The 144179-nt window shown below is 31.2% G+C and overlaps 16 protein-coding genes, 1 long non-coding RNA gene and 1 pseudogene across 28 annotated transcripts; 8 read left to right on the forward strand and 10 right to left on the reverse strand.

Moving 5' to 3' along the window:
• Positions 1-396: 396 nt before the first annotated feature.
• Positions 397-1725, reverse strand: LOC115722108 (protein LIGHT-DEPENDENT SHORT HYPOCOTYLS 4). The gene has a single exon (XM_030651230.2). The coding sequence runs from the start codon at positions 1243-1245 to the stop codon at positions 457-459; it is 789 nt and encodes a 262-aa protein (XP_030507090.2). The 5' UTR covers positions 1246-1725; the 3' UTR covers positions 397-456.
• A 1861-nt stretch (positions 1726-3586) lies between these two features.
• LOC133030984 (uncharacterized) lies at positions 3587-15734 on the reverse strand. Its single transcript, XM_061104148.1, has 2 exons — positions 15672-15734; positions 3587-4087 (listed from the first exon to the last, which is right to left on the reverse strand). Exons 1-2 carry the CDS (start codon positions 15732-15734, stop codon positions 3587-3589), a joined length of 564 nt encoding a protein of 187 aa, XP_060960131.1.
• A 6128-nt stretch (positions 15735-21862) lies between these two features.
• On the reverse strand, positions 21863-26512 carry LOC115722107 (putative E3 ubiquitin-protein ligase XBAT34). Of its 3 annotated transcripts, XM_030651228.2 has the most exons (11): positions 26099-26507; positions 25892-26006; positions 25130-25210; positions 24953-25041; positions 24736-24827; positions 24514-24595; positions 23893-23995; positions 23715-23765; positions 23357-23442; positions 22370-23022; positions 21863-22103 (listed from the first exon to the last, which is right to left on the reverse strand). In XM_030651228.2, exons 1-10 carry the CDS (start codon positions 26198-26200, stop codon positions 22402-22404), a joined length of 1422 nt encoding a protein of 473 aa, XP_030507088.1. In that variant the 5' UTR covers positions 26201-26507; the 3' UTR covers positions 21863-22103; positions 22370-22401. The 3 variants fall into 3 exon arrangements, with proteins under 3 accessions (XP_030507088.1, XP_030507089.1, XP_060960529.1); XM_030651229.2 differs by lacking the exon at positions 23715-23765 and having other exon boundaries at positions 26099-26512; XM_061104546.1 differs by lacking the exon at positions 21863-22103 and having other exon boundaries at positions 22170-23022; positions 26099-26463.
• Positions 26513-27720: 1208 nt separating this feature from the next.
• On the reverse strand, positions 27721-33257 carry LOC115722105 (PH, RCC1 and FYVE domains-containing protein 1). Of its 3 annotated transcripts, none has more exons than XM_030651226.2 (9): positions 32736-33257; positions 32314-32400; positions 31949-32038; positions 31763-31849; positions 31326-31430; positions 29191-31242; positions 28964-29110; positions 28491-28876; positions 27721-28196 (listed from the first exon to the last, which is right to left on the reverse strand). In XM_030651226.2, exons 1-9 carry the CDS (start codon positions 32781-32783, stop codon positions 27971-27973), a joined length of 3228 nt encoding a protein of 1075 aa, XP_030507086.2. In that variant the 5' UTR covers positions 32784-33257; the 3' UTR covers positions 27721-27970. The 3 variants fall into 3 exon arrangements, with proteins under 3 accessions (XP_030507086.2, XP_060960531.1, XP_060960532.1); XM_061104548.1 differs by having other exon boundaries at positions 31949-32050; positions 32736-32779; XM_061104549.1 differs by having other exon boundaries at positions 31949-32056; positions 32736-32777.
• Positions 33258-33497: 240 nt separating this feature from the next.
• LOC115722792 (uncharacterized) lies at positions 33498-36376 on the reverse strand. The gene is made up of 8 exons (XM_030652119.2): positions 36100-36376; positions 35892-35987; positions 35716-35799; positions 35435-35595; positions 34770-34887; positions 34428-34563; positions 34175-34353; positions 33498-33943 (listed from the first exon to the last, which is right to left on the reverse strand). The coding sequence occupies exons 1-8, from the start codon at positions 36343-36345 to the stop codon at positions 33707-33709; spliced, it is 1257 nt and encodes a 418-aa protein (XP_030507979.2). The 5' UTR covers positions 36346-36376; the 3' UTR covers positions 33498-33706.
• A 2803-nt stretch (positions 36377-39179) lies between these two features.
• LOC115722793 (11S globulin subunit beta) lies at positions 39180-41073 on the forward strand. Its single transcript, XM_030652120.2, has 3 exons — positions 39180-39575; positions 39678-39943; positions 40039-41073. The coding sequence occupies exons 1-3, from the start codon at positions 39227-39229 to the stop codon at positions 40897-40899; spliced, it is 1476 nt and encodes a 491-aa protein (XP_030507980.1). The 5' UTR covers positions 39180-39226; the 3' UTR covers positions 40900-41073.
• Positions 41074-42556: 1483 nt separating this feature from the next.
• LOC115722574 (cytochrome P450 81D11-like) lies at positions 42557-44556 on the forward strand (annotated as a pseudogene).
• A 478-nt stretch (positions 44557-45034) lies between these two features.
• Positions 45035-47006, reverse strand: LOC115722794 (11S globulin subunit beta). The gene is made up of 3 exons (XM_030652121.2): positions 46616-47006; positions 46250-46515; positions 45035-46158 (listed from the first exon to the last, which is right to left on the reverse strand). Exons 1-3 carry the CDS (start codon positions 46962-46964, stop codon positions 45298-45300), a joined length of 1476 nt encoding a protein of 491 aa, XP_030507981.1. The 5' UTR covers positions 46965-47006; the 3' UTR covers positions 45035-45297.
• Positions 47007-50842: 3836 nt separating this feature from the next.
• On the forward strand, positions 50843-51894 carry LOC115722752 (uncharacterized). The gene has a single exon (XM_061103642.1). The coding sequence runs from the start codon at positions 50915-50917 to the stop codon at positions 51590-51592; it is 678 nt and encodes a 225-aa protein (XP_060959625.1). The 5' UTR covers positions 50843-50914; the 3' UTR covers positions 51593-51894.
• A 49-nt stretch (positions 51895-51943) lies between these two features.
• Positions 51944-56023, reverse strand: LOC115722750 (pre-mRNA-splicing factor SLU7). Of its 4 annotated transcripts, XM_030652048.2 has the most exons (10): positions 55774-56023; positions 54765-54928; positions 54542-54654; positions 53954-54364; positions 53731-53866; positions 53337-53636; positions 52634-52850; positions 52447-52550; positions 52254-52322; positions 51944-52154 (listed from the first exon to the last, which is right to left on the reverse strand). In XM_030652048.2, the coding sequence occupies exons 1-10, from the start codon at positions 55787-55789 to the stop codon at positions 52077-52079; spliced, it is 1608 nt and encodes a 535-aa protein (XP_030507908.2). In that variant the 5' UTR covers positions 55790-56023; the 3' UTR covers positions 51944-52076. The 4 variants fall into 4 exon arrangements, with proteins under 4 accessions (XP_030507908.2, XP_030507911.2, XP_030507910.2 ...); XM_030652051.2 differs by lacking the exon at positions 55774-56023 and having other exon boundaries at positions 54542-54687; positions 54787-54924; XM_030652050.2 differs by lacking the exon at positions 55774-56023 and having other exon boundaries at positions 54542-54687; positions 54765-54904.
• A 2505-nt stretch (positions 56024-58528) lies between these two features.
• Positions 58529-61200, forward strand: LOC115723449 (malate dehydrogenase). Its single transcript, XM_030652937.2, has 7 exons — positions 58529-58762; positions 59291-59449; positions 59544-59719; positions 59829-60106; positions 60192-60327; positions 60421-60532; positions 60810-61200. The coding sequence occupies exons 1-7, from the start codon at positions 58717-58719 to the stop codon at positions 60902-60904; spliced, it is 1002 nt and encodes a 333-aa protein (XP_030508797.1). The 5' UTR covers positions 58529-58716; the 3' UTR covers positions 60905-61200.
• Positions 61201-64009: 2809 nt separating this feature from the next.
• On the reverse strand, positions 64010-66076 carry LOC115723450 (transcription factor MYB14). Its single transcript, XM_030652938.2, has 3 exons — positions 65764-66076; positions 65338-65467; positions 64010-64822 (listed from the first exon to the last, which is right to left on the reverse strand). The coding sequence occupies exons 1-3, from the start codon at positions 65894-65896 to the stop codon at positions 64282-64284; spliced, it is 804 nt and encodes a 267-aa protein (XP_030508798.2). The 5' UTR covers positions 65897-66076; the 3' UTR covers positions 64010-64281.
• A 21915-nt stretch (positions 66077-87991) lies between these two features.
• Positions 87992-89354, reverse strand: LOC115723072 (rac-like GTP-binding protein ARAC1). The gene is made up of 7 exons (XM_030652481.2): positions 89256-89354; positions 88918-89005; positions 88723-88832; positions 88545-88608; positions 88322-88386; positions 88178-88243; positions 87992-88093 (listed from the first exon to the last, which is right to left on the reverse strand). The coding sequence occupies exons 1-7, from the start codon at positions 89352-89354 to the stop codon at positions 87992-87994; spliced, it is 594 nt and encodes a 197-aa protein (XP_030508341.2).
• A 1250-nt stretch (positions 89355-90604) lies between these two features.
• LOC115722261 (uncharacterized) lies at positions 90605-92499 on the forward strand. The gene is made up of 2 exons (XR_004012803.2): positions 90605-91016; positions 92179-92499. It is a non-coding gene; the product is annotated as an uncharacterized LOC115722261 (long non-coding RNA).
• A 1970-nt stretch (positions 92500-94469) lies between these two features.
• LOC115722260 (actin-depolymerizing factor) lies at positions 94470-96900 on the forward strand. Its single transcript, XM_030651422.2, has 3 exons — positions 94470-94681; positions 95596-95861; positions 96446-96900. Exons 1-3 carry the CDS (start codon positions 94667-94669, stop codon positions 96594-96596), a joined length of 432 nt encoding a protein of 143 aa, XP_030507282.1. The 5' UTR covers positions 94470-94666; the 3' UTR covers positions 96597-96900.
• Positions 96901-108611: 11711 nt separating this feature from the next.
• Positions 108612-113763, forward strand: LOC115722889 (cryptochrome-1). 5 transcript variants are annotated; one of them, XM_030652242.2, is made up of 6 exons: positions 108612-108896; positions 109178-109649; positions 109818-110039; positions 110157-110863; positions 111494-112163; positions 113368-113763. In XM_030652242.2, exons 2-6 carry the CDS (start codon positions 109334-109336, stop codon positions 113460-113462), a joined length of 2010 nt encoding a protein of 669 aa, XP_030508102.2. In that variant the 5' UTR covers positions 108612-108896; positions 109178-109333; the 3' UTR covers positions 113463-113763. The 5 variants fall into 5 exon arrangements, with proteins under 5 accessions (XP_030508102.2, XP_030508104.2, XP_030508105.2 ...); XM_030652244.2 differs by having other exon boundaries at positions 113407-113763; XM_030652245.2 differs by lacking the exon at positions 113368-113763 and adding an exon at positions 112317-112523.
• Positions 113764-125443: 11680 nt separating this feature from the next.
• Positions 125444-126765, forward strand: LOC115722890 (phosphoenolpyruvate carboxylase kinase 1). Its single transcript, XM_030652246.2, has 2 exons — positions 125444-126330; positions 126420-126765. The coding sequence occupies exons 1-2, from the start codon at positions 125544-125546 to the stop codon at positions 126464-126466; spliced, it is 834 nt and encodes a 277-aa protein (XP_030508106.1). The 5' UTR covers positions 125444-125543; the 3' UTR covers positions 126467-126765.
• A 14169-nt stretch (positions 126766-140934) lies between these two features.
• On the reverse strand, positions 140935-144135 carry LOC115721935 (low affinity inorganic phosphate transporter 1). Its single transcript, XM_030651041.2, has 2 exons — positions 143991-144135; positions 140935-142648 (listed from the first exon to the last, which is right to left on the reverse strand). The coding sequence occupies exon 2, from the start codon at positions 142630-142632 to the stop codon at positions 141064-141066; it is 1569 nt and encodes a 522-aa protein (XP_030506901.2). The 5' UTR covers positions 142633-142648; positions 143991-144135; the 3' UTR covers positions 140935-141063.
• Between the last annotated feature and the right edge of the window lie 44 nt (positions 144136-144179).

The raw sequence follows: 144179 nt of genomic DNA on the forward strand, positions 1-144179 counted from the left end.
CTCCCTAATCACTCACATCTGCACCATATCTCTATGGTGTTAAACAATGCTCTATATAATAATGTCTCTCATATATATTTGTTTAGCATCAGAGAATTGAGCTGAAAATAAAGTTTAAATAATCTATTAAACATGATACTTTTCAAATGTGTTAATTTTTTAAAATCTTACAAAATATCTTAAGACCGTCAAAAAATTGTAATAAAAATTTCTCCCACATACCAAAACGGATAAATAATATATAGTAAATCCAAGGTTGTATTGTAAAATATTTAAATTTTATATATTATACTTATTATATATATAAAACATAACATATATAATCAAAACTTAATGTTAAAACAAATATAAAATAAGAAAATGAGAGCTAGCTGATGATCATATATATATAGAGAGTTTATAATTAAATCCAAAATTACTACATGATAATGATAATAATATAATAATAATTATGTGTTACTCAATAATATTATGATCATCGGTAGAAACAGAATGAGCAGCACTAATATTATCATCATTATCATTAATATTATTATTATTATTATTATTATTATTATCATCAGTACCACCAAACGACATCGTTTCATTGGTTGAGATTATTAGCTGAGCAGTAGTAGTAGTGGCAGCATTTTGGTGAGGTGGCCTTTTCCGTTTCTTCTTCTTCTCATAACTAACTCCTCTTGCCTTAGATTGAGAATCCCTAACTTCACGCAAGTAAAGCCTAACTGCCCGAGCCCCGAAAGGGTTCGCCTCGGGTTTTCCCCCATGCTCCTCAAAAGCTGCCCTAAGACGCCCTATCAGGGCGTCTAGGCTGCCCCATGCCTGCCTTAGCGGGCAGGGGCATGGACCTGGGGGATTCGGGTGCCCGAAAAAGGGACAGAGATTAGTGTGGACTTTTGTCTTACCGAATTGATCCAAGTAACGGAGGAATTCGAGCACGTGAGCTCCGCTGCACCGGCTTAAAGATAGCGGCGGCCGGTGGTTCCTTAGGTACTGTCCGAAAGTGTTCCAATCCCTTCTTTTTTGGTTCTCGTACCTACTCGAACCTGACCCCGAACCCGAACCTGAACCCGAACCCGAACCTGAACCTGAAGTAGCTGGTGGTGGTAGTGGTGGTTGTTGTTGTGGGTTCATGAGGTGAAGATGTTGATCACCAATATTGGAGTTTTGATCATCATGTTCTGATGATTCCATGGTGTTGGAATTAGGGTTTTCCAATTCTTCATCAACTGAATTCATATCCATATCTCTCTTTCTCTCTCTCTCTCTCTATATATATATATACAATTTTCTTCTTCAAAATTCTAGTGAGGATTTTCCATATATATATATTAAAGTACTAATTTTGGCATGAAAAAAAAAACTCTGAAAAACTATCTATATATATAAAAAAATGATATATGAGTTAAGTGAAAAAATGATGGATGGTATATAACTTATATATATATAAGGATTTGTTATATGAAGAAGAAGAAGAGAGGAAAGCTTTTGGCTATGGATGATGGGAGAGAGAAGGAGGGTAGGTATATTATATAGTGATATATATATATATTAGAGAGAGAAGAGAGGAAAGAAGGGTTGGGATGATGTGTACATATAATGTAATTATATATAAATAGTTGTATGTACATATATAGGGTTTAGTACTATATACTCTAACTCTACTCTACTATGTATATATAGTCCTTTTATTACTAGTTAATTACTATACATTCAACTCTCTCTCTCTCTCTCTCTCTCTCTCTCTCTCTCTCTCTCTCTCTCTCTCTCTTTCTTTAATTTTTGATTAAACCTTAAAGAATGAAAAAGGAAAAGGTAACCAAATAGTAACCTTAATTATATACAATCATGAAAAACCATTTGATATTATATTTGGAGTGATAAGATAATGATGATGAGATCAAAATGGTAAATACAAATGTGAAAAAAATAGTAAGTATAAAGGAATTTTTTTGACAGTGGATAGAGACATATTAAAAGGGTTAAAAATGTTAAAAACAGAGAGAATAATACAATTAGTGCATGTTTGGCATCATAATTAAAAAACTGTTTTTTGTTTTTAAAAACAGAAAATTGTTTTTGAAAACAATTTGGCTTGTTTGGCATTTGTTTTTTGAAAACAGTTTTCAGAAAACAAAGTTACAAAAAACAAAAATTTTGAAAACAACAAAATGTTGTTTTCTGTTTTAAAAACCAATTCACTTTTGGTCAATATTGTTTTTAAAAAACACTAACCAAACATGACTTGTTTTTAAAAACTTCAAAAACTATTTTTTGTTCTCATTTTTAAAAACAAATTTTTGAAAACAAAAAACAGAAAACAATATCAAACATACTCTTAGCGATTTTGTTTTCTTTCTCCATTGATTGACAACTCTCCTACTATATACTAAAGCTAATTTACTACTTTGCCCCTCTTTTCTCTTTTTTATTGAATATTAGTGCTCTCTAACATATTTTATAGATGTTACTTTATGATTATTTTTAAGCATTAAGGGTGTCTAAAATATTTTATAGGTCAGTAAATAATATTTTTTTAAATTATATGAAAATTTAGTATTTAATTATATTAATAATAATGTAATAATGAACTAAACGTTTATATATTACAATCATATTTTACTTAGGACTCGAACCCAGGACCTTTAACACTCACACATCCACTTATAGCCACTTGAGCTAACCTCTAGTGATTAAAACTAACTTGGAACAGTTGCATTAATTAGTTTCATTGAATATTTTTACATATATATGGTTGGACCCCAAATACTCAATTCTTGTCTATTATTACACTATATATATAGGTCTGCTCAAACACTGTTTGTTGCAGGAATAATAATATTATTATGTGCAACAAAAAATAAATAAATAAGTAAGATATCTTCATCTTCATCAATCACTTTAGTTTTGTTATGATTGAATGGGGAAGAGTAATAAAGAGATACGTCTATAGCTATAACTAGCAATATTATATATTTATATATATATATATGTATATGAATTAATGGAGAGTAGAATTTCCCAATATATATTATTGTTTGGCAAAAAATAGCCTAGACATACATCATATATAATATATATTTTCAGAAAAGTTAATTACTAGGTATTATAAATCATTGCTTTATAATTTCAATGTGATTATACATACATTTTAAAAAGAAGTTTATTAAAAAATAGTCTCAACTATTACAATGTTCTTCAAAAAGGAAGGAGCATTCAGCTCATTAAACAAACAACCTAACAAAGAACAAGACTCCCGAGCAAGACAATGGACAGCCTTATTAGCAGATCGGTAAACAAAAAAAATTATAACATTCTTTAAAGTAGGTAAAATCAAACGACAATCCTCCACCAACAAACCAAAGTATGAAGTCATATGAACTGAGTTGTTGAGTGCTTACAAGACAATCAACAAATCTGTCTCGATGATCACTTCCTCCCACCCTTTCCTCTTAATCCAACTTAATGCTTCCTTCATACCAATAATTTCAGCAATTTCAGGCAACACCACACCAATTTTAGACTCCGAAATTGCTTCCAAGAGATGACCAGCATGATTACGCGCCACACAACCAAAACCAAACATTTATTGAGCTTTAAAGATAGCACCGTCAACATTTACCTTGATCTTTCCACCCATTAGTTTGCTCCAAATGTTGCTGTTAGAAAGTACACCAGTACCAAAAGAGGTTGTTGTGTTCTTGTTTGCAACTCGCCATTGATCAAGGACCTTCTTAGCTGACTGAACTACTCTCAACGCAGTGCTGGTTTTCTTTTGCCAGAAGACTTCGTTTCGTGTCTTCCAAATGCTCCATGAAATCATTGCGGCGTCGACAACCACCTCAGCTTGATTGCTGTCCAAAAGATTGAAAAACCAGCTGCTGAAATCATCCACAACAGCAGCAATTGCAGCAGTCGAGAGGTGCCAGCAGGCTTGGGCAAAACGACACCCAATAAGCACATGAAAAATCGTCTCATAATAGACATTGCATAAAGGACATATGAGATCGACATTCACATGTTTAGTGCTAAGTTGTACCTTCGTAGGAAGACAACCCGAACAAGCTCTCCACAAAAAGTGAAGAACCTTAGAAGGGACATCAAGTTTCCAAAGCTTTTTCCAGTAGCTTTCATCATCAAGATGGAGCCAATTTTCTATTATTATATATAACTTTTTTATTTAGAATATATGATATATATTGTAGTCAGTTAAAATATTTTTTAAGATTTATTAAAAAATATTAAATAATTTATAATATACATGGAAAAAATAAATTATCATTTCTGGTACGCTTATAAAATAGGTTATAGAACATTTTTCTTATTCTTTTTGTATTTTCAGCATATGAATAGGTGGTGCGGTGGAGAGAGTTGAGGGCCGACGAGTGGAAGGAGGTGGTGGTGTAGGTTTCTCGGTCGCTAATTAAGGTGGTGGCTCGATCAGAATCGCTAGATGCGAGTAAGCAAAAGGGATAATATGAGAATGAAAAAATGAGGTATGAATAAATTTGAGTTTTATATATGCAGGTGTCGTGGTAATTGTAACACGCATGTATACGTATCGTTTGAACAAGTATTACTCACAAAGAGTGAGGTCGATCCCACGAGAATTGTAGTTAAATACGTTAAAATTAAACTCTTACTTCTATTTGGCTAAATAAAATTTGAGATAAAATTAAACTAGAAAATAATAAGAATAATAAAACTAAGGAAACAAGTAAATTAATGGCAAATTAACAATGAATAAAAGTTAGGACTTTTGATTTCAATTGTATATATTAATTATGACTTAATATGATTATCTTCTTATTACCAATTTTTATGCAACAGCAGGTTTATTAAGGTAATTTATAGTATTCTCAGATATATAAATCTCAATTAGATGCAAAATTTTCACTCTCGTGATAAATTAAACATGTAACAGACATTAAACACAGAAACCCTATAAGCTATTTAAACCATAGGCACTCTCATCATATATCGAAATTCAGTTCTATTTCACCATAGCATAATCGACACACACTTCTCAGATCTACGTCATAATCATAGACATTTATTTGGTGATCAAGCAATTAAAGTAATTAAGTACGAATGAAATAAAATACATAGAAATTGAGGAAAAATTAAATCATATTAAAACTAAAAATCAATGTCAAAACAATATCCATCTAAACCCTAATAAACTGTTTAGCTACTCATGTTCATTGTAGCAAATTCACACATATTAATTATAGAAAAGAGAAGAAAATATAGAAGAAAAGAATGCTGAAAACCCCGTTGAAAAAGCCTCTGCATTGATTTTTATCTCTAATTTTCGTCCTCCTTGATTGCTTCTTGAAAACTATTGAAGTCCACTTCTTTTATAGCCAAAAAATGATTAAAAAAAAATGCAAAATGCTGAAGAAAAAAAAAACCTATTCTGCTTGGCATTAGAAAGGACGGGCCGCGGTATGCTCATCATGCACCGTGGCTGTGGCATGACCCCCTTTATTTGGACAGTGAGTTTTTTACTGCATCGACTGATAGTATTTTGACCATAACTCTCTCGATATTGTTCGAACTTAGACGATTCAAGATGTCCCGAAAAGATAAAAGAGAGATTTAGAACTTGTATGTTTTAACTTTTTCTAAAATCCGATCACGACATAGTCTAATTTAGGCTTGAAATGTCAACTTTATTTTCTAGCACAATTTTCTCTATTTTATGGATCATCTTTTTGTGAGATCTTTTTATATTTTTTCCATCTTATTCTTTTGATATTTTTAAATTTTCTTTTATTTTAAATCTGTAAAAATAAATGATAAAAAAATAAAATTACTCCAATATTTAATACTATTATTTAATAAAATAAATCAAAAAATCTAATATTTAAATAATATAGAGAAAAAGAAATAAAAAAAATTAACGTATGATTTAATAATATTAAATTATTTTATTATTTTCTTAAAAATTTTAAATAAAGTATTATTAATGAAAATTTATGTATATACTAGAAAGTATGTAATGGTGCAATGCTTAAATTTTACTATAAAAGATAATTACCACAAAAAAAGGTCATTATTGGTTTCTAGTAACTGTTTCATGTTTCCTTAAATAGTTTCTATCGGTCTTCTCTATTATTTAATTTCGATGAAGATCTTGTCTATTATTGTTAGTAGCTTAATTATTATTATAAATCGATAAGCTAGCTCTTATTATTATTTTACTTTTTTACATTTTAATCTGACTCCACACCCACCTTGTCAGTTTTATTTTATTTTTAATGAATTAATTCATCCTATTCATTAAATATATCCTGAGATAAAGTTGTTGATGTTCACTACTCAAGTCATAAAGGAATTCAAATAAATTTATAGTTATATATTTGTACAAGTATATAATTTCAGATATAGGGTAAGAAAATTTATCACAGCATCTACTATATGTACCTACGTAATATAAGTACTCTGGTCTTCTCCTTAATTTTACCAGCATTGTTATTGTTCAACATGTCAAAAATATCTATTTAGTTAGATTTGGTCGGAAAGATCCGATCTGATGAATCACTTCTCATCTGAAACATTTAGATATTTATTAGATCTCAAAGCAAATTCGTTCTGCTCCACCTAATTTTTTTTCAAATCGAATCTCATTCGATTCAATTTTAATATATTAAAAAAAACTTAATTCAAGACTCGGACTTGAATTCAGACCCGGATCTGGACCTAGACTCGGATCTGGATCCGAACCTGGACCAAACCCGAGATTCGAACTCAAGACTCGGACCTGGACTTGACCCGGGACCGAGACCTAGGTCTGGGACCCAGACCTAGGCTTGGACTGGACTCGTCCGGGACCCAAACCTGGACCTGAACCCGCCTGAGACCCAAATTCAGACTTGGACCGGAACCTAGGACACAGGACCGGACCGAGACCCGGACCCGAGATCAGACCCGAGACTGGACTAAGATCCAAACCCAAACCTGAGACTCAGACCTAGACCCGAGACACGGGCTTGGACCATAAATTCGGGACTTGGGCTCATATCTAGAACTCGGGACCTAGGTCCGGACCTCTAGCCTAGACCCGGGACTCGTGACCAGACCTAGACTCGAGACCTGACCCAAACCCGGGGCCCAAACCCGTACCCAAATTTGTACTTGGACCTAGACCTGGACCCGGACCCAGATCCAAACCCATGACCTAGACCCCAACACCCAGACCCGAACCTAAACTAGAACTCGTGACCCAGGCCCAGACCCTAGACTCAGGACGGGGCCCGAACATGACCCGTAGTTGTTGTTGGGATCGTGTGACAGTCAGTAGTCCCGTGATTCGTAAAGGGAAACACCGGGTAAGATGTGCAATCCCACACCGCCTAGGGAAGGTCAAGTGGGATGATTCTGAGACGTGTAGGTATGGGACTACACAGTTGAAGAGAGCTTAAATGGATTGATTGGTACTACCTATATCAACAAGGTGCATCTTGTTTTTCGGTAGCCCATCACGAAAGAACTCCACAGTTAAGCGTGCTTGAACCCAAACTGTTTCGGTAGAATCTTTTAGTCATTTTATTTTTCATAATTGTGTATGTTCTACTTAATTATGATCAGTACTTGCAAATTTTCATAAAACTTCAAATAGTATTACAATGTAAAAAATAAAATTCAAACATATCAACATGCAAGCTCGACTCTGGACATTAGGCTAAGTTCGTGCTTAGGTTCCAGTCAAATTCAGGGCCAATTTTTTTTTATACAATATACTTTTATATAGTGAAAAAAATGATATTTTTTGTAAAATTTTATAAAATTAATAAGCCCAACAATACTTAAACTTCAATTTAGATATGACACAAACATAAAAAAATTATTGGGCCCATTAATACTCATGGTCATTGACCCTGACAACATGTATGAGAAAAAATAGTTATAGGTGTAACAAAATATTTTAACATTATTTTTGGTATTATAAACTATGCAGAATTTTCTAAAACTTATCAAGTGGTCCTAAATAATTATAACGTACATGATCACGAAAAAAATTAGGATGAAAGTTCTCAGGAATGCAAAACAGATAGAAGATGTATCACGAGTACGTTACTCTGGTTGCTTCCTAAACTGACGTCTGGTCCTACAGACATCGCAAAAGTAGAAAAAATATTAGAGGAAGACATTTAAGGTGATGAAAAGGTACTTCTACCACATGAGAAAGGTTTTGTGTGAGCCAAACAGACTTCTGCCTCGACAATATCAAGCTCAGTATTGTCTTTGTCCAATCGAACCTTTGAGCCATAAAGAGGGTTTCAATCTCAACAATATTAGAGTAGGCATTAAGTCTGTATTTATATATGTCATAAATACATTGTATTCACTAGATAAACCATTGAAGTTTGCTTCAGTGTGATCTTGAGCTGACATTGAATGACCGATGAAAATAAGAAAATTGACAAGACTTTCGATCTTTAGAAATCACTTAAGAACCCTTCACTCGAGAGCTTTTGAGCTGAGTTTGGTATTTCTCAATGTTAGCTCAATATAAGGTAGTGTAGTATACTCACGAAAGAATAGACCAGATTTGAGCTACTGTATCAGATCCAACCATTAATTCGAGTGGAAATTTTCTTAGACATTGATGAAAGTAGCCAAGAGACCTGTTGATCCCAATCTTCACACTTGCAATTGAGACGATTTAGTAATCGATCTTCATTAGTGAGAAATTTTAAAGGTGTGAGAGTTGGATCGAGATGTCGCTAAAGTCGACAGTCTTTGATCGTAGCAAACAGATGATGACGCCATTAAAAGTAGTTGTGTTCATCTAATCTAACATACAAAAAATGAGAGAAGGTAAAATGAGAAGATTTTGGAAGAAAAATAGTGGTTGAATTGGGATTGGTTGAGTGAGAGGAATCTCTATGGCCAGCCATTAATTAGCAAAGTTTCTATAATTTCAAGAAAGAGAAAGTTCTGATACTACATGAAGTTTTAACACAAAATTAAAAGATTGCATTTTGTGTATCAATTCAACAAAGAGAATATAAAATTAGTTAAGATTAACTCACCAAGATCAACCCACACACTTAATTAACTAACCAACAAAGCTTAAAAGAAAGTTAGTTACATAAGAACTTACCAACCTACTCAATTCTAATACTAGCTTAAAGTTAGTTTAATTTCTCACTTAACCAAGTTGGAATCCTAAAAGCTTAAAAACTATATACATTATATATAAAGTATATATCTAGTGTGTAGGGTATATATGATGATGACTTCTCTTATATTCATATATAGTTATATATATACATATAAATAAATGATGAGTTTTGGAAAGAGACAGGTACAAACAATAATGGTGCACCCTATTACAGTATCAAAATATAAAGATGTAATAAATACACAAATAATTATATATTGTACTATACATGCTACTCTTCTTTTCATCATGCCACAATTCCTCATTTACTAATAATATATACGTACTACAATACAACTAATAATCAATCTTTTTTTTTTTCTTTTGGCTTTAGCTACCTAATTAATTGGAAGAAAAATCCATCTATATGTAACTTCATTAAATTTATTAAAGTCGTATTTATTAATGAGGCATACATTTACATGAAATTTTTAGATAATAGATCAAAAAATTTACAAAAGTAGGTTAGTATGATCGAAAAAAATTTATTTTTACGGTTTAAACTCTTTTATTGACAAAATACAGATTTTTATAAATTGTTCGATATTCTGTTTTAGTTATTTTATTTATTTATAATTAATTTATAGTTATTATGAGGTAATGTTTCTTGTTGTTTTATAGTTTATTTATAATTGATTTATAATTATTGAGAGATTGATTTTTTGTTATTTTTAATTATTTACTTTTTTGCTGAGATATTATTATTATTATTATTATTATCTTCAAAAAAAAATCTCTTTGGAGAATTTTAGATAGGATATACGCAATCTAACCTTAACATTTTATTGTCTAATTTTTTGAGAACATCTCTCCATAGTCTTTTGTAGAGAATAAAATTTTTTTTGTAATATTTTTCAATCTAATTAGTAATAAGTCTATTCTCAACAAATATATATATTTATATTTATACAATACATATATTTATAGAGTAATTTGCGGTAAAACCCCCCCAATTATCAATTTACTTGCAAAAAACCATCCAACCTCATATTTTGGTAGGAAAACCCTCCAAAGTACTATTCCGTTTACATTTTTAAGGTGTCGTCTGTCCAGCTCCTAATTTTGCCCACATGGCAATGACAAGTCACTAAAAAATTATCCAATGTGGCCATATTTTACAAAATAAAAATAAAACTTTAAGAGTAATTTGCGGCAAAACTCCCCCAACTATCAATTTACTTGCAAAAAACCATCTAAAAAACTTTAAGGTTGGATGGTTTTTTGCAAGTAAATTGGTAGTTGGGGGAGTTTTGCCGCAAATTACTCTTAAATTTTTTATTTTTATTTTAATTTTTATTTTGTAAAATATGGCCACGTAGGATAATTTTTTAGTGACGTGTCATTGCCACGTGGGCAAAATTAGGACTTAACACTGAATAGATGGCACCTTAAACATGTAAATGAAACAGTACTTTGGAGGGTTTTCCCACTAAAATATGAGGTTGGATGGTTTTTTGCAAGTAAATTGATAGTTGAGGGGGTTTTGCCGCAAATTACTCATATTTATATATCTATTCTATATAAAATGTGACTATATAATAAAATTCTTGTTATGAAAAATTATTGGGTGACTTTTTTTTAAAATAAAAAAAAAATAACAAATTACTAGATGTTGTCACATGAAGGGTCAACATCCATATGTAGTTAGTTAAAGCTAAATATAATTAATCCACCTAAAGTGTTGCAATTAATAATAAATTTATTAATATTATTTATTTTTTTATTAAAAATTATTTTCAAATTTTGATATTTAGAATTAGTTAAATTTTAAATATTATTTTAAATTAAATTTGAATGTTTTGATAGTTTAACCAGATGAGCATTTTCATTAATTCCGAAGATAAATTTAGGACGAATAATAATTTTTTTTAATTACTATTACAAAGTATAATAGTAATTTTTTTTTAAATCACTATTATGCTTTCAAATTTTAATGATTATCGCTACATTGAATATTATTAATTTTAAAATTATAATATTAAAAAAATTGAAAACTAAAATAAAATTAACATACGTGACAAGTCACGTAACATCTATCTAGTTTATATATATACGAGAATACATGTTTGTTATTAATTAAAACTAGAAATCAATTTTTTTATTTTTTATATTTATACATTATGAGACTATATTGCTAGAATATTTATGTTTAATTTATTATTATATGGTCAACTAATATAATAACTCATAATTTTACTGCAATCTCTATTTTGTATTATGATCATCACAACAGTTTAGAATCTGTTTCAACTAATTTATTGCCTTAATCTTACATAGTAGAAGAGATTAATTACAAAATTGTCATTTCCATTAAAAAATCATAATTTTGTAATTAAGTAATATATCCAATTAATTGTAGCTAATATTATTAATATAAAAAGTTGGGACAATAATTTGGTTTGTATGTTTTTTTTTTGAATTCACATTTATTTATTAAATAACAATTTAGACTATATATTTTGTAAAATAGATAAGAATAAAAATATTTAGTTTTGAGTTTAATTTTAGTCAAAAAAATATTTTTTCATTATTATAACAAAAATTATAATGACTATATTTTTTTAATTGATGAATTTCTAATATTGTAAGTAACTATAATTTATATAAAAGAATATTATAATGGTATGAAAGAATATTAGGAACAAAATATATTAGAAGTATTTTTGGGAAGGGTCATTATATATAGTGTCTGATATAAATATATATATATAGTAGAATCTCTATTTAAGAATACTCTATTCAAGAATAACTTCTAATTTGTTATAAAAAAATCTGTAACGTCCCCACTTCAAGCCTCCATTGGGCCCTTACACCCACAGAATAATGGCTCTTATATACGAGTACGTCACTCTGGCCGCTTCATGGACTGATGTCTGACCCTACAGACCAACAGGAGTGTTTCCAGCGTGCTTTGTCCTCACTCACACGCTTCCTGGGAAAACTTCCCAGGAGGTCACCCATCCTAAAATTGCTTCAGGTCAAGCACGCTTAACTGTGGAGTTCTTTCGTGATGGGCTACTGAAAAACAAGATGCACATTGTTGATATAGGTAGTACCAATCAATCCATTTAAGCTCTCTTCAACTGTGTAGTCCCATACCTACACAGCTTCAGAATCATCCCACTTGACTTTCCCCAGACGGTGTGGGATTGTACAGCTTAACCGGTGTTTCCCCTTACCGATCACGGGACTACTGACTGTCACAAAATCAAGTCCCAATTTGGGTCAATTATAAATAAGAATAACCTCTAAATTGTAATCAGTTATATATTTTTTAAGTCCCGTATTAACAAAGTATACCTCTATATAAGAATAATTACATTTTAATAAAATATATACATGTATTTTGTAAATTTATTTATGTATAATTAATAATTTTATTTTAAATTATAATATATGTATGAAATTATATTTACTCTAAAATATTTTTATTATGATATAGTATTAATGATTATTATTGTTATTATTATTGTTACATTGGTATTTTTTAGTTTTTTAATTTTTTTGTTTAGTGTAACTCTATTTAGTTATAACCTCCCAATTAAAATATAATTTACTTGGTTCCAATTGTATTCTTAAATAGAAGTTCTATATATGCTTGTATATATTAGGGGAAAATAAAAGACAACACAACTGTATCGATCATCACTTAGCTGTTCCCAACATATATATACATGTTTACATTAATTCATGATCGAATAAATCAAAGGCAATTAATTGCAAAACTCTACAAAATCATTCATTAATTTATTTTACTCAAAAAAAAAAAAAAAAAAAAAAAAACAAAACAAAACTTATTGGTTTTTAAGAAACCGATCAAACTTAAAATAACAAAATTAAGTAACTAATAAATAATTATGTAATTAGTAGAGAATTCTCTTCTATATTTATAAAAGTTTATTGTTTATGTTAAATTTTGTTAATTAAATATAAAACCCTAGTCCATTGATCGAATTTCTTCGATTACACGTTACTTAATTAGTACTAATTAATATATTCATATCTTCTCAAATATTCCAAATATATATGGTACAAAAAACACAATTATGCTTTTACTCCCTTAAGTAAAGGGTTTTGTTCTTTAAGCATATTATTTATAGGGTTAATAAGTAAGTTGCATTTTACAGCATGAAAACATCAAATAATTGAAGATCCCTACATATAGTGTTGATACAAAGAAATATAATTTAACTAATAATAATTGATATGACTGAGGAATTAATATATGAGAAAATAAATACTTTTTAATATAAATTTACAATATATATAGGGATATGATTTTATCCCGTGATATATTTTCACGGAATGTATACATTCCGTGGTACATTAGATGGGTCTCAGAGTACATTAAATGAGTGTCAGGGTACGTTTCTACTTTTTAACCTTAATTACCCCTAGATCAATCTCAGCCGTCAGATCAAATAACTCCCTCATCTGACGGCTGCCATACATCACGGATTACAATCCGTGAAAGTAGAATAACGGAACAAAATAATATCCCTATATATATATTAACTCTAGCTAGATGGCCGAGTTTGTTTTAATAATAATTTTTTTTGGTAATAAGAAAAATACTAGATATTGTTGCCTCTAAAATAAGATCATTTAACATCAAAGAATTAATTATGATTTTATGGCTTATAAATATAGGCACCTATAAATATTATATATATTTATATTAATTATTAATGGAAATTTCCCATATTATTAGCTAGCCACTTTTTCCTTTTGTCTATTTTGTAAAGAAAAAGCAAAATGTGTGTCATTAGTCATTACAAAGATATTATGTCTCAATGATCTTTAATTAATCATAATTAATAGAGAGAAAAATTCTTATATAAATAGAAACCTTAAACAATAATTTCAATATTTAAAAACATGAAGTTTGCTTTGTACATACGTTTGATGAAAATAGTGTCATTACAATTAAGCACTCCAAACAAATTTAACAAAAGGAAAATTATTAAAGTAAAGATCATGATGAAGACAATAAAAAAACACATAGATATGTTTATTTAATTTTAATTATCAATCTATAAAAAAAAATAATTAAAAAAATAAAATATAGAGACTACTAGTTTTGTAATTAAATACTTATGTAACATCTCACTTCAAGCTTACATTCCTACAGATTTATGATTCTTATACACGAGTACACTACTCTGATTGTTTTATGGACTGACGACTGACCCTACAGACCAATAAGGGTATTTTCAGCGTGCTTACTTTGTCCTTACTCGCACGCTTTTTGTACTTCTCAAGAGGTTACCCATTCGACCTGTGAAGTTCTTTCGGAATGATCTACTAAAAAATAAGATGCACATGTAGTACCAATTAATTTATTTAAACCATCTTCAATTGTGTAGTCCCATACACATATACACTCTCAGAATCATCACACTTGAACTTCCTCAAGCGGTGTGGGATTGCACAGAAATGTATTAGTCATAAAAATTACAATTTATTGTGACTAAATGTACTTTTAGTCACAAACCTAAATTAGTAACAACTTGTATCTAAATATACTATATTTTAATTACAAATAACTTTTTATTGTGATTAAAAATTATTTTTAGTCAAAAAAAATTAATTATATTTTAACTAAATATTACTTTTTATCGTGTTGATACACATGTAGTGCTTGGTTGTTGCTAAGTAAAGAGACTCGCCTCTCCTTTTTTCTCATAAAAAAATAAAATAAATAATAATAATATGAATATTTTGAAAGGGTGATTATTATATCACTTTTAATTAAGTATATGAAATTAATTATTTATATAAATAATTTTAGTATATATGTGATAATTAATCATTACTTTTATAAATGTATATATATGATGTACGATCAAGTGAAAAAAAGAAGAAGATATATTTAGTAGTAATAATGGAATCTTTTTTGTTGTATTTATATAGTAATTATTAACTGCCGAATCAGAATAAGGTTATTTTCTTATTATTATTTTAACCAACCCCCCTTTTATTACCATTTGATATATTGACTCTTTTATACCTACTTACGTACTATAAAAAATAATATTGGTCACAATTATTTAAACGAATATAAAAAATAATGTAATAATTATATTAACTTCTAAATTAATTTAACACTAATCTATGTAGTTTTCTTTGTTAACAATTATTACGGTGTAACACCAACAATAGATAAATTAAAACAATTTAACGAAGCTCTTATGTAATATATTCAATATCAAATTTTAGTTTTTTAATAATTTATATCAATTATACTTAATTTTATTCCTTTTCATGTTCTGCCCCTTTTAATTAAAAAGTCACAGCTCTTTATCTCCCGATCTCTTTGATCTCTGTTGCTCAACACCACTACCAGAAGCGCCCTAACCTAAGTGGCGACGAAATCCCGAAACTCCCATAAACCCAGATGAAACCCAAAGGCTCGGGACCTGGACCTCCACATCACTCAAGCGCTGACAAAACCTAGAGGCCCCGAACACTCGTTTTCGTCTGCGAGCATCGTCTATACCGAGAAGGCGACCTCATCTTTGAGTCCGACTAGAAGCCCACCAAATTCAGCCTTCGTCTTCATATCTTCGTGTTTTTTTTTTTTGAATTTGTGTTTGTTGAAACCTTAGATGGTGGTGGTTATAATGTTTTCTGGCCAAAATGTGAGGTGCAGTGCAGTTTTTGCGGTTTCTACAGTTTAGATTATCACCAAATAATTAAACTATCACAAATACAACAAAGCTTGAACAACATTTGTAAAAAATACCATAAGGCTTGAAAATAAATATGAAAAAAAAATTAAGTTTTAACAATACAATAATTAGTGGGCTTGGACCGGGCCTTGTGGCTTTGGGAAGCTATTTGCCAACCTTAGTCTGCCGGGGGTTGGGATTCAGAAATGTTTCAGCATGGAATAAAGCTGAAATGGGGAAGTACTTTTGGGCTATAGCCAATAAGGAGGATAGCTTATGGTTGAGATGGATAAATAGTGTATATTTACATAATGAAGATTGATGGGATCACATCCCACCAAGTTAATCGAGTTGGTACTGGATTAACTTGATGAGATCGACTTAAGGAGCAATTCAAGGCTGCTCTAAATGGTAACTTGGTGCTGCAAAAATACACTGTTGCCCATGGTTACAAACTGTTGAACCCAGATCAAGAGAATGTATTTTGGAATAAGCAAATATGGGGTAGACTAAACACAACAAAGCACAGTTTTGTTGGGTGGTTATAACTATCCAATACAGACTCAAAACAAGAGATAGACTATACAAGATGGGAATTTCTGTTGATCGTGGATGTTTGCTGTGTAAAGAACAGCCTGAAACATCAGTAAATCTATTTTTTGAGTGCTCTGTTTCCCAGGTGTGCCTGCAGCAAGTCAAGGTGTGGCTGCAATGGAAGCCACAATGAGTTAGCCTCTCGGGTCTGATTCGCTGGCTTGGTAGGTCGAAGATGAGCAGTTTCAGGAAGCCTGTAATAGCTGCTGCTGTTACAAGCTTAATTTATTACATATGGAAGATGCGAAATTTGTCATATTGGGATGATGAAACTCAAGATGACATGAGAATGTGCAAAGAGTTAAAGGCTGGTGTGATTCAAAGAGTGGAATTATTTTGGCCTAAAAAAGTTTCGAATGTAGACAAAGAATGGTTCAATTCATTGTTATAGAACTGATTGTTTTACTTTGTACAATTTGTATAAATACTTAATTTAGGCCTATTTTTTCAGGTGCTATTAGAATGTAAAAAAGTTTTGTGAGCTAATATAACTTTCCTGATTTATCAAAAAAAAAAAATTAGTTGGCTTTTTGGGCTCGACCTTCACATATTAGACCTGAATAAATATAAAAATTGGTATTTTTATAATGTGTGATGCGGTGTAGTTTGAACTGCATATTAACAATTTAAAACCGTAAATCGCACTGTACTGCGCGATTTAGGAAAAATTCAAACCGCAACCGCACCACAAAAAATTTCAAACCTCATTTTTTTACGGTGCGGGCAGTTTGAGCAATTTGATGAACAACCCTGCATATTATGGTACAAATTAGTTAGAGGTCTAAATTTAATAGTAGGTCAATTTTTAAACATGATTAGTAAAGTTTCCTTATATATCATATTTGCTAGGGCTGAACATCGGGCGGATTTATTGGGTTTCAGGTTCGCAGGTTTCAGGTTCGCGAGTTTCGGGTTCAGAAAAATAATACTGAACCCGGACCCGAATAGGGCACGGGTTGGCGGGTTGGCAGGTCACGGGTTGGCAGGTTTCGGTTGGCCGGGTTGACCTGGTCAACTCGGTCAACTCTTTAAAAAAATTAATTTTTTATTCAAATAATTATCTTTTTATTTTTTATTTATTAAATTAAACATATATAATATGTAAAACTTTTAGGGTTTTTTATTTTTTAATTAATATATATATAATGTAACGAAAAATAAAAAAAATATATATAATATATATTAAATAGCTGGTTGGCGGGCGAGTTTAGGTTCAACCCGAAACCAGGTAGTCCTAAAAACTCAACTCGCGAACCCACCCGAAGGGTACCGGGTTGAACCTGACCCGTCTTAACATTTTTTAGAAAAAAATTTGCGGGTTCACTGGATCGGGTTCAGGCAGGTTGCTCAGGTTCGGGTCGAACCCGCTCGAAATATTCAGTCCTAATATCTGCATCTATTACCATCTATAGGGTGGACATCTGATTCAAGCCAACATTTTTTCCTCATCCAATCCAATCCAATTAGACCTTAAAGTCCAATTCAATCTGACCCAATTACTAATTGAATTTGATCAGTTTTTTAATTGGATATCCAATTACACACTTAATTTTTAATATTAACTTAAAAAATATAAAGATAAAAACGTAAAATTTAAATATTACCATTTATTTTTAAGTTTATTAATACTCTACAAAAATATCATTGTTACAACGTTTGAAATAACTAAAACAACAATATTTGTTAAGTAATAAAATATAACAAAATATCATGAAAATAAATACATAGAATAACCAAGTGGTACAAATTTTACAAAAAAAAAGCAACTAAAAATATAATTAATATATTTTTATTAGTTTTTGTTATATAGATCAATATAAATAATTTTTTAATGTACATATAAATGTAATTGGATTGGATCAGTTTTTAATTGAATTTTGAGATTGACATCCAACAACTGATCTAATCCAATTAAAATCTAACTTTTAGCATCCAATCTAATCCAATTGTAATTAGATATTCAATTTCTTGTAATTGAATTGGATTGTATCAGTTTAATTCGATTCAATTAAATTGGATTGAATATTGCTCACCATTTGCCCGTATCTTATCATGTTTTTTTTTTAAAAAAAATAATTATTTATTGTTAACACATGGATAGTTATATTCTAAGATTTTTATATAGTTATGTACGTTAACGTTATAATGGTTTAAGATATTTATAAAATTTAGTTTTCAAAATATGATTTAAATTGTTGCTTGTATTTCTATGCTTCTCATGAAATGGAAGCTCTTGCTATGTTTCACTGCTTAAACTGGGCCATCCAACTTCATTTACCAGTCAGCCTTGTTGAAACGGATGCTCTAAAAGTTTCAACTGCTTTAACCAAATCTTCATCAGCTATTTCTTCTTTTCAAGATCTAATTGCTGATATCACTAGTCTTTTATCTTTTTTCCCTAATGTAAATGTTTCTCATGTCAAACGTTCTGCTAATATGGCTGCAGACGGTTTGGCTAAGTTTGCTTTAGGGGTAGATAAGGCTTGTTTTTGGTCGGATTGTATACCTCCGCCTATAAACTCTGTTATTGTAAATGACTATACTCTTTAATTTATGATAACAAGTTTATTTCCTCAAAAAAAAAAAAAAAATTGTTGCTTGTATTTTTTTTAAGTTACGTGAAATGTAAAATAATGTTTGAACTTTAATTTTAGAAGTTACAAATTAAAAATTTGTGTAATATATGTTATAAATAACTAAAATGTACACCATAAAAAGTTTAGTATATATATTTTATATATATATATAATAAATTTAATTATAACTAATTTAATTAAGGGGAATTACTCCTATATACTATTTTTTTAATTTTTTTTTTTTAAATTTATGGGTTGGGTTTCAAAAGTGGTTGCAATAGGGGTTTTTATACAATTTTTTATTGCAATTTAGGTTACAGCGCTAGTTGCAATAGGAGTTTCTAGGTAGAATTTCGTAAAAATGCAAAGAAAATTATTTTGAAGTGTAAAAATGAAAAAACTCATTTAATTAATTAAATACATATATAGAGATATTATTGTTTGAAACCCTACATTACATATCCAGCTTTATCTTTTTATCTGTACTATTTTTTTACAACATGATCTTTTTTCTGGTACATTTTTTATTTTAACTTTAATTTAAATATTTTTAGTATCAACTTTTTTTCTTTTGGTTTTAACAATCTCTTTCTGACGATATTGTTCCCATGCATATATAGATTATTATTTAATTTATTATTTGTGTACTCAATATTTTCTAAAACTTATAGAGTAATACTAATAATTTTGAATAATTATAACGAGTCATACAATTTAATAATAAATAGAAAATTTTGATAGTAAGTATTGGTGAAGAATATATATATACGTGCTTGCATGCTTTAATTAATAGACTACTCGATCGTCCATGCCCAAATAACCTATGGAATTCTCTCCATTCTCCATTTAGATATGCCTATTTGACTAAGTGTATGTTGAGCCTATTTGTTTGTTGGTCTTACGTACGTAGGACTGATGGTCCCATGTGTGGGAGTCTTTGTGCCTTACTATTTTCACTTATACTACATTATTCTTAACTATTATTTTCCTTTAAATCAAACTTACTTAATTAATTTTGGGGTCACCATAAATCTTATTTCCATACTATATATAACATCTTTTTGACTACACCATCATCTAAATATCATAATATTTATTGTGTAATTATTCACTCGTCTATCAATTACACTCACATTCATATATACGTAGTAATATTAAAAAGGCTAATAAAAATTTTTACCTATAAACTTTTACATGTACTAAATCATGTCATCTGAACTTTTCTGACCGTTTAATATTCTCCTTGAACTATTGAGATTATTGAATTTAAGGACTTTTGTCCAATTTCATTCAATTTTACTAATTTAGTCATGATTGTTTATGTACTAAATCATGCTTTTCAGACTTTAATATCTACCAAATCACGCCCCTCGTACTTTGACATGTGCCAAATCATGCCCCCTGAACTTTCAATAATGTTAGACTTTCTTTACTAAAATATGACAAAAGTCCTTAAATCCAACAATCTCAATAGTTTAGGAAAAATTTTAACTACCAGAGACGTGATTTGGTACATGTCAAAGTTCGGGAAGCAAAAATCTTAATTAGCCTATTAAAAATTATTTGATCGAAATTGAATCCAGAATATCAGCTAATTTGATTTTTGCTTTTGCAAACAAATTGTTATTTAGTAAAGCATAGAGATCACTCCTAAACAAAACACAGGAACCAAATTAATATTTTTGTCAATATACTATAATTTGTACCTTATAAGTAAACAGAATGACATAGCAATGTCTTTTCAATCTTTATTTATTCACTTTTATATTATGGGTGAAGGAAGCAGCTTTTAAAATATTGGGACAAACATAATTGTCTACATTTAAAGTGTTAGGACCTTAGCCACAGAATATGCAGTCTACTCCACTTTGTATTATTTACATATGAGAAAGTGAGTTAAGTTTCTTATAGTAGAACAAAGAAAGAAATCATCCTACCCTTGCAAAAACTAAGCTTTAATATCTTTTCTAAGCCACCTTAAAAATTTGCCAAACCAATCAAAACATATATAATATAAGCTCTCTCTGTCCAATGACCAGATTTCAAATGAAGATTGTTGTGTCTCATAAAGGAGACTAAATAATGCTATAAAAAGATAATTAAGTGTTTTTGTTTGAGTAAAAAAGAAGTGTCAAGTGTGTGTATGTGATTATCTACAGTAGTAATTGGGTCCCAATCATTCCCAAGACCCTTTAAAGGATCAATATTGATCATAATTATTGTCTATACAAGTATACACATGACAATACGTTATGTATATACAAGTGAACACAGTAATAATCCAATAATTTAACGGTGAAATTTAATTGGTATATAAAATAAAAATAAGAGAGTTAAGCGTATAAAATTAAAATAAAGAAGGATTTCGCCGCTCATTAGCCTAAGTTAAATTACAAAAGGAAAAAAAGGAAAAAAAAAAATTAAAAGCCAAAGACAAGGACAGCAATGCCTATGATAAGCTAGCATAGCACAAAGTATATATGTGGTTCATATCCAAACAATATGCACCTGCAAAGTCAAAAGCCATCCAACATCATAACCCTACAAGTTCCCTACACTTTCATCTCCAAATTTTGATTTATATATATATATATATATATATATATATAGATATATAATAGTTCAGCTAATAGCATCTTGTTCAAGTTGAATTCTTGGAAAACACCCCCTACAAGAAAGGGAAAAAGAGAACTAAAAGTGCCTTATATGATAGACCAAAATCACTATTCAAGAGAGTATTTAGGACTTTTTTAAGGATTTATTATCATTGTCATTTGTTGCTATGTGTCATCAACATCAAAACTTGCATTACAAACATTTAGTATTGTCTATTACTTGAATTTGATACATACAAAAAAACAGCATACACACATATTAAGGGTGTATACATAATATATATTATATTATTTATATATGTATAATACAAAGACTTTACACAAGAAAACAATTGCAAAAACAAATAAGTCTTGTTTGTTCTTAACACACCAGCTATGAATAAACAAAAGAAAAAACAACCTTACAAACATAGATTTTATGCTGCATGCTGGAGCCAAACTCCTTTATCCCACCATAGCCGGCCAAATCGATCTCCTGCATTATTGGTCAATGAGAATTCAATCATTTATCTGAATATCGGTATTTAGTTCAGTTATGATATAAGTAATAAGTAATAGTTTGAATTTTATTTTCGGTACTTTAAACAATCAAGAATTTCTTACAAAATTTACAAGTGGTGACGATCATAAAAGAAAATTGGACTGGAAAGTTCTCCTGAATTCTGAATTAGACAGGGGTCTACTGAAATACTCTCTTGTTGAAGCATATACAAAAAAGGAAAGGTTTGAAATCTCACTCACCATGTAGGGCTGCTCACATTTTGCTTTAATCATCACACAGCATAAAGCCTTACAACTTGGTCAATCTTTGCTCGACAGACTGGACATCCCCATTTCTTGGCTTTTATTTCATTCAAACAAGACATGCATCCAGCCATGTGACCACAAGGGATGCAAGCTCCTTCAACAGGAGAATCCAAACAAACAACACAGGATGACGATTCGCCATCTTCTTTACTATCACCGAGTTTAGCAGGTACATTATTCTCAACAACTGGGGAGGATATATCAATAGGACTTGAATCAATTGATGGATAGTGAATGGGACCATCTGGAATCGGTGGTGCTGATGCAATCGATTCTGGGGTTTGATTTGTTGGGACAACTGATTCATGGTGGATCTTGTCATCATGCTCGGTTGAGCATGAATGGCTACTTTCGGAAGTTCCTTGCTCTGGCCACTCAGGCGCTTTTGATGCACTCTGATTAGAACTGCTCGGGTTCTGAGTGCCAGATGAACTGGCTCCAGAGCTCAGATTGGCATTATAAGGGTTTTCCTCCGAAGCAGACTGAATAGAGGCACTCAATGCCATAGCTAATTCCAAATCCTCAGCTGGTGGTGAAGAGGCTTGTTGAACTGTGACTTGATCAGTATGCAAAAATGCAGGATGTGCCTGAAATAGTCAATAAATTTTTAATAAAAGAAATAGCACTCCAATATTGCATCGATAACTTTCAACTACGAGACAACGAACTAAAGTCATGGTAGGATTAAGCCACCCCATTCAGTCCATAGTATGGACCACAGAGATCTTCAAGTTTGAAATCTAAGGAAGTTAAGCAACTACTTTAGAATAAAAGTATTCACCAACAGATTCTAATAATGCGCTTCTGAGTCAATATAATCACACTTGGTTCGAGAAGTTTTTCACGTAATAATGTGTAGCATACATAGAGTAGAAAGAGAATCGACAAGAATATCATCCATATAGGAAGTTTGAAGAGTACCTGAGGAATTCCTTTGCAAGCATTGCAGAACTGTTGAAGCTGTTGCCAGTCACCTTCCTTTTCGGGGGCAAGTTTAATGCGAGTTTCTGGAAAGAAAGCAAACTTAAGTAAACTACACATAAGGACAAAACAAAAGAAGAAGAATCTGACTAATCCCAAGAGAAACTATGTCAGGTTGAAACACACACATATATAACATTTCTGTATCCCTTGATTGGAGGCTGGAGAATGATATGGGTAAATCTACTACCCTGCAATCCCTTGATTGCAATACCAACTTAATAGATCACTAGTTTCTTATGTTATTCTATCATGATATTCTACAGGAGAATTTCACAGTTATTGAATTTGTACTTACGACTAAGCATTCGAGGCCTACACCTTCTTCTCCGCCTCCTGCCTCTCGGTACTATAAATTGATACCAGACACCAGACATATTAAAGACACACCAAGAAATGAAATCCCACATAACTCCTAAAATTGTTATTAAACAAAAAAGAAATACAGAACAAATTTTATAGAATCAAGAAATTACTAGTGACATTCTCGAGAATTGACACGAACGAATCAGCCTGAAGTGACTTCGGTTCTTCCAAATTGGCTTTCCACAATGCAATTACAGCACGCGGTTTGGCATCCTGACATTAATCAAAAGATTAAACACATGTTACACGAGGAACCAAGGTCCAGAAATTCGCCAATGATGTCATGAATCTGACAATAACAGATTACCATGAAAAGGAAAAACACTTTATGTGGCCACTTCAATCAGAATTTAGAATACTTTTCCGAACAGTATCGCCCAATATCGATACCAAATAGCAAAGATGAAGACAACTATATTCAGCATTTAGTCACATCAATAGGCAAGGCAAGCATTAGGATAACAACTATCATAAAATATGGTCAGAGGCCATAAATGGTCCCAAAAGCATGCAAGCACACAGTAACCTAGTTGCTGAAAGTTATACTGAGTAACAGGAAAAAAGAATACAGTTAACTACAGAGCAGCACAATATGAATCTGTTCTGTTCAATGAAATTCAAATAAGATCATCAATCTCGACAGCTGACTCGAGCACAGCTTTCAAAATTACAAATATAATACATAGAATAATTGAGATAAAATAAAAAATGCAAATTATACTCTTCAATACCTGCACACTAGGATATAGGGCAAGCTCCAACTTATAAGGCTTGGTTGGATTTCGGGATCCAGACGGTAGAATAACAACCCAACTACAAAAACCAAATAGTAGACATTAATACACAGTAATATTCGATAATAAAATCACTGATGAAAGTTTAATATTCATTTGTACAGTTAACAGAAGTGAATAAAAGATATTTCAACTAAGATCATAGGTATGAATACTCACACTTTTCTTGAAAGCAATTGAGGAGCGAATACATCAAGAAATCCAGGCCCATAAAACTCTCGCATCCAACCCGAGAATAAGCGAATATGGTGCTACACACATTAAAATTATAATAAATATCCTTGCAATATAACATAATGGCATGAGTTAATATCAAAGCAAAGCGCCAAGACATATTTGTAGTAGAAGAGAATCGAAATATAAACTTCTAATATACCTCAATTGCGCGGACAACATTACCGTGCCCTTTCTCCCTAGCAACATCAAGAGGAGTTTGACAATCATCATTCATGACTAAAGCGTTGGCTGAAATATTAGAAGTGAATTACTAATTAGCACACTCAACAAAGTATATCTACAAGAAAACTCAACAAAAGAACAGAGCATACATTACCTCCATTAGTTAGAAGCAACTTAACAGTATTTTCAAGGCCCCTTTTAGCTGCATGGTGCAAAGGAGTCCCAGCATGACGACCTAAAAAAACAGAGGAGAAATTGAATTAAGCAAATTGGTGATACATATTCAATGGTGCATATGGGTCAAAATCCCAACACAATAGCATCATTAATCCATACTAGACACCCCTTCATTATCCATTCTGCATAAGAATTAGCTAGAGAATCTTTGAAACAAATTAAAATTCACCCTTATAGTCAGAGTTGTGAAACCAAGGTATAGGAAACTTGTCTAATTTAGTTCAATTTTATTACTGTGGAGAGTGTCTATATACTAAATTGTACTCCTAAACTTTGATAAAACCTCCTGAACTTTAACATGTACTAAATTGCGCTTCCGAAATTTTTATCCACGTCAGACTTTCTTTAATAAAATTGGACAAAAGTTCTTAAAAACAACAATTTCAATACTCTAAAGGGAAATTTTAACGACCTGAAAAGTTTTGGAGGCATGGTTTGGTTTATGTTAAAGTTCAAACAGGTAAAAATCCAAATTAGCCTATATAATACTATGTATTATAATAGGGTGTACTAAATCAACCCTCAATAAACAAGCCTGCCTGCCACAACTATCCATTCATTAATCTCATAAAACAATCTCTTTTCAATAACCATTAATTCATTATAACTGTTCCTTTTTCACAAATTCAAGAACACAGCATCAAACAAAAAAGGAGGGATTTTTAAGGGCTAATCATACCAGCACGATAAGCATTGACATTGGCCCCAAGTTCAATCAAAGTTTTTGCTACATTGAATAGCTCCGGATTCATTGAAGCAAGAATGAGAGGGGTTTTTCCATCTCTATCAACCCACTGAGCACACACCCAATCCAAAATTCAACGTTAATAAAAAAACAAGCTTTGATCTTTCTTCCTCAATATATGAATTGAATTTAGTGGTTTACCTCGAGGCGTGCACCTTCTCGGCAAAGGGATTTGATCCCTTCGGTATTTCCATAACTAACTTGCTGATACAGAAGCTCATCCTTGGATTGCTGTTGTCCCATTCTATATGAAATAAAAATCTAATCTTTCAACAAAAGAAAGGAAAAACAAAATCAAATTTTTTTCTACTAGTGTCGGAAGGAATCGAATTTAACACTATCTAACCCAGGGAAAATAAAAAAGAAAAAAAAAAAATCTATTTTCCCGGGAAAGTGTCACTAAGTTTCCGGGAAAAAAGTAAGGATTTTTAGTTTTAATTTGGGTGTTAAATGCGAAAAATAGATAATTTCTTAGTGGGGAAGAAATAGAAAGGGTCATATAATTTAAATCAAATGTCAAAGATAAAAACTTTGGTGAGAATTTATTAAATCATGTAATCAAATTTGCTAAGGAAACTTCCTATTAAATATATATTTTTGTTAATGAATATTTAATAAAAAAATATCAATTAATTAATTTAGGGAGATTACAGTTGATATTGATATGAATTCAGTTACTAAAGTTAGGTGATCCATCAATGGTCTTTGTCCCCATTATCCCACTCTATATGAAAACTCAACTAATTTTATAGAGTAGAACATTATTATTAGGTATCAATTTTGCAAATTGCTATTAGCCCTCACTTAAAATTACTTAGTGAGACTAAATTAAAATTTATGAATTTTACATTAATATGTCAAAAGTATAAAAATGTTATGGTAAGTCTAATTACACTAAAGAGTGTTTTGGCACAACGATTTATTTATTTTAATATCTATGAGAGTTTTTTAATTTAATTTTTATTAATAATTGTGTACGTTATAATTATTTAGAATTACATGTAAATTTTTTAAAAATATTGAATAATTTACAATATCAAAAATAAAATTTAAATATTTTATTGCATGCATGATTATTTTTTCTTATACTCTCAGTAAGTAATTGTTTAAATTTTATTTTTGACACTATAAATTATTTAAAATTTTTGAAAATTTACAGATAATTTTAAATAATTACAACGTACACGATTATTAAAAAAAATAAACTAAAAAAAATTCTATATGTGAAACAAAAAGGCATACCAAAACACCTTTTTACGAAAGTAATAAAAAAATCTCCAAAACTTTATTATATAATAGACGTGTAATATAATATCACACACTACTATATAATATTTTTGTTTATTTTACCATCATATTCAATATGATTAATATTAATAATGTAATTTAATGTCATACTAATATAATATATTTAATTGGTACGAAAATCTCTATTATATCATTTCTTACATTTGGTTATTATTATAGTCAAATATTTCAATTTAAAGGAAATGATAACAAATAACAAGGTATCTCCTTCATCATAAATTTCATTTTAGCTCTTTTCTTTTCCAAAAAAAAAAAAGCACTTTCATTTTTGCAATGCAAATTGAAATTATAATTTAAAATAATAAAGTGATACATTAGAGCTTCTTTTTTTCTTTATTTTGATTTGAAATGTATGTTAACTCATATAAGAATAGAGCTTCTATAAACACTTTTTTTTTTTTTTTGACGTTAGCTTCTATAAACACTTGATAAAATAATAATAATAATAATAATAATAATAATAATAAAAGCTATTAATATTGGACAGTATAAATATACTATACAACCAAAAATGAGTAACAGCAAAGAAGTATATAGCATCTCAAGAAAAAGATTACAAAGAATTATCTTCAACCTCATTTTATGTCCCTACATTTTGAACAAAATTCAAGTTAAATTTCTCATGTGATAGTAATAAGAGTTAAAGCTTGTTTTCTTTTGTTTTTGAACAAATTGAATGTCTACACCTAGTTGGTTCTGTCCACATTAGGAAGATGATGCAGCCTCGGAGCTTTCCTCAGACACAACAGTCACATCTGGTGCTGGTGCTGGTGCTGGTGCTGGTGCTAGTGCTGGTGTCGGTACTGGTGTATCGGAAGATGTTTCGGTTGAGGCATAGTTTGCCTTCTTAGCCTTGCTATAATGCTTAAATAGCCTTTCTCTGTTGTGATTCCACCATTCTTCTGCTTCTTGCTCGCTAAACTTTCGTTTACTACAAAAAAAGAACTCGGTGTTAGGAAAAAAAATTATTTTAAGGCCCTTATTTAGAAAAAATAAGTAATTTATATTTTTAAAACGGAAATTTTTTTTAGCTTAATCCTAAGCACAGGCTTAAACTATTTATGTCCAGAGTCAGGTCTGGTAAGATGTAAGGGGTTTTATCTCAAAACTAATTGACTATGAGTGGAGTAGTCCATACATTTTATATATAGTATTAAGTTTCAACACATTTATCAATGTAAGTCTCTCTAACAATATGATCAGATACTTGAGTATTGTAAAGTACCTGAATTTGACACGCTTAAACTCCCAATTACCATCTTTGTATTTAAGAATGACATACACACCAGGTTCAAATAACTCAACAACTTCTTTTCCTATCTCAGTGTTTGTGGATGAAGATTCATGAGAATTTGATGCATCTTCTGAGCTATGTGAAGTTGAAGCCCCATCATCTCTAGAAGAGGATGATGATGATGATGATGGTTTGTCAGTTTCTGGATGATCATGATGATGAGATTTCTCTGCAGCTCGTGCTGCGTTACGCAAAGTAGAAATTTCGGGTGTTGCATTTGTTGTGTCTAGAAATTCTTCAGCTTGAGTTTGCAATGATTGTAAAATTTCCATATTTGAATCATCTGGTGATAACTTCTCTGTTATTATTATCTTCATCTGCATCACAATAGTAATATTGTCTTGATCACACCATGATATGAGACTTGATCGCAACAATTATAATGCATATAATTATTTGCAAACCTGTTGTGTGAAGTTGTTGACAAGTTGTTTAGCTAGTTTGCACCTTGAATATTGTCCCTCAGCAAACAAAGCTACTTCTTTAGCATTTTTCCTTAGTTTGTGCATCTCAGCATCTTGAGTTTCACACTTCTGCTTTAAACTTTTCACCTGTTGAAGAAGAAGAGATAAAATATTACAACAAACATAACTAAGTAAGAGCAAGATTTGATAAGATTAGTAGTACTTACTTGGTTTTGAAACTTGGATAGTTGGTGAGTTAGATGTTCGTTTGATTTTTTCATACTCTCAATAACACCCCTGGAAAATACAGGAGCTGCTAATCTCGGGGGGCTTGTTCGCCTTATGTTGTAAGGCGAAGATGATCTGGTGTTGTTGTTGACACTATGATGAGGCGATGATGGTGTAGTAACGGGTCTCCAAGCATTTTGAAGGACATTCAATGAGCTGGGAAATGCAATATCTTTCAGTTGTTGAAGTGCTGGAACTTGTGAAGTCCTAACCATTGATGATGATGGATAGTCTGATGATGATTTCCCACCTGATCTATTGGGAGATATCAATAGCTTTGAACATCTTTCTCCTCTAGTAAAATGATCCCTCGAATCTATGGAGCGACGAGGAGTAGTAACTTTCCTACTAAAGTTAGAAGCATTACCAGCCTCAGCAGCTTTCAATTTTGCATAACAAGCATCACAAACGCGATGCGGTTTGCCAGGAGTGGGAGCTAATGCAGCTCTCAATGCTTTTTTCGAGCTACAAGCATGGCAATGCACTAACCCGCAGTTATAACAGTTATGCCTCTTTCGGGTGAAACCAAATGCTTGTCTACAACCTGAACAGACTGATTGATCAGCACCCGAAACCCACTTATGAATACAAATACTTGTTGTGAAATTTGAGCCACATGATATGTTCTTAACATGCCTATCTTTTAATGCTTCAACCAATGTTGGAGTTTTTCGATCTTCTGTATCGCCATGTCCTAATCTTCCATTAGCACCTCTTCCCCATGTGAATACTTCACTTCTTGATGTTAAAACAGCAACATGATTTGCCCCACAAGATATTTCTTCAACAAATTCGCCTACCAATTTGTCTTGTACCAAACAAGGTGTTTTTCCATCAGAAGCTGGGTTTCCTAGTTGCCCATACGCGGTACCGCCCATGGTGAAGACATGACCAGATGTAGTGAGAGCAATTGTCATGGTGTGTCCACACCCCAGCTGTTGGAAATTGTAATCAATAAGTGAAGAAACACAGTTTGGTAAAAGATAAGTTTCCTTGTTTCCATGTCCTAATCGATATTTGTCACCGTCGCCCCATGTGAATAGTTTTCTAGACGAAACACTAACAGCAGACTGGCCAACTTCTACTATAGCTGCAGTATGCCACACCCCACATGCAACCTTTATGGTTCTTAAGCCATTTAATAACTGTACCTCTCTTGGATACGAAATGCTTTGGCGATCCCCGTGCCCCAAAACACCGAACGTTCCATCCCCGAATGTAAATAGTTTTCCATTTGAAGTTGCTAAAGCCGAATGCCAAGTACCACAAGCAACTGATAAAACTTGAAGTCCTTCTAAAGGACCGTTAACCCTTTTCGGTATCCAGTGACTAATATCAGTACCATGTCCAAGAAGACCAGCATTGTGGGCACCATCACCCCAAGTGAACAAATCACCAGCTGCAGACACAGCACACGAGTGATATTCACCACAAGCAACAAATTCTATATTGTTAATTGCCAAAAACTCAACTAAACGAGGCCGACTGAAGTCTTTATCAATCCCATGTCCTAGTCTTCCCCCACATTCCTCACCCCATGTGAAAACCTCACCTTGTCTTGTAACAAGACCAACATGCCTAACTCCACAAGCAATCTGATGCACATCAAGAACAACATTTGATTCAAGGGATTTCGGGGTTAATACATCAGATTTTATAGGAACCGAGCTAACAACACCCCCTTCACTTAAACTTCCATCAACCCAAACCTCTCCCCACACATAAACATCTCCTAGTGATTCTATATCATCCGGTCCAGATCCCCCACTCGAACAGCTAGGAGTGCTTGAAACACTAATACGAAAACCATCTGCACCGCTTCCTCTTAGTTGCATACTTGCGCGTTCTGTTCCCACATCTGAACTTGCTAAACTAAATGAAGATTCGCGAGGATTGAAATCGATAGACACCCTACCATGGGCAATACTTGCAAAATCTAATGACACACTTAAGGGACTGCCATTCTGAATAAACTCATTCCCATCTTGTTGCTGAAAAAATAACAAACAGTTTCACATATCCAAACACAACTGTCAAAACTGAATGAACAAACGAATCTAACATAGGGACTTACTTCAGAAGTATCACTCTTAGAACGTCTAATGCGCTTTGGTCCTGTAGGAATTAGTTCCTTAAGCGCTGCAAACCATAATTCTGCTTCAGCTTTGTCCTTGCAGATCTTTAAAATGACAACAATACAAATTCAGATCAAACTTTCACAAAAGTAAACAAAACAGTATTTTGCTCCCTGAACTTTGTCACTAATAAGATCATGATGTTAAATATTCTCCCTCAACCTTCAACCTTGAACGTTAGTGAAATATGGAACTTTTACCACTGCCAAACCATGCTTCCTCTTATTTAACAAATGTCTCATATTTCAGTAACGATCATAGTTCAGGAAGAATATATTACATCGACAATAACTTAGGGGATATTATCTTTTCTGACCAAAGTTCAGAGAGCAAAATACTTATTTATTCAAGTTAACATAAAGTAATTCTTACTGACCAGATCAAGTGATCGTTCGCCGTTATTATATAAAAGAGAAAATGACAAGTAATCCTTTTCGGGGCGCAAATATCTTCTAAACACAGCCTGTTAACAGAAAAACCAACAACCCCATCAGCCAAGGGAAAGTTTTTATTTTTATCTAATAGTAATAGTAATTGTGTTTTTCTTTTGTTATTAACTCACAGTTCTTTGTCCAGGTATAATTCTTGTAACTGAAGATAATTTCAAAGTCCTTTCTTGTCCATGAGAAAACCAGATTAACGTTGTTTCATCCTGTTAGTGACACTAAAACTGAAATCATTCAAGCAATTCAGATATTTCCCTATTATACATAGAGAATTTTCAAACTAAAGCAATCACACACAAATATCTATATGAATTGAAGATCTTGAGTATATAGGAATAAGTAACTAGACAAAAACTATTTCGTTTTAGGATAGTTCATAAGGCGCTATTGTTTTTTCCCTTTTGCTACAAAAGTATTCACTTTTTCCAAAATACTTCAATTGGTACAAGCAAGAAAAAGGCTAATTCAGAAGCTTTCTTACCTTAGAAATTCTAAATGGGCAAAACTTTGGCTTTCCTTTTCTACTGTACTTGATTAATTGAGTGCCTTTCTTCAAAGCAACAAGTGCCTACGAAACACAACAGAAGATAATATTATATATAGCTATACATTATCAATGTATAAACATTTATTTCTATAATTCATTTTTATCATTAACATTTTCATGAAGACGTGTTATATAGGTACAAGACACCGAAATCCAATTCAATCAGGTTGTTGCACGCGTATCTGAAATTAGAAGATATCTTGAAACTTGTCTTCCATCAATACCAATTTCAAATCTCTCAAAGGGTCTTAAAATTTGCATATAAAGATTGGAAATTTGGCATCAAATCCCAATTTTATGAATGAAAAACATAGATGAATAGATTCATCATGAATGAGTAAAAAAAGTGTACTCACTTGTTCAATGTCACGCTCATGATTACCATAGGTGACAGGATCTGCCATTCCATCTGAAAATGTTGTAAAGAGCACAACTGATAATCACAAAAGCATAATAACAAGAAGAAGAAGAAGAAAGCTCAACCGGCAACGGCATCGGCGATGAGTCCCGTCTCCAAGTCTTCATAGATAATGATAATGATGATGATGATTGTGATGCCTATGCTTTCTTCTGCTATGCCCTCTCATCAAAATTCAATCAAATTGAAGAAATAATCTGAAAAACAATTGTCAATGAATGAAAATGTGGTCAATGAATTATTGAAAGAGAGAGAGAAAAGGGTTGGAAATGAGAGGGTAATATGGGTTTCAGGCAACTTTGAAGCTCTGAACAACCCCTTTTTTTTCTCTCTTCCTTCCACCTATATACAATAACTAATTTAACTACTTTTTAAAATTTATTATTTATTTTTTTATGTTAATTTTTGTTCAGTTTCGTAAATTATATATTATGACATTAATTACACCCCTTTTATTTATTTATTTATCTAATCCACCCAATTAAAGAAAAATGCCTGGCTGCTAATACTTTACTAAATAAAGAAAAATGCTTTAAGTATTATTATTCTTATTTTATATATTGATAGAAAGCATTGTATTTGTAATTTGGAAATGCTTAATAGTTTTTTATTAAGGACATAATAAATTTGATTATTTTCTTAATCTATGAAATAAATATTTTTAATTAAATTAAAGTAATTATATACCCTTGCTCCAATAAAAAAAAAATACACAATTGGTGGTTTGTTTGTTCAATGTATATATGAAAAAATTGGTGAACAGCTTTTGCATTATTACATTAATGTAATTAAAACTTAAATGAAACTTTTGTAAAACAAATAATTAAAAAAAAAACATAAATGAAACTGCATACAAGAATTGGGTTAGAAATACACTAACACAAACTTTAATGACTAATTAGAAATGTTTCAAAGAGGAGGATCTTTGTGCTTCTTGAAGATATCTTCAATCTCTGTCATCACTTCTGCAGGCAACGGCCGTTCCGTTGTCAAGAAAGCATCAATGTTTTCCTTTAGTTGTTCCACAGAGGTTGCACCGATGATGTTACTCGTCATGAACGGTCGGTCTCGTGCAAATCCAAGAGCAAGCTCAACTGGTGTTAAGCCGTTCTTCTTTGCTAACTCCATGTATTTTATTGTAACTTCCTGGATAAAGAAAGTCACACAAGGTTTTGTATTTCGCTCTATGGAAAAGTTATGGTACCATAAATAAAGGAAGAGCGAAATCAAGCAGACAATTTGCAGCTATTTCATGTCCATCCTATCCTACGAATTCTTAGAACGAGAGACGATGAATATCGAATAACAAACACTTTGCTTCCATGTTAGGGGACTATTCTGTTTTGTCAAATGAAAGAGCTTGAGTTAATTACATACCCTGGTAATAGATTTGTTATATCTTTCCATGTAGCCAGGAAAGAGGTTCAATCTTCCTTTCAGTGCAGCTTCAGAATTGGCATCTATGTACTTTCCAGATAGTGTGCCACCACCTAGTGGAGAATAAGCTAGCAAACCAATGTTGTGGTTTTTCGGGTGGCATACTTCAACGAGATCCACTGTCGAAACGTTTCAAATGGTGAATGAAGCTTCTTTATTTATTTATTAGCATAATATTAAATTGTTAACTTACTCTCAAAATGACATCTAACAAGCAGACTGTAATTGTTCTGGATGCTAACTATCTTTGGTAGCCCTTCGACCTTAGCCGCATGTACAAACTCCATCACACCGTAGGAAGTCTCATTAGAAACACCAATATAACGTACCTGTAAAGGTTCAAAACCATTAATAAATATTATACTTTGACATAACAGCTTTAAATGTCCTGTTATGAGCATCGCAAGAACGCCAACCAGTAAGCAATCCTTGGTGAATAGAGAATATAAATCAACCAAAATTTATCCAGTTGCTAACCATTTCATAGTAAGTTGATTATGAGTAGAGAAATAATGATAACAATAATTCAAGTTACCTTTCCTTCATCTATAAGTTCTTGGAAAGCCCTCAGTTGCTCCACAAAAGGCACACTCTCCCTCCATTTTGAAGGATCATAGAAAAATTCACCAAACAATGGCACATACCGGTCTGGCCTGGATGTAGAGCAGAACATCGAACATCAGAAAGCACAAGTTAAACAAGTTTAAATTCAGATCAATTTCTTAATGTAAGACTTCCATTTCTACTTTATATGATACATATTAGAATTCCAGGGATCTTTTTTTTTTAAAAAAAAAAAAAAAGCTACAAATTGTTGTTGTGAAATCTGCTGTAGCTTGCAATCTACACTTGTTTAAATAGGTCCTTGTTACTAGAGAGAGAGCAAACTGGTTTAACATTGATTTCGGGCTGAGAGTTTAAAGAGCTTAAAACACAGAGAAAAAATGACTTTCACTTGTAAGGGAGAATTTAGAACCATTATTCGGTTCTAACTTCTAAACAGTGTGTAACATAAGGCAACCAGTTCTGTGGATATAAAATCATTACATTCATCCAAACCATGTAAAAAGCTAAGTGTTGTTGTATTTCTCATCTAAGTTCTTGTGTGCATAATATTATGTTCGAGCAAGTTAAACTCAACAGCAATCAACACTATAATGAATGTTTATAGACAGACAAAACAACAAATTAGAAACTCACCAATGAATTTGCAGTAAATCAATGTAGTCTGTATTGAGACGTTTAAGACTTTTCTCTACACTTTCTTTAATATTAGCAGAATCAACCCGCAAAACCTTGGCATTCTCTCTTATATAAGCTGACCTCTCTGAATAGCCACATACTTTTGTTGCAACAACAACCTATGCATTCATTCATTCCAATCATTATCACATTCAAGTAGGAATTCTGTTACATAACAAATGAAATTGCTTTCACATCAAATTATATCTATTATGAACAAGTAAGTAATTGAATTGAACCTTATCACGGGGTTGAGACTTAAGCCAGCTACTAATAAAGACATCAGTTCTTCCTTGTGTCTCCTTCTTCATTGGAATTGGGTACTGTCCAAGTAATAAAGTAACATAAAGTTCAAACCTTTATCACTAATTTCATACACAAAATTCACCCAATTTCACAATTTATTCTAACTTACAGCTTCGGCAGTGTCCAGGGCATTGATCCCACGCTCAAATGCGTAACTTAGCATATCGTGAGCTTCTTTCTCTGTGTTCTGCTCTCCAAATGTCATCTGTACAACAAACAAGACGAAGAAGCAAACGACATCAAAATTGCCATACGACAACAAGACTTTGAGAAAGAGAGAGAGAGAGAGAGAGAGAGAGAGGTTGGTTTTGCTTAACTGTTCCGAGTGTGATTTCGCTGATTTCAAGATCTGAATCCCCAACTCTTCTGTACTCCAAACCTTTATTCTTCTCCCCGAGCTTGGCACTGATGGTGGTTTTCGATCGCCGTCGGAGGATTGGGGTGGCGGCATTGAAGGATAGTTGAGGTGGAAGAGGCGTGAAAAGGCGGCGGTAATGGCAGCGCGTGTTTCCGGTGAGGAAAGGAGAAGCAGGGATTGGTGTGAGAGTGGAAGATGTGGCCATTGCTAAACCTTTTGACTTTATCTCAAAAAGTGTGACTTAACTCTTATATACCTTTGCCTTTTTTTTTTAATTTTTTTTTTCCTTTTTTGGGTATAATTTCTACACATTTCTTTGAGTAAAATTTTAGTATTAGAATTAGAGTATTGTTATGGGCACACGGAGTCTAGTATAACTAGTTAGCCATTTTTAATAATTTTAATTAAAATAATATAAGTGGAAGTCAATAATACACCTCATAATAATATTAAGCACTATAACTACGACGTTTTAGCATTTCTCTTAGAATTAGCTAGACACTAGTGGTGTTCAATACTTTTGAACGGTTAAAGATAAACCTAATAATAGTAAAAATATCAAAATTTATTTTGTTAAATATTCTGCGAATAATATCACACATTATGTTACTTGTAACTCTTGTTTATATTCAAATTAGGGATGCTCATGCTAAACTTTTATTTATTGTTATAGTTTGAGCTATTTGATTAATAAAATTCCATTCTAATAAAAAAAAAATTAAAATTGTAATTTTTATTCAATTTTTTTCAGTACAGACTTCATTAGTGTCTTAAACTGTATACATATAAAACTTAGCATTTAAATCATTTGGTTTGGATAGAAACAAGTAATATTAATTATTACTTCTGTTAACGCGAATTTCCGTTAACTAAATTTAAGCCTCACAATATTGATTTTGCACAGAAAAAATAAAAACTATATCAAAATAAAGAATATGAGCACAAGGTTTTTTACGTGGTTTTGCAGTTAAAATTCTGCATATTCTACGAGTCAATCTTATTCAGATTTTTGAGTATTTTTTAGGACCCCTTTCATATGAGTTTTTCCGTCCCTTTTTTGCTCTTGTTTGTCACTATTTATAATTACATAGTGGACAATTAATTACAAAGTTGACCGAAATATATTTACAACAATTATCCCTAAAATCGTGGGATTTGATTACATATCACGTTGTGTAAATGCGGGTTATGATTTAAAAAATCGTATAGCTGTGATTTTTCCGCTTTTATTGGGTCAAAATAATCGTGTGTTAAATACATTTTTAACTGTTGTATCTGGAGATGTCTCGACAAAAACTTGGTTATAGTGATCCCAACAGCGAACTGGACCATTCTTCCTTCCGAGGTCAATAGTGTATGTCTTGTCTCGATCGCGATTATTTACAAAGAATTTTTCTGACTCGTCAGGGTTGTAAGCCTCGCTCCCGTTAGTTGGAGGAAGCTATAGGAAGTCTTCCCATAGCGAGATGGTCACCTCGCTTACTTGTTCTTGAGCCGATCCGACTTTTACACTTAGTTTTGCACGCTAAAGACTTTCAGGGTTGATATGTGTCGCTTTCTCCGGTGCCTCGCTATTCGGATTTAGCGATATATGGCTTCTCGCTAATATACTAAGCGCTAGTTTGTACATTGATTCCTCGCCTAAGACCTTACAGTCAGCGAGTTACAAATATGCTCTGACTCTTATGTAATTAATGAGTTACTCCATAAGAGCAATTGTATTGATTCACATTCCCTTCATCCTGACACGTGTCCTTCATTGAGGTAGTAGCCGAATTTTGGGTATAACAACTTCTAATAAATAACTCAAAATAGAGTCTGTACTGACAAAATTAAAAGAAAATTACAATTTTATTAATATTAAATACTTATACCTCTAAACAAAATTATTAAATTTATGTTTGTTACAAACTCAAAACTTTTCATGAAATTTGATACTAATGTACCAAGAGCTATATAATATTTTATAGTAGTGCTATGGTTCATGGATGAGTAAATATAAAATTCTATATAATATTTAGTATAATTATATAAAATTGTATATAATTTTAAAAAAAAAATTTAAAAAAAAAATGGGAGGGCCAAAGCTTCTCTTGGGTTGCACTTAGCTAATATAAAGAACTATGAAAAAAAAAAATAAAAAAATTCGGAAGTTGAAATACAAATAAGTTGCAGAGATAGAAAAAGTATTTATTGATGTTTGGTACTTCTCAATACAAATTTTTCAATTCTAAGTGTTTGAAGCTTCATGGAAGTAAATCCCTTGTGGAGGTGCAGGCTCTCTTAAGAATGTATGAATTGGTATCTTATTGGTGGTGTTTTCTTATTCGATCATTATATGACCCTTTGGGCGAGCTGTGGCACCACGGGCGAGGCTTAGCAAGCCAACACTCGGGGGTCAGCCCTAAGTTAATGCAGTGTAATTAAGATCTATTCATTTTATGGTCTAAATAAAAAATATATTTTAAAAAATATATATTCTTAATTATGTTTAAAAATACTATTTATTTTTATAATAAAAGTACTATTTTTATTTTCTTAAAGTTCATTTCAACTTAAGATTGCCCTAATGACACTAAGATCAGCCTCCCACGACGGCTAGCTGTGGCGAGTATAAAGCCTTAAAATAATGTATGTTAAAGAATAATGTCTAATTTATTATCAAATTCCACACATTACAAAATAACATGAAATATACCTCTACATCATTAATATTATACTCACCTTATAGTAAATTTGTCTTTGTCTATATATAAATGACTAGATGAGTCAGAGAGGAATCAAGTAAGGCAAACTTGACACATAAACAGACAACTTATGAATATGCATGCAACACTCCTCTCAGAACCTCAACGCCACACAAACCATTATGTGTTAAGCAATAAAGAGCTGTAAGGCCATGCATATACTACAAAAAAACCATGCACAAAACACAACAAAAAATGTAATCAATTTTCTCATCAACACATCGCCACGTCCAATATCCCAAATCCCATTTCCTATTCTATAAAACCCCACTCATCACAACCAGAGTGTCTCATCTCACCACAACAAGATCAATCAATTAAAAGGCATTAATAATAGCAATGGCAAGGTCTTCTACTTCGTTGCTATGTTTCACCCTCTTCTCCCTTCTTCTCTCCCACGCTTGCTTTGCTCAAATAGAGCAAATGCCGCAACGAAGCCAGCGAGGGGGGCAGCAGAGGCAGCAGCACAGGTGGCAATCTCAGTGCCAATTCCAACGCCTCAACGCCCGCCAACCCAACCGAAGAGTGGAATGCGAGGCCGGTGTGAGTGAGTATTGGGACATCCAAAACACAGAGGACGATGAGCTTCACTGCGCTGGTGTTGAGACTGCTCGCCACACCATTCAGCGCAGAGGCCTTTTGTTGCCTTCTTTCTTAAACGCACCCATGATGTTCTACGTCATTCAAGGCAACCCAATCATTTAAATTATCATATTCATATATATATATATATTATCATACATATTATAATTATATTACTAATGTCAATAAATATACATGATTATTCCAGGTAGAGGTATCCATGGAGCCGTGATCCCAGGTTGTCCAGAGACATTCGAGAGAGGAACTTCTTCACCATCATCCAGAGGATACAGATCCGAGGGCGCATCATCAGACGAACAACACCAGAAAGTTCGTGAAATCAAAGAAGGTGACATGGTTGCAATGCCTGCCGGAGTGGCTGATTGGGTTTACAACAACGGAGACTCTCCTCTTGTTTTGATTGCCTTCGTTGATGTTGGTAACCAAGCCAACCAACTCGACCAATTCTCCAGAGTAAATTCACTCTTCACTTTACTTATATTATATTATTAGTCCCACATCGATAATGTACACAAATTTTGAAGCATTTAATAAACACTGAATTGCAGAGATTCCACCTGGCTGGAAACCCACACAGAGAACAGAAAACACAGCAACAGGTTCGTGCCCGAAGCCAAAGCCGAAGCCAACTAAGAAGAGAATCAGGCGAACAAACTCCCAACGGAAACATCTTCAGCGGATTCGACACAAGAATCTTAGCGGAGTCATTCAACGTGGACACCGAGTTGGCTCACAAACTCCAAAACAGAGACGACATGAGAGAGAGAATCGTCCGAGTCAGAGGAGAAGACCTTCAGATCATAGCACCTTCTAGAATCCAAGAAGAGGAGAGACGCCATTACAGCCGCGACAACGGATTAGAAGAGACCTTCTGCACATTGAGGCTGAGACAGAACATCGACCGTCCATCACAGGCCGACATCTTCAACCCACGTGGCGGCAGATTAAACACTCTCAACAACTACAACCTCCCAATCCTACGGTTCCTCCAGCTCACAGCCGAGAGAGGAGTCCTCTACAAGAACGGCATGATGGCCCCACACTTCAACCTCGACAGCCACAGCGTCATCTACGTCACACGTGGCAGCGCCAGACTCCAAGTTGTCGACGATAACGGCCGTAACGTCTTTGACGGCGAGCTTAGGGAGGGACAGATCTTCGTGGTGCCACAAAACTTCGCCGTGGTTAAGAAAGCCAGCGCCCAAGGGTTCGAGTGGATCGCCGTTAAGACTAACGACAACGCCATGAGAAACCCTCTTGCTGGTAAGGTGTCGGCCATGAGGGCTATGCCTGACGATGTTTTGGCCAATGCTTTCCAAATTTCGAGGGAGCAAGCAAGGAGGTTGAAGTATGGTAGGGATGAGATCTCTGTCTTTAGCCCTTCTTCTCAACAGACCAGATATGAGTAAACTTAAGCTTTAATTAGCTTATGGAATGGAGTTTGTAACGTAGTTGTTTTTTGTTTTGGTTGAAGAAAAAAGAGTTTGTAAGAAATAATAAAAGGTAAGTCTCACGTGGTGAAGTTTATATCTCTAATAATAAATATATATTAGTGAGAATAATAATAACAATATGTTTTTTTTTGCCTTCTTAATTATCTTCTTGTTTTTTGATAAGAAAAAATTATCAACCTTTGTTTTTGCAAAGAATGATAATGAAAGCTATGGGCTTATAGCACTAGCTAGCTACAGCTCAAAACAGAGTTAGAATATCACTTGTTATAAATTGATGTATTGTTGGTTTTTTGAATGGAATCCGATTAACTTCATTGTTAAAAACAAACTCCACATTTAAGCAAATATCAGAGAAAGTCACAAAGTTTAAACCTCGTTTTTCAAGGTTGTCGTGCAAATAGTCACGTGTTCAGAAAAATCTGAGCCTAAATATAATATGAGCGATCTAAGTTTGTAAATATTTAATAATTTTAGTTTTTTTTTTCTTTTTTCGAAATGTAGTTTTTTTTTTATTAACACAAGAGAATCAAGTAGTGTAGATTTCTTCACCACTTCTTAGGATTACATATTAGCCATAGTAATTTTATACTTCAATCTGTGTTAATTGGGTCCTCAATAAATTACTTTAACAGTTTCCATCAAATAAGATGGCATCACCTACACTAAATTACCTTTTAGCATTCATATGGGTTCATAATCTCTTTTCAAGAGGAGCTATAGTGAGTTTCAAATCCTAGAGTAAAGACCTGTCCCTAATACTACACTACACAACAAAAGACTTTGTCAGTTTTATGTACCATACCATAGTAAGAAAAAACAAAAATGTTTTTAAAAAATATATTCATTAAAAAAAATAAAAAAAAAACGTCCAAATATATTTGAGATTATATCTTTGCATACACCTTATAAAGTAATAAGCTTCACCATATATATAACTGGAAATATATATATATATATATATATATATTTTTTTAACATTATCTTATCCATATTTAGTCTGTGTATTAGTACTATATAGAGATGTTAGCACTACTTTTTTTTTGGCAAGAAAAAAGTTCTATGTTAGTACTACTTGCCTTACACAATTATTTAAAGAAAACACTTAAAAAGAAGTAAATTATTATTAGTGTATTTTAATATCAAGTACTATATATTTTATTTAATAAATAATATTATTAATTGTGAACTAGTGCATTAATATGTATTGAGAGTGCCATAAATATTAATATAGAGTATTGATATTAGGTACTATTAGTGTTTTAATATTTTTTATAGGTAATGTTACATGATTAGTTAGAGATTTTTTTAAAAGTGTATTCTCTTAAATTATATAAAACCTGATACATAATTATATTAATAAAAATATAATACTAGGAAGAATAACACCAATAACATTTTTTTAGCATTTTTTAACGTATATGTTTTAGCATTTCAATATTCTTATTCAAATGAATACAAAGAGCATATATTTTGACTGTAGTACGTACTGTCTTTTATTAACTATATATGGAAAAAATCATTCACGTGGAAATAATGAGATAAGCTTTACAAGCACCTAATAAAGTAATAATTAAATTTTCTCCAAAGGTTATCTTTATCAATATTTAATTAGTACATATATAGGGTATATAAGGGAATTTATTTTATATAATATTTTTTAATTTTTTTTTTTAAAAAAATTATTATTTCAGTCCTTCAATGAATTTTAGTTGTGATTAAGTTATTTTATTAATGAGTATGTAGAATTGTGAATTGTTATGTTAATTTCCGTTTCAAAAGTAAAAAATAAAAATATTAAACCCTAGCCGCTACTATAGTCTATAGCTGGTCAAATGGATACTACTCATTTCTCATCTATCTTCATCTTAATCATTCCTTTTTTCTTATTCCAAACCAAAATGGGGGCAGCAAATGCAGCGGATTATTTGCCCCGGGAGTTGAGTTGGTTTGGAATGGGATACGAGAAGAAAGTGAAGGGTCTTGGTAGGAATATGGATGAGTTCTTACTGATCAGTGAGCATCGAAATAAGGGTACTACTTCTTCTTCTTCCACCATGATCGACCATTTACTTTCTTTGCAGGAATTAATCTCAACCTCAATATTATACTCATCAAATTATCAAAGGTTTTACACAGGTAATATTATACAGTCCTATATATAGTACTACAGCAAAATATTGTTTAATTAGTTACCAAGTAGCTAGGTACTTCTTTTTCTAACGTTCCTTAATTAATTAATTATTATTACCAAACATGTCATTTTATTAAATTAATATAAAAATAATTTTTTTAATAAAATAACATCAAACGTATTATTTTATACAATTATCCAAACTGTATCGTGAGATTAAGACTTAATTGCTAAAATATATAAATGCTGAAAAATATGTGCGTTTTGGACACTGTGTTTTAATTACAAAAGTTATTATTAATTGGATCATTTCTTTTGTAAAATAATAAATTAGATTGTGAATTTTTTAATAGTACAAAATATTATTGATTTAATTTTTTATTAAAATAAAACTTAATAATTACTCTATTTAAAAGTATTATGACAAGACTAGTTACATTTTTATATCGCATTAAAAGTTTTCTTCAAATTAATTATATATACTGAAAAAATTATAAAAAATTGAGTTCAAAGTAGTATTTTACACTATTTTGATCATTTTTACAAAACTCAATATCCAAATTAGGATTAACTCTTATACTCTTTTATAAATGAGGATATAAATTTTATTTTAATAACAATTTTTTTTTTTTCTGTATAGACTATATTTACAGCTGGTACAGACACATCATCAGTGATATTAGAATGGGCAATGTCAAATTTTCTTAACCATCCTGATGTCCTTAAAAAAGCTAGAGCCGAGTTTGATGATGAAATTGGACAAAAACGCTTAGTGGATGAAACCGATCTTCATAAATTACCTTATCTCCAAAGCATTATCTCTGAGACCTTATGATTTTACCCAGCAACTCCAATGATATTGCCTCATTTATCGTCCACTGATTGTACCATAGGAGGATACGACATAGCATGTGGTATAATTTTATTGGTCAATGTATGGGTTATACATAGAGATCCTATGTTGTGGGATGAAGCCGAGAGTTTCAAACCAGAGAGATTCATGAATAAAAGTAACAATAGTGAAGGTGATGACGGTGGTGGTGGGGATGTGTTCAACAAACATATGCCATTCGGGTTAGGAAGAAGAGCTTGTCCTGGAATTGACCTGGCTCAACGTGTCGTGGGTGTCACTTTAGGGTGTTTAATTCAATGTTTTGATTGGGAAAGAGTCACGGAAGATGAAGACATTGACATGAGTGAAGGTAAAGGTGTCACTATGCCCAAATTAGTTCTATTGAAAGCTATGTTCAAAGCTCGCCCTATTATGAACACAGTCCTCTCTAAATTTGCAAATGCTACTTTATATTAGGTATAGTATTAGCGGGTCTAATTCTAGTTATGGGATGCTATTAATGTTGGTCATTATTACATATACTAAATAAAATGTTGTATTCCTTTATTTAATTATAATGTATATAGTAATTTTATAAGCAAATTATTCTCCATATAGGAATCCTTTTAATATTTATTTTAATACCAAAGTCAAAAATGGAGAATTATCTTATATTCTCCTTAATTAGCAAATATAGGAAAATATATCAAATTGTGAAAAAAGAAAAAAAAAAGATCTCCTAAAAATGGAGTACCCCAAATTTTTAATTAGTATTGTCTTGGGTGCAATATTATTATAGGAACTCACTAAATAGATTAATTAAATAATACAAATAAGACTTAAACTATTTTTTTGTATTCAAAATTGTATTGAGAATCTTATATTTAACATTTTAAAAAATACAAAATTTATTATTTTGTCATTAAAAAAAAAATCCAATCAAATAAATACATGATCCAAAATATGTCACCATATAAGTGCATATGTGTGATATTGTACCAAAAGTATTGCCTACTAACTTTAAAGTACTAAATTACAATATTATATATCTATAAAGTCTCGAATAATTATAAAACGAGAATAGCACTTAATTTGCTCGAGTGGTATTTGTATTTATATTATATAAGTGCAATTTTTAATTATACCTCTCATATGATATTAGCAAGAAATGCTCTTCTAAATTGTACAAATACAACTTCTACATTTCTCTCTCGCATACCTACAAACCCAAACCAGGGTATACGTACCACTACTATAGTAGTTACAAACCACCACTTTATTCTTCCTTACCAAAAAAAAAAAAAACTAAAAATTAAAAGAAAACACTAAAAAGTTTACATTACATACTTAATTAAGGATACATTACTTCATTAAACCTTAATTAATTAGTTTACTCGTATCTGGTCTGTTGGGAAGAAGGGCTAAAGACAGAGATCTCATCCCTACCATACTTCAACCTCCTTGCTTGCTCCCTCGAAATTTGGAAAGCATTGGCCAAAACATCGTCAGGCATAGCCCTCATGGCCGACACCTTACCAGCAAGAGGGTTTCTCATGGCGTTGTCGTTAGTCTTAACGGCGATCCACTCGAACCCTTGGGCGCTGGCTTTCTTAACCACGGCGAAGTTTTGTGGCACCACGAAGATCTGTCCCTCCCTAAGCTCGCCGTCAAAGACGTTACGGCCGTTATCGTCGACAACTTGGAGTCTGGCGCTGCCACGTGTGACGTAGATGACGCTGTGGCTGTCGAGGTTGAAGTGTGGGGCCATCATGCCGTTCTTGTAGAGGACTCCTCTCTCGGCTGTGAGTTGGAGGAACCGTAGGATTGGGAGGTTGTAGTTGTTGAGAGTGTTTAATCTGCCGCCACGTGGGTTGAAGATGTCGGCCTGTGATGGACGGTCGATGTTCTGTCTCAGCCTGAGTGTGCAGAAGGTCTCTTCTAATCCGTTGTCGCGGCTGTAATGGCGTCTCTCCTCTTCTTGGATTCTAGAAGGTGCTATGATCTGAAGGTCTTCTCCTCTGACTCGGACGATTCTCTCTCTCATGTCGTCTCTGTTTTGGAGTTTGTGAGCCAACTCGGTGTCCACGTTGAATGACTCGGCTAAGATTCTTGTGTCGAATCCGCTGAAGATGTTTCCGTTGGGAGTTTGTTCGCCTGATTCTCTTCTTAGTTGGCTTCGGCTTTGGCTTCGGGCACGAACCTGTTGCTGTGTTTTCTGTTCTCGGTGTGGGTTTCCAGCCAGGTGGAATCTCTGCAATTCAGTGTTTATTAAATGCTTCAAAATTTGTTTGCGTTATCGATGTGGGACTTTATAATACAATTAAAGTGAAAAGTGAATTTACTCTTGAGAATTGGTCGAGTTGGTTGGCTTGGTTACCAACATCAACGAAGGCAATCAAAACAAGAGGAGAGTCTCCGTTGTTGTAAACCCAATCAGCCACTCCGGCAGGCATTGCAACCATGTCACCTTCTTTGATTTCACGAACTTTCTGGTGTTGTTCGTCTGATGATGCTCCCTCGGATCTGTATCCTCTGGATGATGGTGATGAAGTTCCTCTCTCGAATGTCTCTGGACAACCTGGGATCACAGCTCCATGGATACCTCTACCTGGAATAATCATGTATATATTTATTGATATTAGTAATATAATTATAATATGTATGAAAATATATATATATGAATATAATAATTTGAATGATTGGGTTGCCTTGAATGACGTAGAACATCATGGGTGCGTTTAAGAAAGAAGGCAACAAAAGGCCTCTGCGCTGAATGGTGTGGCGAGCAGTCTCAACACCAGCGCAGTGAAGCTCATCGTCCTCTGTGTTTTGGATGTCCCAATACTCACTCACACCGGCCTCGCATTCCACTCTTCGGTTGGGTTGGCGGGCGTTGAGGCGTTGGAATTGGCACTGAGATTGCCACCTGTGCTGCTGCCTCTGCTGCCCCCCTCGCTGGCTTCGTTGCGGCATTTGCTCTATTTGAGCAAAGCAAGCGTGGGAGAGAAGAAGGGAGAAGAGGGTGAAACATAGCAACGAAGTAGAAGACCTTGCCATTGCTATTATTAATGCCTTTTAATTGATTGATCTTGTTGTGGTGAGATGAGAGACTGTGGTAGTGATGAGTGGGGTTTTATAGAATAGGAAATGGGATTTGGGATATTGGACGTGGCGATGCGTTGATGAGAAGATTGATGACATTTTTGTTGTGTTTTGTGCCTGGTTCTTTTGTAGTATATGCATGGCCTTAGAGCTCTTTATTGCTTAACACATAATGCTTTTTGTTGTTGTATGTGTCTATGTTGTTCTGATGAGTGTTGCATAAGTGTATTTATTTGTTAGGATTGTGTTTTTGATGTGTCGAATGTGTATGCGTTATGATGATGAGTTGCCACTATAAGAATCTAGTTTAAGATCGAATAAAGGGTGATTGATAAATACAGGTAAAAAAAATATTACATAAATTACTCTTTTTGATAAAAAAATTTATATATATTTACGTTCTAATTAGTTTTGTTTTCTTTCTTTTTTACGGTATTATATAAACATACAAAGAATTAACAAGAAAAATGCTAGAACAAAATAAAACAATATAAAAAATAATATACAAATAACAAAAGATCAACAACAAAATAATAAGATACAAATAACAAAAAATCAACAATAAAATAATAAGAGTAAAATAAAACTATATCAAAAGGCCATATTTTATATAAATAAAATTTTAAAAATTATTAAAATATTTAAAATTTCGTACACCGTATTTTTATAATTTTGAGGTTGATATTGTATTTTTTTAAAATAATTCCTAAAATATTGAGAAATTTTGTTGGGGTAAGATGAAAAATACCTCTTTTATTAATCAATTAATTAAATTTACCTCTAATTTTATATTTATTTGAAACATACCTCTTTTTATATGTATTGTACCCAAAATACTCTGACATAAGAAAGTCACATGGAGAGTATCTTGAAGTGACATGGGCAAAATTAGTACAATATTTAAAAAAAAAGAGGTAAAAATGATAGACTTTAAAAAAGAAGGTAAAAATAAAAAAGGACAATATAAAAAAGGTATAGAATGTAATTTCCTCAATTTTGTTTGGGTCCAAAATGTCCATGGTTTGGATGAGGATTGGACTCAACTTGTTGCCAGAGAGGGTAATAGTAGTGGGCTAGCCAGCCCATTACAATGAGCATGATGAGCACATGTTACCCAATGTTGTTAATCGGCATATACCTATAAACTGTGAGCTTCTGATTTTGATTTGATTATTTTCAGTCTTGATTCTCAAACAATACAAGTGCATGTGGCTCATCTCAATTTGAAATTCAGTTTTGACACTTTTTACAAGTATTATGTGCCAATACAAAATTTGTTATTTTTATAATAATTATAGTAAAATGGTAAATTTCTAAATTTACAAAAAGATAACTTTTTGTAAAATTTAGTCTCTTATTTACAATCCTAACCACATACCTAGTCTGCCTACACCCAAAACTAATCTTAAACATATATTAAACAAGAGCAAGAACTATAGATTCGAATTGGCTTATAGAATCGATAGTGTCACCCCGATCACTGGATCACGAGTAGGATATAAAAAGAGAATATTCGTAAGAGCAACTCAAATGAAAATGCTTGAGAGGGATTGCTCACTCACCAAGTGGATTCTAATTAACTTTTCAATAAAAAATGATCAAAAGAAGTTGTATGATAATTGTAATTAAAAATTAAAAATTAAAAATTATGAATAATTATAAATTTTTATTTTTATATTGTGATCAAAAAATTTGTGGTTGAAGGTATTAGTTACAAAAATAACAATTTATTGTGACAAATTTATTGTGATTAAAATTAAATTAGTAACAATTTGTATTTGAATAATATATTTTAGTTATAAGTAACTTTTTATTGTTACTAACAATCACATTTAGTCATAAAAAAATTACGTTGTAGCGAGGAATCATCAATTCTTGATAAAGTTAATCTCTTTACCCATGAGGACCACAACTAGTTTAATTAAGATATGTATATTGCTAATTAGATAGTCTAACTCTAACACTTGCATCAGCCTCATAATTAGGATGTACAACTCTTGTAGAACCAATTAAACAAGTTCAAATAAACATCTTGTAATTATTTTTTTTCTAAATTATAAATTGAAAACATGATTCCTTCACATAATTATGCTTATATATGACATAATAAATTAAACTTGTAATATGCACATGTATTAAAGTCTATAAAATAATTTTGACTGAAAAATTCTCTAAAATGAAATAAATAACTACATCTTTTTTTAGAAAATGTATTGTAAATTAAAACACTTGTATTTATTTTTATATATATATTGTTGGTCAAAGTATATCAAATTAAATAAAATGCATTTATAATTGGGTTTTTCGATCGGCCTACATCTAAAATGGATAAGAACAAGGAGAATAAGATAAGATAGAGTTTTATTAATTATGATCACAACTTATTAAATCTGAAATTGATTAATGCTCCCAAATAAACAAGCAAAAGCATTCAATTCAATACCCCACAAATAAAAAAATTTCTGTGATGGGAACTTGAGGTAGTTGTCGATGAATCGATTAGCCTACATAATTTAATACTCCCAACAATGTTTATTTAACTAAAATTAAAATTAAAACCATGCATGTATCAATTGATATGACTAATAAGGTGTCACACACACACGGCGGCTAATGATTTTTATGCAAATAATATACATATTGGATTACCTTACATTTAACCCATGCATTGACTAATTTAATTATATATTAAAATTTAAAATATTACACTACTTTATATAATTATATTATATGTAAAACACAACTAATTAAAAAGGTGATGCATTTTTATTAAAAAAAGAGCATTTTTATTTCACCTTGAAATAATGCATGAGACTTAATCGAAACCATGCATATATGGTTTAGAATGACTTGGAAAGGAAGTGATTCAACAAAAGCACCATTTTTGCTCTTGTTCTTCTCTCCTTTTACACACTCCCAAGTCCCAACCCAACCAAAGAAAGTTATTACTTTTTTTTTTTTAATTTAGTCATCTTTACAACTTGGAAAGCCAACTTCTTTCATTTGCCAACTATTTATCACATTCACATCCCAAAAAAAAAAGTTATTTAAATTATTTGAATGGCTTAGCCATCCACCCTAAGAAAAGTATCTTCCTTGTTGTGTTATAATATAAAGCACCTTAATTTAGTTGTTTCATATTTCTAATGTCAAACTAAACTAACTACTATCTAGCTAGCTTACTATATATTTATATAAATATATATAAGTTTGTGGGATTTTTAGACACTTAAATTAGAATATTAGGAATTTTATTTTCGGTAGGGTAAATTATTTGAAATTTTTTTAAAAATTTACATAGATAATATTGTAGTATAACGAATACAATTATGAAAAACACTTTGAAAAAAAAATATTCTAAAATATAATTTCGAGCACGAAAATTAATTAAAAAGTTGAAACAGAGATTTTTAATTAGCACTATGCATGCACAAGGTACAAGAAAAGGACATGTTGATTACTAGAGCTATAACAAGGGAATCAATCACACTCCACCTCAAACCACCACCACCATTCAATAATATATGAGTCTTTTCTATATGATTAATTTCATAAAGACCAAAAATAAATACATTATATTATATACATTTGTCAATAATCTCAAACTTAGGAGCCAAGTTTTGGTGGCTCCAGCTAATTAAAGAGGGGCCTCTTAATATAATGCTGCCGAAAGTAATGAGTGATTTCCCCCATTGACCACACACACACACAAAAACACCTCATAATTTCAATTTCATTCTACTTTTCTTTTTACAATACCCCAAGTGGCAACAAACCAAACCAAATATTCAAACCAATACCAAACCTTCTTCCATACATATATGTTATATTCATATATAAATCACTAGTATACATACATAACAATCTTCAAAAATCAACCAAAAACAAATTAGTACTCTCTAATTATGTCTAGGTGGAACATAAGGAGGAAGCTTTCTCCGGCTAAGAGAGCATGGAAAAGCTTCACCAAAAAACTCCAACCCAACATCATTCACTTCATTAATCTCATCAACAAACACTCTTCCAATATCAAAACTTCATGTCATCACCTCCTTTACATCCTCCACTCCTTTCTCCCCACCAAATTCCGAACCATCTCCTCCTCGGCCGCCTCCTCTCATCGACGTTTCTATCACAACTACTCTCACCATCATCATAATCAGGCGATCTACAACAACTTCTCTGCTATACACATAGACGAGCTTTTTCCTTATTCTGCCTCTGCCACGACCTCTGCCTCGGGTATTAAGAAGAGTAATATTGTTAGTAGAAACACTAGTAATAATATTACTATGCATCGTGATGAAGCTGGAACGAGCGGTAATGGTAATAGTAATGAGAATGATAAGGGTAAAAAAGTAGCGGTTGGAGACAAGGATATAAAGAGAGTTAGTAGTAATAATAATAAACAGAGTATTTATAGCGTAGAAGAGGCGTGGATGGCGGTGGTGGCTGCATCGCCGCAACTAAGAGGAGTGGATGAGAGAGCAGAGGAATTCATTAGCAATTTCAGGGAAGATATGAAGCTTCAGAAAGAAAAGTCTCTTCTTGAGTTTCAAGAGATGTTGAAACGTAGTGCTTAAAAACATCTATGGTTTATAGATGATATACATACATATATACATACATATGACATTGATATATTCTAGGAGGTTGAAGAATCTCCAAAAGACCAAAAAGGGTATGTTTTATTTCAGTTTTTGGTCTGTTTGCTTGGCTTGAATTTTATTAATTAGAGGTATATAGGAATGAAAAAGTTGGAATTGTATAGTGATTAGTGAGTGTGATGACATTTGTTTCATGTGAGATTTTGTTATTGTGTGTAAGATTTGATTTTCTTTTTTCCTAGTTACTTTATCAGGGAATGATTAATTTGATTTGTTTATACGTTTCTCTACAAAAATTGTAACATTATACATGAAATTTAAAAAAAAAAAAAAACAAAGTTTTTATTACCACAAATTTACAGTAACAATAATGTATATTAACACATGCCAATAAGGTATGAAAAACCATTGATAAGAATGAGTTCCTTTTTCTGCTAAGACGATATTGGTTGCCAACATATCAGTGCAGAAAATCCTTCATGGGATCGTCGTGATGAACCTTCTTCATTCGGTATGCCTCCATTTCCTCTCCAGTAACCTGAAAAAGACAGCCATTGCATGACATATTATTAGAAAAAACCGAAGAAGAATACAAACTGTTCAGGGCTTAGCTAATTTGTTCGGGTTGACTGACTACCTCGTCGTTCCAGCTAACATTATACTTGCGTTTTCTTTCATCTTTCTCTTCCTTCTTTCTTTCATCCTCCTGATCAACATACATAACATAGCACAAGTCAAACATGTAAGAATACAAAAGGGAATAATGAAATATCTAAGCTCTTATGACATGAGAATCAATAAGTGAAGAAGGGTTAAGATCAATTTTTCACCTTCTTAAGAGCTTCAGCAAGTTTTTTCTGGTTTAAGATCAAGTCATTAGGTACATCACTTCCCCATGTAGCAAGATTTTTCTCATCAGTTGGAGCAGTTGTCTCTGCAATGCATCATATTCAAAAATTGAATCAGAACATGATAAAATGTACTAATAACATTAGTAATAATGACAGAATTACTTACCTTCAGAAGCCGCTTTCCGATCAATGTTGGCTTTCATCAAGTCTGCCACTGCTTCAGCAGCCTCGATTCCAGCTGAGCCGGTGCAATAGCTGTTCTTTACTGTTTGTTTACAGCATTTATAGCCCCATTGGTGATCTTTCCACCAAGAACCCCAAACACTGGTGTGGTTATTGATATAAACATCTTCTTCGTATTTGCTTCTGGGAACAAATGCTTCCTTCAAAAGCCAAAAAGATAATGCAAGGGAAGAAAGAACGCGATAAGTAAAAAACTCGGAATAGTTCTGATGGCCATATTCCCATTTCATGAAATATTACAAAAATGCAAAATGTAAGCAATTAGCACCTCAACATGTAGATTTTCTGCATTGAACTTTTACTTTTCAGCAAAGGTACTCAAATCTATACAACTGCAGTAGTTGTAATATATATAGAAAACCATGCTAAGACAATCCAAAAAGTACTGTATTTTAATGGTTATAGGTACAAAAATCAGCATCAAGAGCTCAAGCACAATCTTCTCCATGTAATAACTAATTTCTTCCACCTTATTCATCATCTACAGGAAAGCCATTTGACCACATCTTAGATACACAAAAATCCGCCTTTAAATAAAACCATTTGACCAAATCCCAATCTAAATTTACTTCTCATAATGCAACATTGTTAAGAGCATAAATTATTTTAAGGGAGTGTAGACATACCATGCCTTTTACGATTCTTCCTGTCCGATCATATTCTACTTCTTTCTCACTTTGTCCCAAGAGAAGCTCCCTCGGAAGTTCTTCTTCGCTTGCAGCATTACCATACTTCTCCATTATGGTGTTTTTCATTTGTGACTTCAACTTCTCCTTAATGGCCTTATAGTTCTTATACAGAAGTTCAGCTTGAGATGGAGCAGCTTGCATGTGGATATCCTGGCCCTTTTCAAATGCTTCCCATGCATGTAAATTAAGTTGTTTGAACTCCAACGCTTGTCCACTCGTTCTATACCGGTTATCGCCCTGTGTCAATAGCACAATAACACATCAAAATCATGAATTTTAACAACATATAGAGTATTAATTAAAGTTACACAATCATCTAAAGAATACTCACTCCATAAAACTTCTCATTCGGGTCAGCATCAGGAAGAGGATCCTCTCTCATGGACCGTGTTTTAGGATCATAATAAGCAGAATTTACATCGAGATTTAAAAGATATTTAGCGACATCCTCACGAATTCGCAAATTCCTGCGCAGTGGAACAAATGTATATTAGCTTTCGGAGTAAATCAACTTCATCAACAAATAACGAGGACATGGAATGTGAAAAGCATACCTAACCGTTCCAGTGCTTCCACCACCAGTTGTACGTCTACGCTTCTCCACTTTAGCAAAGTCCATTTGTTTGGACTCATCAATTTTCGCCTCATCAACTTTCAGACCATCTTCAAATTCATCATCACTGCTTGCACCCTCTTCATCTGACTTATTATTTTTCTCCTCCAACTTTTTCAGTTGTTGTTCTTTCAAATATTTCCTCCGGGCTTCATCTCTTGCCTCATATTTCTCAATAACACGAGCATAGGCTGATGCATCATAACCATTCCATCTGTCACGTTTCCCATCATAATCCAACTCGAACGTCTCAATCTTCTCATCGGGTGCTATAGACATGTTAGTCCATTTTGCTCCTTTTATTCGCGGCCTTTCCACACAGAACTTTGCTTCGTGGGTCATAGCCCCGCAACTGTCAAGGAAGTTCACAATCGAATCAAACTTAAGACATATGATATAACATGACTTGCTCTTCAAGAAATGAGATCAAGTTTGCCAAATCAATGGAAATCAGTACAAATTATGTGCTTGCAAAAATTCAACTAAAACTCAAAGTCAGTAATGGAGAATCAGCAATAATTCAACTTACTTCTCACAAGCACCTTTTCTGTATTTCTCAGCTTGAAATATCTTAGCTCCTCTATCATACCAAGACTTAGTATAATTTGGATCCGATTTCCATTTCTTCTGATGTTTTAAAGTCTAAAACAGAAAGAAAGAAACAAAGGAACAATTCTGCATAAATGTCCAGTGTCAACATTAGATTCTCAAAAACAATTTAACTTAGCAATCTCAGAAGTCTAAAGCTTTACCGGTCTCTGAGAGTTAATATACCAAGGTGCAGATGACATATACTGAGGAATATGAGGATTAATCTCTTTCCCATCTTCATCAACCTCTGCTGGTGCAAGTCCAGCTTTACGAGCTTCCTCCAATTCAAGTTTCTTCCTATGATCCTCCCTTGATTTGAATGCAACTGAAAAACCAACATCACAATGAGAGCACATAAAAATTATAATAAAATTCTACAACGCACTCCCTTTCCTTCAAATGGATCTGTTTTGGTATCTGAAATTATTTTTTGGTTTAAAAAATTTTCATGATTATGCAGCTTATAAAAAAAAAATTAAAATTCAAAAAAATTTAACATATTAAAAACAAGATTCAAATAGTATGTTGTACTACTAACTATTTTATTTTATAGGACTGTAAAATGGGCTCTTTAACACTGATTTCTATATTGTAAATTATTCTAAATTTTTTAAAACTGATTAAAAAATTTTTAGATTGACCTTTCTTTTAAGGGGTGCATTGTAGAAACAGCAAAACTATAAAATCATTCAAAACCTATTGGAGAATAAATAACCAACATCTTGAGGGGGATATTGGAGAATATTGTCCGACATGGATTAAATGTGAAAGTATTGAGCCATATATAAAAATATGGGCTACTCCACTCATTGACAATTGGTTTTGAGATGGAACCCCATGATTCTCAACAAAACCCAATCAATTTCTTTGTATTCTCACATTACAAATCTGCTAAAGAATGAATATTTTTCCCCACCAAAGGTTAAAAAATGGGGAAAAGAACATAACTTTACAAACAGAACATACCATTCAAACCCAAATCACTATGAATCTTCCACACAAGAAAAAGAATAAAAATTGGGCAAATAACAAAACTGTAAGTGCAGAATAACATCACTCAAAACCCAAACAGTTTCCCCCATAAATTGAGTTATGACATTGCAAGTCCACTAAAGACAGTTGCCCAGAATGTTGCTTCGTGGGAAATGATGAAAAAGAAAATGTACGTACCTGAAGCAGTAGCCATAATTGAACAAATAATATACGATTCAGAATAGTTGCAGATGATTGTTGGAGACGATGATGATAACTGGGAGTGGGGAAGTGTTTTTTCTTGCGCCAAAGTTTGAATCTTTGTGTTTGGGCCAACGTAATAATCGAATCTTTGGGATGTTTTTATGTTGCAGAGATGTTGGAAGTGAAGTCTAGTTGAGTCTCGCGCCTTCTAGATTTTGTCTGCATGTAAACGACACGTCGTTTCTTATTGTGTTGATGTGTACGAACGTGATGTCGTTTTTACTTTTTTTTTTTACCCAAATTCCATGTCGTTTGAAAAATAATCTCTCAAAATGTAACCACCTCCAATTAGGATAGTTAGTGTGAAGAATTTACTTTTTTTTTTTTAAGAAAATAAGCTATGTATAGGACAAAATTGTTCTAATAAATTTAGACAATAAAATTATAACGTACTCAAACAATACACTAAAAGAGTTAGAGTTTCAACTTATAATACTGAAATATTTCAAAATAAATTATCTTAATGTAACAATCTACAAATAAAATAATAATGTATCAATGAGATACTAAATTCTCAAATTCTACCTCTTATTCAATCAAGTAAAACATAATTAACAAAAAAACTTAAAAATAAGTAACCAAAAGAGATATTGTATTATCACTCAATTAACCTCAATTCTAGTATTTTTATAGGTTTCTATTATTTATAACCTAACAAAATTCAATACCACTTGATTAGTTATTTTCTGAAATTTACTAAAATATTTGAATATGAAAAATACCAAATTAACATGAAAGCCAATCTATTTCAAATCAAAATATAAAAGCTTTATCAACTTTTGTTTTGATTTTTAACAATATATTTTTGAAAATAAAAAATCTCCTACAATGACATGGAACATGCACCAAAAGGAGAATAAATAGAGTGAGTCAGCTCTTTAAGTCGTAATATTATCCAAAACTTTAATAGGCTGAATTTTAAATTTTACATATACTTTTAAAAAATAATAAACAAAAATCATTCCTTTATGCACAAGAGTTATTTTCATGATTTTATTTTTTCAATTATAAACTCAAAAATTAAACAAACTTGAAGGCAAAAATTAATTTATTATTTAATTTCAAATACTTAATAACAAAATTTATCATAAAAATGCCACCACTAAGATTGGACCTAACAATTTATCTCAAGAAAAACCAAATTTTATTTATTTTAATGACATTATTTATGAACCACTAGTTTGTTTGTTGGTATGATGAAGGCCAACTCTTGTGTTGGGCCAATAGTTGACAAAAGATCTTAACTCATATTAAAAACACAACTTTTTATATATTTATTTAAAAAAAAAAAAACTTAATTCTTTTATTATGAATGAACTAAAACCACGCATGAACCGTGACGCTTGTCGTTAAAGCATCAATCTCAATGAGAATCGTAACAGAATATTCTAACTCCGTTTAACTAATCCTCTTTTCCGAATCCCCAAACGTAACGCCGTTTACACTACACCCCATATCGTCATCTTCAGTTACAATCATATGATGCCATTTTGGATACCAAGTTTGCTATTTGCAAGAATTATGGATTAATGCTATTATTGAGTCCTAAATTTTGTAAAATTTACCGAATCTTTCTCTATTTTACTAAATAATAAATTAAAAATAATACTCTAAATTTAATTATCCATAATATATTAAAATATAACTAATTTAAGGATAATTTTTAGTATAATTAGATACCTAATTTTATCATAATATCTCTAATTATTGTTAAGTTTTGTTTTAAAAAAAAATTATCTCAAGTACTATTTCATCATTTAACAAAATATATATTTTGTAAAAGTTATCGGATATACTCTCTATAGCATCAAAAAATACAGAAAATATACTCAATCTTGTCTTAATACTTATAAATAGGGTTGTTCATCAAATCGCTCAAACTGCCCGCACCGCAAAAAAATATGGTTTGAAATTCTTTGCAGTACGATCACAGTTTGAATTCTTCTTAAACCGCGCGGTGTGGTACCGTTTACGGTTTTAAATTGTTAATATACTGTTCAAACCGCACCGTGCACATTATAAAAATACTAATTTTTTATATTTATTTAGGTCTAATATGTGAAGGTCTAGCCCAAAGCTCACTAATTATTGTATGTTTGAAACTTAAATTTTTTTCATATTTATTTTCAAGCCTTATGATATTTTTGACAAGTGTTGCTCAAATTTTGTTGTATATGTAATAGTTTAGTTATTTGGTGATAGTCCAAACTGTAGAAACCGCAAAAATCGAACTGCACAGTACTATTTTTTGCAGTGCGGTTTTTACAATTTTTTAGTTTCGCGGTGCGGATGCGGTTTGAGAAATAAAAAAATTCGCATGTACGATTTGATTTGAAAAAATAGTCAAAAACTGCACCACTCGCACCACGAATAACTCTACTTATAGAACGTGTTATCATTAAATTTTATTTTACTAAAAATTAGCTTATACTATTCTAAAAAATATAAAATCAAACTTAGAAGTTTAATTGATAAATTTTACAAAGTACATTATTTAAAATAGTTTAAAATAATACTCTAAACTCAATTATTTAATGCAACTAATAATTTATAGCACGAATAGATATAAAAATTGTATCAAATTTTGCTATAGTATCTCTAAATTGTATTATTATTAAGGTTTAATTGTAAAAAAAAAACACTCAAATTACTATTTTATATTATTTTCTAAAAATATAGGGTTCAATGTATCACTTAATAAAATTGAGGGTCTAAAACGGTAATTATATTCTTCTTAAGATCACTTTGTCTGTTTGGTATATATATTACCTTTCTTCGATCCTATCTTCTTCACCACCATCGCCAAAAAGCTCACTCTCTCTCTCTCACTCTCAATCTCTCTTTGTTTCTATCGATTTCTCTTCTCGATCCTTAGCTATGGCCTCCAAGGAACCAATTCGCGTTCTCGTTACCGGAGCTGCAGGTATATATAATTATATGGCTTTAGATCTAATCTATCACTGCTGTTTTTGGATTTTTGTCGCTAGATTTAGCAGATTATGGCTTCGTTTTTCTTGTTTAAGCATTGTTTTGATGTAGTATGTTATGGTAAATGGTAGGACTAAAATCATTTTCGTGAAATTGTTTAAAGATCTGTTTTTTAATTTTTTTTTTTAAATGTTGATTATTTTGGTGAAGAATCAAGATCGTGCTTTGTATTGAATATGATTGTTTACATCTTTGATTCAATTTTTTTTCATTTTAATGATCTATTTTATTGAAGTTTGTATATGAGAAGATCTGTGCATATATACACTATTAGTGAATGAGAAATGAGAATGAGATCGAAGATATTTGAGTTCGTATTTTTATGTGGTTCTTCACTGGGAAAATAGTTTGTGTTCATTTAAACAAAGTTGATTATTTTTTATAATAAAAGTATGCACTATTTGATTTGTTTGCTTTTGTTTCGTTTAAAAATTAAGCATTTTTACTGTGTTTGGTTTTGTAGGACAAATTGGATATGCTCTTGTTCCTATGATTGCTAGGGGAGTCATGCTTGGAGCTGACCAGCCTGTGATTCTCCACATGCTTGATATCCCACCTGCAGCTGAGGCCTTGAACGGTGTAAAGATGGAATTGGTGGATGCTGCCTTCCCTCTGCTTAAAGGTATATATAACTCCATTATTTGATCTTGATTTGAGTTTTGTCATACTTAGTTGTGTGATTAAGATTTGATGTGTGTGATATTTGTTTGTATCAGGTGTTGTTGCAACGACTGATGTTGTTGAGGGGTGCACTGGAGTGAATGTTGCTGTCATGGTTGGTGGTTTCCCAAGGAAAGAAGGTATGGAAAGAAAGGATGTGATGTCAAAGAATGTCTCAATTTACAAGGCTCAAGCCTCAGCCCTTGAGAAGCATGCTGCTGCAAACTGCAAGGTCACTTCTTTTCTCTAATCAATTTTTTATTTTGTTTTATAATGTATGGGAGTGAGAGCTTTTGTATTATTTGGATTGATCTAACGTTTTATTAATGTTTCTTTTGCAGGTATTGGTTGTTGCTAACCCTGCAAACACCAATGCATTGATTTTGAAGGAATTCGCACCATCAATTCCCGAGAAAAACATCTCTTGTTTGACAAGATTGGACCACAACAGGGCATTGGGACAGATTTCAGAGAGATTGAATGTTCAAGTTAGTGATGTTAAAAATGTCATCATCTGGGGAAATCACTCATCAACTCAGTATCCTGATGTTAACCACGCAACTGTCAAAACACCCGCTGGGGAGAAGCCTGTCCGTGAGCTTGTCGCTGATGATGCATGGTATGATAGTTAATGCAATACTTGATCCACAGTGTCATTTTGTCCTCATAAATATAGTAAGTCTGATGATTGTCTTGCTCTATAGGTTGAATGGAGAATTCATCTCCACTGTTCAACAACGTGGCGCTGCAATTATCAAAGCTCGTAAGCTATCAAGTGCTTTATCTGCTGCCAGCTCTGCTTGTGATCACATCCGTGACTGGGTTCTTGGAACTCCTGAGGTCAGTACTTGTTTTTTCTTTCAAATTAATCTGTTTCCTTATCGATATCTATGCTGTTGTGTTGTGCTAAAGTTTTTCACTGTTTGATATCAGGGAACTTTCGTTTCCATGGGTGTGTACTCTGATGGCTCATACAATGTACCTGCTGGTCTTATCTATTCTTTCCCAGTCACTTGCAAAAATGGTGAATGGACAATTGTTCAAGGTAAGGGTTTTACATCATTCTCCGAAAAGTGTACCCTAAAAATTCTCTTAGAATCGTTTTCATTCTGTACATGACAAATCATGAATTAGTAACTCGATCCAATCTCCAAAAATCCCAATTGTTTCAGATCCAACCGAATAAGCAATTTTAACTGGTGTCTAGTTGGGTGCATTGTGATATTTGGTGTATTTATACCTCAAAACATACATTTTCCTTTCTGGGATTGTAATTTTCGGGTCTTGATATCATATTTATCGTCGTTCTTTTATCTTCTCAGGACTTGCAATTGACGAGTACTCAAGGAAGAAGTTGGACTTGACAGCAGATGAACTGTCCGAGGAGAAGGCATTGGCTTACTCTTGCCTTTCGTAAATGCTCTCTTTCTAACCGACACGCTACTTATCGGTGGGCAGTGTGTTTGTGAGTTGGAGTAGTCTATGGAAGTAGCTAAAGTTTTGAATAATGGCCATTGTTAAAAGATTCAATAGAGAACCATATTAATGATGGGAGAGGCTGCCTCTATGGTTGGTTTTACTGTTTAGTTAAAAACCCCAATCAATTTATTCTGCGAAAAAATTTGAATCTTTGTTATTAAAACTTTCAACATGTGGTTAGACACAAATTATCAGTTTGATCCATAAATATGCATGTTGTTTATATTCTCATCATTTACAATCTTTCTTGTTAAAAACTATTATGCATTTGTGTTTACTTTAGATATAATTTGGATTCTGCAAATCATTAATGTCTCTTTCTTCTATTCCTTAATAATAAGGGTTATTTTCAGCTATTTCTTTTTTTGGGAAAATTCACATATGTTTACTTTAGACCCTTAAATACAAAAGTGTAAATAGTAGTCATTCTGATGTTTCAAATTTGTAAAAAAAAATAAATTTAAAAAGATTTTGCCGGATTAAAAATATAGGAATAAAAATGAGAATTGAAATGTAAAGGGAAATTTGATTAAATATGCTTACATTATTTTAAATTTTTTTCTCTAAACTTATATTTACCAATATTTGGACTAAACCAATCCTAGTTCTACTTTATAATCGATCAATAATATTAAATTCCTTTATCACTTATATAATATACAATATCAAGATTTAATTCTATAAACAAACATATTACATAATATTATAAGTGTATATTCATAGATTTAAAGAATGTACTTTTGTTAATTCAAAGAGAATAACTCAAATAGTGGAAGCGTACCTTAATCCATTTATTATTAATGATCTTAATCTATATCCCGGGTATACGTGGGCTAGGCATATGCCTAGGGCCCAGCTAGTGTAGGGGCCTAAATTTTTCTCCCCTTTTAAAATTATAATTTTTATTAATAATTTTGAAAAATACAATCTTTTTTTTCTAAATAAGGATCCAAAAGTATTTTTTTTTTCATATATCCCACTATATTTCAGGGTTGACCTTAGATTTCTCTAATTTTCTCTTAATAGGGGAAAATGAGAATAGAGTGACACTTATCTCTTAAGGATCACTACTAATATATATCTTCATAGCTAATTTATTAATTTTAAGTATTTCTAACAAATAAAATTAAGAAAAAAAACGACAATGTATAATCATATATTTTTGGGAAGTTTCGAGGAATATAACATATATGATACATTACTTGAAAATACTTTAAGGATGTGGATATATATATACGACCTTGCATTAATTCAAATATATATTCAATTCAACTTTAATATTCCTTGTATATATAAAAAGACCAAATAATAAAAATCCAAAATAAGAAGAAGAAAAAAAAAAAAGGGTTGGATCTATATGCATGCATTATTAGAATAATTATGATATGTTGCTTTCATGGGTCTATATGCACGATTGATAAGTACTCATTTTGATTTTTCCTAAATCCTCATTGTTATTTAATTGGTTAGTAGCTACATATTGAAATACCATTTTAATTGGTGAACAAAATTCATTTTTTATAAAATGATGATGATCAACATTCAACACTATATATAAACAAAATATCATATACTTTTCAATCATAAAATAGTGCATTGTGAAAAACAATAATAATAAAGAGAAGACTTATTATAAAAATCATATGAGAACTCAACTAGCTAGATTGTGTGCAATAATATAACCTATCATTATCTTATATAAAAAATGGATAATTCCCCCCCAAAAAAATTGTCTTCTATCTATTTAAAATTTTTTTTTTCTAACCTAAGTGGGAGGATTTTTCTAATAGAAGACATTTTTTTTTTTTGGAATTATCCCTCTTTTTAAACATAATTATAGGTTATAACTTATATTATCAATCAATATGATGTTCTCCATCATAGAGATATGTATTAAATATAAATAAAAATGAAATAGGATTTGTCCTTTTGAATATATATGACTCTAGTGAGTTTTATCCTCCAAATTTTTCTTTATTATTAAATTTTTTCATGAAAATTATATATAAAAAAAGGCGGACTCTACAATTACATTCTACTCATTTTTTAACCAATTTATTGATATAGCACTAACATAATACGTTGATCTGGCTTTGTTTAAGAGTCCAGAATAAAAAATACATAAATAACAGTTTAATAATACATTATGATAATATGTATATGTATTCTTAGAGTTAATAATGCAAGCCGCACCCTGAGCATAAATAAATTAAGTCTGTGTCTAGGACCCACCAGCCCAAAGGCCTATTAAAGTTCAGGACTGATCTTGTGCTAATATTTGTATGTTTAATGTCAATAAATTAGATTTTATGTTGCTTAAAGTTGTTAAATAAATCCGCATATTGCAACTATACTTGGAATTGATGACCACAATATATATAATTTGGAAATATTTGTAATAATTTGTATAATTTTAGGGAGAATTTTTGTAAAAACAAAAAATTGTAAAACTCTACCAAGATCATACCCATATATATAGTAGTTCACTACAGAAATAAGAATCTTATTTAATGATAAGCATATTTTTTTTATAAATATACATAAAAATATTTAAGAAAAGTAATTGGGGTTTAATCGATATATATTTCTAAGTAATAAAGTTTTTCTTTTGTCAAATTTTGACAAATTATTTTTTTTTTATAATAATTATTTTTCATGAAATTTTTATTATTTATTCGTGAAAAAAAAAACAATCTAAGGTTGATTGATCATGGTGATTGCTGAATACATATTTCATTTATGTTATATAATATATAAAAATTAAATCAAAAGTAATATACTAAATGAGCACTTAATTTTTTTTTTGACAAAGAGCACTTAATTAATTCTAGTATTTTCAATTAATTCCACACATATTAACCATAAATTTCATAATTAAAATAAGAAATGAAAAAAATTCGAAACAATTATATAAACTAATTATAAATTAAATACATGTGACAAAAACAAATAATTAATTTTCTAATTCTAACTACTAGGTACGATAAGTACTTATATATATTACACTAAATTTACTTTACACAAATATTTGAACAAGTCAATGTAGATAATCTTTTATTTGGTTATTGTCTTCTCATTAAAAATGCCTACAAATATTATTGTGTACTAATTCCAAAAATAAAAATTATCTTAATCTCTTACAAAATGAAAGACTTAGGCAAATATGTAGCTTTTCTGGTCAAGTAGTGTAGAATGTTTCATTTTGCGATAGAAGCCACGTGGCAACATGCAATTGGTCAAATGATCTGCAAAATTACCGTTACTGCCCCGCGTCCGACATTAGAAAATTTTGGATCCAAAATTAAACTCTCCTATTCAAAATTCTGGCAATTCTGTTGAGCCACCAGCTTTAATGAAAATGTCATACCAAAACTCCATATCATATTCATCATTATTATTATTATTAGTATTATTATTCACGAACAATAATGACTCATCATCGTGATGATCGTGACCGTCAAAACTAGACACCACTTGATCCAACGGCCAGATCATGCTCTCATCATCAATAATAATATTAGTACAACTTCCAGCAGATGATGATGAGACTTGATTATTACTATTATCTTCTTCTTCTTCTTCCTCATCCTTAATTACGACAATCTCTTTATTGTCGTTTTGGTGTAATAATTCAGCCGTGACACTTGAAAAATCACTATCACTACTACTACTACTACAACTAGTAGTAGTACTTTGATGTTGGTCAGTATGATCAATACGCTGTCGTTTTGAAGATGATGATGATAAGTTATTACTATTATTATTATTTAAGAGCCTTTTCTTCAAGTGTGTATGCCATACATTTTTAATTTCATTATCAGTTCTTCCCGGTAATCTAGCTGCGATTGCTGACCATCTGAAATTAAAATAAATAAATTAATTTCTGAATATTTCAAAATATTCTAATTAATAATATATAATATTGCATGGTTGTAATTATGCATATTGTATTTTTGGCACTATATATATACCGAATCTTTTGTTAGCTATATCCCCATATAATCAACTTTTACTTGGTATTTTATTAATTTTTGTTTTTGATTTAATTTTTGTTTTTTTAATGTAAGCCTAGTTGCATATATATAAAGTCAAAAATGTTATTCTAATAATTAGTTTGAGAAAGAGAAATAGTAAAACATCTTTTTGACCTGGAAATTAATTCTACCCCACCATTAAAAAATATCTAAAAACACTTTAATTATTTTCCCCAAACATGTTTTGTTTTTTTATTGACTCTTATTTCTAAATTGATTGGATTAAGATATGGCATATAAATTAATAGACCAATAAAAAAAGAGAAAAGTGGAAGATGTAAGTGGGCGGCTAATTAATCCATATTATAACATGATATAATTAATTATAATTAATTACCTATTGCCAAGCATTTGGTGTAAGTTGATAATGGTTTGTTCTTCTTCTGCTGTGAAATTTCCTCTTTTGATATCTGGGCGTAAGTAATTAATCCACCTCAGTCTACAACTCTTCCCACATCTTAAAAGCCCTAATAATATTATCACAAAATATAAAAATAATTAATTAAATAACTTTAAAACAGTTAAGCATTTTCTTTTATAACAATTAATAGAATCAAACTCTATTTTTTTTTCATCAAAAAATTTTGTGAAAACGGTTGTTTGCTTTCAGGTTGGGCAATAAGGGTCGGAGAAGGGCAAAGACAATCACTCATTTGTGAAATCAGTATTCTTAAGACCAAAGAGTCGATTGGAGGTGGTAAAAAAAAGAACATATAGTAAAATAAAAAATTGAAAGATTTGGTTGAAATTGTTAGATACGTACCGGCTTGTTTAGGGAGAGCACGCCAATTTGCATGGCCAAATATTTTGACATAATTGATGAGAATTTGATCTTCTTCAGGTGTCCATGGCCCTTTCTTCAACCCCATCTTCTCACAACAAGGAGCTCTTCCCATGATCTTGATGATCTTCAATATAGATATATAGAATTATTAATTAATTGATTTATATAAATAGGTAGGTAGCTCTGTTTGGATATTGATATGTGAGCTTGAACTTTTTTGTGAGGGTTGTGTGGTGTATTTATAATCGAAGAGAGTAGTGGTGGACAAGGCAATAATGATGTATAATTAAATTGATTACTTATTATATATTGTTAAGTTCATTGGTCAAATTGAGGAGAAAAATATATGTAGGCACTTTCCACGAAGGATCACTCTCTTTCTGTGTAAATTAATGAAGATAATTAGTGATTAATTAAATGTAATAATGATATATTATAATTTATTGATTAATGAATTGAAGATTGGGGTTTGGAGACTATTATTTGATGTGATCATGTGTACAGTTTTTTGTCTTGTAGTAAATTAACTAGTAAAACATGAGTGTGTATATATATATATCCGTGTTCGTGTTCTTGGAGTGTTCTACTATAATATTATAGAGCAGTGCTATTGGTTCGTGTTTCCATATTAGTGACGTATACACTGCTAAAGCTCAATATTAGTCAAAAGCGGTCCCAGTCGAGTTAATAGATCAACCCACACGGAGTCAAATTAACTACGACACTAGATCTAGATGTAAGTGTAGCTTACAAACTCAACAAGGGTGGATCACTTCGGTCCGGGAAATATTGTTTGTCATAGGAGTGTAAATAGATAAGGTCAGATCTGATTCGGCCATAATTCGACCTGATCTAAATCAAGTAAGGATTTGTTCCGCCCCACCTTACAAGATGAGATACTCGATCGATTCAGGTTTGACCCGACTTATTCGGATCGAACCCGACCTCACTTATATATATATATCTAAGCTTATAATTTTATATCTATTTTAGTTTTGTATTAGTATTATTTAATACAATGCTATGTTTGTTATTGACTTGTATTAATAGATTGTGTAAAGTTATAATATATTTTCAATAAATTCGACCCCAACACCAACTACGGGTCAGGTTCGGGTCTAGGTCCCAGTCCGGGTCTCGGATCCTGGGTTTAGCACCCGATTTTGGGTCTGGATCCGAGTTCGGGCCCTGGTTCTGGAAACCGGTCTTGGGTCCGGGTCCGGGTCTGGTTTGGGTTTCGGGTCCGAGTTCGGGTCCAGGTCCAGTCCGGGGTCTCGGGTTCAAGTTCGAGTCCTGTTCGGGTCCCGGTTCCGGGTTCGAGTCTTGGGTCACGGGTTCGGGTCAGGGTCAGGGTCTCGGGTTTGGGTCCAGGTCCGAGTCTGGGTACGAGTCCAGGTTTGGGTTTGGTCCGAGTCTGAGTTTGGATTTGGGTCCACGCTCTTGTTCGAGTTTGGGTTTGGGTTTGAGTATTGGGTCTGTGTCTGGCGTTCTGGGTCCGGGTTCGGGTTTGCCAGGTTCGGGTCCCGGGTTTGAGTCCATATCTAGGTTTGGGTTCTGGGTCTCAGGTTCTAGGACCTGAACCGGGTCCCGGTCCGAGTTCCGAGTCCCAACCTAGGTATCGAGTCCAGGTCCCAGTCTCGATCTCAATCCAAGGTCGGGTTCGGGTCTAAGTCCCGGGTTTGGGTCCCAGGTCGGGTCCGAGTTCGAGTCCCGAGTTTAGGTCTTAGGTCTGGGTCCGAGTCCCGTGTTAGGTCCGGGTTTGGGTCCGAGTCCGGGTCCGGGCCTGGGTCTCGGGTTCAAGTCCAGGTCCAAGTTTGGATCTTGGGTGAGTTCGGTTCGGGTCCCAGGTCCCAAGGGGTCAGAGATCGGAGTTTGAGTATTAAATTAGTTATTTTTTAATATATTGAAACTGGATCGAATCATATCTGATCCAGAAAAAAATTAGGCAGGGCGGAGCAGAAATGATTCGAGATCCAATAAGTATTCGAATGTTTTGAATTAGAAGTGATTCGTCAGATCGAAGCTCCTACCCGCTCTAACCAAATGAATCGTTTTACATCCCCAACTGTTTGGCCCAGAAGGCGAAAGGTCTATTAGGATTTAGGATTCATCCGGATACATTGAAGAGACTAGACTGTAGATATCATCTTACGTGGCATCCTCGAGATGCAGGCCCCGCCATGTCAGGTTAGGTATTTTGTCCCCTAAGTCAGACCCAGGGAGAGCGCACACCACCAAAAGGAAACCACATTTTTGTTGGATATTATTTTACCAGGATCTTAGATCTACTCACAAGTATGTTTATTAACATCCTAAATATGAACTTTCTAAAACGATAAATTAAACACATATAAAGTTTAAGAAACCTTACATTGGGTGCAGCGGAATTATAATGACTCCTTCCGTTCAGATCTCTAACCCTTGATTCCTTTCTGTAGCAGAGTATTATCAAGATCTGAACCTGGATCTTCTTCTCTGAATTCTTGATGCTGAATCTCCTTTGCTGTTGATCTTTCTTCACAATCTTCCTCACTATGATTGAGGTATGGCTTGATGTGTGTGGGCACTACTCTAATCACTAAGAGAGGTTCGAAATTTTGAGGAAGAAAAGAGAGAGAGAGTGGCGGCTAGAGAAGAGAGTGGAGGCTCAGGTTTTTCTGATTCAGAAAGTGTAATTTTCCTGAAGCCTTCACTATCTATTTATAGCATTCCTTCTAGGGTTTGACTTGAATTATATGGCATTAAAATAATGAAAAAATCATTTAAAAAAGATAACATAAGTGGCCGGCCCTAGGCTAGGTGGACTGGGCCTTGATTTTTGCAATTTTGCAATTTTACCACTTTTGTATCTGATTTTCTCAAAAATGCCAATTTCCTAATTCAATCATTTAAATGCCAATTCTAACTATTTAATAACTATAAATAATTATTAAATAATATTGTCATTTATCATATTTATTAATTGCACCATACAAAGTATCACAATTAACAAATATGCCCCTGTTAACTCTTTCTTTACAATTTCGCCCTTACTTAGTGAAAATTTCACAAATAGACATAGTCTAATTTGTGAATTATAATTGATTAATCAAAACCAATTACATGAGTCTTACAAGCAATATTATCTCAACTAGTGGGGGGACCATGGGTCTATATAACGAGCTTCCAATAAGTAGATCAAGAATTTAGCACTAAAATTCACTAACTTATTAATTCTTCGTTGAATTCACGCATAAAACTTAGAATTGCACTCTCAGTATATAGAATGCTCTATATGTTCCACCATATAGACACATCATTAGTTATCCATTGTTATAATCCTAATTTGATCAATGATCCTCTATATGAATGATCTACATAGTAAAGGGATTAAATTACCGTAACACCCTACCATGTATTTTATCCTTAAAACACTTGACCCCGTATAAATGATATTTCAGCTTATGTGAAATGAGATCTCCACCATTTATTTTCGTTTGGCCAAGCTCGAAGGAAATCATCCTTTGCTTACTATTCGCCAGATAGAAGCTATAGATTCCGTGTTTATGCTAGCGCTCCCACTCAATTGCACTACCGTGTTCCCAAAATGTACGTATCATCCTGACCTAAAAGTAGGCTTAACTAACAAATCAAAGAACACGAATAGCCTTTCAAGATTGAGCCTAATCATAACAGGATTAAGATCATTTGATCTAGGATCAACTTGGCGATATTGACTTGAATAGATTTTACGGTAACTTTAATTAAATCTAATTCAAAGTTCAATATCGGTCCCTTCCGATGCATACTCCATGCATCCAACCCGAGCTTTACTTTAACCAATGTTGGAAAGAACATAGTATTTCTCCAAATACAAGTAAACTCTTGTTGTAGATTATCATATCAGTAAAACCCTGTGTCTGATAAATCTAGGAAACTTTATTCACATAGTCATGTTTACTTTCCAATGTGATGACAGCACAATAAACATGATCAAGTATGTGAAAAGGGTTTAAGATGAATTTATAAATCAATTAGACAAGCAATTGATAAAGTGAGCCAAAACATACACAAATGAATGAAAAATACTTCTGTTTCTTTATTGATGTTGAATAAAATAGATTACATTGAAACGGAGTTTTATTTAGGGCATAAAACCTAACAAACTCCCACTTGCACTAATATAAAACTAATTAGTACATATCAATTAATCCTAAATTCTGACGGTGCTTTTCAAAGGCTGTCACGGCCAAGACTTTGGTAAATGGATCAGCTAGGTTGTCCTCTGTGTCAACTTTCTCAACTAGTACGTCCCCTCTTGCCACGTATTCTACGATAATGTGATACTTCCTTTCAATGTGTTTGCTTCTCTTGTGGCTTCGAGGTTCTTTCTTGTTTGCTATTGCTCCATTGTTATCACGAGTAGTACCGAGAGGCTTTTCCATTCCAGAACAACTCCTATGCTTTGGTGAAGAACTTTCTTAGCCGGACAAGTTCTTTTGCGGCTTCGAACTGCTGCTATGTATTCGGCTTCCATAGTTGAGTCCGATATTGCGGTTTGTTTAGCACTTCTCCAAACCATCGCTCCACCCCCAAGAGTAAACACCATCCCGGATGTTGATTTCTGTCTTCAAGACTTGCACGGAAATGCGAATCGGTGTAGCCTATGGGATTTAAAGCACCACCCTTGTAGACTAACACAAGATTCCTTGTACTCTTTAAGTATTTCGGAATATACTTAAGCGCATTCCAATGTTCTTGTCTGGATTAGGCTGATACTGCTCACGATTCCAACAGCATAACAGATGTCAGGTCTAGTGCATAACATTGCATACATTAGACTTCCAACTGCAGAGGCATAGGGAATTTTCGCCATGTCCTCTATCTGCGAGGATCGGTCGGTGGTTGTTCCTTAGATAGACGAATACCATATCTAGAAGGCATGTTTGCCCCATTGGTGTTGCTCATGGAGAATCTCTCTAAGACTTTGTCTATGTAGGTCGTTTGAGAGAGAGCAAGAGATCCGTTCTTCGGTTTCTTATAATGCGAATACCAAGAACATAGGCTGCTTCACCCAAATCTTTCATATCGAATTGAGTGTTGAGCCATTCCTTAATGTGAGTCATTTTCTTGACATTGTTTCCAATGATCAAAATGTCATCAACATAAAGGACCAGGAATACTACTATTTGGTCTTCCTTGAGTTGGTAAACACAAGGTTCATCTTCATTCTGAAGAAAGCCATAGGTTTTGATGATTTCATCAAACCTCTTGTTCCATGAGCGAGAAGCTTGCTTAAGTCCATAGATAGACCTGTTTAACTTGCAAACTTTCTTTTCTTGCCCAGGAAGAACATAACCTTACGGTTGCTCCATATAGATGGTTTCTTCAAGTACCCCATTAAGGAAGGCGAGTCTTGACATCCATTTGCCAGATTTCATAATCGAAAGCAGCAGCTATGGAGAGAAGAATTCGGATGGATTTGAGCATGGCAACAGGACTAAAAGTTTCCTCATAGTCCACGCCTTCTCTTTGGGTATAACCCTTGGCTACAAGTCTAGCTTTGAAAGTTTCGACTTCGCCTCCAGCTCCTCTTTTCTTCTTGTAAACCCACTTGCATCCTATCGGATGATAGTCGTCAGGTGCGTCTACATATTCCCAGACTTTGTTCTTTTTCATGGAATCCATTTCGAATCCATTCGGGTGACCATCGTTTCCGTTGCGGACTAGCCATTGCTGTTTATAGGTTAATGGATCGTCATCAATACCGTCACCTACGACCATATTGATTTCACCATCCAAGCCATAACGAGCAGGTTTTGTTGAAACTCTCCCACTACGACGAGGTATGGTTGTCTTCTGAACAGAAACTTTAGTAGTAGATCTCTCAGTTTGTTCAACTGAGGGAGTGGGATCGTCTTCTTCACGAGTGGAAGAGGACGGAACATTGGAAGGACTTATATCTGATAGCAATTCCTCTAGAACAACTTTACTTTTCGGTTTGTAGTCTTTAATATAGTTCTCTTCAAGGAAAGTAGCATTTGTAGAAACAAACACTTTATTATCCTTGTGACTATAAAATAGTCCACCCCTAGTCTCTTTAGAATTTCCAACAAACATGCATACTTCGGTACGTGATTCAAGTTTGCCTTCTTTCTTTCTTAAGACATGAGCGGGGCACCCCCAAATTACGTAATGGCGCAAACTAGGTGTTCGACCATTCCAAAGTTCGACGGGTGTCTTAGGGACTGCTTTAGATGGAACAACATTTAAAATGTCATTTGCCATACCGTATAGCATATCCCCGAGAAGGACGTAGACGAGTTGAATAACTCGGCATAGACCTAACCATTTCCAAAAGAGTGCGATTTCTTCTTTACGCAACTCCATTTTGTTGTGGAGTAGGCTGGGGCGGTGTATTGGGATTCAATTCCAAGTTCAATTAAATGATCTTTGAACCGCATATCCATATATTCTCCACCCCTATCGGTTCGCAAGATCTTTAATGATTTACCTAATTGGTTTTGGGCCAAAGCATGAAATTCTTGAAACTTTTCAAACGTTTCGATTTCTTTTGCATTAGGTAAAGAAAACTATATCTAGAGAAATCGTCAATGAAAGTGACAAAATACTCATAACCACCTCGGGCTTTGACATTCAAAGGTCCGCGAGACATCGGAATGCACTAACCCTAGAGGGATTTTGGCACGCTCTCCCTTTGCAGAGAAAGAACGTTTAGTCATTTTTCCTTCTAGGCGGGACTCGCATGCCGGCGGTTCACCTAGGACGACATTTTTTAATGGACCGTCTTTGGTGAGCCTATTGAGTCTATCAAAGCCTATATGACCTAAACGTAAATGCCATAGATAAGTTTGATCATCATTATCAATCTCTTTTCTTTTTAGGTTTCTAGGTCTAGCTACCTTTGAAAAGTTCACTATTTAGTGAGATTTGAGTACTCGGTCTTAAAACATAAAGCCACTTGTTCCATTATAGCAACACATATTTGAAATCCATTACGAGAAATTGAACAATTTGTACTCGAAAAATTCAATATATAAGATTGTGTTTGCAAACATGAGACACTAATCGGGTTTCTACTAAAGTTTGGAATAAATAAAACATTTTCTAAAATTAAAAATCTTTGTTGAAACTTGATGCGGGCTTTTCCTCTAGCTTTCGACCGATACTAATTCACCATTGCCAACTTTAAGCCGTAACTCTCCCGGAAGTAGATTTTCCTGGGTTTCAAGCAAGCTGCAGTGAAGAACATACATGGTTAGTAGACCCGGAATCAACAATCCGGATGGATTTGTCGTTCTCTAAAACACATGATTCAAAGACAAAAGCATTACCTTCGTTTGAATTGTTTAGAAGCACAGGACATCGTTCTTCATGATGACCCTTTCCATTACAATTCGAACATAGAAGATTATGTCCGATAATTGTACTTGAAGAAGCGGTTGCTAGATCCTTCATACCTAGTCCTTTTCCTTTGATTGTTGATTGCAAACCCGGGGGACCCATTGCAATCAAGTTCCGTTCATGGGCTCGTAATTCGTTTCGAGCTTGTCCATGTCGGAGGAGTTAGAATTGTTGATCATATAAGAGATAACAAATTCATTATACTCGGAGGAAGACTATTAAGGATAAGTTGGACCCATTGTTCTCTTGATAAATCAATTCCCGGTAGATTTGCCTTTTGGAATTTCGTATTCATCATCAACAGTGCGAGTTAATGCAACTACCAGGATGCATTTTCACACTATAGAGTTCTTTTGCTAAGATAGTAACTAAGAGAGGATCGGGGTGTGGGTTATTCATAATGACACTACAACACATCAATAAAACAGAAGTAAGGTTTTGGCTCATAAATTCATACACAATTTAGAAAATAACAAGTAATTACATATGTTATAGAAATACTAAATCTAACATAGTTTATTTTCCAAGGTATTTCAACAACCGACACGAGTGTCCGTTTAGGCGAGAGTCAAAGCATCATTCATTGAATAGAGTTGTCGGCTCATCTAAAATGATAAACATTCTAGCAACCTTTTATTCGATCAAGATTTGAATTCGGCGTTGTCCCGTTTAGGCGAGAGTCAAGGCAATTCTATCTTATGAGCTTCCACCATTGTTTCATAACTTGCAAGTCAAGTATGGTCGCCACCATTAGGGTGATCTATACCATACAAAACACTTACAAACTACTTATCATGCGAGGTTAAACGGTGCGAAATTGCTAATGAACGTTCCTCCATTAGGGAGGATTACTCACTAAAACAAACACGGTGTAAAACCCACAATGGAGATCGAATGTCTCTTGATTAAAAGCTCATTATTTAAAAAAAATATATATATGTATTTTGTATAATCATAATATTCGATATTATAATAATGAAAAATTACAAATTAAAGTTGGTTTAATTAAAATCAACTTTAATTAATTTTCAATTATTATTTAAATTTGAAAAATAAATTCAAATAAATATCGAATAAGTTCCATAATATAATAATGAAAAATTAAAAATCAAAATTGATTTAAATAAAAAATCAACTTTAATTAATTTTCAATTATTAATTAAATTCAAAAATTTGAATTTTAAATGGAACAAATTTGAAAATATCTTGTTTAAGTTGTTTTAGAAAGAATCTAAAAAATCAACTTAAATATCTTTCAAATCAGATTTAATTAAATTCAAAATTAAGTTGTAACCACTTAATTTTGTAGATATTTTAAGTTAAATATTCAAAAAAGATATTAACTTAAAAATATCTAAGATATTCCATTTTAAGTTAATATTTGAAAAATATCAACTTAAAAAATATCTAAAGAATCTTAATAACCAATTCCTAAAATTCCTCAACTTAATTTAAAATTTTGAATTCAAAAGATATTCAGATTTAAGTTGGTTAGTTATGTATAACTAAATATCAACTTAAATAGGAATATTTAATAAAAAAATTTAAAATAAGTTCCAGAAAGAATCTAGATGGTTATAATTCTATATTTAATTAAATACAAGAAAATACATATAGTTTAGCTTAGAATATTAAATTCTTTAAACTATGATTTTCTAAATTAATTTCAAAATAAATGAAATTAATTATGTTGCTAATTCAATTTTAATTAGGTTAAACTAGTGTAATTAACCCTAGTACAGTCATTCAAATCAGGCAAATGGGCCTTCACAATTGGGGTAGTTTGTGTGAGGGGGTGCTGGGTTCAGTATGTCGTACCCACTTCTATGGCTCCCAACTCTCACACAAGGCCCAAAAGAGAGGAATTTAACCTTAATAAGAACAACTGTTATTAATTGAATAGGCCCAAAAACTAAATGGGCCTAAATAAATCCTATCAATAATTATGATAATTTATTTTAGCAACATTAACCTATATGCATCTATAATAAAATTAAACACATAGGCTCACACAGGCACACTTTGGATGGGTCCTATCATGTTGCTAGGTCATACACAGATGAAAGAAGATTGTAAATTATACCTGTTACAAATTATTATCTTGACCAAGGGAGCCATCAGATCATTAGATCTGGCAAAAGGTAACCATGGCTATTTGCAATCAAGTAATAATAGGTTTTGAAAACTTACACATAAGTTAAAACACATACTCCTGCAACAGGGTTAGCTGGATAGTTGGAAGTAGGTTTTTTTTTTTTTTTTTTTTTTTTTTTTTTTTTTTTTAATAAATTTCGAATAAATAAATAATTAAATAAAAATTTAATATTAAAAAAAATTTCGGAATTAAAAAATAAATTTCGAAAATTTAAAAAAATTTAAAAAAAATTAAACCTACTTTTTATCTTATATCTATTTAAAATTACATGATTATAATTATCTTATTTTAAATAAGGTCAAAATATCTTTTAAAATATTTATAAAAACTGACCTTAAATTTAAAAAAAATAAAATATAATCAAATTTAAAAATAAGATAGGTTTTTAAGCAAAAAGATAAATACTAATCCTATTCGAATTCAAATTACACTAATATCTTGAATTAATTTAAAAAAAAATAAAATTAATTCAAAATGATAATTAGAATTGAATTAGGAATAGTATTAGTATATATACAAAACCATACAAAAATTTGGAAGTTAATTCCATGAAAAGGTATGAAAAATTGAAGAAAAAGGGAAAAAACCGAAACTGTACGGACAGTTCTGCGATCGCAGAAAATTTCAAGATGTACCGATTTTGTCAAATCTTCAAAAATCATAACTAATTCAAATAAAATCCAAATTGAGTTCTGTAAAAGGCTAACTTGCTTAATTTTTTCCATACTATCCAATAAAAATAATTACAGAATCGAAATCAGAATTATTTATCACGAAAATTTAACAAACATCAATCATTCATCAAATAACACTCAATACAACATGATACCATCCAAAGAACATACAAACAATCGTTTTAAAGTCCAAATTTCATGTAAGTAAATCAATTACCATGGCTCTGAGGCCAGTTGTTGGATATTATTTTACCAGGATCTTAGATCTACTCACAAGTATGTTTATTAACATCCTAAATATGAACTTTCTAAAACGATAAATTAAACACATATAAAGTTTAAGAAACCTTACATTGGGTGCAGCGGAATTATAATGACTCCTTCCGTTCAGATCTCTAACCCTTGATTCCTTTCTGTAGCAGAGTATTATCAAGATCTGAACCTGGATCTTCTTCTCTGAATTCTTGATGCTGAATCTCCTTTGCTGTTGATCTTTCTTCACAATCTTCCTCACTATGATTGAGGTATGGCTTGATGTGTGTGGGCACTACTCTAATCACTAAGAGAGGTTCGAAATTTTGAGGAAGAAAAGAGAGAGAGAGTGGCGGCTAGAGAAGAGAGTGGAGGCTCAGGTTTTTCTGATTCAGAAAGTGTAATTTTCCCCGAAGCCTTCACTATCTATTTATAGCATTCCTTCTAGGGTTTGACTTGAATTATATGGCATGAAAATAATGAAAAAATCATTTAAAAAAGATAACATAAGTGGCCGGCCCTAGGCTAGGTGGATTTGGGCCTTGATTTTTGCAATTTTGCAATTTTACCACTTTTGTATACGATTTTCTCAAAAATGCCAATTTCCTAATTCAATCATTTAAATGCCAATTCTAACTATTTAATAACTATAAATAATTATTAAATAATATTGTCATTTATCATATTTATTAATTGCACCATACAAAGTATCACAATTAACAAATATGCCCCTGTTAACTCTTTCTTTACAATTTCGCCCTTACTTAGTGAAAATTTCACAAATAGACATAGTCTAATTTGTGAATTATAATTGATTAATCAAAACCAATTACATGAGTCTTACAAGCAATATTATCTCAACTAGTGGGGGGACCATGGGTCTATATAACTCGAGCTTCCAATAAGTAGATCAAGAATTTAGCACTAAAATTCACTAACTTATTAATTCTTCGTTGAATCCACGCATAGAACTTAGAATTGCACTCTCAGTATATAGAATGCTCTATATGTTCCACCATATAGACACATCATTAGTTATCCATTGTTATAATCCTAATTTGATCAATGATCCTCTATATGAATGATCTACATAGTAAAGGGATTAAATTACCGTAACACCCTACCATGTATTTTATCCTTAAAACACTTGACCCCGTATAAATGATATTTCAGCTTATGTGAAATGAGATCTCCACCATTTATTTTCGTTTGGCCAAGCTCGAAGGAAATCATCCTTTGCTTACTATTTGCCAGATAGAAGCTATAGATTCCATGTTTATGCTAGCGCTCCCACTCAATTGCACTACCGTGTTCCCAAAATGTACGTATCACCCTGACCTAAAAGTAGGCTTAACTAACAAATCAAAGAACACGAATAGCCTTTCAAGATTGAGCCTAATCATAACAGGATTAAGATCATTTGATCTAGGATCAACTTGGCGATATTGACTTGAATAGATTTTACGGTAACTTTAATTAAATCTAATTCAAAGTTCAATATCGGTCCCTTCCGATGCATACTCCATGCATCCAACCTGAGCTTTACTTTAACCAATGTTCTGGAAAGAACATAGTATTTCTCCAAATACAAGTAAACTCTTGTTGTAGATTATCATATCAGTAAAACCCTGTGTCTGATAAATCTAGGAAACTTTATTCACATAGTCATGTTTACTTTCCAATGTGATGACAGCACAATAAACATGATCAAGTATGTGAAAAGGGTTTAAGATGAATTTATAAATCAATTAGACAAGCAATTGATAAAGTGAGCCAAAACATACACAAATGAATGAAAAATACTTCTGTTTCTTTATTGATGTTGAATAAAATAGATTACATTGAAACGGAGTTTTATTTAGGGCATAAAACCTAACAATTTTTGTCCAACGTCATATTCTCTGACATTCTCGGTACCAACACAGCAACGCACGACATGTGACATCATCAATCAGTCCCCACTTGTACGGACGACCGTTATCTTGTGAATTGGATCTCATCCAATTGGTTTAAAATTAATATATATTGTATTTTACTTTATTAGTGGGCCTAGCTGACATCTCTAAACCCTATCAGGTTTGGGTTCACCCATACCCGATTCTAACCTATAAATAGAACATTATATCTTTATGCAAAGGGTTGGAAAATATTTCTGCTTTAAGAATTAGGATTTTTTCAGCTAGAGCAAAAACACTTGTATAAAAATACTTTGATGTTATTCTAGCTCAATAATATTGACTTGTGAATTAAGACTCATTAACGTCTCAACTACGTAATAATACTTGTTTTTCTAATTTATTTTTTTACTTATTTATTTTATAATCATATTGACAAATAATATATAAAAGAAATGAAATTGTAAAAAAAATACTAATTAGATCCCTGAATTAATTAGGTCGTCCTAGGCACAAGCCAAATTCACTTATGCTGAGGGCCAAGCCTGCTCTAAGGAAAACTCTTTCTCATGTCTTAGTTGCAATTTTATTGTTACAGTTCATAAAATGGTTATTAAACATATCCTTAAAATACACTAAACTTTTTGAGATTAAAAAAATCCTTCTACTAATCTTGTAACAATCTATTAACCTTTGTTAACCACTTGAGGCCACTTGAGGCTAGCTCAAGTGACCATAGGTGGGTGTGTGTGTTGAAAATTCTGGGTTCGAGTCTCAAGTAAAACATAGTTGTAATATATAAACGCTTAAATAATAATAAAAAAAAAAATAAAAACCTCTGTTAATTATCCTAAAAAAAAATTATAAAATATGCATCATTTCACACACAAATTAACTAATGCAATGCTACAAATATATATATATATATATATATATATATATATATTTTAATATATATTTCGCAATATTATATATTATATATATTTGTTAAACTTTAATTTTCATATAGCTAACGAATGAATTAGAATTGGAATTGGGCAATTAATATGTAATAATTATAAGTATATATATATATACTAGATGAGAGAGTTACGTGACGAGCCACGTAAATATTAGTTTTATATAAGTTCTAGTAGTTTTTGTTTAAGAATTCAATATCTAAGCAACAACAATAACGTGGCGAGCCACGTAAATATTAATTTTATATAAGTTCTAGTAGTTTTTGTTTTATATGGTAGATAGATCTATTTAAGTTTTTCATATTTGTAAAGATTATAAATCTAACTTTTAATTTTTTTTTATTTGAGATTTTGAATTGTTTTGATTTATTTGTTTATGAATTTATTGAAATACTTGAATATTTATTTGTTCTGATTTGTAGTTTTATGTTTCTAGAAAAAAAAAGTATTTTTTAATATAGAGTTTAAATTTTATATTGATGATTGTTAATGAAATTAGTCTGTAGCTTTATGTTTCTAGAAAAAAAAGTATTAATTTTATATAGAGTTTAAATTTAAATTTATATAAACATATTTATTTTTAAAAAGAGTTATTCATAAAAAAAAAAAAAATCGCATAAAAACATAAATAAACTTAAAAAATTATCAAGTCTATGGTGGCTTAAATTTTTGCAGAAACTATATATTTGTCGACCTAATTCATCTTAGGAAAATTCTACAATGCACCTCCTTAAAATGGATATATTGATGCACCCCTATCTGTTTTAGCATCTGAAATAATTTTTTAGTCAAATTTTTTCTCATGGTCATGTATGTTATAGTTATTTAAGACATCTTGCAAAATTTTAAGAAATTTGGAAAAGTTTAACACGCCGAAAATTATGTTCAAACAGTATGTTGCACCCGTGACTATTTTATTTTATAGTCGTGTAAAATAGACTGTTTGAACATTGTTTTCTATATTGTAAATTATTCCGAATTTTTCAAAATTTTGTAGGATATCTTAAATAGCTATAAGGTACATGAATATGAAAAAAAATTAGACTAAAAATTTTTTCTGGATGCCGAAACAAGTTAAGGGTGCATCAAAATAAGAAGAAAGTAAAATTGAAATTAATCAAATCAACCCAACAATAAGAAGAAAGTAGATTAACAAACACGTAAGCTTCAATAATTTAACAACATACAAAGTAAAATTTGAAATTAAGAATAATAAAAAGAAAATTAAAAGAGAGAATTGATAACAACGATGAGAGGTGGAGGTTAGGATGCATTTGACGTGAAGGAATGTGAAGTGATTCAACTAACAACGATATATGTACATAATTATATATCTTTATATAAACGATTACGAACCCGTGACTCTTAGTTATACATATATAACATTGTTACATGTATATATTAATATAATTTCAAAATAAATATTTGTAGCCAAAAGAACGATGATTTCAATGATCGAAAAGAATAAAAACAAAAAACAAAAACAGAAATTAAAAATTGGGTAATTAATTATGTATTGGGAGCAAACCATCATCTTCCACGAGTAATCTGATATTTTACAATTGGCTTCATATAGGTCATGGCTCTGGCTTCACAATCAACACTCATCCACGCGTTGAATTCCTCTCTACTGTTTCCCAACACCAACTTCGAATCTTTTATACCCTAAAAACCTATACCGGAGTGCAAAGCTATAATTGCGTTTGTTTGTTGATCGTTATAAATTAAAGCTAGAGAATTAAATTTAATAATTTGGGGATATATGGTTTGTTAGAGAGATATATGGCTAAGATAATTTTTTTTAATTTAAAAAAAAAAATGTTTAATTTTTTGGATTTAATTATTGGGTTTATTTGTTAACGGGAGATCAAACCTATTAACATCGTTAAATTTAACAGAATATTATAAGGTATATTCTGTTAAACCAAGAAATGCCGTTAGATAGGCACTTTTAATATATAAAGATATATTTATATATATAGTCAAATTGGCTACACAACAACAACTTGTTATAACCTAACTAATATAATTGATGACATAGATATTTGTGGTGATCAATGATCATCAGCTTATTATTCATTCATTCACTAAGGCTCCGTTTGGGAGAGCTTTTTAAAAAGCTAAAATTACTTTTGGAAAAAATTATGAGTTAATATGTGTTTGGTAAAATTTAAAAAATAGTTTTTTCAAAAATTTAAGTGAAATTTATAGCTTTTAGGAAAAGTTGGCCCACCTTAGCTTTGGGATTTTAGCTTTTAAGGGAAGCTACAATTTTGGTTTAATGAATTTTTCACTTACCAATTAATTTTAGGGTTTCTTACATTCTTTCAATCTCACCCTTATTCAAAAAAAAAAAAAAAATCTCCGATCAAAATCTACTCAACAGTCATCTTATTATTATTATTATTATTATTATTATTATTATTATTATTAGTAAAAGTCTAATTTATTATTTTATTATATAAATATTTAAAAGAATTAAATATTATAAGAAAAAAATTATTGTAATTTATAATATAATAAATAATATTTATAAAAATATTAATATGTATAAAATTATTTAAATAAATTAGATAACAAATGTCATACCTATTTTAGTAATTATATATTTAACAACTATTTAATTATTTAGTTTACCAAATACTTATATACAACTTTTTCAACTCACAGCTGTTTTAAAATTACATTTACTAAACACTCAGTAGCTTTTTCTCACAGCACAACTACAGCTGCTTTTTCTCACAGCACAGCTACAACTGTTTTTCCCACAGCACAGGTGTGCCAAACTGGCCCTAAAATCAATTCTTCAAATTAATCATCTCATTACAATTTGCAAATTAAACAAAATTAAAGTCAAAGATGTACGAAAGGCCAAATGCATTTTTATTATTACAATATATATTATATATATATATATATATATCTTTCTTTCTCTCTCTCTTTGTTGTTATTATTATTATAAATAGGGCATGAGAAAAAACTCACACTATGTTCAAAAGTAGTTATTTGAATTGACTATGGCTTTCTTTTAATGTTGAATTAGGCCTCAGTCAATATTTGAATAAATCCATACTAATCAAGTACTTGAGTGTATATATTATTAAGTGAGTGATCGATTAAGATAATTATAATCTTAATTAATTAAACATTAATTTATTACAAGACTAAGTAAGAAGTATTAATTAAGTTGGATTAAGAGGAAAAAGGATAGTCTAATAATGTTGTTGTGGAGATTGATTGTTTAAACGTGTTGGGCCCCGCTCTTCTACTTGTCCCACATTAGTATGATATTGTTCGTTTTTTTGAGCATCTTCCTAAAAGGCCTGATACTAATAGAGTAGTGTTCATCCTTATATACCCATAATTCTTCCCATTCCTAGCCAATGTGGGACTTTGGTTGCATTCCCAACAAAACGTGGTTCAAACAATGAGAAAAAGCTTTGTTCACATGGTGTCGGATTTTTTATTAATGATATTGTATAAGTTGATTTTATCGAGTTAAACAATGTGTTTTTTGTTTAGCAATCTACAAACAAAATTTTTTACTTTAAAAGAATTTTAAAAATTATTTACAAAAACGTAAATTTAAATACTTATATTAAAATAAGAGCGTAGTTATAAAAATTTAATAATTAATATATATATTTGGAAAAAAAAAATTAAGTGGGATCAACATATAATGGGGCGATAGAAAAAAAAAATATTTTTAAATATATAATTTTAAAAAAAAAAAAAAATTGGCTCTAGACACAAACCTAACATGCTTATCCACAGGCCCCCCAGGATTAGGGATCAAGTAACCCTATGCTAGTCTCCATCTAATGTGATATTGTTTATCATCTATAATACACAAATATATATATATATATATATATATATATCATTTATATTTAGAAGTTGAATCATATCACATAATTAATTAATACATTATAGTACATGTGGAATAAATTTAAGACTTGTGAGCTGCAATCTCATCTAAATAAAGATCAATAAATTAAGATATTTCAGTATTGTTGCTATATTATTTCAACTAATATTTAACATCTTGCAATAAAAATTTTGTATATGGTGATCGAAATATAAAATCTTTGCAAAACTAATTGATTATAATTATTATTAGGACTTCTCGTATTATTAATTAATGAGTTTGAAATTCAAATATATGTGTCAGTATGGTATGAACACACATATTTAAATTTAAAAAAAAAATTAATATTATAAATATTTGTATATATATATATATATTTTATTGCATCTAATCACAGTGCATGCAGACTATTTCATATTATATTTTTCATATATAGTGATCACTATCATTATATCATATATATCGATCTTGAAAAAATAGACACAGAAATGATTAATTAATATTGATCATCATCATTATGATCTTAAGTACGTACTCATGAGAAATGTTCAAACCGTGATTATATTCAATAATTAAATAATAACATATTTATATATAATATATATTTATGGGAAAGAATAAGAACAAAGAGGAAACGTTCACTCTTGACTACTTCTATGATTATATATATAATATATATTTACGTAATTTTTAGATTTATAATCTTTTGACCGATTATTAAGTCAATATGTATATGTATATTTTATATGTATAAGCGTGTGTCTTTATGTTATCATGTGATATACATATATATAAAATATGAACAATAAAAACCCTAGGTTATTATTACATATGTATATATTTATAATATAAATATAACGAGTTAAATATTATTTTAAATTTTGTGTAGTTTTGGAAAAATAATTAAATGAACCCTCTATTTTATTAAATGACAAAATAGATCTTATATTTTTTAACATGATATAAATAAGACCATAAATTAATTTTTTTGTCAAAAAAAACTTAATAATAACTTGATTTAGAGGTGTTAATAAAATTATGATTACATTTTCTTCTTCTGTTCGTGTTAGGAATTGTTTTCCAATTAGTTATATTATAAAAAATTGTCAAAAATTGAGCTCAAAGCCCTATTTTTATAATTTTAAAAAATACAGAGTCCATTTTATCATTTATTAAAACATAGGGGCTAAAAAAGTATTTATCCTATATATAGCAGGTCTAGAATTTAAGAGTAATTTACGACATAAATACTTAAGTTTAACTCTCTTAATTAGTTTACTTTTTGATAATAATAATATATAAGTTATATTTCTGGAATTGCTGTAAATACTTGACGGTTGAGTGTAAAGTTATTATTCACATTTAAATTAATTTTTAAATAAAAAATAAAATTTAATAATCAATCAAAGACTCTCTTGTGGTCATTAAGTTGAAATTAATATCTAAGTATTTATAAAAATTCTAAAAATATATAATTTAAGTATTATTATAGTAAAAATAAATATTTATGTATCCTACATAATGTTTTTAAGTTAATAAAAGAAAGTTAATAATTTTTTTTTTATATGGGAGAGGTCGTACTTATTATATATATATATATATATATTCTTTTACTATAAATAATTATTGGAAAATCTACAATAATTAACGTGGTCCATTATATATAAGGAAGGAGACATAGCTAATAGCTATGCTTGGTGGTTAATTTATACAAAATTAAAAATTTATACATATTATTAATTATTATACCATATGCAAGGCAATTGGATCTAGATGTTACACGTCTTCTTTTACTCGATCTTTTTGAAATTAAATTATATAAACATATTAAGAGAATAATTAAAATAAATAAATAATTAGCAAAACATCCTACTATTTACTTAATTAATTGATTTTTATAATATTGAATGAGTACGTACGATTTATTTTTATTTTCCAAGAAAAGATTTTGCCTCTTATATATATAGTGTTATATCCAGCCGTCCATTTAAATATATATGTATATAAAAAAATTATATTATATTCTAATATCCCTCGTGCGAAAAAGATATATTTATAATAAACACATCACATATATAAATTATTATTATATATATACAAATCAATGTATTATAGTATATATCTGATTGAAAGTTTCATCATGCATCGATCTTGCATATTAATTTGACTACGTAACATATTTAGCCTCTATAAATTATATAAAATATTTTTATTAATTATAATTTAATCACTTAATCAATTAATTAATTAATATGACAACTGACTAAATATAAATATCTGGAATATACGAATATTTATTAGATCAGATATAGCTTTTGTCTATAAACGACCTACCTAGTTTATTAGTTTGTGTATACGTCAATTCATTGGTTAATAATTAATTAATTATTTAATATCATTTTCAAAGAGAACAAAATTGACAACAGCACATGCATGTCCAATATATATATAATTATATAAGGTAATTTTATGGTGTATCCCTAATAATAATGAGTTTTGATAAATTATCTATCTATTTCGATTTTCGTGTGAGATTTTTAGTCTCTTTTTTTTTTTTATTTATTTTTTATAATTGCATAAATTATAATTATTTAAGACTATTTATAAATTTTGTACCGTTTAATAATATTTATGTATTTTATTACACACGATTATATTTTTTTTATACGCGTATGTAATAATTAAGTGCATGTTTGACATCATAACTAAAAAAACTATTTTTTGTTTTTAAAAACAGATTATTGTTTTTTGAAAATAATTTGGCTTGTTTTGCCTTGTTTTTTGAAAACAGTTTTCGGAAAACAAAGTTACAAAACAACAAAATGTTGTCTTCTGTTTTAAAAATCAATTTACTTTTGGTCAATATTGTTTTTAAAAAACACTAACCAAACATGACTTGTTTTTAAAAACTTCAAAAACTATTTTTTTGTTCTCATTTCTAAAAACAATTTTTTGAAAATAAAAAATAGAAAACAATACCAAACATGCTCTAAGTTACTGGAATCTGACAGTTTAGTTTCCATCTTTGGAAATCTGGTTCAAGACTGTCATTCTCTTACGCTTTCTATGCCTTTAATAAAAATTCGTTTTGTTAAACGATCAGCAAACCGTCTAGCACATGTTGTTGCTAGGATGTTACGGTCCTTATCTCGTCGTAGTATTTCTGTGTCTAATACTCCAGCTACTATTCTGAATGTTTTGTACTCAGAATGTTAATTTAATAAAGTTGATATTTCATCAAAAAAAAAAAAAAAATTACTGCTTAAATTTTATTTTTTACACTATAATTTTCTATTATATATATATATATATATATTTATATCCAAGTGGATCATATCACCTTATCTTAACTTTCTCAATAAGTCTTGATATCCAAAACCGTAATTCAAAATCAAATACTACAGCTAATTGTTTTGATGTTGAACTCTCTCTCTCTCTCTCTAAAGCTTAAAAAAATGTGACTTAATTATTCTATATATATATATATATTGATATATATTATAAAATTACTTATTTGGTGATCATGATCTTATTATATAAAACATATATAATATAATTTAGCTAATTCAAGAAATTTTGTTTGATATTAATTAATTATTTGATCTTCCAACTGTAAAATTTTCAAGCCATTTTTGTAAAATATAATTAAGTCCTATATTGATCACATTCTTAATTTATTATCATTATTGATAATAATTAAGTTTTTCTTTTTCTTCATGATATTCGGCTATAATAATTCGTAGATCGATATTTGTATAATTAATGCGGTCAAAAGTCAAATTAGGCAATCTCGTGTGCTAATTTGTATCAAAATTTCTGAATATAATAATTTACAGCTTTTTGAAGCAATTTTATACATACATAAGTAATATTACTCAATAATCAATTCATGTTGTAAATATTTTCTTTTAATTAAATTAAATTATTAATTACAATATAATTTTGATTGGATCCATTAATCTCATGCAATTTCCTGCTATGGTATTAAATTTTTTAATTAATTTTCTCGTATATTTTAAAGGAAGATTATAAAAAATGTTTTTTTTGAGATAAGATTATAAAAAATGTTAAATAATGGCTTTTAATTTTTTTTTTACTATTTTTATTTTATAATATCTTATATACGATTATGTTTTGACAATGAATGACTAATAATAACGAATAATAATTTTTTTTTGGTAATATAGAAATGAAATTTGATTAGTATAGGATTTTTTTTCCAGTTATAGGCTAAAAAATATTATATTTATATTTAAAAGGAATATTTATAGGCTAAGAATATATTGTCACCTAATTAATAATGGATTTTATTATCTTTTTACTATTTCAATTTTAATATCTTATTTTGAAAATAATTTATCGTATTATTTATCAACGAAATATGATTAATATATGAATCTTTTTACTATTTCAATTTTAATATCTTATTTTGAAAATAATTTATCGTATTATTTATCAACGAAGTATTAGAGACGACAATTTTAATGGCAACAAAAAATTGTTCCTAATAGTAGTGATATTAATAATTATTTCTATTTTTTAGTTTAATTTGAAAATTTAGTAGAGGAGATGTTTAATATTTTTAAGAAAACAAGTCATCCCTAAAAATTGGACAATAAATATTTTATTTAAATTAATAGCTATTAAAAAAAATTAAAAATAACTGGAGCCCTTTTTAAAATTTTTAAAAAATGACTTTTGTTGCTCTTAAAAATTATTTTTCATTTATTGTTATTAATTTTTTAACAATATTCTTTATTTTCTTAGATTATATATAAACATACTAATCCTTAGATTATATATAAAACAATTCATAAAAGAAAAAAAACATCATTTATAATGGGCTGCTGTGCTTTTCTTATATTCTTGTTTAAGAGAGTTTCATAAAAAAGATTAGACAAGTGAACAATAATACCAATCATGAACTCTCTTACTTATTCTAAAGTGGAGTGGAAGATTATTGATTGTTGTTGTCTCTTCACACCTATTTTTTCAAATAATCACATTATGGAGCAAGCTTTCAGTACTTTTCTTTTCTTTTTCTTCTGTTCCGGTGGTTGAAGGACAACTCTCATGGCTGCATCAAAGACTCCTTTTACATTCTGTGTATACAAGATGAGTTTAATTATTATAGCCAATTTCATCACAAAGAATAGAAAAGGTTTAATTATGTTTTGTATATATACCTGTTGTGTTTTCGAGCTGCATTCGATATAAGCAGATGCTCCGATAAGTTTCTGAAGTTCCTCTCCCTTATAATGTGATACACATATCAATATAAATACAAGAAATATGCAATAATTAATTATGTAAAGAGTAAATTTTTTCACTTGAGTTGTAGTAATTGGAACGGCATCAGGATGGTCTATGAAGAATTGTGTGTCATCTCGAAGGTCTAGCTCCACAAAACCAAAAGAAAAATTAAATGAAAAAAAGAAGAATATTCTTCTTCATCTTATTAGTACCATAAGTTTCATTAACTAAACACAATATGATGATACACATTATACATATATTTCTACAAAATAAGCAATAGAAAGATGAAAAAGATACCAAGTTTTGTTCCAACAAGAATAATTGGGACACCGCGTGCATAATGCTTCAATTCATGAATCCACTGGAAAAAAAAAAAAAAACATACAAAAAACAAAGACATCAACAACTAAACATTATAATTAAAATAGATATTTTAATAAATGATAATTGCCCACATAAGAAAATAAGAACTAACCTTCTTAAAAACATTATTATAGCTAATTTTGCTAATGAGAGAGAATGCGAGTATAAATACATTGACACCACAATAACTCAAGGGTCTTAATCTGTTATATTCTTCCTGTCCTATTCTCCATAGAATAAAAAACTTCAGACCTTGAAAAGAGTGTTATTTGTGTAAGTGTATAAATTTCAGTCATTCAATACTTACCGGCTGTATCCCACAATGCCAAGTTAACATTGCTTCCATTCACAATCATATTTGCACTGAAATTGTCGAAAACAGTTGGCACATAATCCTGTTTTTTTCCACCAAAGTATGAAATAATGAATAATAAAAGAATACAAATGTATCATCATTTCAAAATAAACAAATTCTTAAATGTAAGAACAAACCATAATATTTACAAAGAAATATTAAACAAACAAGTAAAAGATCAATCATTCTAATTAGAAAGAAGATCAAACAAAGAAAACCCATTACAATTTAATTTCAAATAATTATAATAAAAAAAACTCAAATCATAAGTTGAAATGAAACTAACTAACCGTGGGAAAAATATTACTAGTATAGGAGATAAGAAGACAAGTCTTTCCCACAGCTCCATCGCCAACAGTAACACATTTTATGAACCTCGAAGCACTCATTTTTCCTACTTTTCAAATTTCTAAAAAAACAAAAGAAAAAGAAATCGAAGCCTGTGATAATATTTTTCCTCCTTAATCCTAAATGAGTAATAAATTTTGCAAGGAAAAATCTTTGAATGGAAAGAAAAGGAAAAGCAAAAAAAAAAAGGAAAGAACTTTACAAAAGGAAAAAATTTTGAATGGAAAGAAAAAATTGAACCTAGCAAAATTTAAAGATTTCAATTTACTTTGAATAAAAGACACTAAAATGCTTCATTCTTATTATGTTCTTCTACGTGACCATTTGAATTACCATACCACTCATATGGTGTAGGATAGATTAGAGCTTAATTACTTTTGATTTTGAGGGATGAAATTTATACATGTGCATTTGCTTGTTCTTACCTCACTTACTTTCAGGTATAGCAATTAATGTGTTTATTTTTATATAAATCTCATATATAATTTATGTATATTTTCTCATTATATATATTTGCCCTTTTTGGTTGGTTGATCATTTTACCTATCTTATTATGCATTTACACACATTCACACACACACATAAGCCATATATATTTGTTGTGGCTATGAAGTAAGATAACCTCTAAGTTAAATGAGTGAATTATGTTTGAGTAATAGAGATTGGGCCAACAATAGACTATATTATTATGAGATTATTTCAGAAATACACAAAATGACTAAAAAAAAAATACGATTGTACGAAATTTTAAAGATTTTTATGAATTTTTAAATTTTTTTTTTTACAGAAAATATAGTCTTTTGATGTTTTTATTTTATTTTTATGTTTTATGTTTTATTATTTTGTTGTTAATTTTTTATTATTTGTATATTATTTTAATGTTGTTTTCCTATTATTTTCATGTAATTTTCTTGTTGTTTTTATAAAATATCGTAAATATATTAAAAAAAAATATTTAAACAAAAAAATGTTTTTTTTTTTACTAAAAGTACTTTGCTTAAATTTGGAGTTTTTACACCATATATTAAAATTTCTAATTTTTTTACTTTTTTCTATTGTGGGGCGGAATTTTTTTTCAAAAATACTGTGTTTTATTTTCAAAAATGATGTGTATAAGTTTTATACAGTGTACTGTATTAAATTTTCACAGTTATTTTACAGTTATTTTTAGTTATTTCAGTGTTGTTTTAATTGTTATATTTTTTTGATTTATGGTTGTTTTATAAAATAACAGTATTTTTGTAAAAAATTCCGTTTGACTGGAAAAATTGTAAACTTTTACCAAAATCCAATATTTTTACAAATGTCTAAATTTTAATTGATGAAAACGACAATGGGCTAATAATAGACTAGCCATGTATTATGATCACAGGCCCATTTAGAAAGATGGTAGTGGGCCCATGTGTAATGGGATCGTGAGCCCAATACCAAAGCCCACGTTGCCTTTCTGAAATGTACTCCAACGTTTATCAGTAACAAAGCGAAGAAAAGAAGAAGACGAAGACGAAGACGAATACGAAGGATTCGAATTAGGGTTTGGAGAAAAGATGGCGTTTTTGAAGGGAGAACCACTGATAAGAAAGCTGGCCTTGGTATCTAAGTACGCCGTTTTACCTGGCGCCATGATCGCCGCTCTCGTATACTCGCCCCCCGATTTCGTCTACTACTCCAACAACAACCCCAAACCCAGCAAATAGATTTCTGTGAGATTTCGATTTCGTCTATTTTTGCTGTTTTTCATTTTCCAGGATTAGGATTTTGTTTTGTATTGATCCAATTTGAGACAATTGTTATGTTATTTAAGCAACTATGCGATTTATTCATTCATGATTGTCTTTGCTCATACGATAAAAGATCAAGCTTTCTCTTTAAGGTTTATAATTATGTCTTTTTAGCTATAGGACTCACATATACAAACAACTATAATGTTTGATTTGCTAAGTCATGCAATAATTGTAGTAGTAGTAGTACCAATCTTCAATAGGAAAACCCCCAATTCTCATTCATTTCATTTTCACTGATAATCTTTAAGAAAAATACTAACAATTAACTAATAAGCTGATATGCCATTTTCATACAATTGACAATTAACCATTCTTGACATTGGTTGAATATGTAGATATAAGCTTATTAATACTTACTAAATCCAACCCCAGGTGTCATTTTGCTTAACTATTGTTCTTGTGGTTATTTTAGGCCTATCTTTACCTTTCCCCTTTTATGTTTTTATCAAATCAATCTGTTTGAAAACAGAGTTGATGATATATGGTTACTTGGTAGGTATCAGTGAATGTCTATGGTTCATACAAGATCAAGATTTTTCCTCTGAGGTTTATAACTATGTCTTTAGCTATATGACTCACTAATACAAACATTTACAATATCTGATGTTCTTAGTCTTACACCAAACTAGCTTATTAGGAAAGTAATTAGGCTTAACTAAATATATCCTAGTGGATCGAGTATTTATCACTAGCTAACAGTGTAGATTATGTCAAACAACTATGAATAAATCAATCTAACATAACCGATTTTTTAAAGGAGGATTGCCCTCACTGATTCGAGTATATATCACCAGCTAATATGAGACATTAATCATTTTGGGCATTGATTGAATATGTAGATGTAAACTTATTACTCACTGAACCCAACCCAAGTGTCATTTTGCTTAATCATGGTTCTTTTGGTTATTTTAGGCCTATCTTTACCTTTCCCTGTTTTATGTCTTTATCAAGTCAATCTATTTGAAAAGAGAGTTGATAATGTTGGTTACTTGGTTAATTGCCCTCTCCTGATTATGATATAATCCATTTTTTGTTTGCTTGATGATCAATCTCATGATTATTTTTCTCTTGTTTAATGCAGGGCCATCTTGACTAAATTGGTTATGGATGTAAGAGTTTAGTATTGTATGTAATAAGCCTTTCTGGTCTGTAATACAATTGCTCAATTTTGTGCTCATCGAAGAAGTGATGGTTGTACTTGTTTTTCATAAGGAATAATACTGACCAGGAGATTTCTGAAGATACTTTATTTGATTTCTTGTCTTATAAATAATATTGTTTTCAATGATTGTAAACTTGGTTCAATTGACTTGAATTGTTAAACAACAATCATTGTCCTTTGAAGCATGATTTGTTAATTACGATGTTGAAAATAGAGTTTAAATATTCAGTTGCACCTACAGTAATCTATGTTTGCAACTAAAAGTTTGAACTTTGTTTTTGATACAATAAATTATTTTAAATTTATCGAAAATAAGAGGAGTGTCTGCCATAATTACAATATACAAAGTTATAAAAGAAATTTTGAGTTATAATTTCTCATAATACTAATAGTAGAGTTGTCCCTACCAGTCTTTAGTGTAGAATTTATCGAGTAATAATATGTATAAGTAAAATGATATTGGTTGTTCCTACAATGCATTCTCATAAAATAAATGGGTGTATCGATTTTGGCATTTAAAAAGAAAATTAATCTATTTTTTTATAGTCTTGTATGGTTGCTTCATGGTAGAATTTTCCAAGATTAATTAAATTAGGGAATTTTACAAAAATACTGTTTTTGGACCAAAACTTTACAATTATACTGGGACACGGCAAAAATAACATTTTTACTGCCCCAGCCCAATTTCATTACTTTTGTACTGCCCAAGCCCAACAGCATAACATTTATACTGTGTGTGTGGGGAAACAACCTTCTTCGTGTGTGGGGAGACGCCGGAGACGGAAATCACCAAGAAAAAACCATTAAAATCGGCAAGAATAAACAAAAGCAGTAAAATCGACGTCAATAAATAATCATGGCAAAACAACAGTAAAACAACACTAAAACAATCAAACAAAACAAAAGAAAAAAATGATTAAAAAAAACAAACAATCTGCTGCACAACCTCAACACCAGATGCAAAATCAACTATATTTGCAAGTCTATTCCTAGAAAATTATAAAAAAAAAACTACTAAAACAACACTGAAACAACACAAAAACAAATGAAGCAAATATAACTACTTAGAAAAATATAAAAGAAACACCTCAAAACTCTCTTGTGAGTGAGCTCGTCAAATATATTTATAGGAGAACCAAAAGAAAAAAACCACAAAAATAGCCAAAGAGAACGAAGAAGAAATGTATTTATAGCCTCCATCTTCCACACTCACAGACATAACCATCACAACAACACGAGAACACCCAGAAAATACCTATTAATTCAAATAAATAAATCATGAAAAACAACAGTAAAACAATACTAAAACAATACTAAAACAAAAAAACAATAAAAAAAAAATGATCAAAAATTAACTATGTTGTGCACATCCTCAATACTAAATGCACTATATTTGCAAGAAAAATTCTAGAAAATTAGAACAAAAAAAAACCACACTAAATCTTATATTTAAAAAAAAAAAACATAACTAAGAACTTCAAAAAATTAAAAAAAAAAAATAACAAAGAAGAAGAAAAGAAAAGAAGATGAAGAAGAAGAACTAAGAACTATCACCTTCATGGTCTTCCTTCTCCTCATCATCTCAACCATGAATGGTGTTCTAAGTTTCTTTCTTTTCCTTCAATATAATTTTTTTTTTTGAATGGTTCCTTCAATATAATTAAGTATATATAATAGTAGAGTTGGACATCATATATATATGTTGATAGGAGAGGAGATGTACGTGGCAAGCATGCATGAATGTTATGATGTTATAACATATTAATTTCTAAATTTTAAATGCAAACAAAAAAACTATAAAAATGATTAAATGCTTGTCACTTTTGTCACATCCCACATCCAATCAACTTTTCTAATAAAACAAAAAACTTTAAATATTGATGTGAGAAAATCTTATAGAGATATGTACACAAAAAAGTCTATATTGTTGATTCAAAAAAAAAAAAAAAAAAAAAAAGTTGGCAGCCGAAAAAAAAAAAAAAAACAGTACAAAAGTTATTTTTGGAGTGTAACAGTATAAAAGAAAGAAAATGGGAAAACACAGTAAACTGTGTAAATTTCCCTTAAATTAAGCTTATTGGGCCTATCTCGCGTTTATTGGGCCGGAGGAAACCTCTCTTGTTGTCAACTCCATAGGCTCACGGGCCCAAAAGACCGAACCAATTCAATCCTGTGATATTCAAGATCCTGTTTTCTCAGGTGATTATATCACTCCATTCATGGCAGTCTTTGTCAGACAGAGAATATATATCTTTCATTCATTTCTTACTCAATTTTCTCGCAGACTATTCTAATTTTTTATTATTAATTAATCATTTTTTAATTTCAATTTTCATATCCTGGTCGTGGTCGCTGATTTCTCTCTCTCTCTCTCTAAAACTATTTGTCGGCGATCAAAGCAGCAGCCATGGCTTTCAGAGGGGTAAGCTTTAAAGATTCTGCCTTTTTACTTATGCAGTTCTTTGAATCAATACCCAACTTTTTCTTTCCCAAAAGTAGTGTTATAAAAATAAAAAATATGATCTTTATTTGTTCTTCTTTTGAAAAATTCAGTATCCAAATGAAAAATTGGTAAATTTTTGCTGTAACTGTAGTTTGAGTTTAACTGAAACCTGGATTTGGGCTTAATTTATTTTTGTGTTTCTTTTCGAATTGGATGCTTTTGGCTAGAAGGTTGATTATTAAAGTTTCAATCTTTTTCATACCCAAAACCTAAATTCTGTTTATTTATTAGTGTAACATTTTCATTTTGTTGACTAAAACCTCAAAGAAAGAGCTAGGCATTTTTCGTTTTGTAGAATAACACACACATATACATATTAATTTAAATCATTTTGATTAGTTTCCACTGGAAAATGGAAATTAGTCCTTTTAGGATTAAACAATCAGATCACTCATGAGTATAGAATAATATAAGAACAAATAATGAGTACCATCATAGCATTACTTTTGACTTGACTTTAAGAGTAGTGATTTGAATGTAACTTGCTAACATCATGGATTTTAATGGGGTTGTTTTGTGGTTATGTTATGTTTTTTTTTTTTTGAAGAAGAAGATTGTAACTTTTATTAATCAGAACAATCAGAAGTCAACATAGGCAACAACTCAAGGGGACGATTGTCCACCTTAATAACACGGTCATGAATAGAACACAATGCTCAAGTAAGCTAATGAGCAACAGTATTAGCAGACCGCCTAACAAAATGAAGAGAAACATTCTCTAATAAAGAAAGTATAAAACACGACACTCATGAATGATCAAACCATAAGGAGAAAACATAGTGGCTTGGTTATGTTATGTTAATGTTCAATGTTGGTTTTTTTGATATGTATAGGGAAATGCTTCATCTGGCATGGGTGTGGATGAGCATAGTAAGAGCACATTCCTTGAACTTCAGAGGAAGAAAGTTTACCGCTATGTGATTTTCAAGATTGATGAGAAGAAAAAAGAGGTTGTGGTTGAAAAAACGGGAGGCCCTGCTGAAAGCTACAGTGATTTTGCCGCCTCTATGCCTGAGAATGATTGTCGATATGCTGTTTATGACTTTGATTTCGTCACTTCCGAGAATTGTCAAAAGAGCAAGATTTTTTTTATTGCATGGTTAGTTTCTTTTCCATTTGCTTTATTTTGATTCTCTTGTTAATAACTTAATACTTGTTAGTTTAACTTTGCTATATTAACGTGTCTGAGATTGCCAAATGTTTGGGTTCGAGAATTTCATTCACTAGAGATTTGATAATGAGTTGATTAATAAAAACAGAGAAGCCTATAAGATTGAAGAGGGTTGTCTGAAAATGCTGTTTTATGAAGGCCTACGTTAATGTGCTATAAAGCATAATAATTTTCGATTTTAAATTCAACCACAGGTAAAGTGTCACCTTACGTGGTGTTTTAATTAGTTGTCTGTTGCCTTCATACTCGCATTTGGTATTTTACCTTTTATTTCTAGATTTTGAAAAATTAAAACTTATGGTGTTAAAGGAGAGGAGAGCAGTTTGAATTGACATACTTAGTTTTGTTGGAATGCATCAAATTTGTTGTTGTTTATACCGAATGTTGCTGCAATATTATGGTTATTCTGAGAAAAAACATTGCTACGAACCTTTGTAAGTAATCGAAAATGGTGTGTTCTCTTCGGTTGGTTGCCACTATTAAGTACTTTTTTTGGAAATCTTGTATTCCAGGTCACCATCTGTATCGAGAATTCGAGCAAAGATGCTATATGCAACATCAAAAGACAGGTTTAGAAGGGAGCTTGAGGGGATTCATTACGAGATCCAGGCAACTGATCGGAGCGAGATGGATCTTGATGTTCTTAGAGAGCGTGCAAATTGAGCAGTTGGTAAAAGGGTTTGAAAAGAAATCGGGGAGTTTCTTCTACTTATTTAGTATTATAATCTGTTCCATGTTTCATGTTTCATGTATGTACAAATTACATGTTAGCTTAATTACTAAATAAAATAATGGTTTGAGCTTGGGAAGGCTGATAAGGGGGGTTCTGTTTAAGGCTTTAGCTATATTATCTGTGCAGGAAGAGACATTTGAGCTTTCCCTCATTTTCATGATGCTTCCCAGGTGATGTTGTGTTCTGGTTTGTCCAATTGAATACTTAAAATAATAAAAGAAAACTCTTTATTTCCAGTTTTATTTTGTTATATTTTCGGAGAGGGTTTTGTAATAGGGTTAGTCGCCTTTACCATATCCGTTGTATGGTATGATTTTGTTTAGTATGAATTGCTCGAGAAATGCTTCGAAGCCAATGTCGATATTGCTATTTATAATTTTCACACTCTATTTGGATTCATTTTAAGGGTGTGTTTGGAAGTAACTGTGTAATTATTAGGTAGGGTAATTACTAAAGTGTTAATTACACAGTTTAGTAATTATACTATATTTTAAAATGCAATGTGTGTTTAGATATGAGGTGATAATTAGTAATTACATGGGAAAATAATATTTTTTCGTAGCTAATGTTTAATATGGAAAGTTTTTAGTAATTACACAGTGTAATTACATTCAATTCTCATGGGGGGGCATGAGAATTGGAAAGTGTTATTGGAACCCTTCAATTACTTCCAATTACACAGTTACAGTGTAATTACATGGTCAGACAAACATGTCAAATTGTGTAATTACCTCAAATTACACACAAATCTAATTACATTGTGGCTTTCTAAACGCACCCTAAACTATGTTTGTTAGGAAATAGAAGTGGGCGGACGGAAAGAAGAAGATGGAGAAAGGTGGGAGTAGATGACAAATCTCGATTGAAGGAGAGAAACGATAGTTGAGAGAGGATAACAAATCTACTCTAACCTCCAATTTAGAATCCATCCGATAATAAAAGGATTGAAAGAAAATCAACAGGAGTAGTGTTATCATTGACTTTAAGAACTGAATAGAAACAAGAACTACAAGTAACATAATGTGCAGCTTTGTTTGCAATACCCTTAACAAAACATAAAAAAAAGATTATATAAGGAAGCCAAAAGATGTTTACAATCAGCTACAAACAAATTACCAAAGAAAGATGGTGTAGTAACGGAACTGGTAATGGGTTGAACAACCACTAGGCTATCGGTCTCCACCAAAACATGATGTCACCCTTTCGTTTTAATCCAACTTAAAGCCTCCTTAAATCCAAATGCCTCTACAATAACAGGTTGAATTCAGCATGGCTTACTAACAGACATAATCTTAATCAAATGACCAATGTGATCCCAAACTACACATCCAACACCAAAAGGACATTTTGTGTCAAAAATTGATTCATCAACATTCATATTAATCTTATTCATACATAATTTTAATAAGAAAAACAACAATAAAAAATGCTTAAATAATAATATTATTTTTTATAAGCTACAAAAGTAAATTATATTTGAAAATTTATTTTTAACTTATGTTTCACGACGAACCTATGAAAATTTACCATTGTTGATGTAAATTTAAATAATCAATAACTATATAAAATTAAAAAAATTATTAAAATTATAATACCACTACATATTCATAAATCAACAATAAAATATACTATAAATACTAAAATATAAAAATGTGAGGAGCTAAAATTTTCTCTAGCTATTATATGTATCCACTATCCGCTAGTATTTATTATTTTTTTTCTTATTATTAATGTACATGCATATAATAAATTAAAGTATTAAAATATTAATATTAATATAATAAATGAAAAATATTAATATAATTATTTTTCTCAAAGTAATAAAATTAAAATATATATATATAATTATTTGAATTTAACACAAAAATATAAATTAAAGTAAGTAAAATAAATAATAAAAATGACAATATATAGTGAGAATTTAATGTTGCTAAAGAAATAAAAGTTTGGGGATCAATTTATCAAAATATAAAGTTTGGGGACCAACTTGCCAAAACTTATATAGTTTGGAGATTAATTTGTTAAAAAATAAAGTTTGAGAACCAATTTGCGAAAACATGTATAGTTTAAGGACCTGCGGTACAAATAAACTTTACTCAAATGAGTAATAGTTACTAAATAATTTAACTATAAATATTAATTTTAAAAATATTAAACTATTAAATTTTGATTGAGAAATAATAAAAAAGAAATATAAGTTATAAACTGTTTTTAGTTGTGTTTTCAGATAGATGTGACTCCAATATTTTATTATTTTGTCTCAATTTTTATTTATATTTGTATTAATAATTCAAATATATTTTCATATATAAGTATGATTACAATGCTACACACGAACAACATCAAATACACTTCCTTTTTATTATATATATAATACCAACATGCATATACATCTTGGTTTTTATTCACAGTTACATCTTCAAACATATATATATATATATATATTTATAAGTAACGAAAAATGTAGATATAAATCACATATAAATATATGACATGCTCTTACATGATAAGTTACTTTTGATAGGTGAATTGAAACTCATCTTAAATAAAGATAATTAATTGAAATTACTTGCCACATAAAAATGTGCATGGAAGTGTTTATGTATATATATTTTAATTGGATGGGGTTGTAGGAGTAGGATTATTGGTGTTGGTGGTTGTAAATGCCGGTGGACGTCGGCCACGACTGGAACGGCTGCGGGGCGGTGAAACACGATTGAAAGGGCTGCGCCGGCCGGACGGTGGTGGTGATAGATCATGTTGAAAGGGCACATCCGAATTTGCTTGAGCAACAGGCATAATATTATTATTGCTATTGGATACACCAATAATAACAATAATCAACAACAAAACCAAGTTTCTAATACACAACATTTTTCTTTCTTTCTTTCTTTCTTTCTTTTCAAATGATAAGAATGAATAATATAGTAATTAATTTGTAAACTAATGAGATGATATGTGGAGGGAGGGAGTGAGTGAAGGATTAGATTTTTATAATGTTGAGGAACCAATCTACTCTTGACACTTGTCACTTCTTGATTCGGTGAGGTTATATATAATAATATAAAACTTTCTATATCCACTTGACTTGACTTAGCCAATTGCAATAATAATCTAGGTAGGAGCTACTCTATTTAGTCTACTTGTCTTGTGTTATGTGTCACACAATTCAATCATTGAAAAGTCTCTTGTTCCAAAAAATTATTGAAAAGTATAAAAAAGTAATATTCCTTACTAATATTCTTGAAAATTATTATATTCAGTCATATATAATTTATTACTTAATTCAACTAATAACAATATTATATGTGGATATAGAAAGTATTACATAAAACACAAGTATCATCGTTAGTGATAATAAACATAGTTAATCTACTCTCTAGTCACTAAAAAAATCTATTTTTACTGAGAAATTCTTTAGTTATAACTTAATTTTTTTTATTATATAGTCACCATAAAAAGTTACTTGTAACTGACTAAAATATAATACTTAGATACAAGTCGTCACTAATTTAGTTTTAAATACAACAAAGTATATATTGTGACTGAAAATACATTTAGTTACAATAAAATTATGATTTTTGTGATTAATATATTTTCGATCACAAGTCTTTTAGTCACAATATAGAAATTGTAATTTATAATTAATTATAATTTTTTTACTTTTAGTTATAATTTTTATGTGACTAATAAAAATAAGATTGTTTGTAGTAAGTTATTCTTATTGTCTTATCTTATATGTATGCCAATTCAATCATTGAAAAGGCTCATGATCTATTGCTTCACAATTATTAATAACTATAATTACATAGAAAAGAATAATTAAAAAAAAAAACTGAATAAAATATTTAGAAGTGGATATTGTAATTAGTGTTAATTTCATTTTATTTATTCTATCATTATCGATCGATAACTTTCACTATTTTATATACGTTGTGAGAAAGGAATTTGACTTGGTCTCTATGCACAAATTTATTATATGTATTTTTTAATATTAATTATAATTATAATTTCTTATATTGTAATGAATACCACACACACTTCTATCAACCATTAATATCTCTTATCATAATTGATAAATATCTTACCCTATGCATTTGGTTTTTTTATTGAAAGAAAGAAAAAATAAAGAAAGAAAGAAATAGAAATTAATTAGAAAGAAAGAATTTGTTAAGTAAAAAAGAAAAGAAAATTAATTAGCGTGAGGCACGTTATTTTTGTTTTAGTGGTTTTTTTTAACTATGTGCCTTATAATATTGATGAATTTTCTTTCGAAAAAAGAAAACAAAAATTAATTAGAGTAAAACCTATACGACAACAAATAGTACTACAACATCAATAAAGAAAAAAAGGACAAACGAGCTAGGTTTGAATTAGGAGCATGCATAAACTGATTTAATTAATTAATTATAATCAAATGATCTAATTATAAACTTACTACCAAATATTGAATATCTAATTATGATTGAATTAGATATTATTTTTTATTCAATTAGATCATATGAGATTTTAGATGACGTGTTCAAAAATCCAATCCAATAATTAATTAAACTAATTAATATTTTAATTAAATTTTATGTATTGTGTTATATTTAAAATATATATGTATATATAAAAATTAAGATTAAAATTTATTTATGATTGGATCCAATCCAATAAAAGTATTAGATTTAAAACATTGAATGGAGTAGATTTGATTAAAAAAAATAAATACATAATTTAAAATATTAAATAAATTTAAATTAGTTCAATAAATATGTATATACACATGAAATATATCTACTTGATGAAACTAATCCAATGTAACATTAGAGTGGATTGGATTAGTTTAGATGGTGTAAATGGATTGTTTAGATGGTAGACAAACTAAGTAAATAGAATCGGTTGGTAAAATTTAACGTCCAATGTATAATTGGCTCGAATTTGAATAAATCTAAAAACATTAGATGTGATCTCTCTCAAATTGATCTGTACATACGGACTCAATCTTAAATTAAGACCGATTAAATCTATGCTAAAGCCCTAAACTTAGGGCCCAAAAATTTATGCACATGTATGACATTATAGAAAAATTAATAATTGTTGTTTGTGAATTAGTTGTAATAATACCCAAGCTCACCTACCTATATTACCTTTAATAATGATGGAAAAAGAAATTAAGGATATCCGTTTTTTCAATTTCATTTATTAAAATATGTTAATTTTCAGGCTCAACTACAATATCATACAAAACACTTGCTTTGCTTTTTATTATTAGGTATATAACAATACTACAAAGACAAATTAATAGCTAGGTACGTAATAAGGTAGCTATATAGCATATATATATAGTTACATAAACAAACTTAACCAAATATATATATGACAACATTTTGGAACCCCATGGCCAAATAACTATAAAGAGAAAATAAAAACATTACTTAGAGATGATGTATAGCTTGATAAAGACCTCGCTCGTGAAGTAAATCATCGTACTTACCATTCAACCAATTAAGAGAGAATGATCAATACATTGCGATTCATCCTTGAACGAGAGAGTGATACAATTAATTAATTGGCTGGGCGTGGGGGAGATTTGTAAAAAGTAGGATGATTGGTGTTGGTGTTGGTGTTGGTGGTGGTAGCAGCTTGAGTAGTAGTCTTACGGTTTCCGGGTGTCAGGGGTCTGTATGGGGTTCCATAATCTCCGTAAGGGTCTTGAGCAAGGCACAAACATCTACTATTATTACTTGATACACCAATATTAATAATAAGCACCAACAAAACCAAGTACCTAATACACAACATCATTTACCCTTAATAATAATAGTACTCTGGTTTTGATATTGAGTTAAATGTACAAATTGAAGGAGGGAGGAGGTTAGAGTTTTATAGTCTACAAAAACCAATCTAATCTTGACACTTGTCGATTCTTAATTCGGTGGGGTTGGTATTTTAATTACTAATCTCAAGTCTCTATAATTTATCTTGTTGACTAGGTCAATTTCAATAACCTAGATTAGTACTACTATTCTTTGTGTGACAATTTAATATCAGTATAAATTGTAATTTTTATATATTATATTTTTAGTTATAAATTTTCTTAGTGATAATATAAGTTTAATAAAAGAAATTAGTTACACTTTTTTAACTTTATTAACATTATGTTTAGTATCGAGGAGATTGGTGGATAGAGCACGGAGGAAGAATGTTGAAAGAGGAAGTACAATTTATTGATGTTTCAAAATCTCAAAAATCTAATCCTTTTATATTTTTGTAAAGATTTATGAAAAGACTAATTATGATTTTTGTCCCCTAAATTTTAATATGTACTACTCATTGAACTTTTTTTATCGTTAAAAATTTATCTTGAATGAACTATTGAGATTGTTAGATTTAAGGATTTTTGTTCAATTTTATACAATTTTACTGATCCAGTGATTATTTATGTACTAAATCATACTCTTTAGACTTTAATCAACCAAATTATGTACATTAGTCTTGTATTTTGGTGTGAGTTTACTTTAGGTTGACTTGGTAGTCAACTTCAACCTACTATGTATATCCTTATAATGTAATATGTGTGGTGTTCATTAATTCCTACAAATACTACAACATCAATAAAAAAATAGATCTAGGACAGTAAAGGAGCTAGGTTTGAAAAGTCTCTTGTTATTAGTTGTTACTATTACTTGTCATCTTTCTCAAATTGATCATTACCTAGTAAATCAAATGGTGAATAATTTGAAAATAGTTTCATAAGCCTGAACGTTAACTATTTTAAATAATTTCATATCTAATTTGACCTATAAAAAAATACAACAAGACGAATGAAGACTACTCAAGCTACCCCATGTGGTACATATAGTGTGTTTAGTACAGTAACCGAACTTCTAATCTTGCCACGAAACTAAAAGAAAAAAAAACATCTACATCTTACTCTCCAAATTAAATGTGGCTATGCAACAAGGGCTATTCGACGAGAGTTAGAGATCACTAGGGTTTTGCGCTCATTCGTTAAGTTCACTTGACCTAATGTTAGGTGATTGATTAACTATGCTTCTAAGCAGGGTTGGTCTTAACAAAAAGTGGGCCTAAATTTTTCTTTGTTTTTTTTTTTTTTTTGGTTGTATCTAATGGGTAGAGGTAATTGGTAGGTTATGACCTATATTTACTAAAACTTTATGAAATCACTATTTTTCCCTCCACATATAAATTTTGGGCCTTAAGTTTGGGTGGGCTAGGCACGAGCCTAGCCTGCCTTAGCCTAGGGTCAAGCATAGCTTCTAAAGTCATATCGTTGGCAAAACATGACTCTTGCTTTCCAATTGGTTCTTTTTGCATAAATTGCCATTTCAACGATCTTATTCTCCCTTACAAGCTTCCTTTATATTGCCCTATTGATGACTTAAATGACTATTTTATTACTAGTCGACATAATTTCAATGAATTAGATTCATAAAGTTGTGTTTGTTCTTCATACCTATAAGTATAGACAAACTAGAGGGATAAGTTGAGAAATATTTTTTTTTTATATTCATTAATCAAAAATACCATCATATTATATTTCATTAAAATATACCCACTTTTATGAGTAGGTTGTTTAATATACATTCACCCTTCACTTATGTCTAGCATATAATTTATACTAAACTAAGAGGTATAATGGAGACATCATCTATAAAAGTGAGTATATCTTAGAATATGAAAATAAAAGTTAAAATTAAAACAAGTAAAGTAAAGTGAGTATACAGTGTAATTTCTCCAAACTAGACCTTAAGTCCCCTAATTTAGAGAATATCAAAATTTAGAAAAATGCCATTTTTTTCTATATACAAATTACAGAAAGTTCTGATTTCATAATTATCATCATTTTATAAATAGAAAGTAGAAAAATACCGTATTTTGATTATACCTCCACATCTCAAGTCTCATACTAATTAAATTAGGTAAGGGTTTATATATTTAGATACATATGTTTTGTTTTTATTTTTGAAAATGTAAAGCTAGTATTATATAGTTTCTCTTCTTACTCTCTCAATATATTTTGTAGAGAATTGATATATGTAATGTCTCTACTTCAAGTTTTTATTGAGTTTTTATATTTATGGAAGGGAAATTTAATTTTCTATACTTATATATAGTTAATATTAATTTATCCCTAAATTAATACATATCACCATTGAAAATATATGATCACTTTATCTAAAACCCAAAAATACCCCTCTCATAACTCAACCCCATCTCTCTCTCTCTCTCTCTCTCTCATAGCTCATCTTGATGCCATATTCATTTAACATATCCCTCTGTATGTCTTTTGCCTTGTAGTTAGATCCATCTGATGTGTACTTGTTCTTAATAATGTGACCAATAACCCACGATGCTGCTTGCCGGTGATCAGAATGTCTAGAATCCAAGTTACATGTGTGTTCGTTGTGAAACACAGTAACCTTAAACATGTCACAAAGTGCCTTCTTCTTCCCCCTTAATCTCTATTTACAATTTTCATCCTTACAAGTAACGTAAACACACATCAGTGCCAGACTTACTTACCATCCACTCAAAATTATTTTTCAGTCCATACCTTCCCACTACATTCTTCAATTCTTTTTTGTTTTTGTACAACTTGCCAAGATATATCTCCCTGAAGGCGTACCACTAAGAGATGTTGTATACACATTATTTTCCTATATGTCTTCCCTTGTCCACACAAGAGGTTTGAATTTAGTAGAAACTTCAAATTCAGATACAGGAGCACTATTAGAAGGACTTGGCCGACTGCTACTAGTTCCTGGTGTTTGGCGATTCTCACTACGGGGGGGTCTTCTTTGTCACTCTACTTGGTTGCTTGGAGTTAGTTCCATCCTCAGGGGAGGTACATCTGTAGCCACATCATCATCCACACCCAAATCAACCACATGATCATTGTTGTAAAAGGGAGCATCGAACTCATCTGAATGATCAAATTCGATACCCACTCTCTCATCATCTATATTAGTGCCAAGTTGCTCATCCAAACCAACCCCTAGATCAGTTTCTGGGACAAAAGGTCCCAACAACACTTCTAAGGATTACAATTCGGGGAGTCTGCTCCAAATTCACATTCTTCTTCACCTTAGTCACAAATAGTGGCAACAAGTTGTCCACACTCATTTATATAATGCAGAAATTTATTTTAACTTAGTAGTAAACTCAAAATTAAAATGTAAATATAGGCAAAATTTAAAATATAATTAATTATATATCCAAATAAAATATTATATATGCTTAAAATATCTCCAAAATAAAGTATTACTTTATTATCTTGGCTTGAAATTTTACATTATTTTTTTTTTTGAAATTTTACATTATTAAATACATATAGTAACCAAATCATAATTTTTTTTTGTCTAAACAATAATAATAAATTAGTTAATTTTAGGTTAACATATTTATAACTTATATATTAATTCATAATTAAATATACTAATTTTGGATCTTGCATGTCAACTTAATTTTTATATAAAATTTAATCATCTCTAACTGAATTTAATTTTAAGAGTAACTTACGGGGTAAATATCTAAGTTTAACTTTTAGATAAATACTTAAATTTAATTTTTGACGGTAATAATAATTAAATTATATTTCTAGAACTTACCTACTTTGTCGTTGTCATTTTTTTATTATATATTTAAATTAATTTTTAAATAAAAAATAAAAATTTTGATGACATGGACCAATTAAAAACTGTCAGGTGGCCATTGACTTGATATTTAATAACTAGGTCCTTACAAAAGTTTTAAAGATATAATTTAGGTATCAATACTGTCAAAAATTAAACTTAGTTATTATTCTGTAATCGAGAGTTAAACTTAAATATTTATATCGCAAATTAGTCTAATTTGAATCTATGTATAATTAAATATAATTTATTTTAATCTATAACTATTTATTTTATGTTAAACTCATTTCCCTTTCAAAAAAATAAATATTAAAAAAATCTCAAGTTCATTAATTTGGTATCTTGTGTCATAACCTATCTTAATATAAATAATATTTGGTTGGTGCACAAAACAAATAAAATTTAGTATGTTTCTTGATATATATATATATATATATATAAACTTATAAAGTGATGTTCTTTCCATTTTCAGAAATCGAATCCACACAAAATGTTGAAATGTATTAAAAAATACCCAAACAAACAAAACGCTGTCGTATCACAATAATAATATTATTATTGAGAGAACAATCAACAAACGTGGTGTATTATTACTATTATTATTATTATGGCTCAATTATTAAAGTTTATTTTCATCTCTTTCTAGAACTAAACAATTATAGCCAACATTATAATATTAATAATTTTATGAACTTGTCGACTTTAAATACAGTTTATAGTTACCTAAAGGGAAATTTGATTTTCTATACTTAGAAAATCAAAAATTTTTTTTCCTAAACCAAAAATTTAAAACCTAAAAAAACTATTCCTTTTTTTTCAAAACCCCAAAAATACCCCCCTCACAATATTCTCTCTCTCTGCATCATCTCTCTCTCCCTCTATCTCACCCCAACCGCCCACCCTCACCCGAACCACCCTCACCCACCCACGTCAACCCCAACGCCGATCACCACCCTCACCCCCGTCGACCACGACCCCAACCCCTCCGACCCCAACCCCAACCCGAAAGAGCAACCCCAACGCCGATCTCTCCCTCTATCTGAAACTTTTTTTTTTTTCCTGCGATTTGAGAGAGGGAAGAAGACAAAGGTCCGATGGTCGGACCTTGGGGGTCCGATGGTCGGACCCATCGGACCCCCAAGGTCCGACCATCGGACCTTTGAATTTTTTTTTTTTTTTTTTTTTTTTTTTTTGCGATTTTGGAGAGAGAGGAAGAAAGTGGTCCGATGGTCGGACCCATCGGACTGAAGGTCCGACCGCTTTAATTTTTTTTTTTTTTTTTTCTGCGATTTGAGAGAGAGGGGAAGAGAGAGGTCCGATGGTCGGACCTTGGGGTCCGATGGGTCCGATTGGTCGGACCCCATGGTCCGACCATCGGACCTGGGGTGTGGGATTCTTGGGACCGGCTAGATAGAGAGAGAAAGAGAGATAGTTTTAGTTTGGGGGTATTTTTGGGGTTTTGAAAAAAAAAGTATAGTTTTTTTAGGGTTTAAATTATTGGTTTAGAAATCAAATTTTTTGATTTTCTAAGTATAGAAAATCAAATTTCCCTACCTAAACATATCCTTTTAATTATTATTAATACATGTTATTTGTTGCGACTTTAAATAAATTTTATTTTAGAGCATTACTATTAGATATTAATAGTGTTTAGTATTTTTTAGACGTGTTGTCTTGTGATTAGTTAGCGATATTTTTTAAAAATTATTATCTCTATTAAATTATATGTAACTTAATACTTAGTTAAACCAATAACAATATTGACACGTAAGAAAGTACTAGATACTACTGGTTCTCTCTAACATTTCTCTTTATTTTATGTGTATAAAAAAAAAAGAAATACATGTCACTAGGTGCCGAATATTTATTAGTATAATTTAATATTAAGTTTTATATTTTTTTATTTAATAAAGACTAATTATGATTTTTATCTATAAAAATTTATGTATCAAATTATGTCTTATGAATTTTTTAGAATGTTAAAATTTTTCTTAAATTATTAAGATTGTTAAATTTAAAGAATTCCGACTAATATTCAATCTTATTAATGTGTCAATGTCCATATATTAAATTGTGTCTTCCGTTTCAGCAAAAAAAGAAAATTGTGTCTTGCGAACTTGATATGTACTAAATAATGTTTTTTGAACTTTAACTTATATTAAATTGTGTCTTCTAAATTTTTATCCACGTCAAAATTAGTAAATAAAATTAAACTTAATTTTAAATTTAATAATTTTAATAGTTGAATAAATAAAAATTTTAATTAATATTTAATAAATAATATAAAAAATTACTAATCAAACCAATACTTGCTACAACTTGGTACCAAAAGAAAAAAGGAGAAGGAATATGCTCTTATCTTCTTCAAAGTTAGGATTTTTATTAATTTTTTCTTTTAACCGAAGGTACCAGAAGTGTTTCCCCACCAAAGTCACTTTCATGATTTTGACATAAATTTGAGAAAAAAAAAAACAACACTTCAATGGAAAAGTCATCACTTTGATTCACTGAGCTCTTGATATTTTTTTCTTTGGTGAAAAAAAAAAAGTCTGATTTCTACCTCATCAAAGAGAGAGATGATCTAATAAGGTTGCTAAAAGATAAATCTTTTTACATGGGTCTTATTTTGGTTGGTAGTTAGCTTAAATGGGTGTTTTGTTATCTTCTTTGAATCATCAGTTTTCATTTTCAACTTCAATTGGCTGATTTGTCTGATTATATTCTCTTTCTTTTGGTATTTATCTATAATCTAATTTCTGGGTCTTTAAGGATAATGTTCTTTAATGATTTTATTGTTCTGGGTTTGACTCAGATCCATGGCACATAGTCACATGAGTGTTTGATCTATCTGTATTCTTATTTGGGTGCAGTTGTGGTGGAGCTTTCTTTCTTTGATGGATTAATGGTGGGGTTTAAGTTGGTAAAGCTTTAAATTGAAAAAAGTTTAGATCTTGTATTTCAAGTGTTTGAGAAAATGATTTAGAGAAGATTTCAAGGTGTTTTAGGAATTGGGTTTATTATGCAATATGGATAGTAACAAGAACAAGACTATAGTTTGGTTCAGAAGGGACCTAAGGATTGAGGATAATCCTGCTTTGGCTGCTGCTGCTAGGGAAGGTAGTGTTTTTCCTGTGTTTATATGGTGTCCTAAAGAGGAAGGACAGTTCTATCCAGGTCGAGTTTCGAGGTGGTGGCTGAAACAATCTCTTGCCCATTTGAATAAGTCTCTGATCTCACTTGGGGCTGAGCTTGTTCTTATTAAAACGTCAAGTACTTTGGATGCTCTCTTGGAGTGTATCAATGCCGTTGGAGCTACTAAAGTGGTGTTTAACCATCTTTATGGTAAGTTATTGACTTTGTTAAATTGAATTATGTATTGCTAGTTCATATGTTCAATGTCATTTTGAAGCTTTTGGCTGTTTAGTTCATCAAATTGAGATCTTTTCAGAATTCTTAGATGGGATTATTGCTCTATCTAACCCAATAAACTTATTGCTTTCCTTTACTCAGATCCCGTTTCTCTTGTTCGTGATCATAACATCAAAGAAAAACTGGTAGAGTTAGGCATTTCTGTGCAGAGCTACAATGGAGATTTGTTGTTTGAGCCATGGGAAGTGTATGATGATAGTGGAAATGCATTTACTACCTTTGAGGCATATTGGGAGAAGTGTTTACAAATGCCACTTGAACCTGTTTCGATTCTTCCTCCATGGAAATTGTTACCAGCTTCAGGTATATTTCAAAGCTTATGGTACAGCAAATACTCAATTTTTAATGCTAAATTTTCCAAGAAATAAACAGATGTGAAGTAAGAACAGATGAGACAATAGTTTGTGTTATCATTGACAGGAACAATGACAAAGTTTTCGATCAACGAATTGGGTCTAGAGGACGATTCAGAAAAATCTAGCAATGCCCTTCTAGGAAGAGCTTGGTCACCAGGGTGGAGCAATGCCGATAAGGCTCTAAATGAATTTATTGAGGAGAATCTTCTTGACTATTCAAACAATAGGTTAAGTGTTGGAGGTAACAACACATCACTTTTGTCTCCATACCTTCATTTCGGGGAATTAAGTGTGAGAAAAGTTTTCCAATATGCAAGAATGAAGCAGATACTATGGACTAATGAAGGGAACTCGGTTGGCGAACAAAGTGTAACTTCATTCATCAGGGCTATCGGTTTGAGAGAATACTCACGTTATCTTTGTTTTAATTTTCCTTTTACACACGAAAGATCACTTCTGAATAACTTGAAATATTTCCCATGGCAACCTAACGCTGCTCATTTTAAGGCTTGGAGACAAGGCCGAACTGGCTACCCTTTGGTTGATGCTGGAATGAGAGAGCTTTGGGCAACTGGGTGGATGCACAACAGGATTAGAGTGATTGTGTCGTGTTTCGCTGTGAAAGTTTTGCTTATTCCTTGGAGATGGGGTATGAAGTACTTCTGGGACACACTTTTGGATGCAGACTTGGAAAGTGATATTCTTGGGTGGCAGTATATATCAGGGAGTATACCGGATGGCCATGAACTCGAACGTTTGGATTGTCCAGAGGTTTGCTTTTCTGTTTCGCTTATATATCACTACATGAACATCAGATTTTTATGGATGTGGCTTCCATTTGTTTTGCTCATCATGAAACAACTTTTGCATAGCTGTGTCTAAGATTCATCATGGTTTGGAGGGTCAATCTTCCATACTACTCATTTCAGTATGTGGGATTTTCTGTAGAGCTGAATCATTTCATTGTGGTTCAGATTATGTCATATGTTGTACTTTTGATAGCATATAAGATTATTTTGTTTTTAACTCTGAGGTTGAAATACAGAGTATGAATCTTGATAGAATATTCGGGCGTTCGGTAATAAAAATTTAACCTTTTATTTATTATATTTTTCTAGGCATCTTGCTCAATAGCTTTGTTTTGATAGTTCTTTACAAAATGACATTGCAGACTTACTCAAGACCATGTTAATTTTTTTTGGCATAATCTTGTCAAAAACATATTCTTTGAGGGCTATTTTGCATAGTGACATTAAAAAATTATCTAGAGTTATATTTGGTATGCTTCAAGGAAGCGAAATTCGGAAGAAAGAAAGTTTATTTTTTAGTGTCATAATAGTATTTGCAATCTGATATTCAACAGCATTTATACAATCTAAAAAATGTGAGCATTGATGCCAGGTTCAAGGCTCAAAATTTGACCCTGAAGGCGAATATGTGAGGCATTGGCTACCGGAGTTAGCACGATTGTCCACTGAGTGGATTCATCATCCGTGGGATGCACCCGAATCTGTGCTCAAAGCTTCAGGAGTAGAGTTGGGTTTGAACTATCCAAGACCAATCATTGATATTGACTTGGCTAGAGAACATTTGACTAAAGCTATAAGGAAGATGTGGGAACTTGATGCAGCTTCAAGGGGTTCGGGATCAAATGCTGCAGCAGATGAAGAAGTTTTTGATAACTCTGATCGTGTTGAAACCATGGCCATTCCGAAGGTGGTCTTAAAGGGAAGAGCTCCACCTTCATGTTATACTAATTCATCTAATGATCAAAGGGTTCCATCTTTTCAAAACTTAAAGAATACTAATAATAAGAAGAGGCCGAAAAGTATACAAGAGGAAAATCCGGAGAATCTCTTGAAAGACGGGATCTCAAGAGCTGATGAAGACTTGTGCTCCACAGCCGAATCTTCGGCTGCAAAAAAGCAGACAACCAGTAGTAGAAATTCATTTTATGTTCCTGATTCATTTTCCATGTCAATAGGAAATGCTTCTCAATGCGAAACATCTGACCTGATGCGAACAGAGCAAGAACAGGACGACATGGAACAACACAACCCGAGCATAGATGGTAAGCAACACTAATTTATATAGCTTAATAATATCAAAATTTTTATATAATATAGAATATGATTCCTGGTTTTGCAAACAGGTTATAGTAGCTGCAACTTTGGTAGACAAAGTTGTTTCTTTGCTCACCATTTTTGTGCAACTTTTTTCTCAGATGAGGCACTGTGACATAAAAATTTGTCTTCCTGTCATTAATGGGGTTCTTCACAAATTAGTCTTTTTATATGATCACTTTGCAAAATAGCATTTTTCTCTATAATTATTTACTAAATGATCTTCCAGACACACTATAACAATGATCAAAAGAGACTATTTTGCAAAGGAACATTACAAAAATTAATAAAGGTCTCCTTTTTTCCAATTACTCTCAACTTTATTTCTGTTGTTCCTTCTACTAGGTCTTCAAAGTTATTAACTTTATTGTGCCTATGGCACTTTCATTAATCAAAAAAAAAAAAAAAAAGTTATTAACTTTATTATAAATCGGACATCTTCTCTTGCATTTCAACTAGGGCTGGTTCTGGGCTAAGGCAGACTAGGGTTAAGGCCGACACAATCCAGAGGCCCAAAAATAAAACTTCCCTTTGCAAAATATGCATATTATTTTTGGTATTTTTCAAAATTACCATATTTGCTTGGTTTAATACCATTTGGATCGTGTGTTTTGTAAAAGTTATTAATTAGACTCTCTGTTTTGCCGAATGACAAATTGGATCCTATATTTTTCAAAATGGTACAAAATAGTATTCTCGGTTTAATTTTTGATAGTTTTTTTTTTTAAAATATAACTAACTTGAAGACAAATTTTAGTACGAACAGATGCAGAAAATGTATTCAGTTTTGTCATAACAACTGTAGATTGAGTTATTATTAACTTTTATTTTGACAAAAAAATTAGTTTACGGTACTATTTTGAAAAATATAAGGTTTAATATGTCATTTAATAAAATAGAGATTTTATTCGGTAATTTTTATAAAACACATAATAGGTATTTACCTTATTTTCTTTCAATAAGGGCCTAAAAAAATATTTTCCTTTGGCTGAAACAATCTCAATAGTCTGCTCTGATTGGAACTCGCTTTTGTGACACCGTTTGGCATATTGATCCTAACTATGCCTTTCGACGGTGGCGATTTGTCGACATATTAGTCTGTAATTGTACATATAAACAAAAATATAGATACATATATGCTTTTTGTTGCAGGCTTTGGTAATACAGTTTTTGTTATGCATCATACTACAGCTGATGCAACAAGCGTGCAGATGCAACATATATTCTCTGAGAGGGGTGGATGTTGAAAATACAAACTAATGATGTCCTTCTTTGCAAAAGGACAACTACAAGTGAGAGGAGCACACAAGTGAGAGAAGCTACAACCTTTTAGTTTATATATATAAAATGAATTGTGACTTATGAAATATGTAGATGTGCATATGTAATATTATATAATATCTATGACTATGACTATGACTTGTACGAGAGAATTGGTTTAACTATGAGCTTCAAACTTGTTAATATTATAAGCCATGAAAATTGGATTTTCTTTTTGACATGGTTAGATAGAGATTATTGATTTTACCACAATAAAGAGCTTTTTCCACAATAAAGAGCTTTTTCCCATAGCAAAATTTTATAATTTTTTTGACCTACTCCATGCTTTTCGGGTAGGGGTCTTACACAGTCCTGTCTTATTTTTTTTTGGGTTAGAAGCATCTCAAGAAGTGTTTTTGACCTAATTAGAGTTCAACAATCCCCAGAGAAAATGAATCCAAGTGAAAGGTAGCTCTCGTAGTCAGAGTTTCTCTTAGATTTGTCAGTGGGAGCTTCGGCTTCTCTGGTTCAAACTTAATTTTTTTTAGAACAGTTCCTCTTGCTAATGAAAATTGGAAAGTTTTAATAAGTAGCTAGAACTACTGCTACCGTGGAATTCACAATCTCTTTCAGATCCTTACCTTCAATAAAAAGATTGTAAGTAGGCCCTAATATTCGAAGCACTCATGCTTTTAGAACGCTATGTGAAATTTGAAATTTTCAAAACTTGTCAAACATATCATTTGTGGGCAACACTACTATAAAACATTTCTTGTAAAACAATTTAATGAAAATAATTCCAAAAAAGAAAACATGAAAATTAGCTTTGTTTATAGCTCTTATCTAATTCGATGTTTTTGTTTTTGTTTTTTTCACAATAGGATACATATTATTAGTTTGAAAAAAGAAAATGGCAATCACATATTGTTTATATATTGTTAATTTGTGAAATTAATTATTAGATAACATATACGTAAATATATATGTACGGTATAATTCTAATTGCCAATCGCCGCATATACAATTGATTTCTTTTTCAAAAATTTCAAAGAATTATTTTCTGCTAAAAAACAATTTAAATGGAAAAAAAGAAGAAGAAAATACCAAATTATTATTAGTGGTCCAAAATTATATCAAAACACAGAATTGTCAGGTTCAAAACTTATAACTGCTCTGTGTGGTTGATATAATTTTTAACAATAAATCATCACTCAAAAATATTAGTATAGATAAATAAACATAAAATATATCTATTTCAATGGAAGATATATAAATTGATAAAATGGTGTTGTAATTAAAAAATAAGTAGAATGAAAGGAAAAATAGGGTTTATTATGAGTAGGGAAAGAAAAAGAAATTAAAGAATTATATTTTTGACCCTATACTTGCTTCAAAAGACACAAGTAAATTAGATTAAAGTCTCAATCAATGATCAGTATAGAATAGATACATACATATGTGTCCTCATCACATATTTGAAAGGACATTTTTCTGTCTCCTTAAATCACTTATTCCAATTTATAAATTAATTACAAATTTTTCTGTCCAATTTGATAGCAAAAGGTTGATTCAAAATGCTCCCAAAGTGTATGTGGAAGAACAATGTTAGAGCTAAAATTCTACTAACATGTTGGAGCTAGCTATATAGTATATATATACCGATCTATTTCTATTGAGTGGTGTTTTTGCTCTCCTCCGGTGGCCATACTGCCAACTCAAAAAATAGATTTTGGTAAAAAGTAGCTCAATGAGCCTTGATATTTAAACTAGACAATTATACAAGGAACACACCAAACGATGGGAATTACACAAGAAAATATTTTCTCACACCATTCTAACAATATTGCCTAATCATTAGAAGTAATGATGTGTCATACTGATAATTAAGCTGCAAACACTGAAAAATATATAGGATTCATAAAATGGTAACTAAATCATTTTCTAACACATATATATTTCGACATTATTATTGGGTCACAATACATATACATAAGGCCTCTAGCTTATATAAGATAATACTATTGACATCTAATTGTTATTTAATTAATATTTATGTATATATAATGTATTGAGAGTCAATATCATTGTTTTGTCAAGATTTTTTTGACCAAATTAATAAGATGATCAAGACATTATGTCTTAAATAATATATTACTATATCTAAAGATAATTAATTAACCAGCTATTTGGTTATTTATATTTTATTTTTGAAAGAATGATCTTCTTTCATTTCTTTATATGAATTATTAGTTAATTAATTAAGATATATTATAGTGTTATTTTAATTCTAGAATATACTTTTCTATATAATTAAAAAAAAATGAAGTTACAGTTAAATAAAAACTTGAATTTTCAAAACATGCTGCATAGGGATTAGGGTTTATTTTAAATAGTATCTAGAATAATTAATCATATTATTAATTAAAAGAGTAATAATAAATTATTATCATATCGTTAATTATAAAAGATCTGTTCCTTTTGCTTTTTTCCAACTTTTTGTCAAAATAACTTTTTAGTGAGACAAGTTGATGCATAGACAAAAGGGATTGGTCCAACTATAATAACCAATTATATATAACGACAGATTCTCTATAAAGCCAACACAACAATATAAAATAAATAATAATAATAATAATTAATGAGACTCTAACCAAATAGATTTTTATTTATATAAATATACATATTCTATAGGGATATTCTATATGAGTATCTCAAAGCATATACACCCACACATACATGTTACAAATTTAATTATATGACAAATTAATTATAATATTGTTATTGAATATTAGTATTGCTTACTATTTATTTCTTTACGATAGATTAATTATATTAATAACTGTATTATACTTATAAGAGATTGCTATTAGCATTTCTCAATTAATTAAGTCACAAAATTTCATAGATTTGGAATCCAATCCAATAATATTAATAAGTATATATTTCGTCACTAACACATATATATCTACTAATCATAAATATAATGCTTAATTAGCTTCTAATACAAAAAAAAAAAAAAAGCTTTGTTAGGCTTAATAAAGACACATAAAAAAGCTTTTGTTAAGTAACATCAATTTTGCTGAAAATTATTAGATATATTATACATTATAATTTAAAGAATTAGTAATAATATTATTAATAATTGTTGAGCTAACACCAGTTCGATCACACCAGTAGGTGGATCTTTCTTGCACCAGAACAGTCTCAGGTTCAAAAGCTGAACCTATCCTAGGAACTCGAATCCAATTAAGACAGAATTGTGAGAGAATTAAAGCTTTATTACTACTTAGCTTTTTTACAGAATGGTACAAAATAAAGGATAGCCAAAAGGCTATATATACACACTTGAGAAACAGTAGTAGACACATAACGAACATAACTGTCAAAACAGTTATGTTAGTTGGTGTCCAGGGGTAAATTGGGTATTAGTTAGGCATACTAAAATTAACAATTCTCCACCTTGACTACTAATACACATTACAAAGAATTTACAAGTATGAATACAATGAACAAACATAGGAAGCTATACTAAGCATCATTGATCATAAGCAATTGTAGGCAGTGTTGAAACTTGACTGATGTAAGGTTTTTAGTGAGCATATCAGCAGCATTGTCTTCAGTTGATACTTTGCATAGCTTGATTTTCCCTTCATTTATGACATCTCGAATGAAATGAAGCCTCACATCAATATGTTTGGTTCGTTCATGGAATACTTGATTTCTGCTGAGGTGCAGTGCACTCTGGCTGTCACATAAAATATTTATGCTTTTCTGATCTATGCCAAGTTCCCTAGTGATTCCTTTTAGCCAGATACCTTCTTTGACAGCCTCAGTACAGGCAATGTACTCTGCTTCAGTGGTGGAGAGAGCAACAATTGTTTGCAAATTTGCCTTCCAACTGATGGTGCAGCCATTGAGTAAGAATACATAGCCAGTTTGTGATCTCCTTGAGTCGATATCCCCAGCATAGTCTGAGTCAACATATCCCATAACACCTTCTCTGTTTGAACTCAGGCCATAAATCAACCCAGTGTTTATGGTTCCTTTCAAGTATCTCATGATCCATTTTACAGCATTCCAATGCTCTTTCCCAGGTTTTCCCATAAACCTGCTTACAACACTAACCCCATGACAGATATCTGGTCTGGTGCAGACCATGATGTACATGATGCTGCCCACGACACTGGTGTATGGAATATTTTCCATGTAAGTGTTTTCATCATCTGTGGTTGGTGATTGTGAGCAAGAGAGTCTGAACTGTTGGGACAAGGGTGTGCCAACTGGTTTCACATCAGTGAACCCAAATTTCTCTAGAATTTTAGCAGTGTAGCTGCTTTGAGACAATTTCAGGGTTCTTCTTTCCCTGTTTCTCTCAATTTCAATGCCCAGAATTCTCCTTGCTGGGCCAAGGTCTTTCATCTCAAATTCCTTGTGCAACAATTTCTTAACTTTGTCTATTTCACTCATGCTTTTGCTAGCAATGAGCATGTCATCAACATAGAGAAGTAGAAAAACAGGGTGCTTCTCATTCTTGACATACACACAGCTGTCAAAAGCACTTCTTTTGAAACCCGATTTGATTACATAGTCATCAAATCTCTTATACCATTGTCTGGGAGACTGTTTTAAACCATAGAGAGACCTTTTTAGTAGACAGACATGGTCCTCTTTTCCCTTTTCTTCATAACCTAGTGGTTGCTTCATCAGAATCTGTTCTTCTAGATCACCATGGAGGAATGCTGTCTTTACATCAAGTTGCTCTAGTTCTAGATCTTCCACTGCAACAAGAGTTAGTAAAATTCTTATTGAAGTATGTTTCACCACAGGAGAGAATATTTCATTATAGTCAATGCCCTCTCTTTGTGTGAAACCTCTAGCAACTAGCCTTGCTTTGAATCTTGCAACTTCCACCCCTGGTATTCCCTCTTTTTGCTTTAGAATCCATTTGCAGCTTACAATTTTCCTACCAATTGGAACTTTAACCAGGATCCAGGTTTTATTTCTTTTAAGGGAATCAATCTCATCATCCATAGCAGATTTCCATCTTGGTCCATCTCTGCATTTCATTGCTTCTTCATAGGTTCTAGGTTCAAAATCACCAATTTCTGCAATGTTCAGTGCATAGTGCACTACATCTGCAAAACCAAACCTTGCAGGTGGTTTTATGGCTCTCCTCTTTCGATCTCTTACCAATTCATAGTCCAGAATACTGTCATCATCAGGATCAGATTCACTTTCTGCAGTTTCTTGTTCTTCTGCAGTGGCTGGTGTGAATTGAGTTGTTCTTGCAGGTGACTCCACCTCAAACTGAACATCATCATTTCTCTCCTTAGTTGTGTCTGTAGGTGCTTGTAGAGTGTCTTTGTACATCTTGTTTTCTTCAAACACTACATCTCTACTTATAAAGTATTTTTGGTGATTTCCAGGTTCTATGCTCCAAAGCTTGTACCCTTTTACTCCATCTGGATAACCAATGAAAATGCATTTTCTGGCCCTAGCTTCAAGCTTGTCTTGCTTCACATGAGCATAGGCCACACAACCAAACACCCTTAGATGATTATAGGGTGCATTGTGACCTGTCCAAGCTTCCATGGGAGTTTGAAACTTGATAGCAGATGAGGGACATCTGTTGATCAAGTAACAAGCTGTGACAACAGCTTCTCCCCAGAAATTCTTAGGTAATCCAGAGCTAATAATCATGCATCTTACTCTCTCTAGCAGGGTCCTATTCATTCTTTCTGCTAGACCATTTTGTTGTGGTGTTCTTACCACAGACAAATGTCTCCCAATCCCTTCTTGTTTGCAGAAATTATTGAATAGGTCTGCACAGAACTCAAGACCATTGTCGGTTCTCAACTTCTTGATCCTCTTTCCAGTTTGATTTTCTAGCAATATCTTGAATTCCTTGAACTTGGGAAAAGCCTCATCCTTGGTATTCAAGATATATACCCATACTCTTCTAGAGAAATCATCAATGAATGAGATGAAATACCTAGCTCCTCCTCTTGACATGGTTCTGGATGGCCCCCAAAGATCTGAGTGCAGGTAATCCATAATCCCTTTGGTGTTGTGTTCCCCAACTCCAAACTTGACCCTGGTAGATTTTCCAAGCACACAATGTTCACAGAATTCTAGGTCTTGAATGTTGTCCTTCCCAAAAACTCCCTTCTGGTGCAGAATTTTCAGGCCCTTATGACTAACATGTCCAAGCCTTTTGTGCCATGTCATGGTGGTTTTGCATCTTGCAGTGACATTGATTTGATCCTTCATAGTGTTTCCTTGTAGAACATAGATGCCATTCATTGATGAGCCTATCATTACCACCTTAGAACCCTTCATCACTTTCATTTCACCATTTTCTATTCTGACAGAATACCCTTCCTGATCCAACATAGCAACAGAGATCAAGTTTCTTTTGATCTCAGGAACATGCCTCACCTGATTTAAATTGACACTCAGGCCTCCACCTAGAGCCAATTTTACTGTCCCAATTCCAGTAATGGCACAGGCTCTGTTGACACCAAGCTTTACAGAGCCTGTCCTTATATCTTGATAGTCATGAAATTTGCTTCTGTCTGGGCATACATGAAAAGAACAGCCTGAATCTAGAATCCATTCTAGATCAGAATGACCTTTCGAGACTACAAGTACCCCAGCACTCTCATAACCATCACTATCTGAACATTCAGACACAATGTCTGCATTTCCATTCTTGCTCTGGTTATAAGTCTTGAGAACTGGACAGTCCTTTTTCAGGTGAGTTGTTTGATTGCAGATGTAACATCTCCTTTTATTCTTTGAGTTTGTCTTTCCCTTATTCGATTCCTTCTTTCCACTGTTCTCCTTCTTGAAAGATTTTCCTCGGACCATCAATCCATCTCCTGAGCCTTCATCTTGAAGCTCAGCTCTCTTCTTGATCTCCTTAGACATCAGTGCATTCTGCACTTCTTCCAATGTTAAGGAATCCCTGCCATACATCATGGTGTCCACGAAATGTTCATATCTTTCTGTGGGCAAAGAGTTTAGGACAATGATTGCTTGGTCTTCATCCTCAATCTTGATCCCTATGTTTTCTAGATCAAGAATGATCTTGTTGAAATCATTTAAATGATCTTCAACACTTTTCCCTGCTGTTAGTTTAAAAGAATAAAGTTTTTGTTTCAAGAATAATCTATTGGCTAAGGATTTTACCATGTAAAGATGTTCGAGCTTGAGCCATAACCCTGCTGCAGTCGTTTCTTTTGAAACTTCTCTTAGCACCTTGTCCCCCAAGCTGAGAATGATTGTGCTGTGAGCCTTGATCATAATGTCTGACTTTTCCTTTTCTGTTAACCCAGCAGGCATCTTCCCTTCTACAAGCAGTGCATCCTGCAATCCTTGTTGCACCAGGAGTGCACGCATCTTTACTCTCCATAGACCGAAATCATTCTTGCCATCAAACTTTTCAAGATCGAACCTGGTATTCCCCATCTTTGCTGATCAATCACCTGAATCTTGATCTTCAAGAACTGCCTTCAAACTTCTTTGAACATGGCAAACTTGATTCACGATTTGATACAGATTGATCCCTCCCCAGCTCTGATACCAGTTGTTGAGCTAACACCAGTTCGATCACACCAGTAGGTGGATCTTTCTTGCACCAGAACAGTCTCAGGTTCAAAAGCTGAACCTATCCTAGGAACTCGAATCCAATTAAGACAGAATTGTGAGAGAATTAAAGCTTTATTACTACTTAGTTTTTTTACAGAATGATACAAAATAAAGGATAGCCAAAAGGCTATATATACACACTTGAGAAACAGTAGTAGACACATAACGAACATAACTGTCAAAACAGTTATGTTAGTTGGTGTCCAGGGGTAAATTGGGTATTAGTTAGGCATACTAAAATTAACAATAATAATAATAAAAAGATCCCTTTAGCATATATATAATATACTAATGAATCTCCTATGGTGAATTGTTTGCTCTCCATATGAAATTATGAATGGAAGAGAGAGAGAGAGTGATGAGTGAGTGAGGTTATCACACTACACGTAGTAGTGTAGAATTCATTTTTATTTTCATTTATTAACTACATATTTGTGTGACTAAGAGGACCACAAATGATCATATCATGCATATATAGACAAATTTCTCCGACAATTTGGTGAAATAATTTGTCAAAAATTAAAAGTTTGATAATATTAGGTTTGGATCACTACATCTACCACTATTTATTTAACAAGTGGCATATATATATATATATATATATATTTATATGAAACATCTTCTTCTTTATTTCTTTCTGATATTTTGTATTTGTATGTATCGACCTAATTATTATTATTACATTATTAATGATATTATTAAAATGTTACGTACCCTTTTGGCTACACCAAAAGTCAAGTCATGACCAAAAATATCGAGTATATGCATATATACAAATTTGTGGAAGCTTCCTCGAATTGCAAATCTCATATATATATATATAATATATAAATATATATATATATATATATATATATATATGAGGTCCCCTCTAATATATATTGAATCATCTGTTACTATCTCTAAAATTGGCTTAAGTAAAAAACATATATATTTGGCTCGGTTTGCCACATGCATAATAATGTTTATTAAAGACTATTATATAAAAAACAAATGTTAATGAAATCCACCATGTGAAACCACTATTAATATTATTTGTCAATATATATACGACCTATATATGATAGGTGCATTAATTTTTCATCACTTATATCGTCACTTGCTCTTTTCAATTATATATTAAGAAAAATACTTTTTTTTTAATATATATATATTTGTAATTTTAATATTTATATTTAAATATAAATCATTTATATATAAAAAATTATATATGGGATTATTAAGAATATAAGTGTTCTAATAAAATAATGAGAATGTGAATTATATATTATAGAAAATTAACCTTATATTATCTTATTCTGTTCGTTTATAATAATATATATATACAGAAATCTAAATATGTAGTTGAGCTAGCTAGAAGTTTAGGTAGAGAATAGAATATCATGTATCTTGCCTTTTGAATAAATTATTTCATTAATTAATTTATTGAATCTGTTGGTTAATATAATTGTATACTAGGTACGTACCATAATGTGGGTTATATACGTTGATTAACTATCTAAATTAATATGTCTCTTACTTCCGAGTACTTTTGACTCTAAATTTTTTTTATATTTTCAATAAGAATTATATTTAATACATATATATATAGCTCGTTGTTTTGTATTAAAAAAATATCAGAGCTTCTTGTCTATATACTATATTAATTTTGCAAAATTTAAACAATATAAAAAAGGACTCAGTGTACTTATAATTGGAACAAATATTTACTAATTAATAAAAAAGCAACTCTTAATTAAATTGTATAATAAAAAAATTTAACTAATTAATAATTGTGTAATTAGTTTTGGTAATTAAGGATAATAATTCTGGTATTTTTTTTAGTGTCACAAAATATATTACATGGAATTAATGATTTTCACCATATATATACAATGAACTTAGACATATATATATTTGACAATTTTTTTTTTTTGAAATGATATATATTTGACAATTTGAAAGACAATAATTAACCATCAAATAAGAAACCCTAATCAGATATTTATTATATTTTAATTATGAATGTCTATTATTTCCTTTTATTATTATTTAAATCCGAATTAATGCTGATATTGTATAAAATTAACATTGATACAACATATGTGCAAAAATTGTATGGACGTATATTTTTTTGGGTAAAATTTAGCCTCATCAAAATCTAATTAATTGAAAGGAAAAACCCTGATATAAAGCTCGCACTCTATGAAAACTAGCATTAGCGAGACAATCAAGGTTGGTCAGACTACAATACATATAGTGAGACAACAAGAAAGCTAGTTTTTATAGAGTGCGAGCCTTAAGGACATCCGACTTTGTTCAACAAAATTTAAAACCGCTCAATTTGAATAAACCGTCCAAACTAAACTAAATAAACTGATAAAAATACAACCCGAAATAATACAATAAAAATTCAAACCGCCCTATAAATATATTAGGTGGTTTACAAATTATTCTAAACCTCTCAATTAACTTACATAAAACCGATTTATACATTTTTCAATAATGCTAGAAACTTACAATAATAATTATATAAAAAAAGTAAAGAGCTGTTTGGACGAGTTAATCAGACCAAATAGAGGAAATTATTAGGCAAGTTGAACTTTTTCCAATTTTTAATTAGATGAGTTATAATTAAATATTTGCAACCCGATATTTATATATGTTATAACTCGACCTAGGAGTGTTCACGGATTGGTTTGGTCCGGATTTTCATAAGTTTTGAACCAAACCAGTATAACGGTTTTTTCAATATTAGAAACCATACCAGACCAAAAAATTTCTCAAACCAAACCAAACCAAACCATGAAGAACGGTTTGGTTTGGTTCGAAACCACGGTTTATGTGGAATTAATAATTATTCATATTTTTTTAATAATTGTACTATTTTTACTAAGTTTTTAATTTTATTTTTCAAAATATATATTTAACATGATAAGTAATGGATCTATAAGATATAAATAATGATATAAAAATATTTTCAAAAGTAAAACATAACATAAAAATTTAAAATTTATGCAATAAAAAACTTGACACACAAAAAAGTTCTAAATTATACATATAGTCATACATAAAAAAATATATAAATTAATTATTTATTATAAACGGTCTAGTCCGATTTAACCGTTAATTATATATTACGAACCGCAACCGAACCATTACGACGTAAACGGTCCGGATTGACCAAACTACCAAAAACGGTTTCCACGGTTACGGTTTATAATAGTTCCATTTGTAGTGGTCCGGATTTAAACCGCGATTTCCCGGTTTATATGAATAGTCCTAACACGACCGACGTACATCCCTAATAAGTATTACTAATAAAAATATATACAAATAAATTTTTAAATTTTGATTAAGAGTGTTACCACTTTAGTAAGTCAAAACTAATTATTCCAACAAAAATTAAATGTGTATTTAAGAGGTTAAAATCAAAATTTAAGTAATTAATTAATTGTATAATTTTTTTTTGAATAGAAACTTTCATTAAACTAAAAAAATCAACCACAAGAATGATATCTAACTTTGAAGATAAAAGATCCATCTCCATAGTACAATTGAATAAAAAATAAGAATCATGCTGCTTAATACAATGTACGACCTTATTAGTAGATCACATAACAAAACTATCAGAATTAATAAACACAGACATTATTATTATTATTTGTTATTATTATTTTTTTTGTGAATTAGCAAGATTTTTAATACTCCAAAATAAATTTTCAATACTCAGTCATTGTAAAGGAGAATTTGGTAACATAGGGGATGGGGTGTAGGGCATAATTTGTACATTTTTTTTGTTGGGATCTTCTTGAGAAGATGCTATTTGTTTGTGAAAATTTAGTTTTTTTTTTTTTTTTGGAGTATTGAAAATTAAAAAAAAAAAACTCAGATATTATTCGTTATTGTGAATACTTTTTATTAAAAAATTGATTTTGAATTTAAAAATAAGATTATTTAAAATTAAAAAAATCTGATCAGGAATAATTGTAGGTTGACCTTTCAAAAATTTAGAATTAGAAAAATAAAATTAAAAAAAAAAAAGATAAAATTGTAAACTGTGTACGAAATATGTACGCCTCATACTCACTACAACTACTCATAATACGACAAGAGTCGCTAGTACGGAAAGATCAAAGGATATTTCAGTAATTTCATTTAAAAATATAATCTAATTGGCCGTAGTATATTTCTCAGCCGTTAGATTCGACACGTGGTTATATTTCATTGGTTAGTGGTATTGAACCGAATATTCCTCTAAAACATTCGAAAATTGAAAAAACTCCCCCGCTAACTCCGCTTATCACACAAATCGATTATAAATACAGATTTCTCATCACCACAATTTTGAAAGGAGACGAGAACTTTTAGAGAGAGAAAGTAAAAACAAGGCCTCAAGAACTAGAGAGAGAAAGTGAATAGGAAAATTCCAATCGTCAATGACGGAAGCACTCAAGAGAAACTACCAGATTTTGGAGGAGATCGGTCAAGGAAGATTCGGTACTGTTTACAGATGTTCTTCGGCGAATAATCAAGATTCCGGTTTCTTTGCTGTGAAATCAATCGAGAAGCGTTTGGTTTCCGGTGACTCGCTCGAATCTCAGTGTTTACTCACTGAGCCGAAGATTCTTCATCATCTCGGTAATCATCCTAACATCGTTAAGCTTCATAACCTTTACGAAGACGAATTTCATCTCCATATGGTTATGGATCTCTGCGATTCTTCAGATCTACACAGCCTAATTACTCGCCGAGTCTTTAACGAGTCGGAAGCCGCTTCGGTGATGACTCAGCTCGTTCAAGCTCTGTCTCATTGTCATCGTCACGGTGTTGCTCATCGCGATATTAAGCCGGAGAATATTCTCTTCGATCAGAGGAATCGGTTGAAACTCGCCGATTTTGGATCGGCTGAGACTTTTATGGACGGTGAATTGATGAGCGGAATCGTCGGAACGCCGTATTATGTTGCTCCGGAGGTTTTAGCAGGGAGAGATTACAATGAGAAAGTTGATATGTGGAGCGCTGGTGTCGTTTTGTACATATTGTTAGCTGGTTTTCCGCCGTTTTATGGTGAATCGGTGGTTGAGACTTTTGATGCTGTGCTTAGATCGAATTTGAGGTTTCCGACTAAAGTTTTCCGGTCGGTTTCTCCGGCGGCGAAGGATCTGATTAGGCGAATGCTTTGTAAAGATGTTTCTAGAAGATTATCAGCAGAGCAAGTTCTGAGTAAGTGAATTTCACTTTAGCCAAACAGAATATCTTAATTTTAAATCAACATTTAATTAGTCATTAATTAATTATTTAATTAATTACAGGACACCCATGGATAACAAATGGCGGAGAAAGATTAGGAGATGTTTGAGTGAGTCAAAGCAAACTTCAAAACGGTGCCGTTACAGAGTATATAGATATTAGATAATAGTAAAGTGTCTGATGTACATAGATAAATCAGAACCGTGAGATCAAAGGCTTTCTTTTCTTTCTCTCGTTTTTTGGGGAAAGCAAAGCAAAGAGTTAGTCAGTTAGTAGTTACTAGTTAGTTAGTGAGTGGTATTATATTGAGAGTTAAAGGATTTTGGTATTATAATATAGAGTGGTTTCGTTGAGATTTTGTACCTAATATAGCAAATAATAAAATAGTAACCCGGATTTTCTAGTGTATCTTTTTCATTGATTTCAAGTTTCATTCTTTTCAATTTATTCAAACAACTACTAAGCAAACGAAACAATTTCATAATTGGTTAGTAATGTTCATTATATAGCGCTGTATTAGCTACAAGTCCCCGACCTGTTCCAGTCACCATTAAAAGATTCCTTGCCCCATCCCCAATAGAGAATAAATGAGAATAAGGATTAAAATTCTTAACGAAAGAGCATTCTCTGCCAATTCACCTGTTAATAATATAATTAATAAATTTGTATAAGTTTAGGTTATTATCTCAAAACTAATTTATAAATAAAAAAATAATCTATTTATCATAATTTTTTCATACATTTAAAACTAATTCGGGTAAATTTGAGCACATAGGACATAGCCAAACCATGGAAGGAGGCAACTTCATCAATTAGTGGGCTAACATAATGAAATAAATAAATTAAGAGCCCAAATTTATTAAGTAAAATTATATAATAATTAAAAAAGATTGAGAAAGGTGAATTTTTTATCTTGGTGTCTTTCTAATAAGTGGGCATTAAGTATTATAGACCGATATTTTTTTTACTTTAATAATTAAATAATTTATTTATTAAATAAATATTTTTATTATATTAATAAAATAATATTATAATAATGAATATAGTTTTTATTTTAGTGTTAGTGATGATTGGACTTGGCTAAAAATTTAGTCCTAAGTTGATTTAAAACTAAAGTTGGGTTTTTGTCATTAGAATTGCCAAATTAGATTTAGTGTAATTGCCATTGGTTTATATACAATATTCCAAATTTAGCTATAAGATATATAAATAAGTAATTATTGATTCACAATTATAGCTACAAGAGTTAATTTCAAATTTAGGTTATTGGAATCTTGGAGCTAATTAACAACTACATTTGCTTTACATAAATTTAATCAAAATTTAAAATTCTTAAATATAAGATTTGCATGATGTAACGTCCCCGCTTCAAGCCTCCATTGGGTCCTTACACCCACGGAATAAATGGCTCTTATACACGAGTACGTCACTATGGCTGCTTCTTGGATTGATGACTGACCCTACAGACCAACACGAGTGTTTCCAACGTGCTTTGTCCTCACTCGCACGCTTCCTGGGAAAACTTCCCAGGAGGTCACCCATCCTGAAATTGCTCCAGGCCAAGCACGCTTAACTGTGGAGTTCTTTCGAGATGGGCTACCGAAAAACAAGATGCACCTTGTTGATATAGGTAGTACCAATCAATCCATTTAAGCTCTCTTCAACTGTGTAGTCCCCTACCTACACAATCTCAGAATCATCGCACTTGACCTTCCCCAGGCGGTGTGGGATTGCACAGCTTACCCGGTGTTTCCCCTTACGGATCACGGGACTACTGACTGTCACAATCACCCCCCTTACGGGGTCCGACGTCCTCGTCGACCACACTTCCGGCTGGGTCAAGGCTCTGATACCATTTGTAACGTCCCCGCTTCAAGCCTCCATTGGGTCCTTACACCCACGGAATAAATGGCTCTTATACACGAGTACGTCACTTTGGCTGCTTCTTGGATTGATGACTGACCCTACAGACCAACACGAGTGTTTCCAACGTGCTTTGTCCTCACTCGCACGCTTCCTGGGAAAACTTCTCAGGAGGTCACCCATCCTGAAATTGCTCCAGGCCAAGCACGCTTAACTGTGGAGTTCTTTCGAGATGGGCTACCGAAAAACAAGATGCACCTTGTTGATATAGGTAGTACTAATCAATCCATTTAAGCTCTCTTCAACTGTGTAGTCCCCTACCTAAACAGTCTCAGAATCATCGCACTTGACCTTTCCCAGACGGTATGGGATTGCACAGCTTACCCGGTGTTTCTCCTTACGGATCACGAGACTACTGACTGTCACACATGATAACATATCTCATTATGGTTTGCTTCTCCTTGACCATTATCCATGACATATATAATAAGATAACTAACTAATTAATTTCTTTTATCAATAGTACGTTTTTATTAAAAAAAATATATATTTAATTAATTAATTACAACCAATTTGAATCAACTTCATTTCAATATAACAATATTAGTTGATGCAATAAAAATCTTCCCTTTATTATCTTCATATAGATTTTTTTTTCTTTTTTTATTTAATCTTTTTTTGTTGGCTAATGGACATCCCTAAAAGACAGTTAAAAGGCCTATTACGATATATAGTTGGTCGTTGTTGGGTGTGTGGAAGCCATTGAAATCTAAGATAGTGGATTAGATTTTTTTATATACATATAATAGATATTTATATGCTTTTTTAACAAAAGGATATATATCTTATTTATTATGAGACAAATGATTTATCAAAATAGTTTGAAAAGTAATAGAGATAAGCGCCCACTATAGCCACGATCTGGGAAGAACAAGCGACAGTTGTCAACTAATTGACTGTTTTGTTCGCAGATTGTTTAATAAAAGCACAAAAAACAGTATTAAGATCAGACATTAATGTACGACAATCAAAAATAACTAAACCAATAGGAGATAATAAAGGAGTCGAACTATCATAACATCAATAATGCTTTTACAATCTGACTGAACAACAACTTGATCTAGGCCCCGTTCTTTGGTCCAGCTCAAAGCTTCCTTCAATCTAATTGCCTCCACCAAAAGAGGAGAGACACGGTCATGCAATTATTTAGACCAATGATAAAGGACAGTTCTATGATGATCACATGCCAATCCTCCAATCTCAAAATAAAAAGCCCCAGAAGTGAAAGAGACATCTACATTGACTTTAATCATATCAGTACTGAGAACCAACCAGTGTTGCTCCACATGAACACAAAGACTGAAATCTATTGTGTTTGCATAATTTGTTGGTCTCTTTGGAAAGCAAGAAACAAGCTTGTTTGAAAAAATAAAAATGATTGACTATTAACAATTCTCTTTTTTGAATTCATTTTATTTCATTGTATTTTTAGGTTAAAATGTATGAGTTATTGATATAGGATTAAAATATATTTGATTGACTATATCTATTGAATTCTAATTTTTTCTTTAGACCATATATTGAAAATGATCTAACATTATTGAAAGAATATATGATATAGTTAATCCTATAAAGTTCTATAGTTAACAAGTCTAATTTCATGCATTATCAATTAATTAATTAGTTTTTGTTCTATATTTTATTTTATTTTATTTAGGAAATTTTTTTTAGAAAACACAACCAATTAATTCAAACAAAAATACTAAAAGAGAGAGACGAAGGAGCACTCTTGCCAATGAACATCTTATCTCACTTATCAAAAATAAAAATATTAACATATACCTTAAAGTGTTAAACACTACAAAACGTGATATATAAATGTCTAGCATATTGAAAATTAAAACAATGAGATGGATTAGAGTAGACTAAACCATTAACTGCCGCCACCACAACCACCGCCACCACTACATCCACCACCGCCATGACATAGTGACTATGGAAAGAGTTGCCATAGTATGTGATGTAATCATTATTAGAAGACCACTACTCTCTTGATTAGTAATTACAACTGGTCTCGATTGCACTGAATTATTACTCATACTATCTATTAGTACTAGTGTTAGTATTCAAGTTATTCTTGTTTCTTTCTTTCTTCTTCTCTTCCTTTTGGCTCCAAACACAACCCATAATGGCCAAATTCCCCCCCCCCCCCCTTTGAAGAAACTTAGAAAACAGAATTGAGAGAAAAGAAAGAAGAGGAAAGAAGGAGAGAAAGTGTTTATTCAATTCTGTTACAATTTACAACAGATGCCAATCCAAGTATTTATACACAAGCAAAGCAAAGCAATGTAACAGAAAGTTAGTTGGAAAACCAACTAACTACCAAAACAGAATACAACTTCAAGTGACAGCTGGACAGTTTAGTATAGGTTCTCTAACAGCCCCTTTCAAACTCAGTGAGGAAGAGCTATGAACACTGAGTTTGTCACGAATTAGAGAGAACCTATTACTGGAAATAGGCTTTGTAAACCCATCTGCCAGCTGATGTTCAGAGGAAACATGGTTGATCTGAATTTGTTTGGTGAGAACTTTATCACGCACAAAATAGAGATCGATCTCTATGTGCTTAGTTCGGGCATGCAACACTGGATTGGAAGCCATCATGACTGAACTGAGATTGTCACACCAAATCGTAGGAGCTGAGGGAGGTTTAACTTTGAGTTCAGTCATGAGAGATTGAAGCCATGTGAGTTCTGTAACGACAGCAGCCAAGCTCCTGAATTCAGCCTCAGATGAAGACCTGGATATAGTAGTTTGTTTCTTGGACTGCCAAGTGATGAGGTTGGGACCAAGATAGATGCAGAACCCTGTCGTAGAGCGTCTGTCATCTGGGTCAGCCGCCCAGTCGGCATCACAAAATGCTGTGATATCCAGAGTGGAACCTTTTTGTAAGTGCAAACCAAAGTCAAGAGTGCCTGCCACATATCGAAGAATTCGTTTTACAGCGACCCAATGACACTGCAATGGATTATGCATGAATTGTGAGACTTTGTTGACACTATATGCAAGGTCTGGCCGAGTAATTGTGGCATACTGAAGTGCACCCACAATGGATCTGTAGAGATGTGGATCAGTGATAGTATCACTCCCATATTGAGAAAGTCTTAGACCCGAGTTCATGGGAGAGCTTTGTGTTTTAACACCTTGCATCTGAGCACGACAAAGAATGTCTCGAAGATATTTCTTTTGTGATAGTAGAAGCCCTGTAGCAGTGGGAAGTGCTTGAATGCCTAAGAAATAATCAAGATTACCAAGGTCTTTGAGGGCAAATTTGCTACTCAAGGCAGCAATGAGATTGGTAACTTGATTTGAGCTACTTCCTGTAATGAGGATATCGTCCACATATACTAGAACATATAAGCAGTGGTTGTTGTTGAATTTCACAAATAAGGAGTGATCTGACTGAGCAGAGGTAAACCCGAGATTGCACCAGATAGCTTCTCAAACCAAGCACGAGGTGCTTGTTTGAGCCCATATAAAGCTTTGGTAAGCTTACAAACATGTGTTGGATGTTGTGGATCCTCAAAACTAGGAGGCTGAACCATAAAGATCTCTTCTTGCAATTCACCATTAAGAAATACATTATCCACATCCAATTGTCGAATTGTCCAATTTTGTGTGACAGCTAGAGTTAGAACAACTCTAATAGTAACATGCTTCACAACAGGGCTGAAGGTTTCATTAAAATCGAAACCAGCTTGTTGATGAAAGCCCTTGGCCACTAATCTTGCCTTAAATTGAACAACCTCTCCTTCATCATTTTCTTTAACCCGATATACCCACTTGCATCCTATTGGTGTCCTGTTTGGTGGAAGAGGAACCACTTTCCATGTATTGTTTCTGATCAAGGCTTTATTTTCAACATCCATAGCTTTAAACCACCTCGGATCTTTAAGAGCAGATTTGACATTGAGAGGATAAAGTGAGGCCATTAACACTTTTGGTTTAGTTATGCCACTTTTTGACCTTGTTTACATAGGATGCAAATTTGTACCTGTATTGGAGACAACACCACTAGAAATATTGTTAGAAATAACAGGTTGAATGCTCGTGGGTTCATGCTCAGTTGTGTTGGAAGGAAGTGCTACCAGTGGGTTATCATGGACAGGATTAGGAGCAGATGGTGAGGATGACAAAGAAATATTTGGTGAAGATGAAGCTGTGGTTGGAGTATTAGTATTTGATAAAGATGATGAGATGATATTATGTGTGGTAGTAGCAGCAGAGGGAGTAGAATGAATAGCAGAAGTAGTGACAGTAGGAATTCGAGCATTGACAGCAGTATGCATGGGAGAACTGGAATGTGCAGCAGCTACAGCTGCAGAGGCAAATGGGAACACATTCTCATCAAATAGTACATCTCTTGAGATGTACAAGCGGCCATCTTTGGAAAGACATTTATAACCCTTATGGGACAGACTATACCCGAGGAATACACAAGGGATAGACCTGTACTGAATTTTAATTCGATTATAGGGTCTTAGATTGGGATAGCACAAACAACCAAAGACTCTAAGTGTGGTATAGTCAGGTTTAGTGTGAAATAAGACTTCAAGAGGAGACTTGTAATTCAGTTTGGGAGTTGGCATTCGATTAATTAAAAAGACCGCAGCTCGATATGCTTCATCCCAATACTTGAGTGGGAGAGAGGCATGGGCAAGTAGAGTGAGACCACTCTCAACTATATGCCTATGCTTACGCTCAGCCACTCCATTTTGTTCATGAGTGTGGGGGCATGACACTTTGTGAATGATACCACATTGATGCAACAAATTGGTGAAAGCTTGATATTCACAACCCCAATCTGTTTGAATGGCTTTAATCTTGTAACCCAATTGAAGTTCAACCTGGTTTTTAAAAGTTGTAAAGGTGGGAAGAGCCTCACACTTAGTTCTTAGCATATAAATCCAACTATGTCTAGAGTAGGCATCTATAAAACTAATATAGTACTTATAACCACTTGCTGAATTGATAGGGGCAGGACCCCATAAATTATAGTGCAGCAGTTGAAGTGGTTCAGTGTAAGTGGTTGTGGAATTTGGAAAAGGAAGCTTGTGGTGTTTTCCCAAACAACATGCAGAGCACAAATCAGAAAAACCAGATTGAGTTTTATTGCTAATGGGTATGTTACAAGATTGTAAGGCACTTTGAACAATTCTAGCAGTTGGATGGCCTAACCTGTTGTGCCAAAGAGAAAATTGAGCATTATGAACAGGTAAAGAAACTGAATTACATGAAGGATTACATTGAGAAAAACTTGAATTGCTGCTGGAAGATGATGCAGCAGGCTGTTGACAGATAGGGAGAGAATCGAATTTGTACAGGCCATTGTCAAGCTTCCCAACTAACAAGATCCTCTTGGTAATTAAATCCTTAACACAACAAGATTGAGGAAAGAATTCAAATGAGACATTGTTATCTGTAGCAAACTTAGAAACACTCATTAGATTCTTTGTAATTAAAGGCACATGAAGAAGATTATGCAATGCTAAGGATTGACTATGAATAGGAGAAAGAAAGGTTGTATGACCAACAGTTTTGATAGGCAAACCTGAGCCATCTCCCATGAGTATTTGTTGGTCACCACTGAGGTCAGTGGAGTTGGAGAGATTCTGAGCATGAGGAGTTAAGTGGTGTGTGGCTCCAGAATCGGGATACCATGCATTGTCTCCAACAACATCAGGATAGGCATATAAGGATTGAGCTTCTGCAAGGTTAGCACTGCCAGTAAAGGTATTGAAAGATTCAGGGCCTTGAAAGGATTTATCAAACCTGTAAAAACACTGTTTGACAGTGTGTCCCAACTTGTGGCAAAGTTGGCATTGCACTTTCTGTCCCCATGCAGTGTACTGTCCTCGACCGTGTGTATGACCACCTCGAGAAGTTGAGGGATTGCCACGCCCAGATGGATTACCACGGCCTTGAGTTGCAGGACCAAAACCTGGTGGTGGATGTTGCATCGAATATTGTCCAGAATTGAAAGGAGTGCCTCTGGACAATGGTGAGACATTAGATTGAGTAGATGAAGGATAATAAGGGGACGAAAAGGTACCACGTCCACCAGTATAGGGCTTAGTAAGAGCCAAATTCGCTTCTGGTTTGGTGATATCCAAATCTTGAGTGGCTTTTTCCAATCGAACTTCTTGAGCCATCAAGAGAGCCTCAATTTCAGCTACAGAGTATGCTTCAGATCTGGTATTGACCGATGTGATGAAAACATTATACTCACTGGTTAAACCATTGAATATAGCTTCTATATGTTATGCAGGTGATATCTGGTGTCCAATTGAAGCAAGAAGATCCACTAATCGTTTAATCTTAAGTAGATAATCACCTAAAGATCCCTGCATTTTAGCATTCCGAAGCAGAATTCTGTATTGGCCAATGTTCGCACGATTCAAGGCTGTGTAGTATTCGCGTAAATTGCTCCAGATTTGTGCCGCCGTGTCACAACCAACCATTCGAGTCAGAATCTTCTCAAACATGGATGATAGAAGCCAAGAAACAAGAACACTGTCTTGTTGATCCCAGTCTTCATATTCAGGACTCAATCGATTGGCAGTGCGATCGGCTTCTGTGTTGAATTTCCTAGGAGCTTGAGTTGGATCCAGAAAGCGTTGCAGTCGAGCTCCTTTAATGGCTGCAAACACTTGCTGTTTCCATGGCAAATAGTTATGCTCATCAAGTCGTACTGAGAGAGAATGAGAGAAAACAGTCGGTGTAGTTCTTGGAAGAGGTGTGTTGGTTGAGTTGGTGTTTGCTGTAGCTTGAGAAGAACCTCCAGGGCCATTAACGAACGCCATTGCTGAAAGAATTCAGCTCTGATACCATGAAGAAACTTAGAAAACAGAATTGAGAGAAAAGAAAGAAGAGGAAAGAAGGAGAGAAAGTGTTTATTCAATTCTGTTACAATTTACAACAGATGCCAATCCAAGTATTTATACACAAGCAAAGCGAAGCAATGTAACAGAAAGTTAGTTGGAAAACCAACTAACTACCAAAACAGAATACAACTTCAAGTGACAGCTGGACAGTTTAGTATAGGTTCTCTAACACCTCTCTCTCTCTCTATCACTTTTCTTAAATATTGTGCTAAGAAGAAAAATAAAAATCTTCACATTTTTATAATTTCCAATATTTCCTATTTTATTAATTTTATTGAGTATAATACGTTTATTAATATATATATATATACTAGGTGATTGTTACGTGCCAAGCCACGTAGTGTTAGTTTTATTTAATATTTCAGTTTTTTATTTTAATTAATAATTAAAATAATATAATTATTTGAACGATTTGTTTTATAAAAATAAAATATGTGTCAGTATATTTAGTAAGTAAAACATAATTGTGTTATAATAATGTATGTTATTAATAGTAAAATGTACATTAATATTCTAATTGAAAAAAGTTCTATTATCTCATTTCATATTTAATAATAGCTACACAACTATATATTTATAGACTTTCACATTCTTTGCAAATTACTAATAAGCACCAATAATATTTTTATATTCTAATATTTTTCAACATTCTCCTCTTGGTGGTAAAATTAAAAATAAAACTAAAAATAAGCACAAACATATAAGGTAAATACTAATTACAGCCCATTTCATCTTTTTTTTTTATTATTTTTTTAAGCCCAAGCCCAAAAATCTCTAAGCAAACACAATCAATCTTCTTTTATATTATCTTTTCTAGATATTTTATCTATATTTTTCTTTTTTAAAAAATAAATAAAAAAATTATTAATATTCTCCAAGATAGGTTTGTTAGAGAGATATGTGGCTAAGATGATTTTTTTAATTTAAAAAGAGATTATTAATATTTAAAAGATTGTTTATTTAAAAGATTATTTAATTTTTTGGGTTTAATTATTGGGTTTATTTTTTAACGGGAGATCAAACCTAAACCAAGAAATGCCGTTAGATAGGCACTTTTAATATATAAAGATATATATATATATTTATATATATAAAATCCATCATCGTGCAAGATATTTTTGATATATATATATATTGAATATAATGAGCTAAATTAGCAACAAACTTACCAAGAATACCGATCTCATATATAAATAATCAAGAAATAAATTAATTCAATGATTTTTTAAATAATGAAATGATTTATAATGTTTTCATAATCAAAATAAAAGAATTTTAATAAATAAATAAATTTAATCCCAAACGAATAAATAGATTAAAAAGGAAAATAGAATATTAATAGCTGTATTAATATGTATATATATATATATTAGCCTTTTAATATAAATTAATATATTATACAATCATCATTAGGATTATAGTGAAGTCTGAAAATTTAACCATTTTTACCGAAGAAGCAAACAAATTAATAGGGAAGAAAGAATCTAAAATAAAATTATAACCAACCATGCTAGTAGTACGCGTACGTACGTACTAGAGGTTAACTAGTTTCACTATTAATAATTGTTCTTTATTATTAATATATTTATCTTTATTTCATCATTAATATTAACTCATTATTTTTTTTTAATAGAAAAATAATTATTCACTAAACAAACTTAAACCTTGGCCGGGTGTATATGGAGAAAACATTGAAACAACCATACTAATTATGTAAAAAGGCTCATTTTGATTACCACATTATAAATCAAAAAGTAAAAAATTCTTTTACAATGACTAAAATAATAAACGTCAAACTATTAAAAGAGTTTATAATAACCCAAGCTAGCTACCTCGCCGTCGCCGGCATGATGGACATAGTAGAGGAAATCTTATTGAGATTACTATGGTGGTCGTAATAATAAGGTAAGATAGAGTAGACTACATACGTACCAACTAGGCGAGCAATAATCCTAAGTTATGTCATTTGATGTTATATATATATGGAAATTAAAATGAATTACAAATTACTTATATATTAATTGGAGAAATATTAACGTCGTTCCAATTAATATAATCACTACCATTAGGGATTTTGGGGATGTGTTGAAAGGACTTATAGCTCTTGATCATGGAATATACCATAATTAATTAACCATATAATATAAAGTTATATAATTTCCCAACCAATTTTCATGCATATATATAATAAATCTCATTTCATAAACATGTCTAATTAATTAACCATTAAAAGTTGTTACTGTATAGCAAAATTTTTACCATATTCAAAATTAAAACAATAAAATAGACTAGCCACTACCACAGCTACCGCCACAGACACAGACACAGCCAACGCCACAGCCACCGCCCCAACAAAAACCGCCACCACCACAGCCACAGCCACAGCCACCGCCAATGGCATCGACACAAGTGATATTATTTGCCGTGGAGACTACAGAGACAGCTGCCATAGTAGTGATGAAATCATTATTATTAGTATTTTTGTTATTCTTGTTTCCTTTTTTCTCCTTCTTTTCTTTGCTTTGGCTCCAAACACAACCCATAATGCCCAAACACTCTCTCTCTCTCTCACTCCTCTTCAATATTCTGTTATACTTTCAATTTTACAACATCCATTTTCTATATTATAAATTTTCTTTAGTTATAAATATACGTTTATTAATATATAAATATAATCATGTAAGATATTTTTTATTTTTTTTTTTGAATTGATGAGCTAAACTATAGCAACAATCTTACTAACGATATCTCAACTTACTATAATTAATCGGGAATAATTTTTTTTTATTAATGAAATGATTTACTAATAATATGGTGATATTATATTGATATTTTTTTTTTTGATAAAATAACACCATAATTTGATCTGATTACTAAAATTCTATCATAAAATTATAACTTGTAGGTGAATTATATTGTTATGCTAAACAAAACTTCTTCAATCTGAAAAAAAAAAGATACAATTAATTTATAACATATTTACTAATAAATAATGACAATTAATTGTAAAGACACATTTGTTTATTTAATTTATTAAATTTAGAAAATAGAGACCTTGATTAATTAAGGAAGAAAAGAAAAAGAGAACTTCTCTTCCATGAATAATGCCATTAATTAAGGGTATGAATTTTATTTATTTTTTAATATTAAATTTATAATAACAATTTTATCCTTTAAAGTATATCTTACAAAATAATTGTCATATACTATAGTTTTACTCAAAAAGATAATTTACTCAATGTAAGCATTCCGATTATATTCCTGATAAAGTAAATAAGATAAATCGCTATCATTCCATTTCTAAGCAGTTTTAGTAAACATGCACATTACAATATTGATTTCGATTATTTTTTATTTATTCCGTTACATTTCTCCATTACTTTATTCCGATTCTGAATACTGTGTCCTTTCAAAAAAAAAAAAAATACTGTGTAATAAACGTGTCATTAGGTTTTACACACCTTTGTTTTGGTTTGTATCTATCCATGCCTAAAGCGGCTCATGGGTGGGATAATAGGAAACCTTTGTTATACAGTAGAACCTCTATCCAAGAATACACTTGGGACAAAGAAAATAATATTCTAATTGAGATATTATAACTAAATAGAGTTACACTTGAAAAAAAAATCAAAATATCAAAAAATATCAATGTAACAAAAATACCAATAAACAATTCTTAATACTATATTATATTAAAATTATTTTCGAGTACATATAATATTTATACATGTACTATAATTTGAAATAAAATTATTAAATCTACATAAGTAAATTTATAAAATATATGTATATATTTTTTAAGATATAATTATTCTTATATAGATGTATATTTTATTAATACGGGACTTAAAAAATGTATAACATAGAGGTTATTCTTATTTATAACTGGCCCAAATTGGGACTTCATTTTTTTATAACAAATTAGAGGTTATTCTTGAATAGAGTATTCTTAAATAGAGGTTCTACTGTATATTTAAAATATTAGATTATTTAGAGATATTTGCTGCGAAACTCTCTCAACTATCAATTTACTTGCTGTTAATCTTCTAAGTTAAAATTTTAGTGGTAAAATCTTCCAAACTATTGAACAATTAGCAAATTTAATGTGTCATTTATTTTTTACAGTTAACTGCCAATATATAATGCTTATGTGTACACTTTTGTACACGTGGAATGTTTATATACATAATATTATTATTTCAAAATTATAAAAAATTATTTTAAAATTTATAATATATTTTTTTTATTTTTTTATTTAATTTTAAAATTAATTTTAAAATAAAAATATTAGGTGTACCAATATAAAGATACCAACGTGTACAAGAGTGTACACATAAGTAGTCTACAGTGACAGTCAACCGAATGACATCTTAAAATTTGCTAACAGTTCAGTAGTATGAAAGGTTTTACTGTCAAAACTTAAGCTTGAAGAGTTAAATACAAGTAAAACGATAGTTAAGAGGATTTAGTCGCTAAAAGCTTAATTATTTATTAATTATAATACGATTTTATGTTGGAGTATGCATAATATCTTTTTCTATATTATTATTAATTATATACCTAATTTTATTATCTTATATCTCAAATCATGTTCCTAACTTGACATGTATCAGTCCTGAACTTTTATAATTTTTTTTATAAAAATTAGATAAAATTCTTTAAATTCAACAATAATAATTGTTTAGAAAAGTTTTTAATAGTTAGAAAAATTAAAAAGAAATATGATTTAATACATGTAAAAATTAAGAGGGCCGAAATTTTAATTAACTAAATTAAAAATACCATTATGCAATAGCTCACGTGGTTTCAATTTTGAAAGAGAGAAGCTCACGTGCATCACTAAAAACCTCAACTGTTCCATCAACAAAAGGATCAGGTTCAATAAAAATGGGCCGAGTATCAAGGTCCAGCCCAATAAAAATATAGAAGAAATTACACTTTTGTACTTTTTTTTTTTATATTGTGTCCTCTTTTATTTTTACTTTTTTTTTAAATTTATTATTTTTACATCTTTTTTTAAATATTGTACCAATTTTGCCGGTATGTTTCAATTAAATATAAAATTAGAGGTAGATTTGATTAATTAATTAATTAAAGTGGTATTTTTTAACTTACCCAAAAAATTTAAGGTATAATTTGCAAAAAAAATATGAATTTTCAAAAACATTGTTTTACGGAAAATTATAGAAAAAAAAAGTTAAAAAAATGAGAAGAAAACAGTATAAAATAACTAGTTACCTCCTTTTACCTAATTTTTTCTATATTTTTCAATTTTTTTAATTTTTTCCGTAAAATAACTCTTTTTTTTTTTCTTTATTTTTTTGAAAAAAGCTATATTTTTACACAAAAATTTTGAAAACTCATAAATTTATAATGTTCTCATAAAATATTGTAATTTTTCAGTATATATAGATTAAAAAAAAAAAAAACTCTTAATTTGATGAAAATTGTATTATTCATTACTTAAAATTAATTATTACAATTTATATACAATAAAGTGTATTTGTATTTTACTATAAACCAAAAAAGTGGAGAAAGTGGTCGAAAACTCACAAGGGTAGTTCCAAAAATAAATTGGATACTTGTTCTTTGTCAATAGGGATTTTGACAAAAAAATAATAATAATTGTAAAGTGACTCATTTATCATAATTATAAGGTTCAAGATAGTTTCTTTTGTATAGAGAAAAATACCTAATTCTCCAAGAAATTAGGATTAATACATTACTAATATTAATACTTAATGACAAGAAAAAAAAGACCTTTAAATGATTTAATTGTTCTAATATATATGACCAAAAGGAAATAGTGACAATAATTAATACTAATTAGCAAAAAAAAAAAAAGATAGTGAGAGCTTTTTCATATCACACAACACAGTACAATCCAAAGCTTTCACTTCTACTCATGTCTTGACTCTCTAACTTCATCACCACCATTTTCTTCATCAGCTTCATTTTCTCCAGACATTTCTTCCAAAGACTTTCCATTAGATTCAGGCACCAAGAAAGTGAAAATCATTCCAAAAAAGTTAACCACACCAAGAATTATCAAAGTATTCCTTACTCCAATCCCTTGTTCCGCATACTGAAACCCGAAGGCTCCAATTATAGCCCCGGCCTTTCCAGCTGCGGCTGATATGCCATGACACGTGGACCTCAGCCGCGCTGGAAAAATTTCAGCCGGGACTACAAAAGTAGTAGAGTTGGGGCCGAAATTGGCGAAAAAGAAAGTGAGTGAGTAGATGACAACAAAGCCAATTCTGTTTTCTTTCAATGTCCAATGGTGGTAAGGAATAGCTAACGCAAACATGAACACCGTCATGAAAAAAAATCCCATTAATTGAATTGAAAACCTACCAATTCTGTCTATGAAAGCCACTGTGAACCAATAACCGGGAACGGTTGAAAAAAGGGCTATTAGGGTTTGAGCTTTGCCGATTTTGTAAACTTCTTCAAGTGCACTCATTGTTTTTGCTTTTGGGATCCAACCAATGGCGCTAAAAATGTCTTTTTGGAATAGATTTTGGCTGTAGAAAGCTATGTCTAATAAGAACCAAGTACTTGTTGTTCCAAGCAAATGTAAACCATGTCGTCTAAGAAAAGCTTTCGAAAACAACCCGAATTTGGTCTCTTCATTTTGAGCTAACTCCTCAACTTTCTCTTCCTCAGCTTCCACTTCAACTTGAAGAACCTTGGACATGTCTGAGGCTGCTTGTTTCGCGTTTTTCGCTACTAAAGCCGTGTATCGAGCAGTTTCGGGCATTTTCATACGCCAATAGTAAGTTAACAAAGCTGGTAGAGCGCCAAACATGAGAATTACACGCCATGCATAGTCAGCCTCGGGCACAGTCGAAGCAATTGCGTCGATCTCATAAGCCGGGGCAGGAAACCGAGCTTTGAAGATGGAAGAAACGACAATCGCCACCATCCCACCGGTCAAAATCCCGAACCCTTGCATGGCAAATACCGCGGCTATGAAAGCTCCACGAGTCTTTTTGTTTGCATACTCAGACATGATGGTGGCGGAGAGAGGGTAATCGCCGCCAATACCAAACCCTAACCAAAATCTAAAGAAGCAAAGAGTGGCCATGACTGAAGTTGGATTTTTACCAAAGGACAAACCCGAGGCAATGGAGCAAAGAACCATTATCATAAGAGTCATGCCATAAACCTTCTTTCGGCCTAGTTTGTCGCCGAGCCACCCGAAGAAAAGTTGGCCGGAGAGCGTTCCAACGAAAGCAACACCGTTAACAGCGGCCGAGACATGCGAGGGAAGCTTTCCGGGGTCTGGTGAGCCTTGTTGGTGGTAGTATAAACGGCCAAGGAGTTTAGTAACGAGTGATATGCAAAAGAGGTCGTATGCATCGGTGAAGAATCCCATTCCGGCGATGAGTATGGCCGTGAAATGGTACCATTGAGTTTTGGCTACATCAAGAGCTGTAAGTACTTGTAATTGGTCGCCAGCCATGGCTTTTTATTTTTTCCTGAAAAGAAAGAAAGATGTATAGAATAGTGAAGGTGTAAGTTGAGACTTAAGATAGCATTTTATTATAACATTAATTTATACATGTTATTATAACACTTTATTATTATTTTACATAGTAAATTTAATTTTTTGGTTAGGTATAGAGAGAATTGGAAAATTATCTAATTTTGAAAATGACAATACAAGAGTTTTGGCTCAAATTTTCAACTCTTAATAACCAAACTAATATATGTGATTCTTTAAGAAAATGACGTTTCAATTGATAAGCGCCCCTTTGAAGTAATTTCTGAGTAAATATAAAAAAGATTATTGAGACCATTTTTTATTTAATTTATTTTTTGAGGTTGAAAAGTTATGGGAGGTTTTGAATGAAAACGAATATATAAGAGTCAAAATAAACCAAAAGGACAAACAATTCTTACTTGTTAGACCTAAATAGCTTTAAAAAAATAACTTCCAATTAATATTTATACAAAATAAGTCAATACATTTCAGAAAAATGAATTAAATAGTCTTATAATAAATAGTGTCATGATCAATATAATAATAATTTTCATTTTTACACTTTAAAATAATTTTCTTTTACTGTACGAAAATTTATATAAAAACTCATAACAACAAACAACCTAAATACCAATCCACATAAAAATTATAAAAACAACTCAAACGGGAAATATATATTTTTTAAAATAGTATATAAGATAATTATTCCCCAAATAGTAATGGGAAAATATTAATTAGTTATAATAATAAAAATTGTAAACAAAAAAAATGAAAATTATGTTTACCTAATATCACATAAAAATTTTCAATATGGAAAAGAAAGTAACGAATATTTTTGAAAATAAATCACGGATATAAAAGCCAAATGTGGCAACTTTCTATACATTCATTCATGCATTATATGTATTTGTATAAATATATATATACATATTTATATTTATTTATATAATTAAATAATAGTCAAATCGATCGTATAATTATCATGTCTATGTTTCTAAAAAACTAGCCAGAGCCATTGTGAAAAAAAAAATGTCCCTTCACTAACATCACCATAAGTACTGATAAAAACAATTAATTAATTAATTAATTAATTAAGGAATACACATATATATATGTATATAAATATAGACGTAATAAAAAGGTTACAAAAAAAAAAAAAAAGAATTTCTATTTAGAAATAATGAAGCTGAAGAACATCGAAAATGTTACATTATAAATTACAAAGTAATAATAACTATATATATATATAATAATAAAAATGCAGAAACATGAGAAGAAAAGAATGCATATATAATAATAGATATATTTATTATATATGTACACATATGTGAAGGTACCTTATTCGAAAATGGCAGAGCTTGGTGAACCTGAGATTCTTATTATTTGTTTTAGTGAGAGAAAGTGAGAAATGGAGAGAGAGAGAGAGTGAGAATAAGAAAGAAGAAGAAGAATGTGATGATGATGTGGAAAATGGAGAAGGGTTTGGGTCCGTATTTAAGTGCATAAGACTCTCTATATTAATTAAC

Source organism: Cannabis sativa, chromosome 9, assembly GCF_029168945.1.
Source record: "Cannabis sativa cultivar Pink pepper isolate KNU-18-1 chromosome 9, ASM2916894v1, whole genome shotgun sequence".
Taxonomy (NCBI): domain Eukaryota; kingdom Viridiplantae; phylum Streptophyta; class Magnoliopsida; order Rosales; family Cannabaceae; genus Cannabis; species Cannabis sativa.

Bases quoted from the DNA above. Each gene is read 5' to 3' on its own strand.
- LOC115722752 (XM_061103642.1), top strand. From the start codon at position 50,915: ATGTCTAGGTGGAACATAAGGAGGAAGCTTTCTCCGGCTAAGAGAGCA.
- LOC115722890 (XM_030652246.2), top strand. From the start codon at position 125,544: ATGACGGAAGCACTCAAGAGAAACTACCAGATTTTGGAGGAGATCGGT. The intron at 126,331-126,419 runs GTAAGTGAATTT...AATTAATTACAG, and splicing joins ATCAGCAGAGCAAGTTCTGA to GACACCCATGGATAACAAAT.
- LOC115723450 (XM_030652938.2), bottom strand. From the start codon at position 65,896: ATGGGAAGAGCTCCTTGTTGTGAGAAGATGGGGTTGAAGAAAGGGCCA. The intron at 65,468-65,763 runs GTACGTATCTAA...TAATATTATTAG, and splicing joins TGCTCTCCCTAAACAAGCCG to GGCTTTTAAGATGTGGGAAG. The intron at 64,823-65,337 runs GTAATTAATTAT...TTTTAATTTCAG, and splicing joins CACCAAATGCTTGGCAATAG to ATGGTCAGCAATCGCAGCTA.
- LOC133030984 (XM_061104148.1), bottom strand. From the start codon at position 15,734: ATGAAGACGAAGGCTGAATTTGGTGGGCTTCTAGTCGGACTCAAAGAT. The intron at 4,088-15,671 runs GTATAGACGATG...GTCCCTTCTAAG, and splicing joins AAGATGAGGTCGCCTTCTCG to GTTCTTCACTTTTTGTGGAG.
- LOC115722750 (XM_030652048.2), bottom strand. The intron at 52,851-53,336 runs GTATGTCTACAC...TGGCTTTTGAAG, and splicing joins GAAGAATCGTAAAAGGCATG to GAAGCATTTGTTCCCAGAAG. The intron at 52,323-52,446 runs GTGAAAAATTGA...TATGTTGATCAG, and splicing joins TTGCTGAAGCTCTTAAGAAG to GAGGATGAAAGAAAGAAGGA.
- LOC115722889 (XM_030652242.2), top strand. From the start codon at position 109,334: ATGGATAGTAACAAGAACAAGACTATAGTTTGGTTCAGAAGGGACCTA. The intron at 110,040-110,156 runs GTATATTTCAAA...TATCATTGACAG, and splicing joins GAAATTGTTACCAGCTTCAG to GAACAATGACAAAGTTTTCG. The intron at 110,864-111,493 runs GTTTGCTTTTCT...CATTGATGCCAG, and splicing joins AACGTTTGGATTGTCCAGAG to GTTCAAGGCTCAAAATTTGA.
- LOC115721935 (XM_030651041.2), bottom strand. From the start codon at position 142,632: ATGGCTGGCGACCAATTACAAGTACTTACAGCTCTTGATGTAGCCAAA.
- LOC115722108 (XM_030651230.2), bottom strand. From the start codon at position 1,245: ATGGATATGAATTCAGTTGATGAAGAATTGGAAAACCCTAATTCCAAC.
- LOC115723072 (XM_030652481.2), bottom strand. From the start codon at position 89,354: ATGAGTGCTTCGAGGTTCATAAAATGTGTTACTGTTGGCGATGGAGCT. The intron at 88,387-88,544 runs GTATCTTTTTCA...TTGTGGAGCTAG, and splicing joins TCTTGTTGGAACAAAACTTG to ACCTTCGAGATGACACACAA. The intron at 88,094-88,177 runs GTATATATACAA...TTGTATACACAG, and splicing joins GCAGCTCGAAAACACAACAG to AATGTAAAAGGAGTCTTTGA.
- LOC115722794 (XM_030652121.2), bottom strand. From the start codon at position 46,964: ATGGCAAGGTCTTCTACTTCGTTGCTATGTTTCACCCTCTTCTCCCTT. The intron at 46,516-46,615 runs GCAACCCAATCA...TGATTATTCCAG, and splicing joins GATGTTCTACGTCATTCAAG to GTAGAGGTATCCATGGAGCT. The intron at 46,159-46,249 runs GTAAATTCACTT...ACTGAATTGCAG, and splicing joins AACTCGACCAATTCTCAAGA to AGATTCCACCTGGCTGGAAA.
- LOC115722260 (XM_030651422.2), top strand. The intron at 95,862-96,445 runs GTTAGTTTCTTT...CTTGTATTCCAG, and splicing joins AAGATTTTTTTTATTGCATG to GTCACCATCTGTATCGAGAA.
- LOC115722107 (XM_030651228.2), bottom strand. From the start codon at position 26,200: ATGGGACAACAGCAATCCAAGGATGAGCTTCTGTATCAGCAAGTTAGT. The intron at 23,766-23,892 runs GTAATTTCTTGA...ATCAATTTATAG, and splicing joins AATTCTCGAGAATGTCACTA to TACCGAGAGGCAGGAGGCGG. The intron at 23,443-23,714 runs GTAAGTACAAAT...CTTTCTTTCCAG, and splicing joins TAGGCCTCGAATGCTTAGTC to AAACTCGCATTAAACTTGCC.
- LOC115722793 (XM_030652120.2), top strand. From the start codon at position 39,227: ATGGCAAGGTCTTCTACTTCGTTGCTATGTTTCACCCTCTTCTCCCTT. The intron at 39,576-39,677 runs GCAACCCAATCA...TGATTATTCCAG, and splicing joins GATGTTCTACGTCATTCAAG to GTAGAGGTATCCATGGAGCC. The intron at 39,944-40,038 runs GTAAATTCACTC...ACTGAATTGCAG, and splicing joins AACTCGACCAATTCTCCAGA to AGATTCCACCTGGCTGGAAA.
- LOC115722105 (XM_030651226.2), bottom strand. From the start codon at position 32,783: ATGGCAGATCCTGTCACCTATGGTAATCATGAGCGTGACATTGAACAA. The intron at 32,401-32,735 runs GTGAGTACACTT...TGTGTTTCGTAG, and splicing joins ATGAGCGTGACATTGAACAA to GCACTTGTTGCTTTGAAGAA. The intron at 31,431-31,762 runs GTCAGTAAGAAT...GTCATTTTAAAG, and splicing joins GCGAACGATCACTTGATCTG to ATCTGCAAGGACAAAGCTGA.
- LOC115722792 (XM_030652119.2), bottom strand. From the start codon at position 36,345: ATGGCCACATCTTCCACTCTCACACCAATCCCTGCTTCTCCTTTCCTC. The intron at 35,596-35,715 runs GTTCAATTCAAT...ATGAATGCATAG, and splicing joins AGTCTCAACCCCGTGATAAG to GTTGTTGTTGCAACAAAAGT. The intron at 34,564-34,769 runs GTAACTTGAATT...GAACCTTTACAG, and splicing joins AACTTATAGATGAAGGAAAG to GTACGTTATATTGGTGTTTC.
- LOC115723449 (XM_030652937.2), top strand. From the start codon at position 58,717: ATGGCCTCCAAGGAACCAATTCGCGTTCTCGTTACCGGAGCTGCAG. The intron at 60,107-60,191 runs GTATGATAGTTA...CTTGCTCTATAG, and splicing joins CTTGTCGCTGATGATGCATG to GTTGAATGGAGAATTCATCT. The intron at 60,533-60,809 runs GTAAGGGTTTTA...TTATCTTCTCAG, and splicing joins TGAATGGACAATTGTTCAAG to GACTTGCAATTGACGAGTAC.